The sequence below is a fragment of the Sinohyriopsis cumingii genome, chromosome 8 (assembly GCF_028554795.1).
Source record: "Sinohyriopsis cumingii isolate HCF-2022 chromosome 8, ASM2855479v2, whole genome shotgun sequence".
NCBI lineage: Eukaryota > Metazoa > Mollusca > Bivalvia > Unionida > Unionidae > Sinohyriopsis > Sinohyriopsis cumingii.
This window is the reverse complement of record NC_142968.1, coordinates 124,275,850-124,407,752: the sequence shown is the minus strand read 5'-3', so window position 1 is coordinate 124,407,752 and position 131,903 is coordinate 124,275,850. Positions and strand designations below refer to the sequence as shown.

The window sequence follows — 131,903 nt, the reverse complement described above, 5'->3', positions numbered from 1 at the left end:
TATATATATATATATATATATATATATATATATATATATATATGCAATAAACTGACTACGACCAGTGCAAAACTAGTATCTAGCTAGCCTGAGCGCTTTCGACACTTAATGAGTCTTTTTCAAAGGCAAATGCAGAACATAGACAAGACAAACCAATCCAGAAAGGGTTTGAGTGCTTATGGAAAGCTGAGTGGCTGGAACTTTGCAACCGCTATACTCTTTCAAACATTAGACCGTCGTTGTTAAAACAAGAAATTGAAATATTCTGGTCAAATATTTGGTGGAAAAAACATTTTCATTTAGCGCTGAAATAAAATCAAAAGAACTGAAATTAAAAAAGAACAGGCGGAAATATTAAAAGAAGAAAAGGAAATGAACGAAAATAGAAATTCAGAAAGAGGAAAGAGAGCGACACATTCAGAAATAAGAAAGAGAGAGACAAAATGAGAAGGAAGAAAGAGAAAGACAAATTCAGAAAATAGAAACCTAGATGCAAATTAAATTGCAAATACTAAAGAAGAAAGAGAGATGGAAATGCAATTGAAATTAAATTAACTGTGAATGGCAACAGCTACCACATCATGAAATATCAGTTTTGATGTTACCAAAATATTAGATTACTATCCACTTTTCAAGAAAAAGACGTGGATCAATATTTTGATATTTCGAGAAAAAAAACCTAGAATTAAAAATGGCCAACAAACTACTGGACTCCGTTATTACAGAGTGCATTTATTGGCAAAGCTCGTGAAGTTTATACTTCACTGTCATTGGAAGCAAGTGATGATTATGGTTTGATCAAGGAATGTATCAATATATCTCCTGAAGTGTTATGAGTTGGTACCTGAGGCATATCGACAGAGGTTTCGGAATCGCATAGTGACGTCAAGATTTACCTTCTTTAAGCCATGTAGATACTTTGGAGAACGCAGTTGGTGAGTATTCCTTAACTTTCATTTGTCCCTCTCAGCATGTTCGTCGTAAGAAACTGGTTCAGTCTCATAAGAGCGCATGCAAATTTCGATCTGGTACAACTTATAAGAATCAAACGTCTGATAAGATTGATCATAAGTCCGTACTTCTTCCTAAGTGAATCTATTGCGGCAAATTAGGACAAGATATTTCTGACTGTGTTATTGAAAATTATGAACCTTTCATGTCCAAAGGTTTTGTATCACCTCTTGCTGATTCAGCCAATCCTATCCCTATTAAAATATTAAGGGACACACGAGCTTCTCAGAGTCTTTTAATATCGGATACTTTGCCTTTTTCTGAGAAGTCTTCTTCTTCTGAAAGTGTTCTTGTTCCTGGGAAAGAGTGTGGCTTTATTCAAATACCACTCCATAATGTCAATTTGTCATTAGACTTAGTTTCAAGAGCAGTGACTAACGGATCTGTGTTTATGTAGCCCATTGATGGTGTTCATTTCTTGATCGGCAATGACTTAGCTGGAGATAAGGATGCGGATAATCCACTTGCAACTGACAAGCCTTGTTTAGATCAGAAAGTTGATTCTACTGAAAATGAAATCCCTGATTTATACCCCCTTTGTGCTGTTACTAGATCTATGGCAAAACGAGTTCTTGAGAATGAAGTTGATCAGGAAATTATCCCTTCGGCTGAGACATGTATAGGCCAAGGTTTTGTTGAGGTCACTTTTTCTCCTGGTTTTGATCAATACAAAGTTACTGATCATTGTGATCCTCTTTTGACTGCTTATTCTCTCATACCTAATCAGAGCGACAAACGAAAATCACTTGTCGTCAAAGAGACAAAAGATCCCGAGATCCTCTGTTTGTTTCAGAGGACTATTAGGTACCAACTGGCTATATTCTTTTTGAAAAGCGGGATCCTTATGAGAAAATGGAATTCCACACGAACTACTTACTGGTGCTTAGTGGTCAGTTAGTTATCATAGTGTTATTCATATGTCTTATCGACAGGAAATTCTTACTTCAGCCCATAAAACTCCCTTAGCTGGTAATTAAGGAGTCAATACAATTTACCACAATGTCTTATATCAAATTAAAAGTGATGTTACGTAACATTATAGGTCTTGTTTTATTTGTCAAAATTGCCGATTTAAGTTCTTTTAAATTAATATTTGGAAGTAATCTCCATGCATCATTGGAGTTGTTTAAAGAATAAGTTCTTTAATTAGAGGATTCAAAGGTTTATTATCTATGTTATGTGTTTGATTGTGAAGTGGCAACAGATAATATTCAGTCTACTCACCAAAACATGAAATTAAGATATGCCAAAACTACAAAGGAAAGAATTATTCAGCCATGTAATTAAGTTGTGTCTCTTTTGCTCGAAATTCAAAATCCTCTTCAAGATACATTCATGATCCTTATAAAGTTAAAACAAAGTAACTTAATTTATATCAACACGCCTGGGAGGCTAAAACAAAAATAACTCCGTCACCAGGCATGAAAATTTGTTGCAGGAGTATGTTGATCGAGATAATTCTGTAAATATTTCAATTAATTTAGTTGTACCTGTCCCACACAGTCACGATTTAAATGATGACGTACAACCCGATTGTAGTGTATTTTGTTCAAACAGTCATCGTAATTCGACAATATTAAAAAATCTGGACAAAAAACTTTCAAATCTATAGCCACACTAAAATATTGTGTTAAAGCAGATAATATGTGAATATGAGCAATCGTTCCAAGATTTGCCAACTCGAACAAACAAAATCTATCATGATGTTGAAATTGTAGATTCTAATCCAGTACAACAGCACCCTTATAGTACAAATGCTCTCACTCAGAAATATTAGATAAAGGAAATTGAATATTTATTGGAGCTTTATTGATCAAGCAAAAGTAATTGGAGTTCGCCGTGAATTATTCTGGCAAAACCAGACTATTCTTTTCGTATGTGCATCGACTACAGAAAAGTGAACAATATCATCAAAAGGGACAAATTTCCAATACCAATAATTGATGACGGTAGTGACAGAATTGGAAACGCAAACTATGTCACCAAGTTTAAACTGTTAAAATGATTCTGCAGTTTCCACTTACGGATAGTGCAAAAGAAATTTCGTCTTTCGCAACAAGAAATGGACTCTACCAATCCAAAATGACGCGATTTGGTATAAAATTTATCCCTGAATAATTCATCGCTTAACAAACAGGATATCTTGTTTAGATGGCTGTGATGCGTATATCAATGATGTCATTACATACATTGATACCTAGAAAGATCACATGAAAACTATCCGGAAACTCTACTCCGATTGAGTGAGGCACTTTTGACAATCAGTTTAAGTAACAGCAAGTTTTGGTGATATTGTGAATCATGGTCATGTTAAGCCTGTAAAGGTTAAGGTGGTGTATTTATTCAGAAATATACAAATGTCGTGGATCATCGAGTATGCTGATTGTCTAAAAAAAAATCAAATAAGTACCAGAGAAATTATTCCACTCTCAAACATAAAATGTTTGGCTTTACTTTTGGCTTTACAACACTTTGAAGCGTACATTAATTCATCTCCTGCTCCGATGACAGTATTCAGTCAACATAGCTCCCTTACTTCAAACAATAAAACAATAAAATTAAAAATAGAGATCAGGGATTATTGACGTGGAGTTGATGTTGCAAGATCACAACATCGAAATTAGGCACATGATGGGGAAAAAGAATTTAATCGCAGACTCACATTCAAGGGGAGTTCTATATTTATTGATTTTGTATACATTTGTGTATATTCATTATACATATTCTTGTGTAATTTCATTATTATTGTTATTTGCGTGTTAGATTACTATTACGAAAGAAAGCTTTATTGTATTAATCTTTCTTTTCTTTATGAGAGTATGTGTTATGTATACCAATAATTTCTATAAATTGTATTCATGACTGTAAATTGTAAACATTGTCTTAAGTTTAATTTTCCTAATTGCATTCGTTCTATTGTTAAGATTGTAAAATTACTTAGGATCTATAAATAGCTGCTTACGTACGTGATGACTGTTACTAATAATGCAATCATTAGTAAATATGTTGACAAGTTTAGCGCTGTTTCCCACTGGACAGGTCGGTCAGGTTGGTCCATAGAAGAATTAAGTTGGGCGGGATAGATCATGCGATTTGTCTTGCGATGTTGGAGATTTGCAATTAGTCATGTAGGACTAGTGGCAATATGAGCGTTTTACCCTTGACCCTTTATATAAGTGGCTCGAACTGAGTAATTTTCTCCTTCTTATTTCTTGTGAGCTTTTTGTAACATCAAATTTGCATAATTATTTTTGTACTGTATTTAGATATTACATGCGAGGACAAACGTTTAATTGATTTGTTGAGTGGAAATTAAAAAACAATGCTCATTTGAATATAATATTATTTCGGCACTATTATGAATTATTCAAAGATATTCTTGGTAACGCCATTTTAACACTTAAGGACTGTCATGACATTCATGCGTATCTTTTCTTTTCATTCTTTCTGAACTTAATAGTATTATTTTCTTTTCATTCTTTCTGAACTTAATATTATTATTTTGGATTCATTTTGTTGGGCAAATGCGCAATTTTTTATTGTTTCCTCGTGTTGGTTTGGTCTTTGTTGTTGTTGTCGGGGGAAACTGATTGGTTCTCTACTTTCGGTAATGTTTACTTGAAAACATCGCACGACTTCAATATTATCATTATATTTGTCTAAAGATACTGATTTATTACGATTTTTTCAGCACATTTTTCTTGATCTTAACATTTTCTTTACGTTCTTGATATTTCTAAAACTGACAGAATTAACAAATGAACGGTTTAGGTTTAAGAAAGTGTTATTAAACAAACAATGGATTTACATCATAATATCTGCCCGTATAATAGGAAATTTATTACTAACATAAGTGGATTTGCTTTCTTCTTATAATGAATTATTTCTCACAATCTACCGTTCTCTAGATGGTTATAAATTTGCTATTAAGTAGTCTTCTTTATAATTTTTCACTTATCTTTTTCCTGGTTTCGAATCCATGTCTCCTAATACCTTTGGTAGTTTTAATGGTCGTTAATAATAATTGGGCAACATTTGCTTAAACTTTATGTTTCCCTAATTGTTCGTCTAGCATGATGATATAATGAAAAGAGACTTATTAGTTACTGTCAGTGATGACAACTAATACAGGAGAAATTTTGAATATTCCAATGTTGCTTATGGAAAGATTACTGCACTAAAAGAAATAGGATGAAATAAAGTAAACATAAAACAACACACGATGATGATATATCCTTTGTACATTACTCAACTTCCGACTGTTCGTCAATCCAAAAATGAATAAAAACTTTGCTAGATTTGGTGAGACGGTTAGTGGTTCCACACTATTTTATATTAGTGCCATAATGAACAAATGACCACGCTATCTCACAAAACTACATAACAAACCTTGCTACCAAACGCTTTCCGAATATTATTAATACCAAATATCGCTAGCTTACTGAAACAACCTTCTTTAAAATCTATGTCGTTACAATGGGAGGGGCATTGTATTTGGCTAAGGATAAGTTAACTTCAAGCTCTATAGCTCTTTGTTACTCTAAATTAACACATACAAATACGATTATGCAATAGTTTATGTGAATCATTAACCAAAATTATAATATTACTAATATGATATCTATAAAATTAGGTAGAACACTTAGATAATGTAAAGCAGGAATAAAATACAACATATTAATACATTTTATGTAAGACAGGGATATTTAAAAAGCGAATGGCAAAATTGCGTATACAAGCAATATAAGATCAGCATACTCTAACCTGAACTTATTACTTCTGATATACTAAATTCAATATTTTATTAATGTGTCAGAAGTAAATTTTAATGTCTGTAATTATGTAGCAGAGTTGCGTGGACGGTGTTCTATGAAAAATCATTCGCAAATAATCAAAGGAATGTTGTTTATTTTTCTAGTATACAGTAAATATAAACAAACTATCATACAATGTTGGTTTTGAGCCTTTCGTAACATTGTACAACATTACGCACGGCTTGACTTTGCAGACTCATGTTACATTATAGCATAAATGTAAAGTTAATAGCAGTATCATTACTTTATTACATACTCATTTAATATGAAAATTTTCTTTACTTAGGAAAAGCTATACATTGTATGGTAGTATTGTTGCAAGCAATGGGTCTCATACATGAAGTCCATTGTTTTTCCCTATTTCCAAGTTCCTCAAGACAACGATCGCTCTTAACTGAAAGGTTCTTGAACACGCAAACACTGCACACAATTCTATATTGTCACATAATAAGTAAACAGCACAACTCTAACAATTTCATACTTGCATATATTTCTTGTTTCACAACAGCGTGATTTACCAGCAAACATTTCTGAGACGAATATTAGTACTTCACGCCATACAATACAAAATACTATTATGTTTAACATGATGTGTCAAAGTACATAAAAAACTGATACATGTTTGCTATTATTTAATGGGTTATATCAAAAAGACATACGTAACATATCAATAGACAAGTACGTGTAGATATTTATAATAAATAAATAGCAGAGCTATAGCTTTTATGGTCTATACTAAAACAGCTTTTATATACACCAGGACGATATAGAAAGGAATTCGATCAGTTATATATTCCCTCCTAATTCATAGCACATTTGTAAAGACCAACAATAGAATAGTCGTAGTCCAAGTCAATCCGGAAATAAAATATATAGACACATTTTCATGGACGTGTTAAGGTTGGTTTTCTGGTTATAGTAGGCTCTCACCATCCCGTGTTCGCATCCACTACCGACTTCAAAACAAAATGCACCTAGGTGTTTAAAAATGCACAAAACTTAATCATTTATTTCACCAAGTTATAATTTCTAACTGATTTACTAAAGGGTAGCCCAAAATACAGCCAACGTGTTTGCTGCAGTTTACTGTATTTCATAATCGCAATAATGCCGTAAATGTTGGAGTTATATCTATTTGAATATATGTATAAAATAGTTCTACATGTTAATTTTACAGTTTCTCTAAGAAATAATATTGTTATATACTCCTTTTTTCTCCGTTAGCTTTGCATTGCCAGTATCATGTATTATGTTACGATACTTAACACCTTGATATTGCACGCGCATGCATGTTGTTGTTGCTGTAGGGTTTAACGCCATTTTTCAGCACGCGATAGGCTATACATGGCGGCCAGTATTAATGGTGGAGGAAGAAACCGGGAAACCCCGGAAAGAACCACCGACCTACGAGAAGGTACTGGCAAGCTTTCTCACATACCCACATAGGCTGAATCCGAGACTTGAACCCCCGCAGACAGAGGTGAGATGGCAGTGATCCGTAACGGACAGCGCGTTAGACCACTCGGCCACTCGAGGCCCCCGCGCATTCATGATACGTGTACCTAAAATAGTATAGTGTATAAGGAACTACTTTGTAAACAAACAATATAGTCATGTAGCAGAGGCTTTAGTTTTTATTATATTAGATTTATTTGTGCATGAACAAAAGCAGTTGTTTCGTATGTATGAAAGTAGAAATGATAAAGTGAACAACGGGGGCGAATTTACTGAGTCACAAACAAAACATTCAAACAAGCAAATGAATGATATTCGCAATTTCCGCAACAAACACGCGAGACGCAGTATTGACAATATAATTCCAATCATTTAAACACCTATTTAGGATAAATATTGGTAACTGTTCGTTAAGGGAATGGTTCCGACTATGACCAGTAATCTTGGGTTGTATAAAAAAAATAGCATAGAAAAGCATACCGAGGGCAAGGGTTATCTCATATCTATCAGAGACGTACCATTTTATAGGTCAAAGTAATAAATGCGAAGGAAAAAATGAAACAAGGTTTTGGTAGAAAAGTAAGGGCCTTAGAGCAAATAATCCAAGACGTCCAAGAAATCTTATTTCCGCTGAGTAAATGGAATGTCACACGTCAGCTGCTTTGCAATTTCCGCGTTGACTTTGCTGATATAATATTTCGGATTTAGGTCAGCTATAGACGCCATACAGGTTATAACATAGCTGTGGTCTCTACAAAGAGTATGCAGTTGACAAGGCATAAAATTGTTTTCTTTAGCTGGTAGTAAGAATGGCCAAAAATGTGCTTAATTTTTAAATTTTTGAATTTCTTCAAAATGTACTTTCTTTGTTCTGCAAAACCAAATGACATGAACTAAGTCATTGGTTTCAAAGCGTCATTACACACTGCGAAATTGTACTGTAATTTCGACTAAATTTCCAATGCAATAAAATTCTCCTTATTGCACTAAAAATGAAATAAACGTGATATTCCATAGCGTCTTGTTGATAATTACAAATGAAAGAGTTCATATTTGCCCCACATTATGATACCAAACACTCATTGACAGAACAGAAGCACACATTTAGTTGAGTCAAGTCATATCCCTACTGCTCAAATCACAGACACATGTACCTTGTACTTTGTGTGGACTTGACACAGCTAATATATCCAGTCCATGATCAGTGGAAAATAGTAGAATTAACACAAAAATACATTTATTTCAGACAAACTGGAAAAGCTGTTGCAATACGCTTTCATTCGCAATATGTCCCTAAATTTCAATTTTAAGTAGACCAAAACGACAATTCTTTTTCAAACTGATGTCTAGTGCGCAAATAACTTCAAAGGCGGCTGGGTGGTGCTATGTGCGCATTAATAGTGTTATTGTGTAGTGATGAATCTACGGTTGTGTATTTATTTTAAAATACATCATAAATTCCATTACTTTGTTTTTTATTTAAAAAAAAATTTAAATGAAGCCTTAGGACGAATAAGAGAATGAGTATATAATAAAAAGGTTACAGCCTTTGTATGGGTGATATGAACTCGTTTTCTCCGATGAATACCGTAGTCCCAAAGGTTGTGCAGTATTAATCTGAAAACAATAGTTCATATTTTTCCATACAAATGCAGTAACATATGCCAATGATGTACGCCGATGACACAGGTTTTGCTGAAATGGTCTGTTCTTGAAAGCAGTAAAGGACAGTGAACTGTCTTTATGCATTTATTGAGAGCTTCGGCTTGATTCATAACGCCAGTAAATTGAAAATGTTAAAGACCCTCTGGCGACAATCAGGTTAGAACTTACAACTTAATGAGTGGAATGACTAAGTATTGTACATTTGTTTTGTATCGTTGATGTTTTTCTTTGGTTAAATCGGGTTTTAAAAAAAACCGCTATAATCTTTTTAATTGATTTATGTCATGCTTCAAAATCTAAAATAATAGCGACTAAGTGAGAATAAATAAAACTAAAATATGTTATGGCACTACTAGCGAAAACCACCCGACTCTGGAAGCCTGGAAAATATTGTTTTAAAGCAATTTATTGCTTATGCTTATATCACAGCAAACAAGTTTTCGTTTTCAAAGCATGCTTCACTTGAAACAGACCGTCCTGGTTTGCGTAACATCTTGCTTTATATCGCTACTATTTGCTGATTGGTGTAAATATGTCCGACTTATTTTGGACTTGATTAATAATAGTTTATTTCAGTTATAAAAAAAGAAACACAAACCCCAAACCAAACCAACAAACAAAACGAACGGAAGTGTAAATGCAAATAGACTTGAAAATGCACTCTCACCCCTTCCATTATTCCCCATAATCAGACGAAAATCTTATGTGAAGAAAACTAGTATATACTCTTTTTCCATGTTTCATTGTGTTTTGTGCACGACCACAATCTTTAAATAAACATTATGCGTGAGTGATTATTCACTTACGTTATAAGTAGAAAAAATATTGTCATTTTTCACCTTGTATGCTATTGGATATTAACCTTTAGTTAAAAAGCTATTGCTTTCGTCAACATCTTTATATTAGCTCTCAACAAATGTTTGACACAAATGTGTTAAGTAATCGTTTCAAGCTAAGCTAAGAAAATATTGTGTGCCGTATTTTGAACAAATATTTCACAAGTCCATCTCCATCTTCCTCCCTTTATTATTATTATTATTATCATTATTATTATTATTATTATCATTATTATCATCATTATTATTAGCAGTAGTAGTAGTAGTAGTATACTTACATATGACATCCACTGACAAACAAGCTGTATTTACTGTACCGCTGAGAACATTTTGAACTTTGCACGAATATTTCCCAGCATCACGTCTTGTAATATTTTCAATCTGCAGTGTAATATCAGTCGAGACAGTTTTAACTAGACCTGACAAGAGGTCAGTTTTTGTCCACTGCCATGTACAAATCGGATTACAGTCTGAATTGCAGGAGACATTCAAGCTGTCGTATTCCATTATCACTAGTACGTTTGGTGTAAATATTATAGCGCTCGGACCAGCTGCAAAAAGTAAATATAAGTGCATTGTTACGGTCCTTATATGGTCTGATTACCTTAGCTTTTATAAATGCCCTACCTTATCTTTTCTGCCCTGAATATGTATTTTAGAGCTTTTGATTCCATGCTAAGTAGTCCAAACTAATTTACCCTATAACTTCTATTATCTATTTTATTGGATTTTATTTCAGCTCCTTATCTTGCAAATTAGGTTTTATATAGTTTTGAGGGTTCTATACTGGTCATTTCAAATCTCTATATTTTCGGTCTGGCAACAACTATGATATGAACAATTGACAAAGAGATAATTTATAACGTATATGCTGCAAAAAAAAAAATATGACAAAATGGTGCGAAAACGCGAATTGCTCCGGACAGACGTAATATTTTCGCGCACCTCTGTTCCAGGGTTATACGTATTGTGATCTATATCTATATTTATTGCAACGTTTGGTACATGATTTTGTCTATTTTGTTTTTGTAATTTGTATCGATGACTGCAAATTGTAGTGATAATATATAGATGAATTTCTTATGTGCATATGGTCTTTTTTAAGATACTAAAAAAGTAAAATTGAATAGGAAATATAAATAGGTGCCTATGTATGTGTTGATAGACATAAATGGTAAAATTAACAGTAAATATGTTTACAAGATTCGACCTTTTTCTCTTTGGATGGATCGATCAGGTGGCATCTTAGAGGAATTGAGTTAACTCCTATTGTAAACGTTAGGTCGCTTGAATAGTTATTTTGAAATATTAGATTGATTAGTAAGATCTGTCATGTGTGGTATATTGCGACATATAGTCGTAATAGACACTTTAAATGTGTATATAGGTAGCAAACTGAACAATCAGTTTCATTCCTATTTAGGAGTCATGCTTATTTCTTGCATTCATGTTGTAACATTAAGTCTGCAGACTTGTTTTATGTTGTAGTTAGATATTAGTTGAGAAAAACTATAGAAAAAAGAAAACTATTTGTTTTGACTATTTAGCGGAAACAGAAAGTGCTCATTGAAATATAATGTTATTCTGGAACTATTGTCAATTATTCAAAGAAGTTATGGTCAAAGCCAATTTGAACAAGTATCGATTCTAAGCCAAACATACATTTCCAATTAGAAAAGTTTTACGGAATTGTCATTCTTTAGGACCTAAATATAACTTTATCAAGTAAGTTCTTCTCACATTTTCATTTATAACTTTGATAATATATTTGTTAAGTTTTATTAAACTTCTTGGTATTTTCTAGTATCTGTTACTTACTTTATAAATATTCTTCATTACCATGCTCACATTCAAAGCCTTTCCCAGATCCAAGTTTAATAAGTTTTATATCTGCTTTGGAACACGTTCACTTTTTACAATTGATGTATGTATGCGTTTAATATGATACCATATACATGACAATTTTTTACTTGATTAGCGAACTACAATAGCCAGAAACACAAATAAGTAAATACGGACTGCCCGCTCGCTAATTTAATTCCGGATAAACAAGATTCGTTATAATGCTAAACAATTAAATGAAAATAAGAAATACATTTACTTACATGGTTTTATTCTATATGGATCGCTCTCTAAATCACTCTCGTGTTCCTTGCATGTGTATTCATTGTATTGGTCGTCAGCTGTTACGTTCCCTATCGCAAGAGAATCGTTGTTATGTTGGGAGTGTCTACCAAGGTTGTCTATTAGAGTTGCATTAAGTTTCCATAGGACCCTTCCCGTAAAAAATCTTGACGAAAAGCATTGTAACACCAAACATGAATCTGAAGGGATATGCCGAACTATACGTATTCTTGGAATCATTGTTTCTTCTGCAAATATATCAAATTTTCCTTCTTAAATTGGTGAAAAATTGAGACTTTAAGAAGGATGCAAATGTAGGCTTCCACGTGGTCCCAATTTAATACCCAATTGGCCCGTCTTAGTGAATTTAATAGCAATTATGTGTCTTATCCGTTTTGCTTTTATTGTTTAACACATTCGGAACTAAATAATATTACCTGTTCAGCAAATATCTCTGCCCTTTTAAATGACGGACTGAGCTCAAATTTACATACAGGCCCAGTAGAATTCTATCGGCTCGTTTGGAATTACTGGGTTAGAAATTGTCAAAGATAAAAAGCACTATCATCAATGAACTTGCACATGTAAGAAAGAACTGACTCAACTAGACCTAATATCCAATTTAAATCTGACTTTAATTTGTCGTAGATAGACTATAATCGCACTGAAATGCCGTTTAATTTTCAAGACATTGACAAGGAAGAACACATTTCAATTCGGTCAACTTATGTTCCAATTCATCATGATGTCAAACTAAGCTAAATATACAGACCTACATATAGACTAGCCCATGTTACTAATCCCCATGTTACTAATCCCCATGGTACTAATCCCCATGTACTCATCAGCTGAGCGTGACCTTTAAACAATGATTTCTCCAAAACACATAAAATTTGTCTCCCTCACTTTATCTCTATCTCTCTCTATCTCTGTTTTTGCATATGTAAATTGAAAATGGAACATCTATTTTAGTTTGTTCTAGCCATATAATTTCTAAATTTTAAATGAAGTCCATTGTACATTTTGAATACGGTTTATTCAATTGCTGATATGCTGCACGACCTAGCTTTTATATCATCATTATATTTTCAATTAAAACCGAATTTATGCTCTAAAGGAATCATATTTAAATTTAGTTAAATATGGAAATAACACACATAAATGCTAATATGACTTGCAAACAAATGTGATTGCATTAACGCTGAATGCCAAGTCGACAGTCAAGTTTGAGGACAGAAATTAATGATCTGCTGTCGAAATGACTGACTCATATGCGACGTCACGACACAAATCGTGAACATTGTTACTCTTTTACAAAATGTCTACGCATAATTTGACATAATAGAAGAGGATTTTAAATGCTATCTGAATATAATGATAATGTTAGCTGATATTTAATATCAAAGAGGAACCTGCTAGATAGGTGATGCTGTAGATAAACTTTTGAAACATATCCTAACCACCTTTAGCAACATTGTTACTGAAAACAGATTTCTAACTGAACCTTCCACTCAGGAAATAACTTAAGAGACAGTGATTTGGCCAACTAGCCTTACTTGTGCACACTGTATAGCTCCTATATACCTTTTCATACGGAGTTAGACAATTGCATATTCTTTGTTGCACTAAGGCTGAAATACCCAACTCAGAAAGGTAAAATATTAGTATATTTCTTTACATCCGTGTAAATCAGCCATGGACGATATACTATTGTTCACAGCGTCCCAGTTCTGTTCATACTGACAGAAATGTCACAATCAATATTCCAACAAAATACAAATATATTAATATTGACGTGACTGGTAAGACATGATATGCATTACCATAAACAAAACACAAAGTAGTATATAGTAAACTAACTAATTTACAATGACGAACCTGTGGTGTTTTTCTCTTCATGGTAACAATCGTCAGAAAATTATACACATCGAGTAAATATGATTTTAAATTAATCAAATTTTAATAAAATATATCAATCATTTTAGAGACAATTCTGAAACACCAACTTTCTCAGAACTCAATGATACTTTAAAATTTGGAACCAAGTCTAATGTAAAAGTGTGTGGGTAATATGTGCTTTCTCTGTTCTCTGAAATAGTTGAATTCAAGGTGATAGAGACTTTCATCGCCCTCACAGTTTTGCACCCTACGTTTGCACAATCTATCGTAACTGTTCATACTTTCCCACCATCTATTATATTTATATAAACAATCTTTATACGTTCGAAATTTTGTTTTATTTGACATATTTAATATAAGTAGTTTTTTTTTTCTTCAAATAGAGTTATATGCATGATATGAGATAGTTTCGTTTGTTTCCCTCTTACTAATATTTATTCAACAGCAAAATATTCTTCTTTTACTTTGTAAACGTTGAGAGGTTCCACCAAGTTTACCATAAAGCATACACTTGAGCGTATATTTTAGAGAGCCTAGTTGGACCAATTCCATCATATATATTAATTCAAGCCCTGATTCCAACTGCGTATATAAAAAAATGAACTATTGCCATACCAACACGTTTAAGCTGTCAGGAGGCAAGTTAAGATTGATTGGTCGTTCCGTAAGAAGGTACTCAGCTCTCTATGTAAAACTAATTAGGTTCTTAATTCCCAATAAATGTCTACCATTCTTCGTAAGTATCAGTCCTAAATATTTATAATCTTTAACAATTTCGACTTCCGAATATCCTGATATGAAGTTCACATTTGGTATATTGTTATATTTCCCAAAGCATAACTTTGGTTTTGCTAGTATTAATGATAAGTTTATATATTTTCCAGTGATTATAGAAAACGTCAACATTAATTTGCATATTTCTTGGGTTATCTGAAACTTCGACGGTATCGTATGCATTGAACAAAGTAAATAGTTCTAAATATCTTACTATATCACCATCCAGTAAATCAGCTGTAATTACATTTTATTTCAAGCTTAAAAATGAATCTGATACCCCATTTTGATACAGGACAATTAATGCTGAGAGTTAATTTTGAATGATTTGCAAGCACGCAATGAAGCCTAAAATTAAAGTTGTTAAAAGCGACGGAGAAGGGATGAAGTAAAGTAGCAGAGATGGGTAAATGCTACTTCACGCTAATCACTTGTTAATATTTTGAGAGAAACTCGTGTATAAATGAACCAAATAAACATTACGATAATATGTGCTACATGTACATACCAACTGTTCGAATAACAACACTATCCTTGAATTCCTTAGAATTTCGTTGTCCTACAGCCGTGTATATGCCTCCATCCTCTTTCTTGATGTTTAACAACGTTATATTCAATATAACTGTCTCGCCAGCATAAACCTCTTCATAAAAGTGAACCTTGTTCCTTTTTTCAGGTACAACAAATTGTTTCTTATTGGGCCACACCCACAAGACGAGTGACATATCATGATATATGCTGACAGCATCTTTCGTCACATTAATTAACGTAAAAGAAAATGATACGTTTCTACCAATTACAGCTTGAATTGACATTTCTTGAGGCGTATTTTGTGATGTTACGCAGGAAAATACTAGAAATAAGACAAACATCATGGTTTTTTGCCTTAGAATTGTGTCTTGGTTTAATAGAAAATATTCTTCAATAGCAAGCTTTGAACTATGTTTCGTTGAATCAAAGTACATCTCATCAAATTTATAACATCACGCATGAGTCAACTTGTGACGTAAATGAGTATCGTTCAATCTTTCAAACTCATTCAGTAAATATAGGTTCTAACGATCTGACAATTTGTACAAGTGCCACAATAAATGATACTATACGAATCGCGGACGAAACTTTACTCCTTACATGTACGGCAACAATGGTCCCCGTAACATAATTATATTGTATATACAATTGAAGTTGCACATTATCTATATAAATCTAGAGAAGAAAAAAACAACACAATTATTTGTTCTTATCTGTAATGATACTATTTGTTTCTATAAGTCACTATCCCCGAAGTGATCGGAAATATATGCATCATTGTGTATTTGTGTAATGACATGTGCGGAAGGAAATGGCTGATTTTACCCATTCATTAGGATTGAAACTTAACAAATAATTTAATTCTCTAAGTTAAAAAATGATACATTAAATCCAAAATAAATCCTAAACGTTATACTACAAGTCCAAAAGAATAGAGTTTTCCGAATGAGTTTCAGTTCCTGACTGTGCTGATACACCAATAGCTTCGACTTTTCTGAAGTGACAACAGTTTTGAATGTAGAACAATCGGATTGTACATAATGTCTTGGAAGTAATTTTTAATAATCCCAAATGCTGCTTTTGATCCAGACAGGCAAATCAGCATTTTGTTTTTCCATTACATAATTTAAATAAATTATTCATTTCATATTTAAGGGCAGCATAACATTAAATACATCTGCAGACTTACATTTAAACATTATCAATGCTAGAAAATAGAAAAAGACTTGGTACGGAGTAAGTTCACGTGCAAGAAGATCAATGAATCCTTTTTATTCCTTCAGGAATGCAAATTTGAACGCTAAGCACCACCGGCGTCTTTCTCTGTAATGGATGTGTTACAAAAAATTGGTAAATCCTTGGACACCATTCTCACCTTGGTGTCCATTTCCAAGAAATCCCATGAAGCTAGTAATGGCATATAAATGTTATGGTTAATTATACGCATGAATGTATTTTCCATTTTGGAAACAGGGTCCTCGAAGCACTAGTGAGTGTTCAGCGAACAGCTCAAGTAAATACCGTTAAACTATTGGGAGGAGGAAATACGTCTTGATCTTTTCGCATTTCAGTTATACTATACACCTTCTCTTGAGATATTACTGTATGTTGCAACATGAATTCTGCTTTCTTGATTCTATGGTTCTGTCCGATTTTCGAAGGATCTTCCATTCTGTTTTCCGTTATGTAGTCTCATTCATCTTATATGTTCGCGTCGCAACGAAGTCTACATTTTAACATTACAATTCCAGTTCGTCCTTATAAACACTTTTGTCCTTATCAACACATTGGTCCGTGTAAATACTGTTTTCCCTATAACCATTTTTGTCCCGGGTGAAACCTATATAAATATTTAATGATTGCCAAGTTTCAGCCTCAGTCTCATCTATGGGATCTCTATAATGATATGTCCCTATATACCCCTTACAACTAGTCTCTGATTATTTATGAAAAGGATCCAACACAGCATCTTCATTTCAGACATTATATAATGTACTGAAACTATTCCGTATTTGTATGTAAATATTGGAAATTGCGCTTCGGACCACGCGCTAGTTTTCAATTTTGTGTCTGATAGGATTCAAATGTGTTGGTTTTCATAGCATGTTTACACGTCTACCCCTTGTTAAAGTGCAGCATTTTATCATTCTGTATATGTAAAGCTCTGACTCTGGAGAGTGATAGCATATTTAATTATATTTTATGCGTATATTTCTATTCTTTTTCTTGTCTTATACTTATCATATGTCGTACGACCAAGATGGCGCGACCGACTAATACTATATTTCCATTCACCATTCTTCTCCAGGTTGACGTATTCGTTCCCAGTATGTTACCCTATACTACTGAGGACATAACGTCTTATCGCAAATTGATCTCGCACTGTGCGAATTATTTCAATCACTGACAAATTATTACAACCTCTGGACAGTTTAACCTTACTTTAAAACTGCGATTAGGTATTATAGGAAACATCAAGGTCATTGGTCATCAATACTGCCTATTGTACTGAAGGCATTTCGTATTTGTCCAACGGTTATCTCCGTTAGCTACGTTCTGAATTTTATTTCGAATGGAAAAGTACGTGTTCTTCATGGTGGCTCTCATATCCAATACGACTCTTATGCAAACGACCCAACACCGTGTTGATCAACTTACAAGTAAAGAATAATGAATATAGTTTAGTCAATCAAGTACCTATACTTTTGTATTAAGACCAAACATTACTTTGACAAGGTCCGTTCTACAATCCTTCGTGTTGTCTGAATAAAACTTAAAATCTGCGTCGCTCGTACATCAAAAGGGAGATTATTTCTTTCATACATGCGAACAGAATAAAGTTCCACAAAGGGACTAGATATTATGGTCCTAGATGCCGAGACAGACTGATATAGCAGCTCGGTCCATTGGGACATATGACACCGAACGTTACGAATGGTCATTCACCTACTGATCCAATTAGACTTTCTAAAATATATGCACAGTCAAAAATCTCTTGAAATCCAGATGGGAAAAATATAAATCGGTTAAATGATCCGACTCAGCTAGGCGATCTTGGCATGCAGCAGAGAATATTACTCGTACATTAAAGTAATTAAATCATCAGCAACTACTACGTCTACCACAACTACAAATAATAATAATAATAATAATAATAATAATAATAATAATAATAACAATACAATTATGAATGGTACATTTTGGTAACTTTCTTTCCTTCTTATCCAGCCTCAAAGATTTGGCTCATTTTGTCAGCAAGATATTTTTCCAACAACATTCGCAGCTAGTTTTGCATACAATTACATTGTCTTATTGTCTGAAAACTTCATGTAGCAGCAGGGGGGGCGAATCCGACATTTTGTCCAATCGTTATTTTGCTTAATTATTACTTTCTGCACTCAGCGGATCCGGTGTCGTCAGCGCCTGGTAAAAAAAAAACGACGTCGTCGTCGAGGGGATCGTCCGGACGTCATTTGGTTTAATTAATACCTTCTGCGCGCCGATCCCAGCGTCGTCAGCGTCCGGTAAGCACATCGACGACCGCGTCGATGTCATCGCCCCCCCCCCCTGCTGCTAAGTGGCTATTTGCAATTTAACCGAATATTTGGTCAAGTCCGATACGATATCGTGTCCGAGGATCATGTAAATTTATCGTTACAAATCCATGTGGGGTCGACTGAGCATGACTAAAAAAGTTTCGAAAAACATTAAAGTCCATGTCACCGCCGCACCATGTCTGCCAAATATTTCGTAGCGTGTGTGTATCAACGCCGTTGAATACAGCAAGAATATTACAGTTGTCTCTGATTACTTTTGGAATCTGAGTGTATCGTTGAGTGACATATATCACGTCGGTGTTTTTATGCCTGCCTCTGGAAAATATCCTAGCTGGGTTTTTTTGATTGTCTAACATAACATCATCGTACACGACTAGATTGTTGACGTCGCCATCAATATCATCGATACCTGGTGCATCATTGATATCTGTAATAAACTCAATAACATTTTTTTTAGCGATCGCTGATGCATTCTCGTTGAAATCTTTCAACACCTCGTAGCATCGTTGATCATCTACGCTAGGGGCGATTAAATACAACTTATCCCACTTCATCCATCTCATTATTAAATTGAGTAACAATTGCGTCTTGCCGGATCCAGATGGTCCGATGATAATCATCCGGATCGAGTTTGGTAACGCTGCAACATGCTTAACTGGTTCTCTTGTTTTAGTCGCTGAAAAGTCAATTATATTCATGTCTCTATACATAAATTATGGATCTATATTGTGTAAAGTGTAGAGTGCGTACTGGCACAAATGATATGACAACCGCTACAACAAAAAATAACAGATCGGCGCTTACTGGCAAGTGTGTACAATGCGGTACAAAGAAATTTAGATTTATTTCTGCTAGACCCGGGGATGCTTTAAAAAAAAGCGAGGAGGTGATATTGCAGCCAAGTTATCAAAACTCCCCGGAACACCGTGGGCAAAGTATCCAGGAGAAAAACACCTCCCAGGATATAGCTACTGTGGCCCCGGAACACGATTAGATATCAGACTCGATGATCAAAATCAGCCGCGACCCGGTGAGTATCCAATAAACGCTATCGACGAAGCATGTCGGATACATGATACAGCTTATCGTAGCGGTGATCTGCAACAGCGTCATATCGCGGATGTAAAATTAATTCACGCGTTAAATGCTATTCCCGATAAATCCGTCAAAGAAAAATTGGCCTCATGGTTGGTAAAATCGGCTATGAAAGGTAAATTAATGATTGGAAGCGGAGCTTCTCGCGCTGGTAATTGAAAACGCTAGCGTTTATAATAACAACATGGAATCCATCTATTATTCTCCGAGAGGATACTGGAAAGGAAAGGCCGCAATTGGTAAACTCGCAAGCGCTGCAAAGGTAACAAAGGCCACTGCGGCTAATTGGTTATCCAAACAGGCTATATGGCAAATTTATCTACCACCACCTAAACAAATCAACTTCTCGCGCTTTGATGTCAGCGTACCCAATGAAGTTCATCAAGCTGACATATTATTTCTGCCGCATGACAACGGTTACAAATACGCGCTAACCGTAGTTGATGTTGCGAGTCGATACAAACAAGCGGAGCCGTTAAAAACAAAGTCAGCAACTGAAGTAGCCGCTGCGTTTGAAAGAATTTATCAAAGAGGTCCTCTGCGCTGGCCAAATCTATTACAAGTTGATCCTGGTAGTGAATTTCGCGGCGCTGTTTTATCAACGCTGAAACATCATAGCGTCGCGATACGACGAGGTCATACTGCACTACATCGTGATCAGGCAATTGTTGAACGATTCAATCGGACTCTTGCTGAACGGTTATTTGGGTATCAATACGCGAAGGAATTCATCCAAGAAAAACGATCTCGTGAATGGGTTAAAAGGTTACCAGGTGTAATTGGAGCGTTAAATAACGAGATTACCCGAGCAATCAACATGAAGCCCAGCGACGCGATTAAATACGAGTACATACCCGGAAGATCAAAAATAAATAGCGTTTCCAAGCCGATTCTCGGCGATGTCACTGTTAGATATCTATATGAAAAAGGAGAGCTTGAAGGCGGTAAAAAAAGAGCTACTGATCCTATTTGGAGTGTTACCACACATAACATATCAACGATAACACGATCAACTGGTAGACCACCGATCTATAGACTGGATTCAACTGCTCCTCAGCGCGGATTTACACGCGAGCAACTACAAGTGATACCTGACGATACTCAATTACCCCCGCGTGGTCTTAACTAGCGCCGTTGCGTCTATTGCACTCAAGACAGGTCAACCTCACATTGTTTTTGACATGACCGAGACTGTTATCGATTCTGTCCACGGTAAATTGGCGAGCGTCTTTATCCAAATAACGCCAGCGCATTACACAATTACAACTTGCGCAGTGATTATTCTGTTGTTGTCGTAACGCAATTATTAATTCGGCATCAATATCAAAACGCCGCTGTTTTTTTTTATCCTGTTGGCGGTAACCCGAGAGTTTTCTATCAATGACGCTTGCATCGATGACTCCGTCACTGGCTTTGTCACTGGCTTCGTCAATAACAATTCTTCGAAGCTGATTTATCCTTCGTACTCTGGACACTGCAAGATAGACTAGATTTGACCATTCGATGCGATTATCAACCATCCAAACAATTGTGTCCGTGATGGTTAGTCCCTGCGAGGAATGTATTGTTGTTGCGTATTCTAGCGTCCACGGGGATTTATCAGCACGTAGCGCGTCCTCGACGACGCTGATATCAACGAGCACAATATCATTCAGCACGAGAATTTGTTTTTCTGTCCGGCCCGGGATTTCAACTTCAATGTTCTGCCGCCGTGTATCCGCGGGTCTATAACATAACGGCACTGGACGCGTTGGAAACTTTTCCTTATGCAACGTAAACAACTTCCGCTGAAGTGTGTCCCTGACTATCTTTCTACTCGCTACAATCAAATCGTTTGGTCTCCATGTTTCCCAGAATTCATTTAACGGCGTTTCCGGAATCACCTCGCGGATTATTTCACACTGAATTCTATCCGGCTGTAATCTGATTAATTTTTTAACCCCGCGCAGTTGTTCATCAAGTGCCCGGTAATCAGTATCGGTTTCTTCATAATAGTCCACAAAACCCTTTAACCAATCATGTGGACCCTCGCCGACAAATGGTGGTGGTTGGCCATGGTCGCCACACATGATCACCGCTGTATTCGCGCGCAGCAACCAATCAAGAAACATTTGTAAAACATCTAACGAAACAGTACATATCTCATCCCAAATGATAACCCCAGGAATAAATTTTTCACCCATTCGATCAGGAGTCCACTCACCGCCGCTGTATCGAAAAAAGCTGTGATAAGTAACGGCGTCAACATTTCGTTGTTTTATCTCTCGCGCTAGTCTATGGGTCGGTGTAAGCACGATTATACTTGCCCGCGTTCGAAATAATTCAATTGCCCGAGTCGTCTTTCCTGACCCGCCACAGCCGCTTAAATAAACTGTTTTGTGTCTACAAATTGGATCAGAACACGGTGGTGCATTAGACCATTCTGATAATTTATCACCGCGTAAGTGATTGTTTTCAACGGTGACATCTGCTGACGGGGAATAATCGCGTCGTATTTCATTTTTAATTCTCCATGTACCCCAACTCTCGTCCGGACTAGTAAACTCGGCTACGTTTTCCTTATACGCTACGTCAACATAAAACGAATCAACGGCTACTCTAACCGCGGTGTCGGGGAATCTATTTATCATCGAGAATAAATTGATAGCGGCGTAACCCAGCATAGACGCCCTCAAATGCGGGTATGCCGGGCTGTCTCCGTCGCTGTAGGTAACAACTGTACCCAACCTTGTTCCATTGGACAAGAAAGCTGTTTCGCAGTTCACGTATCTATTTTTCGCCACTGCGTCCTTGATTACGAAATCATATTCTGCGTCATCTATAATCAGCCGTGAGCAATATCGTTTGTAGTCGTGGTTTTTTCCACCTTGTGTGAATTTACCGATTATTCTTCTACCGAGATCTTTTGCCTCGCGGTTTCGTTGGTTGAATATCCTCCTGGACCATTCGATGATATATTCCTCGTCGGCATCGATGTGTTTTTTGGACTCGTCAATTATGCTATCTAGACGCTCCGGTTCTGGTAACCAGACTTCAGTCTGCGCCCGGTATGATATAATCGCGTCACTGACAATCAACGATACAAGCATGCTACAATCAATCATGTACCGTAGCAGCGCTATTGGCAACCACTTCTTTTCAGCCATGTGTCTACCGATCCAAATATAGCAACAGCGATGAAGTCCTGCCGCGAACTCAAATGATACTATGCGAGCGAATCCGGTTAAATCAAAATCAGGCAGTGGTCCATTAATAGCAACACGAGTCATTTCATGTCTGGGGTGTCCAAATCGTTTGAAATACTCAGCTGCGGATCCATACCCGAGAAAACTCGCTGGATAACAGGCAACCATATCAACCGAGATCATAGCGTCGCGGTTGTATTCAGTGTTCCATAGTCCACCGTGATAGTATTCCAAACAACTGGATTGTACATCCGGTAGAAATTCCTTGCGTGTTGGACTCCACGCATTTTTCCTCGCTGCAACATGAGCCGCAACCGATGGAATCGTAAAACAATTTGTTAGCAGTTGTTCATCATGCTCTTCAAATTCTATGGCGGTTTTTTTCATCCTGTTGTGAAATGCTTCAGTGCGATATAATTCGCCGTTTGGTCTTACAAACTGATCAAAGGTATCAGCGCTGCGAAGTAACCACACTGATACAGGGTCGTTTTTACACAAATAAGCGATAGCATCAAATAGTTTCCTTTCCGCGAGAAACCCGTTCTCTTCCAGGAATTCCCCCGGGATATACTTTACCGTTCTATCCCGTGGAAACACTGTGATCGCGGGCGTCCACGCGTGTTCGTTATGATCAATAATTTTGATTGGGGATCCATTTGATTTGTACTTCGATTCGTATAATACTTCACCGGTTATCGTTGTAACGGTTATTGGAAATCTCAACGACGTTTCTAATCTCGCTATGTCGCTGATGGTTGCTCCACGCTCGCGCACTGTCTCCTCCCACCGGTTGATTTTGCCTCGTCGTAAATCAGTCAACTTGTTTCCTCGACACGCATTTGTAAAATGCTCTGTTACTCGTTCTGCTACACAATTTATCCCCGTTGACTGTTTCATCGGCGCTAGTTTTCCGATATCAGGTTTCTTATTTAACGGGTATATTCCATAAACAACTGCTGTTTCAGGATACGCTCGTTCATAGTATGGTCTGTCAATTCCGGTTAACAACCCCGGCTTGGAGTCGCGGCTAACAATGACTGTTTTCTTTTCGCTGAGAACTGGTTCAAATTTATCACGTATGATCCAATCACCTGATTCCACCCGGACAATGAATTTTACTCTGAAGAAATACCTTTTACCGTCAAGTTGTGATATTATCGTTGCTGCGCGGTTGTCGTTCATGGTAGCATCAGCAACGCCATCAATTCGAAATGTTGACCAACTATGAGATGCACCATCACGCTTGAATTCATCGATACAATCGCGTATTTTACTCAACAGGGTTCTATCGTTTATTAACGCTTTTGGTGTGTCCTTGAGGACTCTATCGAAATTGAACTTAATATTTTTCCGGGGCTTAATTGCTGCTAATCTCTCGAACTCATCCATATAATTAAAACAAGTATTTAAATGAAAGAATATAGTATAATGAATCACTGCAAATGGTTGATGATTGGGTCGACAACCCCGTGCAATAAATCATGTAGAGGTGAATTCTGCGGGTACCATTTACAAAGCGTTCGTAATGGTTCTCTTGGTCCCCTCCCGTGCTTGGTTTGCCACGTCGGTGTAAGAGGAAAATCGCAGTTGTGTATCAATTGTGGCGGAAAGCGATACAGGGAACTAAAACGCTATTATGACAAGCGAATTAAAAACGCCGTCATTGACCCCACCGCCGACTTCGTCATCAAAACCCCCCAAGACTACGTTGAAAGATTTATAATTAAACCAAATAATAAATTAGACAAATAGTATTATTATACAAATGGACCAAGAATTTCAGCCGCATCCTGTGCTCGTCAATTACGAGGCATCTCGCGACGGCATTGTTAGAAACCGCAAACTGAAGAAGCCGGTTGGTACCGTAAGTAATCAGGGGTATCTGGTGTTTGGTGCCGGAAAGAAGAAGTATCATGTTCATAGGGCGGTATTTGAGGTATTCAACGGATTAATCGAAAATGGACTTGTGATTGATCATATTAATAATAATAAGACTGATAATTCTCTTATAAACTTGCAAGCTGTCTCGCAGAGTCAAAATACCAAAAAAGGCCAAACCGGTAAATACCCAAAGAAAGCAAAACCCGTAAAGTCATTTGATACAACAACTCACGAGGAAAAAATATTTCAGTCGATGAATGAAGCCAGTAGATACTTTGACATTTGTATCGCCTCAATACGAAAAGTAGCAGAACGAGTATATCAAACAGCAATCTCAAAAAAGACCGGGCATAGAATTCGATTTTCATATGTAGATACGAAGTCACCGGCGCCTATGGAGCTGACGAAGTCGCCATGACAATAAATTGTCCATTCCGGAAGAAAACGAATTATTAAACACCTTCGGAATTGATACGCGGGGGTTTCATTTTTTTTTATTTAAAAACAAGATGTTTTATAGGAATAATGAATATCGAAGACATCAATAATATATTAGCCGAGATTTCAAAATTAAAAAATCAAGGAATTGAATTATCTGATGGTCTCGACAGTGAAAAAATATTATCCGATTATGAAATTATTAACGAGCAATCAAAACGGGGGCGTTTTACCCTGGCCCGCGAGTACTTTTTTGTAAAACGATTACAACATACGATTAATGAAAACTTGTACCACAATGACGCAAATGCATTCATTGGACTATTTACTGCCGTTGAAATAATACGAAAAAAACTCGGACGTGTTTATGAACGACGCCGGGAGATTTCTAGCAAGATCAAAAACATTAGAAGGATTATAGACGAAAACTCCGGCGAGAAATTAGAAATTGCTTCGCAATTGCAATAATGGTAGGCGAATCACTTACTACTCGGCTAACCAGAGAGCGGCTAGCGGCGCTTAAAAAGTTCATACCGTTACGAGACAGGGTCCGAGAGCAACTTCAAACGCGGCAGCAACTACAAACCGATTTTACTGTTGGAAGCGAACAACTCTTTGCCCCGGTAACTAAAGCGACCAAAGATGTTACGGCGGCAACTGTACCCGTCCTCGATGCGCTTGAAAAGATAGCGGCTCAGACCGAACAAACAAAAAGGTCTTTAGAAACACTAGCGGCTGCTGCAACACGGAGGCCACCACCACTCGCTATAACCGAACCACAAGAACCTTATGTTACAATGGCCGACGAGGAAGAACTAGGCGCCACCGCAAGAGAACCAGAAGAAGAAATACCGGAAGAAGAAATACCGGAAGAAGAAATACCAGAAGAAGAAAAAGAGAGGAGTATACCCCGTAATGTACTTAAGAAGAGCACAAGGGATCAAATTAGAGGCTTCAGCAAGGAGGGGGGAGAATTAATTGATTTTACTGTCTCCAATTTTGCTAAGAGCATACGAGATAAGGAGCATATCAATGGCGGTTACGAGAAAAATATAAAGTCGTTAAAGGATTGGACAAGAATGGTGCATTTAGCGAGGATACACAGGGACGAAATACCACGTGGTGGTGGTCCCGATTACGACGCATTCCACAAGAAAGTTGAAAAAAGGGTAAAACAAAAAAAAGGAAAAGGATACTCTGTTGGTAAAGAATCCTACGGCGTTACCTGTCCTAACAGTGTTCTCAGTGATATATCACGGCTAGAGGTACTAATCGGAGGAAAACGAGCCGGAAATAACTCTCCGGAAATAATCAATGAGGCCGCTGATATTTGCAAGCGGTTATTTACGGGCGGTATCATGGACGTTAGTGCGTATCGAACGCTCATAGACGAACTCGTGGATGATTAAAAAAATTATCGTTTTTGTTAATTCTGGCCGTTTTTGGTCGTTTTTTGACCGTTTTTGGTCGTTTTTTGACCGTTTTTGGTCGTTTTTTGACCGTTTTTGGTCGTTTTTTGCCATTTTTTGACCGTTTTTGGTTGGTTTTTGAGGGCAAAAACCCCAGGAAATCATTTAGAGAAAATCGATGTTTTTGCTGAAAAATCGAAAAAAAACGACTATAGGCAACAAAAAATGACCAAAAATCAAGAAAAAACCGGAAAAAAACCGGATTTTTATCGAGGGCAAAAACCCCAGGAAATTTTGATAAAATTTATTCCGGTTTTCCACACGGCGGTGGGAAGGGGGTGATCAATCACTGGTGATCACAATCACTAATTGAAAAACCGGTGTTTTTATAATAAAGATGATCATACACTACAACCACGATAAACCAGTACTCGTCTACGTGGTAAACTCGCGATCGCCTGTTTACCGCGCGTACTATGGAGATGGTCTCGGTAGCACCATTGCGGGGTTATTTACAAGAATGGCCCCAAAAGTAGCGCCGTTAGCCAAACAATTAGGAATGAAGGATATTGATGTTATTCGTGATAAGGGTATTAGTGCTATTGGAGACGTTGCCGGAAAGGCGCTTTCTGCAGCAAAGGACAAACTAATGTCGTTGGTGAGGAGAAAAAAACAGAAACCACCGGTGATGCCATCAACGACAGTGATGCCTGCGAATGTCAGTAAAGTAATAAATAACGCCGTGGAAGAAAAACTAGAGTCGTTGGCGGCTCAGTCATCCACCAACGCGCCCATGAACACAATAGCGGGAGAGTGGTCTTAAACAGAATTCAAAGAAAATCGCAATTGAAAACATCAACATGATAAATAATAAAATGTTTGCGCGAACCGCTGATCCCGCGTTTGATATGGATGCCCCAGTGCGCAGGGATGATTCTGTCCGCGATTATCAATATTATTCTTATTATGCAGCGCAACCTGACCTACGATCGCGAATTGAACTTCAAGTCCAAGATACCAGTAGATACTTTCTGCCATGTGAAGCGTTTATCGAAATTGAGGGAGAACTCGTGACAAATGCCGCCGATAATGCACCATACGCAGATGACAATCATGTTCGAGTTGGTTTCGTCAACAACGGTATCATGGCGTTATTTGAGAGCGCCAGATATCTTATTGACGGGCGAGAAATTGAATCAATAGAACGCGAGGTTGATGTTGCAACGACGATAATTGGGTTAGCGAGATACTCGGACGATTATACGAGATCGGCGGGCCCATCTATGATGTTTGCGAAGGACTCCGCCGATAACGCTGATCATTTTCAGTACGTTAACGTGCTGACGAAAAAAGATATCGCAGGTGATCAGGCTGAAGCAGCCAATCCAGACCGCAGAGCAAAACCGGACGCTGATTTCACTGTTATAAAAAGTCTTAACGATAATTACAATATGGGATTCGCAGCACGAATGTCGATGCTAAAAAGACCACGCCGGCAGTTTTCATGCGCGATTCCACTCCATCACATATTTGGATTCTGCAGAAATGTCAGGAGGGTTATCTATGGGGCCAAGCATACAATCGCGCTAACGCGAAGGGGCGATGATAACAATGCAATATGGCATGCTGCTGGCGTCGCTGCCGGTAAGGTTGTTTTAACTAAAATGGCATTGTGGATGCCGGTGCTGACTCCATCAGTTACCACGGAAGCACGATTGTTATCATTTATGGAACAGGGAGGAAAATCGTTGTTGAGTTGGCTAGCGGTAACAACTGATGCTAAAGAGGATAACGTCGCCGATACGTTTACATGGCACTTGGCATCAAAACAAGGCGTTTCAGCCCCGCGTCATATATTTATAGCACTACAGAATAGGGAACGATTGGGTAATCAAGAACGCAGCCATATGATATTTGATCAATTAGGAGTCAGGGATGTTTCGCTGAGAATAAACGGACAACAGGAACCATCCGAGGATATACAGCTTAATTACGGCGACAACCATGTCGCACGTGTGTACCATCGATTGCTGTCGTATATGGGTCGTGATCAAAACGTCGACACTGGTTTGCAAATATCACAACTTGATTTTAAAAAGCTGTATCCGATTTATTATTTTTCGCTGGAACATCTTGATTTAACGAGACAATCCGTCGTTGATATACACTTCCGAGCTCGTATAGCCCCGGCTGGTGTTAATTATAGAGCGGTTGCTGTCATTCTCAGCGATAAATCAATGCTGTTGGAAGGTGTTGGTGGACGAATGAGAATCGTTGATGCGCCAGTGGAAAACATGTAATTGAAAACATAAACGCGTTTACAATAAAATGTCGTATAGTGTCGTCAGTGTAGAGTTGACTGATGGTCAAGTCAAGAAATTACGATCAAAGTCGGCTAAACAATGCGGGACCACAATAACGCTGAAGCCGTCGCAGATGGCGGGTGGTAATCATAAGATATCGTTGACGGCGCGTCAAATAAAACATTTCAATAATGCGATGAAGAATAAAAAGGGTGTTCAAATAGATTTCTCGGCCGCAGCGATCAAAGACATGGAAAAGACCGGTGGGATATTTCCGTTGTTAGCCGCGATTCCGGCATTGATTGCCGCGGCGGCCCCAGCAGTGGCTAAGGCGGCTGCGTTAGGAGCCGTTGGTACCGCGGCGGGGATGGCATTGAAGAAGGCAACCGGGAAAGGCTATAAAAAAAACGATCCGTGGCCGGAAAGGGTCTAAGACTACCGGGAACCCCGTATTCATGGTACTCGGGAAAGGGTCTAAGACTACCGGGAACCGTTTATTGACTCAGGAGTCTATGACTCCCATGTCTAATTTTGATTTAATAGACGCCGCAGACGCGCTAGCGATAAAAAACTTCAGAGGTGTTTTTATGAGGGATCAATTACCGGCGGCACCAAGGAATATTGAAACCGGCATAATTAACCTCGATGGGTCCTCCGGAGCGGGAACTCATTGGGTTGCATACGCGATTGATCCGCGTGCGATCGTCTATTTTGATTCATACGGGTTAGCCCCGCCAAACGAGTTCATGCGGTATATCCGGGCGTGTTCAGCCCGGGTTTTTTATTCCACGCTGCCAACACAGCAGTTAAGCGACCCGCCGATATGTGGCCGTGAGGCATTGAACGTACTCGCGGCGATTTCATCATCGCGAAAACCACCTCATGTAGTTGTAAACGAATACACTAGTGGGGTCGTAGAGGCCCGGCGGGTTAATTAGAAACGCCGTTTTTTTTTACAATAACGATGATTGATATTTGGGGACGACCGGTTTCGGCGCTGAAGGAATCCACGGAAACGCTCGCCACCGATGACATAAAAAAAACTAATCGAGGATGAAATCGCCGATACGTTGAATTTAACCAGTGTTGACCCAGGTGAAATAGTCGTATTTCAAGACCGCCAGGGTAAATTGAAATCCAGTAATGTGTCGCTGGATGATGTTTTAACACGACAGCGTGATGCCGCCGAGGACACTATCGCGTTGTATACCGGCGACGGACGACTCAAACCGGGTGAACATATATCGGCGGTAACATTAGTCAAAGACGGTTTTATAAGGTTGGATAGATCGGTGACCGAACTCGACGCGCAGGTGAAAAAATCTGCCACCGAGGTGAAAAAATCTATCACCGATATACAGCTCACTACCGCTAGTTTTTTCGGGACCCCGACGGTAACCGAACCGAATATTACAACAATAAGGAATACTATTTTGGATTTTGCAACGCTGTCGGGCCAATTTTACACGTTGCGAAAAAATGTTAACAGGATCGATGACAACTTTGATAAATTCTTTGGTAAAGAAAATACCAAGCTGGATGAGATTACAACAACTATAAATGATATCACTGCGTATGGACAGGAAATAAAAACAATCAAAACTGATGTTGCAACAAACAAAAGGAGTGTAGACGCGCATGAACGGGAAATAGAAATAATCGGCGCTAATGTTGCAACGATCATAAATAATGTAGACTCGCATGGACGGAAAATAGAAACAATCAAAACTGATGTTACAATGATCATAAATAATATGAGCGCGCATACACAGGAAATAGGAACAATCAAAACCGATATTGAAGCGAACAAAAAGGGTGTAGACGCGCATACACAGGAAATAGGAACAATCAAAACTGATATTGAAGCGAACAAAAAAAATGTAGACGCGTATTGGCGGGGAATAGGATTAATTAAAACTGATGTTGCAGCGAATAAAAAAGGTATAGACGTGCATACATATGAAATAGGAACAATCAAACTTGATGTTGCAGCGAACAAAAAAAGTATGACCGAGACTACACGGGAAATAGAAACAATCAAAACTAATGTTGCAGCAAACAAGAATAATATGGACGCGAATTTGCGGAGAATAGAAATAATCAGAACTGATGTTGAAGCGATTAAAGACGGGCTACCGAGAATAACAGAGCAACTCGAAACTAATATTGAAGCGAACAAAAAAAATGTAGACGCGTATGGAGGGGAAATAAAAACAATCAAAACTGATGTTGAAGCGATTAAGGACAGACTACCTAGAATGACAGAGCAACTCGAAAAAATGAAAACACCTCATGGGATCATCGGCAGTGGCGTATACACGGTTCAATACGGATCATTCGATTGGACTCCTACGCGTAATGCAATAGATGTCACCGCAATTGTTAAGGGTATTTATCGATTGACATTGATTTCGGCGATGCAGTTCAGTATATCATCGCCGAGTTCATCCGGGTTTAACAATACAATATCAACAATCATCGACAAGGATACAATCGAACGGTTTATAATTAAAGCCGTTGATAGCAGTCTATTTAGGGCAAACATCACATGGTATGCGGAATTTGTAGTGGATCTAAGTAATTAAAAACACTAGCTCTTTTAAAATAAAAATGACCACCAAGGTAATTGAATCAGAGGTATCACCGACGTCACATCAATATCGATTCGATACCGCAAAAGAATTCTCCGCGAACTTAAAAACGCTTTCCGAACAATACCGTGCAAAAATAAAAAAATACCGTCGTAAAATAACCGCCATCGACGCGGTCGTGTACTCGGTGTCGGGTATAGTAGCTGGCACCGGTGTTATTTTATCCACGGTGACCACGATAGCCCCGATCGCTGTTCCAATCGCTGTCTCCGCGATGACAACAGTTGCTGGAGTCGCCAACGCAATCACTAGAAAGATATCATCGTGTTTTCAGAAAAAACTCAACGAGTATACAGTAAAACATCAAATAGTATCCGACGCATACTCGAAATTATCCGGGTTGATCTCGTTATCGATTGATAATTTGTTCGTATCCGATGTTGAATTCTCCACGATGGTCCAGTTGTATAGCTCCGCGATGTCAAAAATCGAGGATTTTTAACTGGAAGCCGGAACCACCTGGTTGCTGAAATTAGACACTAAAGACAACGAATAATAATAATGTCGCTGAACCCCGAAGGGTTTCAGTTGCTTCAACGGATCGCGGAGAACACCACTCCGGTACAAACAAATATGATATCGATAACGTCAACGAAACCCGAATTCAGTGTGAACTTCCCGTCGCCGGTTCCAGTGAAGGAAATAGCGCTGGCAAAATTGCGAATATATCACAGTTGGCCTAATATTCGAGCGAACGCATTTAACGGACAACAACCTAATAACTCGCTGGTTTTTGCACGGACAAATAAACCCGATGGGACCCCAAACTGGGAGGAGGTTACAATACCAACTGGGTCATACCAAATAGAGCAAATCAATAAAGAATTTCAACGCAGGATAAAATCGATCACAGGAAAAGAATCAAAAATCGCTATTACGGTTCATGAACCGACGTTATCGTCGACGATTGAAATAAGCACACCGGGGTATATGGTTGATATTTATAACAGTTCAATAAGAACCATACTAGGATGGCCTAAGAATCCACCCGCGGACGCCCCCCCATCAACTTATATCCTCAGACACGATAACGGAGATGATGGTAGGCATATTGCCCCGTACAACGTAAATATCGCATCGGTGATAGCAATCAATCTAGTATGTGATGTTATCGAAGGGAGTTACCAGGTGGATACCAAGCAATCAAATCAGGCTCAACAGGGATATATCCTTTATTCATTTTCACCAACAGCCCCTCCGGGATTTTTAATCGTTGAGAGTCCGATTAATCCGGTCTATATGCGATGCCATGATCGGTTTTTAACGAGAATTAATTTTAGAATTACCGATCAGTCAAATAACCTAATTGATCTACAAGAGGAGGAGTTAGTGATCACTCTGTTTGTAAGATCATAGCAGCAGGGGGGGCGATGACATCGACGCGGTCGTCGATGTGCTTACCTGACGCTGACGACGCTGGGATCGGCGCGCAGAAGGTATTAATTAAACCAAATGACGTCCGGACGATCCTCTCGACGACGACGTCGTTTTTTTTTTACCAGGCGCTGACGACACCGGATCCGCTGAGTGCAGAAAGTAATAATTAAGCAAAATAACGATTGGACAAAATGTCGGATTCGCCCCCCCCCCCTGCTGCTCATGTTGTTTCCGTTAGTGTAAAAAATACAAGTTGTGTGAGCGGAGTTTACAACACAAATAAGTACAGATTGAACCTTTTATGTAACGGTGAAGATGTTCTGAACAGTATGCAGAGGCATTGTTTCTCTTGCTCTGCATATGGCATTATTTGGCAAGTAATGTGCTCAGTGACAGCTTCTCGACTATATTTCAAACGGATGTGATATTCAACGTTTCCTTTGTCAGTATAAGCCACTTTTGGGAGGTAGACTCAAGAAAATCTCCATCAGCATCCCATAAAAGATTTTATTTTCTTCGGCACATATAGGTATTCTTATCCGTTTGTAAATTCGACATTTGGTACTTTATTCTTATTGATATTAGCTTTTCTTTCCACATATGCCATGTCAACTTAATGATGAAGTCGCTGAAAGGGTTATAGGCAGCATAAGGACAACCTAAACGAAACAACATATAATGACAGCAAATAGTTAGCAAATGAAATATATGAACAGCATGTTGAATGCAGCATGATTTGATGGAATGGAAATAACTCGTTGTTTTATGGTTTCCAGATGAAATACTTGGCAGAATGATACGACTCTTAACACATGGATGATCTAGACAAGCGTTTCCGTTTCCTAACTGAACGTTATATAATGATATTACTTGACAGAATTGTTTTGCATTGGAAGCACGTGGCAGCGAAATTTCCAACTTTGTGTTGATACTTCTGCCAGCCTGATCACTTACAGATACCTGATTGTGTCAAGTAAATTAAAAAAATAATGAGCTTAAATGTTTGAAAATGTTAACTATACTTAAATTCAATAAATAATGCGCTTCAGTTGCTGCTTACTTAACTCGTTTTTGTATCTGTATAAACCATAAAACGTACACAGCATATCATGTAAAATATTCAAGTTTATTGATTTTATTCAGCCGATTACAAGCATACAGCTATGCCCTATGCCTGTTTAAATTTAATATTTTTATGTTGCTTTATTATTTGCTTAAACATCTTTTATTGCCCAAAAGCTCACGAGTATGTATACAGGGCAAATGTGCTGGAAAGAATCTTTCATCTTACACGTTCCTCTTCATTGTACACATAGATAATAAAAGACCATGCGGTTATGTATGCGTGTGTTGTTAAACTAAGCTACAGAAGAAAAAATGAAAAACAAACTAGGTATGTAAACTTCAACAAATAATTTATTTCCTGAGTAACAAATTACAGTATCGTGAATGAAATCATAATAGTCCCCATATTCTATCACATATCCAAAGGTACTCCAAATTAGTTCTAGTGTTGTTTAGAAAATAATCCATTCTGAATGTACTGATGTGCCAGTATGCTCAAATGTCATAATGGGTCAACATTATTAATGCGTCACAATGATAGAATCCAAATTGTCTTTGAATAAATTAGCAGTAATTCCAAAAATAGTTGTTTAGGCCTACATAATACGAGCTCTTTGTACTTCCAATGAATAATTGAAATAAATAAATTAAATCCTTTCGACTGAGAACAATACAAATTGATTCCACCAAGACTGTTCATAGGGTATGGAATGTTTACTTCTGACTCATATACAGACTGTTACCACAACAATGGAATGTTTTAATCTTCAAAAATGCAACTCTTTGTCGAAATCGTCAATAAAAGAGATCGTGCAAAATAATCATCAATTCAATTCACCTTTTCAAAATTTGAATAAACTAGTTCAGATTCATAAATACGGAGGGAAGAAATTGTGTATGATCCAGTATGTTCGTTAGTAATAAATATTATAAACCAATACCATTTTGTATATATTTTGTTGTTTTCGGACAGAAAATCTTAAACGCTGGCGAAAACAAACTTGTTGCCTCTTTGATACAAGTCTATTTCTTTGCTTATTATATCTGATTATATGATGGTGGCTATCAGAATGTTAATGTTTTTTCTTCAGTCCGTCTCATAATCTGATTTATTGTCATAAATCTGAGTTAAACCATATTTTGTCCAAATATCTAATTGTAACTAGCTGGGAGAGTATGTAATGGTGTGAACGGATATTTATGGCATTATTTAATAATCTGCACGCTTATTCAATGTCTTTAAACGAATTAAGAGATTCATTCCATGGGCAATTGACGTATCGAATAGTTCATAATTATCTTTTCTATAATCTAGACTTTACGCTTGAACTAATACAGTTTGATTTTGGATAATCTAGTTATATGCTGACAACTATGTTCTTGTGATCCCTGACATGTATTTTTACCAGGTACTGTGCCAGACGCAACTATATAGTTGCCTGCTGATATGATAATATAATCAAGCAGGGTTACTATGGTTATTATACTCGCACTTAAACATTGTGAAGATTATTGTACATTGGTCTAAGAAAGTGATCATTTATTTTTGTCTAATTATAATGTACAAATATAAATCTCTTGCAGCATCAAAAGTGAACTAAAATGTCTCCTACAAACCACTTTTTTCATGAAGGCAAAACTGGTGTGGATCATCCAGTTTGCTGAATTTCAAAGTAGTTAAACAAGCACCAGAGAAATTATTCCATAATTGAGAAAGAATGTGTGGCTTTAACATGGCCTTGTAACCTATTGAAGTGAATATTAGTTCTCGTCCTTTTCTGATTAATGTATTCGGTGATCACAACCTCTTACTTCCATTAGTATAAAGGAAACCAAAAACCAGATATTGGTCAGGTGGAATGTGATACTGCAGGAATACAACAATGAATGTATGTACATTTAAGGAAAATTAATCTGATTGTACTCTTTCCTGTCTAGAAGTACCAACTTGCTTTTATATTTTGTGGCATTCCTAAGACATCTTCCTTTGTCACTGCAGTACTATTCTTTCTATGAACTTTTAATATTATAGTATCATTCTATTTTGACTAATATTTAAAAGAAAGCTTTGTTGTAAATATATTCATTTTTCTTTATGAGGGAACGTATTGTGTACATCGTTATTTGGTTACTTAGTTTAAGACCAAATATTTGTAACAATACATTGTAGTCCCGAGTCATTGCAACCACGGTGGATTGGATCATCTTTTAATGAATGTTATTAATACAATACATCCACAAAGGTACCTGTTTTCACCAGCCTGACGACCCATTGTACAAGTAAGGCAATGTTACCAATTGCAAATTAAATCGTGTAACATCCAGGTATATATGCATTCTCTAAGAGCACACCGTGCCTAATTGCGTCGTCCCATATCAGTTGCATTGTCGGAAACAGTAGTAGTGCAGGGACATAGTGTGGCCATAAGTACTTAGCTTAAGCAAGGGCACGTAATACTGCATCGACAGCGAGTCCATTATGCAGGACGATGACCAATACAGACGTTCATTTCGTGAAGGGTGCTTTTTAAGTATCCTGATCAAGGACCCACCACAACATCCGCGGTCAACGACGTATCAAAATGTGGGCTTTGATCAGCCTTCGCCAATTACAACAAAGTCTCATACAAGCATCGTGCAAAGCGTTCAGGAGTCAAAAGAAGCCCGAAACAACCCAGCCACGAAAACAGCGCTAGTCACAGGCTACATCGCGTTGGGCTTCTGGTTTCTGTGCTCTTAATAACGAGTGTCATTCCCTCGCTCTTTTATCGTGTTGCTTGCTGTCCGATACGACAGTCGAGAACAGCTAAAAATTCAATCGCTATGATGATAACAAACACCACCAGTTTCCAGATCAAAGATCCGAGAGAATTGTCCGCGGATCTCACAAGCACGACAGTATAGCCGCTCGACTTTCGGGCAGAACCCTACAGCTTTTTCAGTGATTGTTCTCCAGCGTTCATCCAACTGTTCCAGATTCATTTACCCATTATTTGGCGCCACAGTGACAGGTTTAGATGGGGGGGGGGTCAGAAGTTGGCGATGTGCTATCCCTTCCTTAATATGTGACAGTGTGTACAGTCGTACTTATGATGAGCACCTGCATCGTAAGAATACAGGAGATTTGCAATTCCCTATTTGATATAGAGCCTACGTAAATGTTAGACCATGGATGCATACTGATCCATCATTTTGACAGGGGTAAATTGTGGGCGACATCGTCTTGATAGTTCGTCTTCTGGTTCACGCCGGAAAGCAAGTGCGAGTTGGTTAACGTCTTGTGCATTTTCTATATGTCCTTCGTGGTCTCCCATCTTCTTAGACTTGTTATTGGCAGTCGAGACTCGGCGTGTGTTAACTGCATCGTTCAGTCCCCAGATCTCCCGCATCAGCTGGCCGTTTGGCTCATACTCAATGACCTCCTCGATTCTCAGCTGTCACTTTCGTCAGGTTATGGGTGACCTTGTAGCTTACCTTTGTTTGTTGCCTATCTATACCCAAATAGTAACGGATGCTTAAACTAACGCCAGTTAAACTTCTTATAGGTGAAAGTTAGTATTAAACTGACTTGTAATCTTATCTTATCTCACGCCCGCACACTCCAGAGCCATAGCTGTCTTTCAGTGAGTTAATATTCCATCTTGAAGAAACTACTTTACAGAAATAGATTCTTAAAATCCTGCACGATGACTCGAATTTACTTCTTGTGACTGGCTCAAGGGAATGTGTCTTTTTTAGGCTCCATTATGTGAACTGCAACGTCGGCATCAGCGTTTGGTTCCGAACGCACAATGACAAAGCCGTTATAATAGAATTAAGCGAGCAGACATAGTGAATAGCTTTTTTAATGCCATTAACGAACACTCATTTAGCGACACGCTGAGCGAAATGAATCTCAGTGAGGTCTGACATAGAGCAGAGACTAATGAGAACAACGGCAACTTTCTCCTGAGAACAGTGCCGCCTCTGTCCTATCACCTCATCTCTGGAAAGGGCTACGTGCATGTGATCATGCTCTTTATACAGCTCTGGTTGCAGCTCACAGGTCTTCCCAGAGTGATTCAAAAACATGTATTTCGCATGTGAGGCATGGTATCAACTGTATATCTAAAGCGGGGACTCGTTCTCGCGGAAAGGTGAATGAGACATATAGAACCTTATGTCTTTCTCATCACTAGCTTTTATGGGGTTTTGTCAAACACCAACATTTCTTTCTGTTACTTTTTGCCTCCAATTGGGTATGTAGATTATTGATACCCCCGCGCTTCCTCTCTGGCCCTCCGGTAAGCTGTTGCTTTAATAGCCTAACCTTAGAATACGTGTCCCGCCCGCTCCTTTTGGGGAAAATGGCGATCTTGTCGTTGGCGAATTTCAATTTCGTACCCATTCAGAAAATATTCTGCGTCAGGTATTGAGGACGTAGCCGCGAATCAGTTATTAGATCTTTAAATGGGAAACAGCGTGAAGGCGCGACTCACCTTGAGAATCTCGGGGGTGGGGTCGCTGGTGGCTTTTGTTGTTCTTAAGGAGACTCTGCGGTGACAAACACTTTGTTCGCTGAGCCTTCTGTTCAATAAAATATAATGTTATGTGTTGGAAATGTAGGCATTGATAAGTACCTTATTCATTTGTACATGATTGCAAAATTACAAGATAGGACTAGTCAAACAAAACAATTTCAATAGATAACAGGTTCTCTGGATGAGTTTGACAACGAAACTGACCTCGAGATACTCAGGGTTGGGTTGGGGGTGGCAATTGTTGTCCTTTACGTTTTCTGGATGAGCTCGTTCACTGCTTAGAGATCTTCATAAAAACATGGCATATGATATATTATTATATGCTCAATTTTTTCCCCGTTAACTTTACATTGACAGAATCGTTCAATATTCCCCGATACTGAACGCGCGCGATAATACACATATAGCATTCACGTGAATAAACGAACTACTTTATTTTGTAAATAAACAATGGACTAAGACGCCAGCACTTTTGATTTGTAAACAAATCATGTACACTCGCGTAAGAGGCTCTTTATGTTGTGGTTGTTTATTTGTTTCTGAATGAACTAAAACATGTTTCGTGGACTGCAAAAAACCCCAGATGTCTTGACATTTTGCGTTGATACAATGTTACGGATTTAGGCTAGCTACCTTGTATAAATGACGGATTTGGTCCTTACAAATAACAAGGCATATACTGTTTTCTTTAGCTGGTGATAAGAATGGCAAAATAAAATATACTTACAGTTTTACATCCTGAATTTCCTCAAACTGTTTTTTCTTAATTCTGCAAATCCGAATTACATGAGCCATGTCGTAGGTGTTCAATCTGGATTACACATTTCGAAAGTGTGCTATAATTTCGATGATAAGTGCAATTGCATCCTCCTTACTGCACTCAAAATGAAATACACATTAAATTCCATAGCGTCTTTTTGAAAACTGCAATTGAAAGACTTCATATTTTCCCCAAGTTATGTTTTCAAACATTCAATGACAGAAACAAAAACATATTTGCAGACGTAAACACGCTTCTCCCGCGCCACTTCAATCCGATGTATTTCATGTATAATTTGCACAGATGAATCCAGTCCAAAATCACAAACTTTAGTCGAATCGAAACAAAATACCAAAATATATTCACTCCAGATTAAATGGAAAAGTCGCTGCAATGTGCATTCATTCACAATATGACTGCAAATTTCAATTTTAACTAGACACGCCATTTTCTTTCGAAAGTTTTGTCGACTAAGTTCAAATTTATCTGGGCGGAGCTATGCGCGCAATAATAATGATGTCATTTTGTAATGTCAAATATGCGCTTGTGTATTTAGTTTGGAATACGGCATTCATTCATTTATATTGTTTCTTGTAGTGTATTTTGTGTATATAATTAAACCTTAGGTTGAATAAAAAAATGAGCATATAATAAAAAGGTTACTGCATTTGTATGGGAAAATAGGAACTCGTTTTGTCGGAAGGATATACTGCACTCACAAGTTCGTGCAGTATTAGTAGTAAATGGGGCCACCCTAGGGACAATGGGAATTACCATTAAAAACACCCCTGGGCCACTCTAGGGACAATGGAAATTTAACATGGAGAAAAACGCTGGGCCACTCTAGTTACAATGGGAATTTAACATAGAGTTTGGGCTTGTCTAGGGACAAGGGAAATTAACATGAGGAATAGAGTTTGGGCTTGTCTAGGGACAAGGGGAATGGAACAGGGGACTATAGTGTGGGTCTGTCTAGGGACAATGGGAATTTAACATGGGGAATAGATCGTGGGACTGTCTAGGGACAATGGGAAATTTAACATGGGGAATAGATCGTGGGACTGTCTAGGGACAATGGGAAATTTAACATTACGGAAACCCCTGGGGGATATAGCCTCAAGAGAATTTAACATATGGAAATTGAACATGGTGGATCTGTATAGCGTCAAGGGGAATTGAATATGGTGGGACTATCTAGGGACAATGATGGTAGAGGGTCAAACACAACAGAGACAGAAACATACATACACTAGTACAAGCGTGAGATTTATATATAAAGCATTACGAAGACATGAAATCTTGCTGGGGTGTTCAAAAATTTGCTTAATTGTAATGATGCTATAAATAGCTATAATCAAGGAAATGCTCAACGACAAAATGGATGTGACTAAAAGTAACGTTAAAATGACGAAATTGTCCCAGAATTTAAAGGAAAATAAACATATCCCCGAAAATTAAGTTACAATGGTTTAGACAAAAATGGATAAAATTAGTAACTACTTACAATATCAACTTCTGTGACGATCGTAGATAAATACCTATATATCTATAATCAGCTGAAATTCCTATGAAATCCCACTATCTATTTATAGCTCCAACTTGTGGGTTTTTCCTTTGGAAAATCCCACTATCTTTTTATAGCCTCAGCTTGAGTGACGTTCCTGTTTATGAATTCTAGTATATATGTATAGCTACAAAATGTGGAAATCCCCAAGTCGATATTTATAGTCTCAAAATTTCCAGCGTCAGTGACGTCACTGTACTGAACACTAGGGGATAAATGGCAACAGTGTTGCAAGTGGCTGACCTGAATACGCGCTACTGTAGGTAGGTAGGTAGAGTGTATCTGATAGGGATAAAGTGAGTTTTATAGGGACAAACAGAGACCAATACACACACACACACACACACACACACACACACACACGCGCGCGCGCGCGCGCGCGCAGACTCTCTCTCTCTCACACACACACACACACACACACAGAGGGAAGAGGAAAAAACAAACCCCAAATATACTATTCACACTCGGGAGGAAGAAAAAAAAACAACAACCAAATATACGATCTACACAACGTACGCTAACACACACACACACACACACCACACACACACACACACACCACACACACACACACACACACACACACACACACACACACACACACACACACGCACACCACAGAGGGAAGAAGAAAACCATTATACACTATCCACACGGAGTGAAGAAATAACCCTTTATATATATACTATCAACAGAGAGTGAAGAAAATAACCCATTATATTCCATCAACACAGAGTGAAGAAGAAAAAGTTTTTTGAAAGCACCTAAGCCCTCACCTGCAATGACCAACTCTGCCAAACACCTACACCCCACCCCCACCCCCACTCCCAACACTACAAAACCCATTTAACCCGTTATTTTATGGCATCAGTGTGTGCTTTAGGAAACATCAAGACACAAAATGATGGATGAATAGACTGACTATTGTTTACCGACTTGCATGCCTAAAGAGCGTGCGTGAAGGAAAACATCCTTCCATTTCAATTCTAACTAAAACATGATCCAGAGGGATAGAGAGAGGAGAAACAGCACAATTTCATAAAGTGTGAATAAAAACAAAACACGCCATCCTTATTATACAATGTCAAGACCAAGAGACACTTACGTTTTCTTTCTGGTTTATTCTCTTTTAGAAGGTAGTATGAAATTTCACATCAGGGCCAACGCATCGGCTCACATTGTCAATTTTTCCATTTCCATGTATTTACTGGCACAAGTTCTTCATCATCTTCACTTTCTTCTTCTTCTTCTTCTGAATCCCTCTTCTCTGTTTCGTCTTGTTTCTGTTTCTTCTCTTTTCTCGTAGGGCACTCTGAATTCCAGTGTCCTTTCTCCTGACAACGATATTAGGTATCTTGACTTTTGTCTCTCTTTCTTAGACGAAGCAGGTATTTTGGAGACAAATACCCATTTACCTTTGCAGATATAGCAAACTTCATTAGCACACACTTTCGTATGACTCTCATCAAATCAACGACCCAAAGAGCAAGTTTTGTTGCCACTTTCGCCTGTGAATTATGCTTTCGTATGACTTTAACCAAATATTTGACCAGCAGGTCGATGTCTGCTGACTCTTCCATCTTCTTGATCGTTTGAGAGTGGAATGAATACTCTGACGCTAAGACACTCTCCTTATATACAGGGACCTGCTGCGTATGAAACCTAGTCAAATCTAATTTTGCAATAAGATGAAACGATTTCATTGAGGAAGTAAAAGGCAATGATGTACCGTATCGCCTCACACAGAATCTGAAGTGTTAGCTCAGATCCGTGTCAGCGATTTCAAAGACGACATAACTGAGCTTTCATCAATGCTCTCCATTTATGCCACAAAACCACGAGTCCTGATTCACGCCAAAAGAAATTTCGTTCGGTCCATAAAAAAGAGTGTTACATCTGAGAAACGCAAAAACGAACTTCCAGGAAACTGAGAACGACGGCTTACACCTCCAACGTGAAATGTATGAGTTCAAGTAGTGCGTAAAACTTAGTCAAATTAAATTTTTATAGCCAAGACGAAACGATCTCTTTTCGAAGAAGAAAGCAGACACCAAGCGACAATGGCGATCCGTGTCACACAACACTTTTCAAAATGTATATGATCAGAGGTTTGTTCTAGCGATCTGCACGGTTAAATTAAATGTTGATGTATTTTGTAATAAGACGGACACAATTTCCATGGGATCGCCCATGGAACCATTGTTCGTGCATTAGTTTAATTTTTTAAAATATTTTTTTTATATAAATCGCCTATAGGATAGACCCAGTAAAGCATGGCCATTCTCGTCACTGTGTGAATGGCTACTCAAGTCAATTCGAAGTGAACGCGGTAAGAAAATAAGTATAGCCAATGAAATGGCTTACAACGGGTGATGCATTGTTTGTTCTAGGACTGTGTGGCATAATAATCCCTATGTTCTTGCGTTGTTACCATTACAGTGCAGACAGACTGAAATGTGAACTTACAAGCCCTCTTTGTGTGTGTTGTACCATTTCTTCTTACCACATCAAAATACTGAGCGTCACAGTATTGGTTCGCGTTTTCAAGCTGACCATTTTTTTTATATCTCACTTAAACATTTTAACATAAACACTCACACTCACATCGGTAAAGTCAGAACAGATGTGTTACAGTATTGAGGGGCATGTTATCTTTTTTTTTCAAACTAATAAATTTGGGGTTTGTATGAAGTAAAGAACCGAAAGTACAGTGAAACTCAAGGATGATGACCCAATCTGTCTGTCTATTGATGCGTGTATTTACTTAAGAAGAAATATGACCTCTAAAACACAAAGAGATACGGCAAGCATGATTAGATTAAACACAACGATGTTTTTTCCTTCACGCCCGTGTAATTTAGAGCTTCAATCCTCTTTGAAGACAAACTTGGTCTCCTTTTGTAGGGCTTGAAATAATAAAAAACCTGAAAAAATCTTAAGCACTTTGCTATAGATAATTTCATCAACAGACTAAACAACATAAATACCGTTACAACACTAGAAAGCCTTAAATCTTCTATCAAAAAGAAATGCATAAAAAAATTAAAGATTAACGATAACTAACCAATGAAACCGAATTTAACAAAGGCAGTGACATGTGAAGAAATGGCTCTCACTTTGGAAAGGTAGGCGAACGTACTCTGAAATGCACCATCAACTTGAAAAAAAATTATAAACAGAGAGAAACCTGAATTCAAAATTCAGTTGGTGTTTTTCTTCAAAATTGTTTCGTTTCTTTTTTCTTTTTTTTTTGGAACAAATCTAAGCACTAATATAGAGTGGAAAAGGGAAAATGCACATACAAGCTTTGATATTTCTGAAAAAAATGAGGGGATATTCCTAACGTTCATAACCACCTATATATGCTTGGACTTGTCTGTGACTAATCCACAAAACAAGATGTACATATTTCTGGTCAAGCTGCAAGTGTGTGCGTGTTTTTGAAAATGGTAAAAATTGGATATACAGTTTTCTCGTGACACTTATAAAGTGAAGAGTCTGTGCAAGTGTCAAAAGCCAAAGTCATATAAGTTTTGTATTTTGTACGGCTTGTAAAGATTTCCACTTTGGAAAATGTGAAGTATCACAAGTTATTATCACAAACAGAAGTGGAACATAGGGGCTTGCAAGAAAGAAAATAACCCAGACAGTTGGTGTCATCAAGAGTGGTAGAGACGGTACCCGAACTTGCTTGCTTGCTTACTTGAATTAAAGTGATTTTCGCTCTAATGGAGCATGTATCACTGGTTTAATAACGCACCGCGTGATTTTTAATTACTCCTGGGGAAGGAAAGAGAGCCTCATCCCCAGGCTTTTATGTACTCACAGACTACTTTTAAATTTAGCCACTCAGGTGTAGGACTAACTAGTCCTTAACAACCTGACTGAAAGGCTTTAAACATGAGTGGGAATAGTCTCACCACACACTCATTTTTCTGTCCGAGCGTGGTAAAGGAGGAAAAAAGGTGCTCAAAATGACAGCCATGGGTGTTAAGTATTCAACAAAACGCTAGCCCGTACTTATTTCAAATCAAGTCGTGTCACCAAAAAAGACGACGTGTACGACATCAAAGTCATTGTCAAACGCAGAAACCGTAAAGTGGGCAAACGACGTGTCAAAGAAGTCAAAGTACGTTGGAAAGGATATCCACCCAGTTTTGATTCTTGCATCGACGCTTCGCACTATAAATAGAAGTGACCATCATGCCCTTTCACACAGATTCAGCTACTGCGATCACTCCTTCACCCAATTCTTCTCTGCAAGATTTACAAACACAACCCTTGTGGGTATGGTATGGAAAACGTGTGCCTAAAACGCAAATCGTCTTTTTCTGCCAAACCTTCGTGGTGTATTGTGTCATCGGTGCATCCATTGCCAATTTGGGTTTGCAACAAGGAGACAAACACTTGTGGACCATTGTATTGAGCAGTTACATCGGTTACCTGCTTCCTAATCCCTCCCTGAAATTCTCCTCGAACGGGAACCACGGGAACCTAGTGTCCAGTGCCAGTGCCAGTCACCAGTCGAACAACAACAAGCACAACAACAACAACAACAACAACCCCATTTTGAGCGGAGACACTCCTCTAACTTCCAGTATCGCCTCGGAGAGCCACAAAACTCTGGAATTATGAGCAATAACAACCAATTTTACTTAACCTTACCCAGTGACAGTTCCATGGAGGTGTTTCCCAAGAATACGTTGTGCTGTTACACGGTCAAATTACCTCAGACCATCCAGTTAGATCACGAAGCCCATTGGGAAGTGGCTTTAGTGGAAATCATTCACCCAACACAAACCAAAAACATCACCGAAAAGCAAAACACTTTCGAGGTGGAAATCCTGAATGCCCAATTGGAGGAAGAAATCAACAAAATCGGGTTTTTAGGGGACACAAGACCAGCCAGCAATCCAGCCTTCATTATCTACACCTTGAAAATTCCTTCAGGTTATTATTTTAGTGGTGAACATTTGGTGGACACTATTGCGGACAGGTTCAACTTAGCCTTTGGCAAAGCACTGAACAGAGCCAAAAAAAGTGTGAAGATTGAGTACCATAAAGTGGCTCATCGTCTCGTGATCAAATTTCAAGATACGGACACATTGTCCCTCAGGTTCAATTGTAATTTGTTTGAACTTTTGGGTGCACATGCAGAAATGGTCGCAAACAATATGAGCCCCAAGATCAAAAGTAATATGGATTTTTACAGAGCTTTTGGAAACCCGGTAGAACTGAACCAAGGACTTAATTTGATCTTTGTGTATTCCGATGTGGTGGAGTACAACGTGGTGGGACACACCTCTGTTCCGTTACTGCGTGTCATTCCTTTCAAAGTGGATAGTACCACAAACAATGACCAGGAAGGTGCAAACACCTATCACGTACACCGTGAATTTGTACATCCTCACTATTTGCCCGTCAGTAAGTCGTATTTAGACACTGTCAACATTGCTATAAAAGGAGATCTGGGACAAAATATTCCATTCTCCAAAGGGAAAGTTACAGTGAAACTCCATTTTCGAAAACGGTTCTCTAACGAATTGTAAGTCAAGACAGCGAGGAGGGACATTTTCACCCTATAAAATCCGGCCAGATGCGTGTGGAATTTCAGTTTGCAGAAAATCTACGCGCAGATAATACGGTGAACGTCATCCTGTATGCTGAATTGGACAATACGATATAAACCAACAGTTTGAGAGAAGTCATTCTAGACTATTAGAAGTCATGGAAGACTTTTATCAATGTTTGTATAGTAGGAATTCTTTGGACATGGAATGTGAAGATCCTGAGGAAGGAGAACCCCAAGACAAAGACGAAGAAGTCATCATGATGAAGTCTAGATGGCCAGAACAAGAATCACATTTAGTTTCCTGTTATGCTATAGTCTTGACATAAAAAAATTAAGGAATTGATCAAGAAAGATTGCTATGGATGTCATAACGATCATCCCAGTGAAATTCAACACGATAAATGCCTGATGTTGAGTCAAGAAGAAAAATTGGACGAATATCTGGACGAAGCTTGGAGTCTCATCTCAGAAGAAGACGTGTTACAATAGTGGTATAAAGGCTTGCGTGAACATTATTGTCCTCCATTAACAACTCAAGAGATCCATCGCATCGAAGCTCTGTTGGATCAGAGTTGGGAGACAAGGCGAAGAAACGGTTACTTGTCAGACATTTTCAAGCAAAAAGTCAGGATCGAATTGATCACTTATCATTACCTGTGAAGAAGAAAGAAAAAAAAAATAGATACCCGGGAACTTTATTACCTTTTGAACCACAGTTCGTATACGGCTTCTTGGAATCCTGTCGTCTGTGCTAAAGATGAACTGCCTCATCGCAAACCTCAAGACCATCAAGCTTATGTCATCAACACGGACGACAGTCATCTCCCAGGAACCCACTGGGTAGCCGTCTACTTTCCTCAAGAAGGATGTGTGGAATATTTCGATTCCTATGGACTGCCCCCTTTGGAAGACGATATCATTGACTTTATGAGAAGAAATGCTCAGACCACACGATTCAATAATGTGAAATAACAAGGCACATATTCCTTGGTGTGTGGACAGTACTGTGTGTATTTTCTGCATCATTGCAGCCTGGGCTATTCTTTAGAACATTTAGTGACTCATTTTGATCCTCGTCATTCTTCTAGAAACCATGTGAAGGTACATCGATGGTTTTGTGACCAGTATGCTTATCTTTTGTCTGTAACTAGGAAACGTAGTGTCCATCAATGGTCTAATGACTTCCAACAGTGGAAATCACAATTTCATTCACAACGTTGTCAGCCCTGTTTAAAGTAGACTGTAAATTGAAAAAAAATGTTTGGTATTTGAAAAAAATGTTGGATGTTATAGTATTGGATTATTGTTAAAAAAATGTTAGAGTTGTTTGTTAGTATGAATAAAAAAATGTTGTGTTTTGAAGAAAAAAATGCCTTTGTGGTTTGTTTGGCTATAAGAATGTTGATTCATGCTCTTTGACTTCTTTCTATCCCTCCCATAACACTATTTGAACGTTCCGGCTAGAAAACCGTGTAGTAATGTTTTCCTTCACGTCCGCGCTATGACTTTAAGAACCGGGGAAGTTTCCAGTCTGCTCATCCATTGTTAACTCATCCTCCTACGAAGATGTGCTCCAAAGTAGCTAAGCTAAACGAAGCCTACGTGAATTTGCATAGGGTCAGACACAGTCTGATACCGAAGCCAGAAGAGATAGAAAATGTGAGAATGCTAAAAGTCACTGAAGACCTGAAGGAAGAGCTCTTCAAGGAGGACTTCAAGAAGGAGAAAGAAGAATGGATGGAGAAGTACAGACTTCATAAACAGCAGACAGAGCAGCAACAGCAGCAGAATGAACCTGACAGAGGTTTTGTCAACAGTTGTATCGACACCAAAGAGTTCTTCTTCTCTTTTCCGAAGAAGCAGACCTTATCCTGTGAGAAAGCTTGTCGTCAGAGGAGGTCGCCATCTTATAACCTAAGCGACCGCCATAGCTTTAAGTTCAAAAAAAAATTCAGGGCTACCCCATGCTCTCGAAAAGAAATAACATTCCATTGCCTATGATATGTTAGTCAGTTAGAAGAAAAAATACAGAAGTGAGTCTATCAGCACATGATTTCTTTATCTTGGTTAGAAAGTGCGACTCTAAGTCCTTCGTTTCCGTCGCTTATCAAAATTTTAAAAAATAGTAATGTTCTGTAAAAAAGTGAGTGAGTGTTTCTTTTAGGTTTGTGCGTTTTTTTTTTTGTTGGTGATAATATGGATAATGTAAGTTCGGGTACAACGAAATTAAAAGAATTAGGCCCAGAACTCGGTGTGGAGGGAAGATACGCAACAGTAGCTGGAGCAAGAAATGCAGACCTAGCCAGTTAGCACTCCACCCACCTCGAGAACACAAATAACATCTAGTCAACATCCGACTATACCTAACAAACAACCTGCCCCGGAAAGAGTGGTGGCAAAACAAAGGGCCAATTATGTTAGACAAACGGTATGGCAAACTCAGATGTAATTATCGGAGGCACTACGTTCTTTTCTGGGGCCCCGAGTGGCCGAGTGGTCTAAAGCGCTCTCCGTTTTGGATCACTGTCATCTCACCTTTGTCTGCGTGGGTTCGAGTCTCGGATTCGGCTAATGTGGGTATGTGAGAAAGCTTGCCAGTAGCTTCTCGTGGGTCGGTGGTTCTTTCCGGGCTTTTCCTGGGTTCTTCCTCCACCATTAATACTGGCCGCCATGTATAGCCTATCGCGTGCTGAAAAATGGCGTTAAACACTACAACAACAACAACGTTCTTTTCTCACTCCGATACTGCAGGCAATCTCAGCTGAAAGAACAACCACAACAACAATAACAGCGACAGACACCATAGCAGCGGACTTGAAACTATCTACCTCAACTAAAGAATTAGTATCAGAACCAGAAGAGGAAATTGAGGCGGTTGAGGAGGAGGAGGGGGACGCTGACACTCGTTGAGAAGTACACCGAAATGGGACTAGATCAAGCATTGTATGACGTCAACAAAGCAGGGTAGTTTATTAGAGTCATACAATACGTTGCCTACAAATCTCTAGACACCTTTAAACCAAGACCTTCTCAATGGGGATTAGGGTCAGAGTTCTTCCCCAATTCTACAAACAAACCTACGCTGGATACCCCCTCAGTCAACTGGTAGAAGCCGCTGCTGACATTGCCGCCCATCATGGCTACGCATTTCCTGATATCAAGAATCATGAGACAGGGAGTGCGAGAAAGAACGTGAAAGCAAAAGAGAGACGTGTTACCTTCTAACAGAAAAAAACAGCCAATTTTAGGGCTCCAAAAGATTGCTTTTTATTAACTAGGGAACCATATTTGGCTTGGTATCCCTCCTTGACTAAACTATTCTCGAAACAAACTTGACCCATTGGAACACCGCAACAAACTTAACTTTTTAAACCTAAGAGTGACCAAACTGGTATATGTCTCTTAGACATAATAATTTAAATAAGATCAGTATGGCTATTTTTATGCACACTACACTAAGTACTAATATTAGATAGATATGATAGGAAGTAGGAAATTTAACAGACTCGTTAGATTTGAACTAATTGCACAAGTGGTTAACACATTATTGGTACGTTTTACTGTCTATTAGCAAAAACGGGACTTGATTTGAAATAAGTACGGGCTAGCGTTCTGTTGAGTACTTAACACCCATGGCTGTCTTTTTGAGCACCTTTTTGAGCACCTTTTTTCCTCCTTTACCACGCTCGGACAGAAAAATGAGTGTGTGATGAGACTATTCCCACTCATGTTTAAAGCCTTTCAGTCAGGTTGTTAAGGACTAGTTAGTCCTACACCTGAGTGGCTAAATTTAAAAGTAGTCTGTGAGTACATAAAAGCCTGGGGATGAGGCTCTCTTTCCTTCCCCAGGAGTAATTAAAAATCACGCGGTGCGTTATTAAACCAGTGATACATGCTCCATTAGAGCGAAAATCACTTTAATTCAAGTAAGCAAGCAAGCAAGTTCGGGTACCGTCTCTACCACTCTTGATGACACCAACTGTCTGGGTTATTTTCTTTCTTGCAAGCCCCTATGTTCCACTTCTGTTTGTGATAATAACTTGTGATACTTCACATTTTCCAAAGTGGAAATCTTTACAAGCCGTACAAAATACAAAACTTATATGACTTTGGCTTTTGACACTTGCACAGACTCTTCACTTTATAAGTGTCACGAGAAAACTGTATATCCAATTTTTACCATTTTCAAAAACACGCACACACTTGCAGCTTGACCAGAAATATGTACATCTTGTTTTGTGGATAAGTCACAGACAAGTCCAAGCATATATAGGTGGTTATGAACGTTAGGAATATCCCCTCATTTTTTTCAGAAATATCAAAGCTTGTATGTGCATTTTCCCTTTTCCACTCTATATTAGTGCTTAGATTTGTTCCAAAAAAAAGAAAAAAGAAACGAAACAATTTTGAAGAAAAACACCAACTGAATTTTGAATTCAGGTTTCTCTCTGTTTATAATTTTTTTTCAAGTTGATGGTGCATTTCAGAGTACGTTCGCCTACCTTTCCAAAGTGAGAGCCATTTCTTCACATGTCACTGCCTTTGTTAAATTCGGTTTCATTGGTTAGTTATCGTTAATCTTTAATTTTTTTATGCATTTCTTTTTGATAGAAGATTTAAGGCTTTCTAGTGTTGTAACGGTATTTATGTTGTTTAGTCTGTTGATGAAATTATCTATAGCAAAGTGCTTAAGATTTTTTCAGGTCTTTTATTATTTCAAGCCCTACAAAAGGAGACCAAGTTTGTCTTCAAAGAGGATTGAAGATCTAAATTACACGGGCGTGAAGGAAAAAACATCGTTGTGTTTAATCTAATCATGCTTGCCGTATCTCTTTGTGTTTTAGAGGTCATGTTTCTTCTTAAGTAAATACACACATCAATAGACAGACAGATTGGGTCATCATCCTTGAGTTTCACTGTACTTTCGGTTCTTTACTTCATACAAACCCCAAATTTATTAGTTTGAAAAAAAAAAGATAACATGCCCCTCAATACTGTAACACATCTGTTCTGACTTTACCGATGTGAGTGTGAGTGTTTATGTTAAAATGTTTAAGTGAGATATAAAAAAAATGGTCAGCTTGAAAACGCGAACCAATACTGTGACGCTCAGTATTTTGATGTGGTAAGAAGAAATGGTACAACACACACAAAGAGGGCTTGTAAGTTCACATTTCAGTCTGTCTGCACTGTAATGGTAACAACGCAAGAACATAGGGATTATTATGCCACATAGTCCTAGAACAAACAATGCATCACCCGTTGTAAGCCATTTCATTGGCTATACTTATTTTCTTACCGCGTTCACTTCGAATTGACTTGAGTAGCTATTCACACAGTGACGAGAATGGCCATGCTTTACTGGGTCTATCCTATAGGCGATTTATATAAAAAAAATATTTTAAAAAATTAAACTAATGCACGAACAATGGTTCCATGGGCGATCCCATGGAAATTGTGTCCGTCTTATTACAAAATACATCAACATTTAATTTAACCGTGCAGATCGCTAGAACAAACCTCTGATCATATACATTTTGAAAAGTGTTGTGTGACACGGATCGCCATTGTCGCTTGGTGTCTGCTTTCTTCTTCGAAAAGAGATCGTTTCGTCTAGACTATAAAAATTTAATTTGACTAAGTTTTACGCACTACTTGAACTCATACATTTCACGTTGGAGGTGTAAGCCGTCGTTCTCAGTTTCCTGGAAGTTCGTTTTTGCGTTTCTCAGATGTAACACTCTTTTTTATGGACCGAACGAAATTTCTTTTGGCGTGAATCAGGACTCGTGGTTTTGTGGCATAAATGGAGAGCATTGATGAAAGCTCAGTTATGTCGTCTTTGAAATCGCTGACACGGATCTGAGCTAACACTTCAGGTTCTGTGTGAGGCGATACGGTACATCATTGCCTTTTACTTCCTCAATGAAATCGTTTCATCTTATTGCAAAATTAGATTTGACTAGGTTTCATACGCAGCAGGTCCCTGTATATAAGGAGAGTGTCTTAGCGTCAGAGTATTCATTCCACTCTCAAACGATCAAGAAGATGGAAGAGTCAGCAGACATCGACCTGCTGGTCAAATATTTGGTAAAAGTCATACGAAAGCATAATTCACAGGCGAAAGTGGCAACAAAACTTACTCTTTGGGTCGTTGATTTGATGAGAGTCATACGAAAGTGTGTGCTAATGAAGTTTGCTATATCTGCAAAGGTAAATGGGTATTGTCTCCAAAATACCTGCTTCGTCTAAGAAAGAGAGACAAAAGTCAAGATACCTAATATCGTTGTCAGGAGAAAGGACACTGGAATTCAGAGTGCCCTACGAGAAAAGAGAAGAAACAGAAACAAGACGAAACAGAGAAGAGGGATTCAGAAGAAGAAGAAGAAGAAATTGAAGATGATGAAGAACTTGTGCCAGTAAAGACATGGAAATGGAAAAATTGACAATGTGAGCCGATGCGTTGGCCCTGATGTGAAATTTCATACTACCTTCTAAAAGAGAATAGACCAGAAAGAAAACGTAAGTGTCTCTTGGTCTTGACATTGTATAATAAGGATGGCGTGTTTTGTTTTTACTCACACTTTATGAAATTGTGCTCTTTCACCTCTCTCTATCCCTCTGGATCATGTTTTAGTTAGAATTGAAATGGAAGGATGTTTTCCTTCACGCACGCTCTTTAGGCATGCAAGTCGGTAAACAATAGTCAGTCTATTCATCCATCATTTTGTGTCTTGATGTTTCCTAAAGCACACACTGATGCCATAAAATAACGGGTTAAATGGGTTTTGTAGTGTTGGGAGTGGGGGTGGGGGTGGGGTGTAGGTGTTTGGCAGAGTTGGTCATTGCAGGTGAGGGCTTAGGTGCTTTCAAAAAACTTTTTCTTCTTCACTCTGTGTTGATGGAATATAATGGGTTATTTTCTTCACTCTCTGTTGATAGTATATATATAAAGGGTTATTTCTTCACTCCGTGTGGATAGTGTATAATGGTTTTCTTCTTCCCTCTGTGGTGTGCGTGTGTGTGTGTGTGTGTGTGTGTGTGTGTGTTAGCGTACGTTGTGTAGATCGTATATTTGGTTGTTTTTTTTTTTTCTTCCTCCCGAGTGTGGATAGTATATTTGGGGTTTGCTTTTTCCTCTTCCCCCTGTGTGTGTGTGTGTGTGTGTGTGAGAGAGAGTCTGCGCGCGTATGTTGTGTGTGTGTGTGTGTGTGTGTGTGTGTATTGGTCTCTGTTTGTCCCTATAAAACTCACTTTATCCCTATCAGATACACTCTACCTACCTACCTACAGTAGCGCGTATTCAGGTCAGCCACTTGCAACACTGTTGCCATTTATCCCCTAGTGTTCAGTACAGTGACGTCACTGACGCTGGAAATTTTGAGACTATAAATATCGACTTGGGGATTTCCACATTTTGTAGCTTTACATATATACTAGAATTCATAAACAGGAACGTCACTCAAGCTGAGGCTATAAAAAGATAGTGGGATTTTCCAAGGGAAAAACCCACAAGTTGGAGCTATAAATAGATAGTGGGATTTCATAGGAATTTCAGCTGATTATAGATACATAGGTATTTATCCACGATCGTCACAGAAGTTGATATTGTAAGTAGTTACTAATTTTATCCATTTTTGTCTAAACCATTGTAACTTAATTTTCGGGGATATGTTTATTTTCCTTTAAATTCTGGGACAATTTCGTCATTTTAACGTTACTTTTAGTCACATCCATTTTGTCGTTGAGCATTTCCTTGATTATAGCTATTTATAGCATCATTACAATTATGCAAATTTTTGAACACCCCAGCAAGATTTCAGGTCTTCGTAATGCTTTATATATAAATCCCACGCTTGTACTAGTGTATGTATGTTTCTGTCTCTGTTGTGTTTGACCCTCTACCATCATTGTCCCTAGATAGTCCCACCATATTCAATTCCCCTTGATGCTATACAGATCCACCATGTTCAATTTCCATATGTTAAATTCCCTTGAGGCTATATCCCCCAGGGGTTTCCGTAATGTTAAATTTCCCATTGTCCCTAGACAGTCCCACGATCTATTCCCCATGTTAAATTTCCCATTGTCCCTAGACAGTCCCACGATCTATTCCCCATGTTAAATTCCCATTGTCCCTAGACAGACCCACACTATAGTCCCCTGTTCCATTCCCCTTGTCCCTAGACAAGCCCAAACTCTATTCCTCATGTTAATTTCCCTTGTCCCTAGACAAGCCCAAACTCTATGTTAAATTCCCATTGTAACTAGAGTGGCCCAGCGTTTTTCTCCATGTTAAATTTCCATTGTCCCTAGAGTGGCCCAGGGGTGTTTTTAATGGTAATTCCCATTGTCCCTAGGGTGGCCCCATTTACTACTAGTATTCATTCCGAAAAACTCGTTCCTATTTTCCCATACAAATGCAGTAACCTATAAATACTCTATATAGAACTCCCATAAATAGGTTTTTGCACGTAGAAAGTATCTTTACTTTTAAAGTCTAGATACAAAGAAAAAGAGAAAATTTTTACAAAACTATTATAAAACAACAAAAACTTTGAAGTCAACTATTACCTACTGCAGAAATATAGAAATTCCTTGACGCAATAAGTATCATAAGAATGAGAATTATATTAAAGACGATGCAGGAGGCTTCAACAATGGCCTTGAGACCAGAAGCAAAGATAACTGACGATATGTAAAGATAAGCTGATTCGAATGAAAGCACATAAATGAAAATGGTTGGGAAAGCTCACTTCTGAAACATATTTATCAAATGAAGCTGATATGGAAGAAAACTAAGTTAATATCACGAAACCAGAACGAAACCAGAATGCTTACAATAAGTTAAAGCAAGGATATACACTTTATGTCCATCAGCACCGTAATACCAATCATTACTATTGCTCCTTGTCTCAAATAAGCGACTTAAACTTCCTTCCGTGTCGTTTTTGGATTCTAAAATCAAGTCGAATAAGATTTATACACTGCAATGTAACAGTAACAGCAGAGAAAGACAAGCTAAAATGTTATCAAATTTACATTAGATACAGGCAGTTTTTCCTAGATTACTCTGTCACACGAGTCTAAAACTGATTTAAATTTCGATTTAGATGGAAAATGGTAATAAATTAATTTGCATTTCAGTATTTCACGTCGTTGTAAAGTAAATTAAAATAAAATGGAGATTCACAAATCGACTGTCCGGAGATAAAAACTGTAAAACAGAATAGTTACTTAGTTATGGCGATTGATTCATTGGTGTTGGTTGTTTTGTTTTCGCGTTGTTGACGTTATAGTTTTTGTGGAGAAATTATTTATCTCACCAAAACGTGGGAAAATGTTAGCACAAAATGACTCAGATCTTATTCATCCTTCCAGCCAGTCATCCGTCCATATATCTAATCTCTGTCTCTCGTCTGTTTGTTTTTCTGTCTGTCTTTGTCTCTCTGGCTCTGACTGTCTCTGTCTGTCTGTCTGTCTGTCTGTCTCTTACTCTCTCTCTCTCTCTCTCTTTACATATATTTATATATGCATATATAGTCTCTGTGCGTGTATATATATATATATATATATATATATATATATATATATATGCATATGTAGTCTCTCTCTCTCTCTCTCTCTCTCTCTCTATATATATATATATATATATATATATATATATATATATATATATATATATATATATATATATATATAATTGTGTTTCCTCAATTTGACTCTTCTTATCCATCTGCCTAAAAGGTTGAAACCGTGTTGAATTTAGATACATTTTCGTTTCCTATCCTGAACATCCGTACATAAATACACAATAAGACATATTTCCGATCGATACTGGATAAATGAACGACATTAAACTATAATTTATTACAGACACAAAACAAACAATTGGTATTCCCATCCGCCATAGACCAAGTGCAGATACTTTCGATAACAATCCATTATAATTATTAAACGATACTCGTATGCATAATTTTATAAATTCGTCTCTGAAACAAATGCCTTACAACATGTATTGGGCATATTTAACAGTAAACAAAACACCATAAACGTATTACTAATGAGCTTTGGTTCTCAGGGAGACACACTTTCTACAGCATTTTACTAGGATGATTGCCTTTCAGCTTGTGGCTTTCTACTTTGCTATATATGATGTATCAGAAGGAAGGACAGTTCAAGCCATAATTGGAAGAAATGTATCTTTCTCATTTATATTCACTAATATAACTATTGATTCTATTCTTATTTTTCATGACTCTTCACTGTTCTTGTCGGTGTGGCCAGCAAAACGATTTTTTGTTGCGCACGAACAGCCAGAAAGAGTGCATGTTTCTGTAGATCTTTCTGCAAGAGAGCTAATAGCAGTGACTATAAACTTGTCTAACATCACCACAAATGATGGTGGAATATACTCGGTGGAAAATCAGCGGAATTTTGGAGCCTTCAACGAGAGTATTCATCTACAAACAATTGGTACGTAGCTCTCGACAACGTGGAATGAGCATGTTTATATATGTATTCGTTTCTGTATTTATTTATATATTTATTCACATCTGTTAAAGTAGTATATATATATATATATATATATATATATATATATATATACATACACATACATAAGTATATATATATATGTATGTATATAATAACAGCAAGACTTATGTTGTAAAGTAACAAATAGTCGACGCTCTTGCTTAGTGTTTAATACAGTTATCCATTAAAAGTTGAAGAAAAATTGCAGCAGCCTTTGCAGCATCTCTAGAGAGTAAATTAAGCGACAATCCCGACTGTGTATATGGAGGAGGCGAGAAGACCAACGAACGTTATTTATTTTTATGTCGCAGGTACGTCAATCAAACAACCATTGTCTTAATTGAACTAAATCATTTGAATTTAAATTTAAAGTTTGAATTTATTATTAAGAGGAACAATCAAACTAACCAAAGGGCAAAATTATATCATAGGCGTAGCAGAAGAAAATATATTGAACCTATGACACGGTTCGATCCCAACAATGCTTGACTGATTTCTTTACCTATACCATAAGCAAGGGGTCTCAAACCCGCAGCACGCGGGACGCATGCGACCCGCCAAGCCGTATCCGGTGGCTCGCTAAACGATTGCGTCTCAGGGCGTCATGAGAGACATCAAACGTTTCATGGACCTTGGGCCATCGAAAATGCCCTCATGAAACCCCTGCCATAGGTTCTAGATATTTGTCACATGCATCTTCATTTCGTTCTTTCTTTATCGCTTTCTTCTGTTCAACACAGCCATGATACATTAACGACATGCAGCATAAAATTGAATTTCTCTTGGTATTTTTTTTTTTTGCAAGTAATAGCATACATTGCGCATCAGCTAAATGAAGTAGTTTGCCTTAATTAATGCAATGTCTTCTTTTCTGCTCTTTCCAGACAAAACACTAATTCCGAGGATAACCATCGTTCGATATAACGTTTCGGACTCGTCGCTACAGTTACAGTGTCTTTCAACCACTTCGTATGCGGCAAACATTTTCTGGAAGATTAATGGATCTCCGATAAAAGACCGCGATATATATTCTCAGGACAATGAGTATCTTTTAATCAGAAATTTGACAGCTGACGACCGAAACAATTCATACACATGTAAGGACCACGAAAATGGATTGGAGAGTGATCCGTATATATTAAACACTTGTGAGTACACTTCACTTGTTATTTTCATGTCATTTTAGCAATATCGGGTATGAATTTTTTTTATCCACTATTGAACAGGCAAATGGCATATACATATAAACAGTTTTATGTATAATACACATTATTTATAGGTATAGAAAATAAATACATAGAAAATATAATCTTTACAAGTGTTAAAGAGGTTATCAGAACTCAATTTATATAATAAAAAATATGGTGTGCATAACGCTTACTATCAAGTATTTTATAAATAATTAATCATATTATATGAAAATAACCTACAATCACTTTTACTTTTAAAGAATTAGTAAGCTTATTTTTATGTTATTAGATTATACTTTTACCAATTAAGATTTTCTGCAAAGTAAAATAATATGAAATATTCGAATCTAATTGTAAACAGGGGACATAATTCAGAAAAAAATAAGAAATTTTTTTTAAAAATTTAGTAATAATACGAAAGAAATTTTTAATATGCGTTGTGATATTAATTGTGCAACATCAAATGTTATTTATTTGATAAAATGCAAAAAATGTGGCATCCAATATGTTGGACAAACCAGTCAACAAATATCTAAACGTATGAACCAACATAGATCAGATATAAAAAATGATATCGATCAATCATTTTCATCTCATGTTGTCGCACATTTTAACAAAAATTCCCATACATTGCAAGATTTCTCCTTCCAACCTATTGTTAAAGCTGATTCTGAAATGGAACGTCTACTAAAGGAAACCTATTGGATTCACCGTCTTAATACGGTATATCCAAAAGGTCTAAATTCACAAACACTATATGACATTTAGTAATTTTTTTTTTTATTTTTTTTTTTTTCTTATTTTTTCTGAATTATGTTCCCTGTTTACAATTAAATACGAATGTTTCATATTATTTTACTTTGCAGAAAATCTTAATTGGTAAAAGTATAATCTAATAACATAAAAATAAGTTTACTAATTCTTTAAAAGTGAAAGTGAATTTGTAAATTAATTTTCGATATAACATGATTAATTTTTTATAAAATACTTGATAGTAAGCGTTATGCACACCATATTTTTTATTATATAAATTGAGTTCTGATAACGTCTTTAACACTTGTAAAAATTATATTAGTATATATATTTTAAATATATATCTTTATAATTTTTTTTAATTTATATTATGTATTTTATTAATATTTTTTTTGGTTCTCTTTTCTGTGTATTTATTTTCTATACTTCTAAATAGTATGTATTATACATAAAACAAATATTACTAAAACTGTTTATATCTATTTATTAATAAGCTTTATATATAGTTATCAGTAGAGATATATGTATCTTTAAGATCCAGTTTTATATAATTTTATGTATTAAGATATCATTAACCTTTGCTGTATATGCACATCTCCATGTAAATTATTCGTTAAAGTATAACATAATTACGTTAAAAATGTAAGCTATGACATCATCTTGTTTATGTCATATTGTTTATTTCATTGATTATATATATCAACGTTGCACTAGCAATTGATATCTTGATATGGCATTTGCTTTTGTTGTTGTTATTGTGGGCTTTAACGCCAGTTTTCAGCACACGATAGGCTATGCACTGCGGCCAGTATTAAAGGTGGAGGAAGAACCCGGGAAGAACCACCGACCCACGAGAAGCTACTGGCAAGCTTTTTCACACACCCACATTGGCCGAATCCTAGACTCGAACCCACGCAGACAGAGGTGAGATGGCAGTGATCCGTAACTGAGAGGGCTTTAGACCACTCGGCCACTCGGGGCCCCGATACGGCATTTGCAAGGAAACAAATCTAGTTAAATAATCTTTGTGGAAATTTCGACATAAGTGAGATGCATATAATGTTAGGTCTCTATGGTCATAAACTAAGCAACAAGATTTGTAAAGCATAAAAAAAATTAATTATCAAAGTTATAAAATTAAACTTTAAGTAGAACTTATAGTATTATGTAGTGAATCCAAAATATTACTAAAAAGTGATATTCAAGTCCAAAATAATTGAATGTTTCGAAAAGATTTCAGATCTTCAAATGCACATATCAAAATGGTATTGTCCACAATTCCTTTGAAAAATTCATAATAGTCCCAGATTAATGTTATAGTCCAATAAACAACATATTGAATGGAAATCCGTAATAGGAATGACTCCAAAATAGGAATGAACCTGATTGCTGATTTCTCTCCTTATATACACCTTCAAGAGTCTATTACGATTATATGGCGCGATATAACCCATGTGATAGATACTTACTACTCAATGTAATAGTTCAAAATATCGATTCATGTGACCAAGCCCATCCAGTGGAAATTAACTTAATTTTTCTGAGAACCCATCTGACCCTACTACCCAATGAGAAATTACCCCAAAGTTGTCAGCCGGTTTTAAAATTATAAACATGAAAAAAATATATTTATAGATCCTATGAAATCCACTTTCGTATATCTTAAAAAGAATTTTATAACCGAGTTTAAAATATTGGCTATCTAATAGCTTGTCTACAGATACTCATTGCAATTTATATCTTGAATAAAAACTATACATAATATTGATACTGTCATTAACCAAGAGTTACAAAAATATAAATATACATAACACCATAACAATATACACTGGGGTGGACGATTGGGTCATTTAGTTCGAGGAAGCAAGTAAATTAAAACGAAAACGGAAAACAAAGGATGATTAACATTGCATCACACACTTTTAAAATTAACGTAAATTCACTTTTTTTCTACGGTGCAAAATTCTCTGATTAGGAGGTACCGAAAAGCCACAAATTAAATTAGCATTGAAAATGGATTGCGTGAGAAAGATATGATATCTTCAAGGCTACATAAACTCAAGATTTAATGAAACTATCATTTTTTGAAAATCCGCCAAACTCGATACCGGCCCAAATGATTAATTCCAAACTTTGTATCATACGTCATTAATTCCTTTCGTAGAATACTAAATCATTTAGGAATTAAATATAATAAATCACATGATTACAATCATAAAACTTGCATCTGGTTAAGACATAAGTACATAAATAGGCAAACACAAATAATCACTAATATATATGTTACTGGATAAAGTCAATACAAAGTCAGTGGTAGCAACAACAATTTTTTCATGCTTACTAAATGCAAATATAATTGTGGTACGAATTACACAATACAGCTCATCTATGCTATACATTGGAACTTGAGACTAAAAATGCTTTCATAATATATAAATCATACAATTTTGCATAATCTGAGGACGTCACAAGTTACCGACAACCTTATTTGCATAACATAGCGGCATAAATTAATGCTGCTTATCGGACAAATAACTTTGTTTTTGTGAATTACACCTATTGATAACCATTTATCCAGAGCATATTTTAGTTGCAACTCATGATCGGCGTTAAGTAAATTAACAGGTAGGTTAAGCTGAACGTTATCAACCAGTACATCTCATAGCAAACATTAAAAGGACATGCAACACAAACACGACATATCAAGTCTCCATAAGCATTCGCCCCATCCAATACACATACTGAACTGTGCTTGAGGAGCAGCACATAGTCTAGGTATATGGCTAAAAACCTTACTGTCCTATCTTATTTTTGTCGTTTACAATGCTTAGGCAGTTCGCACGGACGCATGCATTGAATATATTAGGTGAAGATTACATGCAAGCATGTGGATTACTGATTGTCCGCTTTCAATGTATGCGGTACCTTGTAATCGGAACGTTAACGAGGGTATTGTAAATTATAGGTCTCATTTAGGAAAAGAAACGTTGCAAGAAAATCAAGAGGTCTGGTTAAATGTTCAACTGAATATAAACTAAAGTTATTTTAATATATTGAACACGGGACGATTGCGTCCAAAAATAGGGTTACTTTGCAAGAAAATAAAAAACCATTACGACGGGCTGTTTAAAATGCAAAGTTAACAGAAAAATACCTATGTGTATAATCCACCTGTATTCAACGTTTGCAGCTGGTCCTAGTGTCATCACTTTTGGACCAAATAAAACGCTGGTAATGGAGCGAGACAGCTTGAATATTTCCTGCGTTTCGGACTGTGATCAAATTTGTACATACAGATGGATGAAACTGGAAACTTTGCCGGGTTTGGAAAAAGATATATCTGCAGAAAAGACATTGCAAATGAACAATATTACAAGACATGACGCCGGGATATACGGGTGCAAGGTTCAGAATGTCATCCGGGGTACAACATATGCAAAGTTTTTATCACTGGATGTAGTGTGTAAGTATAATAATAATAGGAAGAAGAATGTTGTGCAAAATATTGTGGTCACGTGTAAATGACGAAAGAAGCAAATTATCATCTTACATATTGTTACATGATGTTTAAGTTAATGATGTTTGTTATAGTTTGTGTATTCGTATTTGAGATGCTCATCGTGAACTACACAAAACATAATAAATCTGAGAAAAAGATTTTTCATAAAATGCAATTTCTTTTGCATTTATGTTCATAAAACTAACTGAAGATACGGAAGTTTTCACTTTCATATTTGTCATTTCCTCTGTACATTTTGCTTTGATCCTTTCAACGAATTGTTAGAATTATAGCAGCTATCATAATGGCTGCAGTTATCATAGGCTGCAGTTATCATAATGGCCCTTCCGGAAAAAATGTAGAGTAAAACACTGCCTCAGAGGTTAATGCGCTCGACTCGTGTCTTATTCCCCAAATCACATAAAACCGGATCATGTAAGGTTTTGTTTATTTCGACAATACTTTTTACTTTATTTGCTTCTGCATCATATAAACCTAACACGTTTATGTGCCGTAAACCCACAAACTGCAAGTCAATCATTCGGTGTGTGGCATGTTGTTAATGTTGAGTTGTATGACATGATATACATGTAAGTTAATCTCTTTCTTGTTTCAAGATGGTCCTGATGAACTCTTGTTGAATGCATCAAACCATACAATTGAACTGGATGAATTTGATTCTACAGCTATATCTTGCTCTGCGGACTGCTATCCACCTTGTCATATTCATTGGAGTGAATTAAACAACCAGCTACCCGGTGGTGCAGAATTGAAACTCAGTAATGTACAAAAAGATGGTAATTTTACCTGTCACGCCCGGAACCCGAGAAACGGCAACAATTCGATTTCAATTACCATCAGAATGGTCCTGAAATCAGGTAGTAATATCGTTGGATACTAATACATTTGTTCAATGTAATGGATGAATGAGGTTTTCGTAGAAGACTTTTGAGCATGCAGAAATGTCTTTAAACCATATAGACCTTGAAACGAAAACATTTTTTTTTTTTACAGAGCCGTATAATTACACTTTATGATGAACTATTTCTTTTGAGATCGCTAGATATTAAAGATATATGATATTTTATTTCTTCTCCTTTTCGATGTGAGATATAATATTCTACTTACAAAAACAAAATATTGTGAAACATTTCCGTAACATATATATATATATATATATATATATATATATATATATATATAAAGAGAGAGAGAGAGAGAGCATAATATTTGCTCCAAGATGATAGTTAATAACTGCATGAAACCAAACTAAACCTAACAAACATTTAGCTTTTTTTATTAAAGTGTTGGCTACATAACACGAGCGTTATTAATATAGACACTGCATAATTAGTTTTGTGTATCCAGCTAAACGAAATGTCATATTATTATTATTATTATTACAAATACGAAACAACAAAATCAATATAATTTCTAATCTCAGAACTCACTTTGTGAGTTGCATGGATCTTGTGAGAGCATCTGATTCTAATACAGTCCAGGTTTCTCTCAACCAAGTCTCTCTTTAATACGTATGTCTGATCTGGATTTTTAACATATCGCTACGATGTCTGCAGTGGGACAGTTTATAATGATGTCTACCACTGGGGAATCATGCCGCAGACATGTAGCATGATGTTCCACCCAGTCACATTATCCTGAAACCAGGCCGACCAGTCCTGACATTAACCTCTTAATGCTGAACGCCAAGCGAGGTAGCTGATAGTACCATTTTTGTAAGTCTTTGGTATGACTCGGCCGGGGATCGAACCCACGACCTATCGCATCCAAGGTGGACGCTCTAACCACTAGGCCACCGGCGCGGTCGACTTTAATATGTGATATAAACCGCGGTACTAATATAACCTAAATCAAAATCTTTCACTACAACATATTTTTGTTTGTTGCATTTTCAGCTGATAGACCTTATTCAACCACAGTTTATAACCGGACAGAGTATACAGAAGCCACTGGTATATTGTCTTGCAAAATCACTCATTTAATATATGAAGATGACATTATCATCGCAAATATGTCGCAAAAATATATGTATGTTAATTTCATATAATCAGCTTGTTAATTGTATGATTTACATCTGACTATAACTATGAGGGCAAATGATAAATGTTGGTACGTAGAACAAGTATGCAAAACCACCTCAACAGAAATTAAGCTATGAAAAGTAACAATCAATACAGTTGGGAAAAATACAAAAAAAGACGGGAGAAAAAAGCTAAGAATCAAGGAAAAGTTGTCAAAGAAAACGTAATGCAAACAATGAAGAAAATTGAAAATTTTGGAACAAATTTATAAGAAAATTGCATATATTTTAAGTACAAAATCATATCAGACATTTGGATTACGGTAAAGGTAATGCATATATATATATATATATATATATATATATATATATATATATATATATATATATACTAGTGTCAACCACGTTAAGTATTGAATAGTTTGGTCATTATACAGTGTTAAATGGCGTAAATACCTAAATATTCGCAGACAGGTTGAACTACAAAAAATTCATCTTTTTTCAGTACTTCAGATCAACCGTGTTCTGATGTACCTTGTAATAGGAATGAGTGTCTTGATAGTTGCTGGTTTCTGCATCTGTCTTTTAAAGAAGTTCCGGAAATGGTAACTATAATGCAACGTTCCAAAGTACCAAGGAATATCACGTAAAATGAAGGCAGAATGTATTATAGAACTGAATGTATTGTGGAAAAACATGCTGATCTTTGATTTTTACTATGAATTATATACTGTGAGACTTCATAACAGACGACTTTCCTTCTTGTTCCAACACCCCAACACCATAAAGTATATATTGTTGATAACATTGCTTATATATATATATATATATATATATATATATATATATATATATATATATATATATATATATTGTAATAACCTGCATTTAAGGAGTGAGGTATGCATGCGTGTATACGTTAAACACAAGCCGCCCTATTCGGTCTCGATTTTTTTTAAATCAGTGCACTACCAATGACTTGCTCAAATGAACTGACTTTAATGGTTTCTAGGATCCTCGTCGATTAATTGTTCGTTGGTATAATCTACATGGTTTGAGGCAACGAAAATAAGGAGCATCATGGCGGCGGCTGGCATCCTTGATAATTTGATTAATGACTATTTCTAGTTAACCGTTTAAGACTGTACGATACATAATCAATGTGTTTATAGCCCCTGATGTTTAATTTGTATACATTATCGCATTTAAATTTGGTTTTTCTCCTCTTTATTTCTTCGGTACATACTCATGTTGACTGCGCTGTCATGCGGCCTACCTCGGCAATATTGTATGAGTGCATAATACAGTTTCCGAACCATTGCTATGAGCGACAGCATAACACGGTATATGCCGCGGAATACAAAACTGATTTTTTTTCCTTTTCTTGGGGCAATACAATGGCAGTGTAGCAAAATGTAAAATATCGACCTGGTAATTTCTATAAATAATCTTTGTGAAACGTGACTAAATGCTTATTTGAATTATCCAACAAAAATTGTGGGTTCTGTTGTTGTGGGTTATGTGGGTTTTGTTAGAATTGTGCGTATTGTGGGCTCTGTTGGTTGTGGGTTTTGTGGGTGTTTTAGAACTGTTGGTTTTGTGGGCGCTGTGGGTTTTGTTGGATTTGTGGGTTTTGTGGGCTCTGTTGGTTGTGGTTTAGTCAGGAGTATATAAGGCTTTGTGGGATGCTTGTGGGGGTTCAATCAACTAGCAGCAATCAAACTAGGTACATCACAGTTATTGTGAGTTTTTTATATTTTTTTTTTATTTTGTTTAGTTTATTATAGCGTTATGTAAATTTAGGCAATATTTTGGATGGTAAATATTGTTAAAGTTTATTTAAGTACAAATCAGTATTTATTTAAGGAAATAATGTTTTATTTTTAATTCATTTCTCTCTTCTAAATAATATGCATTCTAGTTATTTCTAATTATTTATACAACCGAACTATATATTGTTATATCATTTGTTATATTGTCAGGTTAGTGTTGTCCTCACAGATCAATACTTGTATTTATTTATTTATTTATTTATTTATTTATTTATTTATTTAGTTTTATGAAGCTAAAGACATATAGATAACTTTCTCCACATTACAAATATATAATTCCTTTTCTTAAATTATAAGTGTAACAAAGTTCTTAGGGAAATAGAATGTCTAAGTCATTGTGAGTGTTTTCCTCACCAACTTGACATTTTAAATTCAATTCAACAATACTTTATTAATCTAGCTATCTTTAAAAACATAATTTATTTATGTTTCTATTTTATACATTGCTAGTTAATTAAGTCATTGTGAATGTTTTCCTCACCGACTTGACAGCCAATTTACTTCCATCTATATCAATTCACTTCAAATTAGTATCATGCTATAGTTAAAGTGTAAAGTGAAGCAAGTGTTTTCTATGCAGATTTTACATTTCACAATTAAAAACAAGTCATCTTCTGTAGTAAACTGTATTGCAACTAAATCCAAAAATGGTAAATCTTATTACTTTTCAATCATCAAAAGAAGTAATAATATAATGAACTAATAGTATAGTGCTAATGTGTACCCTAACCTTGTGTGAAATTATCATATACCATAATGTACCTCAAGATGATGATAGTATTTTGGCTTAGTACACAAACAACAAGACTGTCATGGCAATGAACTGACAGTATTCAATGTTTCTTAATAAATGAATCATCTTGTGTTATGGTTGAAAAGAAATAAAGAATTCGAGCTTACTCCATTCTCCCCCTCCTTAGTCAGCTGATAAGATGCAGACTCATCCCTGGTGCGGTACTCCAATGTAGTATTATCAGGACCTAGCTCGGTCGTTACACTACATGCAGCTAAATATAATTACTAATTGCAAGCATTATTGTAAATGTGTATACTTAAAAGAAAATTGGAACTTATACTGTTGTATACAGCTATACTATATTTGCCTTCTTTCACAGGCAGCATTCAGACAGATCCCCCAATAAAGTTCAATTTCAAGATGGCGGAGAAGAAACCCATTTGCAGGCAAACTCGTCCGAAGGTTACTGGACAATTGTGAGCAACGCAGAAGGACACCTGAGCACAGCAATGGAAACTAATAGCAATCAACTTAATGAACCAAGCCCTATTGCCTACATACCCGATAGTGTAGAGAATAAACAGGAAGGATCTGCACAGTTCCAGTTGATGGAAGTCGGTATAGAACTCGAAGGATACATTCATGCTATTCCTTCCGATCATGTAATTACATACGTTGAGTCAAAAAGTGAAACGACATAGGCTTGATATAAAGCTCAGCTTTTATTGAATATGAATGGTCAAATGGTCACTGGAAGGAAAAGTGCAACTTGGAGAGAAAATGGATTTTCTGATTTCTTAAAAATGCGATTTCGTCATAATACCAGGGTAAATGGCATTAAGAACTGCAAAGTAAAAATGCGTTATTCTCAACACTTGTAACATTGCAAAGTATGTCCACAAACTTTGCAAGTGTTAATCACCTTGTAGGGCACACAATGGTGTAATCTGCTTTTCTAAACGTTTCTTTTTTGAAACATTCCACTGACAAAACCTGAACTGTATGACGGATGATTTAGGTCTTCAACGCCAGTCATTTGGAAGGTCTGCATTAGACACTTATATGTGTGTGCGGGTTCGTTATTCTACGCAAAATTCAAGCCATTCATCCATGGGCCTGGTCACATTTTGCAAATAGCCTCATTCAAAATTATATACGATTAATATAGCAAAGTATTATCTATTTACTGCGTTGTTTTTTTTTTATACGATTTGGCTTCAGTGTTTTCCATGTAAGTTGAAATTCGTACTATAATATAGATGACCATTTGAGACGATTTTCAAAGATTTTATTGGCAATGGCAAACTTCTGAGCATTGTGAGATCTCTTACTCTTGGTTTCAAATTAGTGTATCCAAGGTTCATTGCACGTAATAATGTTAGTAATATATATTTACAACAATATTGCATGTTTTAAAGAGAGAGTTTTAGTTCCCCATTGTACAATCCTACAAATGAATATATACATACAAATATTGGAATGACAAGTGTTAGAGTGATCCGAAGGCCTCTATTTTTTAGATAATCACAAAATGTAAATAATGTACATACAATGGAAAATGTTCTTGAATCTGTATTTTCCTAATGCATGCAAAAATCCTTTGCCGGATCAGATTATGCAATGTGTGTGTATGCGTAAGATGGGGGGTTGTCGTCAAAAAAATCAAAAGGGCCCTGCCTTTCCTCGAAAGGGCACCAACATAAAAGTCTATAAGTCTATTTACTCAAAAGTGTGCATAATACCCAATAAACATGCGCAATAATAAAACTGCCCCCTCCCCCTCCATCCAGCCTTGTAAACCTACGCTACATGTTGACAAGTACTGTCCTAATTTTCAATATCACATTGATTAGTTGGAAATATTGAACTGGAACAGGTACGACTCCAGCAGCAAAAATATGCTCAAATTAACTATCCCATACGAAACAAATGTCAGTTTCTCTGAAGGATTGGCACAGACTTGTGATTTCTGCGTTGACTTCTTGATTTGTCATCCTCGGTAAATATCATATCTTGATAAAAACAATAGACCGACTTTATACCCCACCCTCACCCCTTCTCAACGGCATGTATATTACTCAAAAAAATTATTTGAAATGTGCCCGCAAATTACAATAATAAAATCCCCAACTATGACATGCTTACGCAAACCAGAGAGTGAGGACGTTTAACGTCTGTCACTCCTTGTAGTCTGAAATCATCTGCCGTAGAATTAGGTCTTCCACATGCTGTGTGGGCGTGTGTGTGTGTGTGTGTGTGTGTGTGTGTGTGTGTGTGTTGTAGCTTATCTAGTTGTATATACTGACCGTCCTTTTTAGTGATCACTGTTATATTATATTCCCGATGACAAAATAACCAAAATATCCACAGAGAGAGAGAGAGAGAGAGAGAGAGAGAGAGAGAATCTGAATCTTCAAGAGGAACAGATGCGATTATGTTTCATATTTAATTTGTTTTGCAACATTTTTGTGCAGACTGCATAAAACATTTTCTTGTGGCAATGATTATAATTTTAGGCTTTATTCAGAAATTTACAGGCAGTAATAATAATAATAATAATAGAAGTGTTCCTGAAGTTTTGGCTTTAAAAAAATACTTGTGATACAGGCCTTTTGCCTGTAATACATGACCATACATCATGCGATACAAAAAGATGTTTTAGTATGTAATAAACGAATATCGTGTCTATTGGACGTGTTATAAATGAAAGCAATCATTGCTGCATTTTTCAACATTGGGTTAGATTCAAGTATATAATACACAGAAATCACAAAACCTTATTTAAAGAGAACTCTAAAACCGGCATAAGGATTTTTAAAAAAAATATTTACCTAGACTATTATGTAGCAGGAATCATTGATAAAACGGTTTCTCTAATCTTTATGGATTTTATTGCAAACAATGCTAATTTAGTCATCAGAATTTCACTAGTATCATTTTGTATTAAAGTACTTAATATTTCTAAAGTTGGATATTTTTTAATACAAACGTGGTTAAATATTTTCTTTGTAATTCTCCAAATAGAGGAAAAACAATAATAAAATGGAATTCATTTTCGATATTAACGTTACAGATTTGACACAATCTTTCTTCATAACAAATACGTTGATATCTTCCCGCGTTATAAACTCTGACTGGCAAGTTCCCAGCCCTAAGCAAGGTGATTTCATAACAAAAATCTCCTAACAATTCTAATTGTTTGAGAAATGCATTATATTCCCAATTACCTATAGAACCACAGTCTTTCCCTTGACTTATTCTCATCCTGCAGCTTTTGGCTAAAAAAATAAAATAAAAAAATTCTTATATCTGGCTGGAAAATCTAAGAAATGCATTTGCATATTTTACATGAAAAACTGCCAAATCCAAACGTTAATATAAGTTTTTTAACATAGTTAGCCCAGCAATCACAATTTTCCTCCATCTTAACTTTAAATTTTAACATTGTTTAGGATACCTGTCTTCTGGCATGTATAATATTCTTAGCCAATATTTCAAAATAGGTTTATTTATTATACTCTGCATACTAATTATTCCTAATTCGTTATATACGAATGCATTTGGAGTAGACATAGATGTACCAATAATATATTTACAAAATGACAAATGAACTTTTTCAATATGAATGGCATAGTATGACTCCTAAACCTCACCCTCATAGTTAAGGATGGAAACTATCTTCGAGTTAAACAGACGAAGCAATCCAGTTACGGATAATTTGCCAAACTGTGAAAGACTTTGCTTCAATTTTTTGCATAGCCACAGCGCCTTCGAGGACATAGTTCTTTGGCAGATATACCAAGAGTATTTTTGAAGAAAATATGCATAATAAATATGTATTATGTTATGTGTATTTGATTTAATTATATCTGATTTAGTATACATTTATTTCAATTTATTTGTTTGTTTGTCAGTTTTAATTTTCTTTTTAGTTTTCATAAATGCTATTGTAATGCAAATTTATTCACTGGAGATGTTATTTTTTCCAGAAAATATTTTGACCTTGACTGTTCGTTTTAGTAAACAGCCACGTCAGCAAGTTCTGTTTTATTTATTTTTAGTGTGGGTCTTATAAGAATGATATCGAGGCTGTATTGAATACCTGATCCTAGACTAGTAAATAGTTTTTAGTGAAGTAAACAACTTTTATTCTCGGAGTAAAATGATTGGGTCTTATCAAGAACATACACGGGCTACGTAATTTTTTAAAAATGTAAACGTGACCACGTGATCCTTATCCAGTGCGTAAAAGTCAAGTTTTAAACCATCGTATTAGAGAAGTAAAATGAGTCGGGCATTTTTTTCTTTACACTGGAAGGTGTTACGTCGTTTGGAGTTATTTCAAATTACTTGTATTCAAAATGATTAATTCTTTTTACCTGGAAAATACTTGTGCTCATATGAGATTCTTGAACAAAGACAGCTCTTATAAAAATTTATTCAGATTTCCAAAAACCGGAGTAATATTTTTTGTTTCTACAATGAACTGTAAACTTCAACGCTACAGGATACAGCATACGACATTGTCTTCCATCTTGGATTATTCTTCGGGACTAGCACGTAAAATCGTTAGAACATTTTATTATTAGGACTACTAAAATTTTATTTGTGGATTATTCTTGGATTATTTGGGGATTTGATTCTTAACACCGTAAATTCATACTTTTTCATTTTTACAGAATTGTTCCAGGGAAATAAATTATAATATTTTTCAAAGCTTCTTGTTTTCACTCTTTCTTGTGTTACTGTTTATTCCAGCCTAAACACGTGACATAAGAATTACATGACTCTATCTTTACTTCTGTACGGCCATATTACCATTTTTCGTAATTCCTGAAATAGCTACCTCTGCGAAATACACCACTGTTGTTTCATCTATATAGACTTGTAATTTCCATTTAGGCAATACGTATGCAGCCTGTTCAGCCTATTTTACAACTGGTGAGCAATGTCAGCAAAGACAGTTAAAACATCTTCATACAACAGCAAAAACAGTTCTAAGGTTTCTACCGACATTCCCCTGTTTCCCAATTATTATTATTATTATTATTATTATTATTATTATTACTAGAAGTAGTAGCAGTAGTATTGTTATTTGTTCATTTTACCATGATGGTGAAAGTGATTGTAACATGGAGTGGATGGTTTTCTGAACGTCAGGCATGGACACGATTTTTAACAGGGTGAGGGGCGGGTTCCTGAGAGAGAGAGAGAGAGAGAGAGAGAGAGAGGGAGAGAGAGGGAGAGAGAGAGAGAAGGGTATTTTCAGTGCTACGTTATTGCTCAAGGCGAAAGGTAGGCTTCAAGCCATCAAATAGTTGGTAACCATATCAATAGCGCCGAAAAACAAACGCTTGCCCATTCAGAGGACTGTGTTTTAATAGCTGATTGACTATAAACCCTTTCCCGAATAAGTTAGCAACTATCACTGTCCGATTTCCGCAAGTTATCCATTGATGATAAAAACATACAAACTTCTGTTTCAAAATTTAAAGCAATTTTTGTTTTAAGAATAGAACCGTAAAATGACAAATTGTTTAAAGAATAGAACCGTTAAAATGACAATTTTAGCTGCTACGTGTAAATTATTGTGTTCATAAACAATCAGTTTGGAGCCGTTAAGTGAACTTATCATGGGGAAATAATGGCGGACATCGCTTTGTCTGGAAGTATCACTTTATTAGATTGTCTTTTTTTTTCGTAAACCATTGGGCGAATATATTCAGGAAAATACACAATTCATAGAAAAGTCGAAATATTGCTGTTTTGGAGATTTAGCTTTAAAATGCAATTATAATGGTCAGAAACATATGGGACAATGCTGTGTTGTGGAATTCGAGAGATGCTGTACGGAGTGTACGGTCTAAGATGTATTCTAAATTCACTCAATGTTATGAAAATACGAAGAAAAAACAGCGAGGCAACTACTATTTAATCAATGCCTAACATTACTAAAAGTTCGTAGACAAATATATATTTGCAATCTTGGAACGAAGCTGTAAAGTGAGTGGTTATATTAGAAAACCATATATCTAAACTTAGATGCACTTTAATGTTAGCTCTGTCGATTCGGTGAAAAGGGTTTAGTTCATTCATGTATTGACTTTAATTCTTCCGTGTGTTATATGTGTACAGTTACGGTAAAGTTTTATCAGCATTAAAGAAAATAGGACGAACAGTATGATCTGAAAGATGTGTGCATTTGCTCTCAGGTACATGGTACAGGAGTTGTGTCGAACGCGTTTAGAAATCGTTTCAAATACCATTTTATAGTGAACTTTCATAAAGTAAAGAGAAAAAATCCTTATTAAGGGTATTAGATGAAGCATTTGTACTAACTTGTGATTACAACACTGTAATCTAGTTACTCACTTAAAATTCATTACAATGTATAGCTTCTGTTGATCTCTTTGTAAGTCATATTGCCAATATACACTGTATATGAACATGATTTTGTATGAATTTTTAAACATGTACCAAATGTGTTTATAATATTGAAACAACTCAGAAAGGTTTTGACTTAGAAATAAAGTATTGCTTAAAGCCATTGTTAAATGCAAATATACATACCGGGAAATAGAGGGCATCATTCAAAAAAGGAGAATGATAACAACACACACATGCTGCCAATTCTCCTTGTCCAGCTCTCACTTTCTCCGTTCTGTCCAAAAGAACAAATCACTTCTTCCTAAAATTAAAGTCTAGCTTGAGCCCTGATATATATATATATATATATATATATATATATATATATATATATATATATATATATATATTGTATGCTAATGAAAGTTTGTATGATACATTAAGGAAGGAAATGGGTCTCAAGTTTCTTAAAACTTGCTTTGACCTATCAGCATTAGGGAGTCAGATAACACCTTTCTGAGTTGATGATAACTCACCATTATTAAATGCAAAAATTACAAAATACTCACCAGAAGACTATAAAGAATTTGGCTGTAAATCCATTTGATCCTGGACGTTTATTGTTAGGCATGTTTTTAAGGTCTTTGTGATAACAATTTAGTTTTTAATAAAATTTCTATCTCATTGATTGAAAATGATCTATCCTGTTTAGCTAAATTTGGCATTATCTTACTTGTATAGTTTTATTTTCCAAATTACAGAAATATTTTGAAATCCCTTCCCCATCTTCAATCCGTTTTGACCTAGATCGTAATCTAACCCTTTCCAGTGTTTCGGGCAATAATTTCCACTAACTGTCTCTTTTTCCTTTCTAATTCATATAGATCATTGATATTATTTTACTCTTCTAAAATAGTAGTCTCATTTGTAATTTGATCTTCATGTTGAGCTTTGTTGTCTTTTCGCATACGAACCATGATAATGTTAGCTTTTCCTCTTATTACTAACAAAAGCATTAAAAAAATAATTGATCATTAATGGAAAACCTGATCGCAGAAACTGTAGCTATTTCCAAGTTATAATTTGCTGTAAAAGACATATTTTTGTTCTAGCACTCTTGTACGGCGTCCTAAACAAGTGTTATGTATTCTAAATTTTTCATAACAGAATTATTACATTTCCAATTTGTTCTGTGTTTTTTTGTTTCTAAAAAAAAATACAGTTTCTACTCCCCTTGAACTGGATGTCACAAAATGGAAGGTATATTCATAAGCCCAAGACGATTTAATATAAGTCTCCAGTTATTTTATCAAATGTGTATCTTACAATAGATATATTGTGTGTTCATTCTTTATTAGGTAATTCAAAACACCCATCCTTTTGACTGGGCCCCCCTGCTACTGGCATTTCATAGCGACAATTCTCAACGAGGCTTCCATTGTCACTGTTGATATTTAATTTTATGTGTACATTTATTCTAGAATCTGTGGAGACATTTTCATTCAAAACTGCAATAGAACGTTTGAATTGTTAGTACATGGTTACCTATAAAAGGAAAGTTCTTTCTTATTGTCAATAAGAGAGAAAGAAAAGAGAAAATATAAAGAAATAAACTTAGCGATAGGTGATGTCTCATACTAAATATAACACATTATCATTATAGGTCAATGCATTTGCATAGGAAAATTTGAAATATTTTTTTTTCTGAGTAATACTGCACGACCTTGGGAGTGAAGTATTATTCCGAAAAAAGGAGTTCCTATTTACCTACACAAATGCAGTAACCTTTTAATATATACACAAACTACCTAAGGCTTTTTATTAAAGGAATATATTACAAGAAATAAAGTAATTGAATTTATGGTGTATTTGAAAATAAGTATAAAACTATAGAATCATAAATACACAGTAGCAATATTGCTGCGCACATATTACCACTCAGCGACCATTGAACTTCATCAAGCGTTCGACATTATGTTTGAAAAAAGACTACTTGTGATCTAATTAAAAATAAATTTTGAGTCATATTTTGAGTGAATGGACAAAGAAACATCTTTTACAGTTGGTCTGAAATGGATAGAGTTTTTTTTCTGTAGATCCACTGGATTGTTTGGGTTAAATCAGTGCATTAATGAGAATGTTATTTCAGTTGGATTTGTAGTCGAAAGTACTATACCATTTTGCTGTGTATTAGGTTTTCCATGGCATGGATCTTGGAATTATAGAACTAACTAAATAGGTACATTTTTAGGAAATTCAAGATACAAAAATGCAAATATATTTATTATTCAATCTTATTACCAGCTAAAGAAGACATATCTTTATTCCTTGTGACTTTCATGCTCTCTGTTCGAGGGTACCCCGCTATGACCTGTATCATACAGTGTATGTCTGCTATCGCTAGCCTAACACTTTATCAAGATAGCAAAACGTGGAAAATCGCAAAATTGTGTTACAGTCCATTTAGGAGCAGAAATAATACTTTTTCATCATCTTGGCTTATTAGCCCTGAGGCTCATAGTTTCTTAGCGAAACCATCAGCTGTATTGTTTATTAAATATATTGTTTTGATTGACTATTGAAATGGTACGACTCTGATACATATGCGAAAGCACTTGTAATAGTCTGGACCATTCTGTTTGCGAAAAGTTACAATTAGTTTTCCTAAATAACTGTTTAAATGATCATACTTGTATTTAGAATCACTGTTGTTGAAATTGCGAATATCACGTTCATTCCTTTGCTTGTTCGAAAGTTTATGTGACTCATTGAACTCATCTCCATCGTTAACTTTATTATCTCTACTTTCAAATGGACAAAACACTTATTTCGTTTATTCACAAGCAAATGCATTAAATCAAAATGTGCAGTGTCTGCTACATGAACATAGATATTTTATTTACAATCAAAGTAGTTCCTAAAACGCCGTACTATTTTTAGACACACGTCTCGTGCAATATGAAGCGGTGCAATATGGAAAATACTACACGAGTCTGACAATGCAAAGTTAACGGAGAAAAAATTGAGAATATAATAAACAGTCATTCATTACTGTTGAGAGAACTAGCTAAATGATGCAAAAATAATCTAAAAAAAGTATAGCCGATCTCCAGTAATTAAACAGGAGTATTATTTTGATTGTCATTTCGCTGCGAAAATAGGTAACATACCTCTTTTAGTCTTAAAAACTTTGTTCTATAGACTTTCTTTTCATTTAAATATCAGATACAGTCGAAATGATGTAACCTGTGTAGTATACTTCATTGTTGTTCATTTGATATTTGTGAACATGATGTCGTTTGAGGCTTACCGACGACTACTCCTACCCAACCCCGTTTAATGATTTACGACCAGTTTTCGTTTTACACGATCCACATCATAGAAGTGGATTTCCTGTGCTCTCCGACCCAGCGGTAAGCCTTTAAATGATCTGGGATTTTATCAATCTAGCTGGTTTTCTAACTCTTTTTTTAAATACTCAAGCTAGAACTCAATATATACCTGATGATGATTGCTAAAAGAAAAGTTCATTTGGAGAAATCCTATCGTTTTTGCACAGTTATGTATAGTTATCTTCCTTGTCAGGATAGAACGAATGATTAATAGTAAAAGATTTGCTTTTATAGACATTGCAACGAAGTTAAATATCGAATAAAATACAAGCCATGGCATAAAGGAACACTTCCGTATAAGGAAAGGTTTACAAAATTACATGATAATTTTAAGAGCTTTTGCTTACATACATGCAAAACTATACTTGATCACAGTGCAATTGATACCAGCGATTACTTTTGTCACATGCTATAAATACAAATATCAGCAAATGAATATGTGAATACAATCATCAGCAAAGTCACGATCGAATCAAAGTGTTCAAATTCACTCTTTCAGCAGTATATCCTAACTGATATTAACCATGGAACACATTTGACAACTTTCAGATTAAAAGTAATATTTGAATTTAGCATCATTTCTCAAGACTATATAGTGTGATAAGAAAAACCCATGAACAGTAATTTTCGTTTCATATAAACTAATTTTCCTTAAGCTAAAGTTTATATTTAATCATAAATGTTGGCGAGCTTTGTAGTACCGTCTAGCGTCTTAGGTTTTCGGTCACATGATTCCGCCTGGGTATATGTACGTGCCAACTGTGATTGCAGTGGTGGTGTGTTAGGAAGCGGTATTGTGTGAAGACGCCCCCCTTGCAAGTGAAGCAGTATAACCACTCACCAGAGCAAGTACATTTGGTCGTAGTTAGCCAGAATGGAATTGGTCAGGTCAGGGAATTTCAAAATGTAGGCATGAGGTCTTTCGTCGCCAAGGATACAGGCGATACAGAGTTCCTCCAAGAAACGAGGAAATCTTGTGACAATACACATTTTAGTTGTAGATATCTATTCTCTCATCATTTCGCACTGTTCTTCTCTCTCTCTCTCTCTCTCTCTCTCTCTCTCTCTCTCTCTCTCTCGCTCGCTCATGATAGAGTAACAACGCGCGAACACGACCTTGTCGCCGTCGTATCAAATAGGTTAATAGTTTATAATTGTTGATATTTACGGAATATCTCGTGCTAGTGGCAGGATAAAGAAACCCAGCGACATTGATTTGTCAGTGAATGCAACTGAGGATGACCTCGCTCATCTTATGAAACTCGCTGGGATAAACAAGGATGAAGTTGTTGTTTTTCAGGATCACAATGGACGGTTAAAACAAGCAATACTAGGTGGGATGATATTGTGCGACGAGTTCTCGGTGCGGTCACCGATAACATCCGAGTATTTGGCGGAAGAATCAGAGACTCACGGGTATCAATCGAGAAGATTAGAAACGAGATCCACAATGAGGTCAGTAAACGCGAAGCTGTAACCGGTGATACAATGACACGTGAACTTATTATGAATAACAATAAAATAGTTCTCTATAGAGAACTAGCGTCTGACAATGATGCTGAAACGAAGAAATCCGTGGACGACAGCGACACCACCGACAGTGATAAATTAGCCACATTGCGAACTGAGTATGACTTTCATGTAAATATGTTTACAAATCTTCGCAAAAGGTTTCAGAACCTCGAAAAAGTCACCGGTGATTTCTTTAAAAGTCCAACAGTCGTCAGTTTAAGGCGAGTCGAAATTAAAACTCGGATCACCCAGTTCGCCGATACCAACAAAGCGCTCGCAGATATAACCAGTGGAACCCCTGACGTTGCTGATGGTGTCAGAAGGATTGAGGCGGGTGTAATTCATACGACCCCGACAATATCATACATACCGCTGAGGTCACCAGTGTGTACTGGCTCTCCGTGTTTAGCGCTGAGCATTTTGGGATATTTACTACATATTCATGGCGTCAATCCGCTGATCGATTTTGTAGAACCGTGTATATCGTGTGAAATTAAAATAACGAAATAAATTAAGGAAGAAGACATTATTTAGTCTTTAAGTCTGCTTTTAGTCGAAGTATTGAGTTTTAAGAACACTCTTGAATGAGAACCAGTGTTCTTGTGTCTGAGATCAGTGGGCAATTCAGCGAGCGTGGCTTCAGTTTTATCATCGTTTATCTGCAACATTTTACATGTTATGCACGATTTCAAGTATGCAGTGTACCTCTCTACACAATGGGTGGTAGCCCCAGCTTTAGTTGGGAAGCTAGATCTGTATATTTGAGTGTCGCAAGCGTACGCTTGGTGAGACATTGAATGTATAGAAAGAACTGGTCCGAGAACAGAGTCTTATGGAGCACCGAAACAGAGATCAAATGGGCGGGAAGGTTTTCCATTTACGGACACAATGTGTATCCCGTTGACTAAGTAGGACTTGAACTATAGGAAGACTATATCGTGAATATCATATACACACCGGAAACGGTGAAATAATTATACCAAGGTAAATTGTGTCAAATGCCGCAGACAAATCAAAAAGGGTGAGAATTGCAATCATTCCACCCTGTACAAAGCAGAGGGAAGATCATTAACAAAACTGTCGAAGGATTGTATCAGTACTATAGTGAGGATGATATGCAGCCTTTACATTGCTAACAAAGTATATTTCAATTCATATGATATACAAGTTGGTACGAAACAACTGTTTTTTTTTAAGATTTGTTTACATGAATAGGAAGTTAGGAACTGGAAGGTAGGTCGTTGACTACTTTTTTGTCAGGCTTCGGTTTCTCCAACAGAGGCTTTAAAATAACAGTTTTGAAAAAATGACGGAGCATCCCCGTATGAAAGAGAAGTATTGTTAACATCGGTTACTGAAGGTAATATTGAATCTAAGCACTGAATTAGCAGTGTTGTTGGAAGAGGATCAAGTTCATGTGACTTTGGTTCGCTCTTCAAGGTTATTGTATGTACGAAATCCATAGAGATAGGTTCAAATGCTGTTAAAGGATGACGTTGATATTCTGTACCACAATGTTATCGTGACGAGGAGTTAACCAAGTCCACTGACGAGTATATTGTCGTTACGTCAAGCTCTAAACAACAGATAATTGTAGTAGTGGGGCACAAAGTCTGAAAAAAATCTAACAGTTTTCTTTTCTAACAAAAGTAAATGGATGAACACTTTCGAACAGAACAGACAATGCATGATGGTATCACCAATGTTGACGAATACTGGCAACAAACACACATTTCATTAAAAACGGCACAAACATCCTCAGTAGCTTCTTCAAGTATGCTAACCAATTCCGGTCGTTTTTGATGAAGTCTTTCTTTATTCATGCATGTGATACTTGCCAACGGGTTTGTCCAACATTTTGTATGCCAGGGGTTTAACAGTGTTTCTGATAAATAGCAATAGATGCTGCTCAGTTAGTATCATATTGCATAGCTCTGCTGTCGTAACAGGACATGTCTTGTATTTACCTCCAATACCTTTGGTTACATATGCATTTATTTTCATCTTTGTTACCTTGCTGTCTGTCTCATCTAGAATTCAGTAACTTCTGTCTATTAATTACGTCCTTCAACCCAATGTATGACATGTTAGCGTTGTTCTAGAAATATGATCGTATATTTGTATATATTTATGCAATTACATTTCGTCTAATTGCAGGAATATGTATTACTTGTCGTTGCTGGTAATATTGTTTTCTATGCCGATTTTATTGAATTTACCCTATGTTGATAAGTTTTGGGTCAACAATGAACTAATGCAAATATTGTTTTATGAAGTTTCTTTGCAAGAATTCATAAATTAATATTTCCTTATACCTTTACTTCATGTATGTGCTCTGAAATGTTTCTTCAGGGGCATTTGCATTCATGTGTTTTCTATACTTTTTATCGGTTTTCTATCCAATTGCTTCCTCTCCTATTATTATTTCCGCTAGAAATTTGATTTTATATCTATTTATTCACTTTCTTTTTTCCAAATATGAGCCTCTATTTCATCACTCTCACAGTCTTGTCTCCAAATTTCCATCATAAACTTGTCTCGACGTTTTACGTTAACAAATAGCAAATACACTCCCTAACTGGGGTAAGTAGATTTGTTTGAGAAAGTATACAAAATGTTTCTCTTATTGTACATAACGATGTAACATGACAGTTAATCAAAACTAATATAATTTAATTTGATTTGATTTGAAAAACAATAAGACGAATAATTGCTTCCAGTGTTATTCATTTCTCCCCACATGTTCAACATTCCAGAAGCGTTACTGATTATCGCGTGTCAGCCATACACGATGTGGCTGGAGATAACTTCACATAGTTTGGCGAAAACGGTTGAATCGCTCAGTATCAGTTTTGTATGTTTGTAATTTCAAAGTGGAATTTATGCCGAAAGAGTTGGCTCACGTCGGCCGGACTTAGACGAGCTTGCTCTCTGTTCCTATATGAAAGACAAATCATTTTAAACGAGGCCGGGTGAATCCAGGAATAAAATGAATATTTTCATATTGGAATGTACAGGTGAGAACAAGGACTCGTTTTTCTACATCACTGTTACCATTATGTATTAGTTCCTCTTATCTATCTTTCACTTTCCAGTGACGCAAATTGTTAAATTGCTGACAGTGCAGTGATTGAGAAAGACTTTGCTTGTTCATGGCACGTTCGGGAACATTCTGCTTCTATATTAATCTGGGAGGCAGTCGAACTTGGTTAGTTGGATATTTGAACTGAAAGTCAACATTGACGAATGTATCGATTAGTCATAATAACGCTAGACACAGTATATTTTCTTGGGAAGTAATGAATTAACATCAGTATATGTCGGTTGAACATACAACAATATATGTAACACCTTAATATGGCATTTTTGTACGTGCAATCTCAAGGTATATCATTAATGTATCATCTGAGCATTATTATCTCCTTTTGTAAAGTCGTTAAAAAAAAAACATCATATAAACATTAACCTTTAGAGAATGGACTTGTCACTCGATGATAGATCATAAATCCATGAAAGGTACTACATTCTTCACCATAATCTACCCGCGGGTTACACAGCAAAAGGTTTGATAAGATACAACAGTTAATAAAAAAAACAGCGGTTCTTACACACTCATCGTCAACATAAACTTTTCATAGAAATCGAATCATCTATGTCTGAGAACAACATAGTCCTAGGCGAATTAGTTACAATTGATTGTATTTTGAAGAAATTCGAGTTGAAGTTGACTGTATATCTCTGTATGATTGTCTGGCGTTTGTCGATTGCCGTTCACAGTATGGCATATGCTTCGTTGATTTTACTACGTCGATATTAATGAGGGTCCATCGATCACGCGATTATCTATAAAAGTTAAAAACAGTAAACATAGTCTGCTTAAGAAGAAATTAGTAATCCATGATTAATTTAAAAACTGTATTTAACCAAACTCCTTTCCCGCTATAACCATATTCAGAGGGGTTTTCCAGTTTTAGTTACCCTCAGCTGTTACTCGACATTGGAATATACAGTCGGGGTGGGGGTGGGGGGAAGGGATGTTGGGCACTAACGATGAATTTTGTCGTTGCAACGGCGGATTCAGATGCAATGGCGGCGACGTCTTTCCCAGCGGTTAGCAGCATTGGTATTGCTGAGAGAAGTGGAAAAATCCTCCAGCATTTGCATTCCACGATATCCTTTGCCTGCTTCAATGAAGTGAATCGTTTATCATTAGTTTATTTGGTAAGCGGTGTTATTGATGCTACGATGAATGGCAAGCGAACAGCAACGATTATTAATTATCTCGACGTTGCACGAAAATATATTTTTAGAATAAAATTTATTGCGGAAGTAGAAGACGTGTTATCCGTGACAAACGTGATCCTGTTCGATTACACCACACTGGAAATATTGTCACCTTGCATAAAAATTCCAAACTAGGTATATTGACTTGAATTGATATATCTTATTTTGAACGAGCATATCCTGTGACGGCAGTTGTTTTTGCGATATATCGGCTGAATGATAAATCTTACGTCTATGACCTTCTGCCGATGAAAAGTTCTCGTGGTGACTTTCGTCACTTAAATTGTGTTGCTGATCGAGTTACAGAACACTTTACACATGCAATGCGTGGAAACGGTTTAACGGATCTAAGACGTAAAAAATAAATGAGTGGGCAAAAACAGTTAAAGATACCAGAGCGTCTATCAAAGATGTTTCTGAACTGGCACAAAAAAGATTTCCAATAAAGGGTGAAGACACTAACCGGAGAGATTTTGTACTAATCGAAATATAAAAAAACGGAGCTTCGATAGAGATTACTGATCATAACGCACATGCGTTGACATCGGACATAACAAATAATTCCACGAAATCGAACAACTAAATTCTATAACGGTTGAATGTTCGATTTTATCAGAAATAGGAGTAAGAGTGACTCTGTATCCGTGTAGTTGTTTCAAAGTTCAGAATATGTGAACTATGATCAGTTTGTATGGCCTAATGGAGATATTTATCATACAGAATCTCTCCAGGATGAAATGAAAAATCTTGCGTTGAAATACACGAACAACGATGATATAGTCATTGTCAATGATGTTATCGAACGATTACTCAGTAATTGCTTCACCGTTCCGTCAGTCGGTGCCCCCGCTGCTCAGAAGAATAATTCATGGTCGCCGACACGGTAGGAATTTCTTGCAGATGTCCCACGCAGTTGTATCGAATACGGACATGGCGGATTATGGAATACTAAATGCAATTATAAAGATGTTATATCGGTTGATATCTTTGCATGTTATCCTGGAAATTTTCTTGGAGCGAATGTTTGCTATTAGTGTTTTGAGCGATTTGGATATCTAATACATGAGATAACCAGAGTTGCGATAAATGGACCTGTGCCAGATTTTGACCTAACTGGATTCGCATGCATTACGTCATTCGGGTTTGCATGTAATCTTAATCCTATTGTTTATGTTCGGTTTCGAAGAAATTTTTCAGACAAATGTTGGTCTCCAACAGTGTTAGCACGATATATGCTTGATGTAAAAATTTTGATATCGTTGATGCAACTGAATTGACTGTACACGAATGTAAGGACGAGGTCGGTATGGAATCCTCTGATGATGAGGATGACGAAGATGACAGTAGTAATGATAATTATTACCGTCTTTAATGATCTTTTTCATGGCATTCATTTACCACCTTGTGAATATATCGTGCATTCATGAATACTATTTTTACTGGCAAATATATTCCTGATTTGAACATTGAATAGTCCTCACAGATTATAATCCTTTCTTGTTCGTGAATCTTTTTCAACGTGGATTATCAAAGCCTAGAATGTGTAGTTCTTTGATTAGTCTAAAACACTATGGTAACTGATTTTTTGTCGCTAGAACGTAATGTCATTATCTATAACTATAGTAGTGTTTATGTATAAAAATGTTTAATAGGTTCAATTTTAAAACAGAGATGTCTAATAACGTTATGAACCCCGTTATCAATATCGACTCTGTATTGTGTCCATAAATTGTAATGAATTGTAATCGGATGCTCTTTCTGAACTAAATTATATAATTCAAGAAGACAAAAGAAATGAGCTTTTAATCTATTTACAAGACAAAATAAATACAATAATATGTAATATAGAAAAGAGGAGGAATTTGTGCAGTGGTGTGTCTGGGTGTTATAAGCAGAAAATTAGCCGTCCCTTTATTGTCTGTGTGCGGGTATTCTTAGTTATTGCGATGATATAAATAATTATCTTGCAAATTATATGGGCAAATTATATAGAAGAGTATGTATGCATGTATGTATGTATGTATGTATGTATGTCTGTCTGTCTCTATGTATGTATGTATGTATGTATGTATGTATGTATGTATGTATGTATGTATGTATGTATAGATTTAAGAACACATCATCGAAATTCATGTAATATAATGCCGAGCGGAAGCTAACTAAAAACCTTAATAAATACACGATCCTTGACAAATGAAATCGAAAGTAAATAACCACCATGATATACAAGATGAAAGGAAAATATATATCAAAATACTATTCCAAAGACATGCAAAACAAAAGCGACAGACAGAAAACTACTTAAATAAAGTCAATGTCATTCTATATAAATGATACAATTTCAAAACGTACAAGACCTTTCTAGGTAAAATTTCACCCCAGGATGCATCGCACGACAGCTTGCCTTTCTTAGTCACTGAGGTGAAAAATGCAGGTCAAAGCGGGGCCTCAGAGTTCTGGGTGACTGGATTAAGAGACCAATGGAACTATCTTTATGCTCGATCAGAAGAGATATAAACTAATAGGTCTACATAGAGGTATCAAAATTATGAAAAGCAAAGGCCTGAATATTATGATACAGAAGGGATATTTATCCTTCCCTATCCACAAATAACGTCTTTGCGACATTTTACCGACATGTTCTTGGTAAATTGTACATTCTCTTTCAGGGGTCAATAAGTGTTAGCCTTTCAGAAACCGATAAGGAACTAGTCAGATCTAAAACATGCAACATGTCCTCTTCGCATAAACTGTACAACCAGGTCTCTGATATTGTTATTATTCCTTCGATCTACGTTGGGTAGGCGTATTAAGTCATGATCATGCTGAGACGAAGTCTTGGAAACTACTTCTACTCCGTTATGAAATTCTTGAAAACAACTCATCATTACGAATATAAGGATATTTGTAATTACATAAACTCTGTTCCATTCCATTTTCTGTTCGAATGTTTATGCTTACTTTTGTATTTGTAGTCTCGTTGAAACTTTACCAGATAAAACATTATTTCAAAACGATTACCGAAATCGTCTCTAGACGTAAACATCTCGAATAGCCTTAGACTATTTAACTGATCAGCTGAAAATAATTTGAGATTCGTGAGAAAATAAAGCAAAATCCATATAACCTACTAAAAGCAATGTCATTTGGAATAAGCATCAAACATAGTTTATTTAACTTTATTATTTGTGGAAGTGCACTTGATGCAGTTATCATAATAATGAAAGCACAACAGAGGCCTTTCCCGTTTGAATACCACACGCTGTTTAGCATTCCTTGATTATTAACAGCAGACAGAACTCCATCAGAGAAATAATGCTGTATTCAAGAACAATAACAAAGTACAAACTACTCTGCAAGTGAATTAAATCTACTGGCGGATTAAAATTACTTTATCTGCTAAAAACGAAGCCCAGTGGAAAGGTACAAGGTTATTTGATAGTCTCAGTTGACGAATATTTACCAATATCGTAATGTCATGCAGGCTGTTTTGAAGGCGAAAAAGGTTGAATTTGTAATAAGTTAGTGAAACGGGCTTTTTATACGGACTAATGTAAACATGTGCCACATTGTTATATTATAAGCGACGCATTGTGAGGTTTCTCATATGATGGAAACTTTAAGAAAGTTATGCTGTATTATACGTTTATAAATTTTGTTACTGGCAAACAGATTACAGATACAACTGCTATAAGTGAAAAACCTGCATAAAACGAATTTGGAAAGAGATTACATGTCCAATTTCTTCTAACCTAATGTGAACTACAGAACGTTTATATTTCCTTTGAAGTGGCTATGTTTATCTTGCACCATTTGCACCATGGCTAATTTGTGTATAAGATTTCCCCGGCCAAGGAAGGATATTGTCAATCCTTAAGTTTACCGGGTCAATAACACTTTCATTGATGCAATAAATCAATGTAGTAACAAAGGTATTTCTCCTGCATTATAACATTTAAGTACCTACTGAGAAACGATACAAACCGCTAAAGGATCCACTATCATGCTCTGATCCAAATACAGTTATTGTGCCTGTGTCCGGAGTATCTACCTTTCCTTCAAATATACCATCTCTTGTTTTCTTTAAATTATTTTCCAAGATTCTTATCCTCTGCAGTAACTTAGACTCAAGCCGAAATGTGACGGAAGATTTGGCAGGAAGGGAGCCTTTTAGAGGCTCTAGCAGTCGGCATTGATATTTTGTGATGGCCCCGAAGTAACAAAAAGGAAATGGGTTGAACGGAGACATGGGCTTTCGGCAATCAATCAGGTATGAAATTGATGACCAGTACCTATCACCGCCTTCCCATGGTCGTTTAGCCATAATATCCAGCGCGTAGAAACCTTCGGTTGGCAATCTAGACTTGACAACTAGTTTTTCAGCAAACGATTCGATCAGAGTGCAGTTTTCCAGACTGACATCTTTACTTTCTGCGTGCTGAAGTTTGGCCATAGCGTCAACTTGTCTGGTAGTTGGTATGTCTATAATAAGATTACCATTTCTTGCTATGAAAATTGGAATTTTCATCGATTTCTCTGCAAATCCGTATCGTTTGTATTCTGGACAAAACGCCCAAGGTGTTTCTCTTGAAGGGTACGGTTTCGCAGGTTTTCTAGGATCACTGCATTTGATTATATACTCAAGGATTGAATTGTGTTTATCTGTTTGCTTTCCTTTGCACTTTGCGAAAATTTTCAAAACATATTTTGCAGCCGTTGGTGGTCGAACCGTAATGTTCAAAGTAGTAGTGTTTTTCATGTAGGACATAGCATACTTACTCATATCTGTACCATCGCTGAGAGTAAAAGTCATTATCCAGCTTTCTATATTCCCCTGTCCATCTTTAATAGCAATGGTATCATCTGATTGGACTTCTATCACTCCAGACGTATGGGATATAGGGATTACTCCAAGCTCTAAGGCAGTGCTATCTAACTTTACTCGTGTGCTAAATTCTTTCAATGAAACAGGTTTGTCCAACAATTGCCATTTTGAATCATGTGCCTCGTTTTTGCTCATACAGGGATAATGTTTATTGATAAAATCTTTCGGATCTGTAAGGAAGTAAAATTCTGTGAACTGCTTTTGAAACTGTTGTCCATTCAACTGCCCAGCACCCCACGTACACTCCACAAACCGCCAATCACCATTAATAAGGACCACGTTCCATGCATGATTAGTTGTCGTGGTTGGGTTTATAACCATTTCGGCGCTGTAGCCGAAGCTCTTTGCATGTCCACTGATTGTCTTAGCGGGAATATTCACTTCTCTGCAAGTTTAAATGAAATAAAGCTTGTGAATATGCTGACTTAAAATGTTTCACTCTCTTCTTCGCATGCAAATAGGGCGTTTGGTCGAGCCTATCTGCATAAAATATGTTCATATATATATATATATATATATATATATATATATATATATATATATATATATATATATATATATCAGGGTGAGAACTCGACAAACAAGTAAAACATCTGCGTTAGACTGAAAATGCATTGAACGTTCCAGGCATGAATTAATGATCTGTCTTACAAAAAAAAGATATTGCACCAATTTAAAATCTAGTTCAACAAGAACAAATGAGTTTGCATACCTTGTAAATATACCGCCTTACCTGCAGAAGGCCGAAAAGAGATCCGCGTATCCTTGACACACAGATTTTCCTGTCTTTAAAACGTAACTTGGGTCGCAGGAACTTATTTTGCCATTAACGAGGCCTTCTGTGTCATATCTGAAATCATTGTCGTACATGTACATGTTCATAAAGCAATCAAGTTTTATACGAGATCCTCCCATCCTTCCTTGTGGTTTCTGACTTACATTCGACAGTTCCAATTTCGCTCATGCTTAAATACGACGTATATAGACATATCTGAGATCTGCTTACTCATGCTGTTGTTAATGCTATAACATCCTGATTATCACACCCTTGATATATCGCAGTCCTGTTTGATATCACAATATTGATCTGCAAAGCAGATTGTTGAGAAAAAATTGAATACAAATTATATAAAATTACTATCTGAATTATTGTTCTCTTACCGTCATTATCCCTCCACAAATCACGGAGAACATTCTCTCAATAATAATCTTCTACACATAGGTATATCATGTCCCAAACTGTGTTAATCGGAACATAATGGAAATAAAAAGGGTCAAACATTTTTTTTTTTTTTTGTTTAATTAGTCCACTATGTCATAAAATAAATGTATTTTCATGATTGTAAGGACTGATTATGACCACGGCGATGAAGACGATGATAACCGTGATAGATTGCTTAATTATTGCATTCTATAAAATTTGTATCTTATCTATCGGCGTGGATCTATCTGAGTCTCTGTCAGTAATTATTGCATTCCTAAAAAATGATATAATTTTCCATCTCTTTCGTTCGGACCGCTCCGATGGCTTTGTGGTTAAAGCGTCCGCCTCGGGTGCGGAAAGTCGCTGGTTCGAACCCGGGACGAGTCGTACCAAAGACTTTAAAAAATGGAACTAACAGCTGCCTCGTTCGGCGCTCAGCATTAAGAGGTTACTGTTAGGACTGGTCGGCCTGATGTTAGGATAATGTGACTGGGTGGGACATGATTCTACATGTCTGAGACGTGATGCCCAAATGCTAGACATCATTATAAACTGCCACACGGCAGACCTAGTAGCGATATGACTGAACAAATGTTAAAGCTACGATAAAAATCTAAATCATGACAAATATGCACACACAAACACACACACAGTCTCTTTCGTCTAAGACCATGTGGTAAGATTATGATTTTTTATGATACACTACCAGAACCGTATCGACTGTAACAGGCAGAGAAAAAAAGAATCCTAATTCAAACTTCATAATGGTATAGATGTGAGGACAGGATTTAGTGAAGGTCGAGAGCGATCCCATCGGATGGTAAAGATACAACATAACTTAGTCACGATCGAGAACGATCCCATCGGATAATACAGATACATCAGAAGATGACAAAGACATTCTCATACAAATTTTACCTCGGTCTAAAGGTAAAGAAAAATTGACAATGAACTGAAGATAAAGGACGGAAATTGATCTTAAAAATTGAGAAACAAATATTGCATTGCAAAACGATTCATTTTACAGTTAAAAATATTTACAGGTGATATATTATGAGATTGACTACGGACATTAATTGGTTCCTACTTAACAACCTAAATGTGGGAAATGTGAGCTATATATATATATATATATATATATATATATATATATATATATATATATATATATATGAGATTTGTATTTGTGATGTATTGTCTTATACATGTTGACATATCTACTTCACTTAAAGATAATAATGTGAAAGCTATTTGTATCAATGGCTGACAGCATACGGTTCGTCAATCAAGCAGGACCGACGTTCGTTAATATCCATATAAACTGTGTATAGGGACAAACGTTAGTGTGTGACATACCTGATATTGTCTGTAATCCAGCGATAGAACGCGCGGACCCTTTCCAGATTTGTTTTGGCCGGTTTTACGAGGTAATTTGCTAGCTCGCTTACTGATCTTCTAAGAGAAGCTGGTGCCTGTAAGTCAGTGGAAAAGTAAAATGTTAGAAGATACATTAGTTCTAACTGCATTGGTGATATTTCACTGCTGAGACAAACTTCACTTTCAAATTAGCTACAACGTACGACAGCATAATTGAGAAAAAAAAAGAGCACGGCGACCACCTTATACTTAATTTGCCTGGCTCATATTTATACACTAGTTTCTTTAGATTTTTTATGTTTTGTGACATTATGCCCTAATATCAATAATGGGGGGGGGAGCTTTGACTACATAACTTTCTATCGAGTTTAACAAGCTATCTTCTTTCAAAGCTTAACTAGACTTGCCCCATGTAAGCAGAAGCTTACACAGCAGTAAACGTAGCATATATTGCCATGCAGTGCACAATATTAATTCATAAAAATACAACGTACGCAATGTTCCTTAATCGTATTTTATTTGCTAAATTAAATTATTCCTACAACATTGCAGAACGATCAATAAGATAATGTTCATGAAAGAGGCTATTGCCTGTGTATCACAACATATTGAAATATGAGATTAAAAAGGCGAATTTTGTCGAAGAACTATGCAGCCAACTAGATGCAATCAAATAAACTGAGAAATTTGAGGAAACCTTGAGCAGCCTTCACATAGTCTGTTTACTTAACATGATCTAAACCCCTCTGCCCCACCGCAAGTAGACATCAAGATTAGCTCTGAAACAACACACTGGCTACATACAGACTGTTTTTAAAGACAACACTTCATCCTGCAAGGCAGCCTTTGACAGCATCAAGAGAACTGTTCAATGAAAACTCAGACAGTTGAAGACTCGTGGCTAAAAGATAGGGCACATCGAACTCCGTTCTAAGCGGACAGCATTGATATGAAAAGCTGATATGATGATGTGAAGATCATGTACGGGGCATAATCCTCAGGAACTTCTCCAATGCTGGGTGTTGACTGCACCATACTGCTCAGTGACAAAGAAAATTTATTTCAAAGGTGGGCATAACAATTCAACAACATCCTTTATCAGCAATGGTCATTCATGGTGGAGGCGATTGACAAACTACCCTACGTTGAGTCAAAAATAGTACATGCTGATCCTCCAACTCGGACTGAAACTGATAAATCATTGTACCTGCTCTCATATGGCAAATCATCTGGATCTGATGCTATACTTGCTCAAGTCTACAAAGCCGGATGTTCACTGATGGCATAGAAACTGGCTGTCTTCTTCCAATTAAAATGGACTCGAGGGACTATACCCATGATTACAACGATGCTTTCATCGTCCATTATGGCGAGCGGAAATGATAAAAGACAATCCTGCAACAACGATCTGGTCATCTCTGTGTTGAAGGTTGTTGAAACAATCCACGAGATAGTCATGCTAAATCACATTGTGCATCATATCTATCACATGATCCTGCCTGAGAGTCCATGTGACTTCAGAAAAGAACAAGCGTCCACAGATATGGTATTTGCAGCCCGTCAACTCACGCGAAATGACAGAATCATACCAACTGCCTGAACCTGTCATTCATCGACCTGACAAAAAACTTAGATACAACCACCCATTGCAAACGGCGTTTCACAACTAGTGTCAATAAGACAGAGGTGATGCAACATCCTGCACTAAGAGGCTTTGCGTACAGCCTACCCTCACAAAAAAGATGGAGAAATTATTAATGCAGTGTACTAGTTCAACTATCTCGACAGTACAATGTCGCGTGCAGAGTCCAAAATTGATGATGTAATCAACGCCAGAATTTTCAAATTAGGTGTGATATTTAGTAGACTACGTACAAATATGACAGAGCACAGAAGATCAATAACGTCATTGTGTTGCCCAACGTACTTTCTGCATGCCAAAACCTGAACGGTGCACTGACGCCAGGACAAGAATCAGTATCATTTTGACACCGGCTGACTGATGAAACTGACGAGAATAATATGACATGACAGGGTCCTAGACAATTATGCTCTCGCAGGAACAGGCTTCTCCGTTTATACACACATACACACACACACACACACACATACATATGACATAAGCAGGCCACATAACCAAGATGTCAGAAGAGAGACTCACAAACAAGATCTTCTACCGAGATTTGGGTGAGGGACATCGATATCATGATTGTCAGAATAAACGCTTCAAAGATTCATGCAAATTCTCCTTGAAGCACTTCAACACTGACCCTGAGTCACAAGAAGATCTTGAACATGATCGTTCCACAGGGAGAAGTGTCGTCAATACTGAAGAGAATTGCAGGAACAACAAAGAAGCCTGAGCAGCGTAAATCTCAGAACTGCAAGCCAACCCAAGTGATATTTCCTGCAAAAGTTGTCATAGGCAGTTAAGGGCACAAATTGGCCTAATCAGCTACTCGCATACCCACGAAACCCAAATCATGGACAACGAATCTTCTTTATTGTTGACTTTAATTGATTGTTGTTACCATTAGTACAATTATAACGGCCCTTACAATTTTGTGTTCTAGTGACAAGTTTGCAAAGACTATCACGTGTAATGTCAAATTGCTTTCTTTCACATCAACATAAATAGGCTAATCAATGGTTAATTGATCCAGATACATTTTAATGCAACGAATCTGAACGCTGTCTTGCGCATTCGTTTTTCCACATGAAACATAGCAATCAAGATGGACTGTCGTTGTCTTCTCACATCATAAGGCATTGTATGGCTGATGATATTACCTAATTTATGTGATCAAAATAAATGTGATAAAGTATGATGAGGGCTTCAAAAATATTTTACCGGTATGTAAAATATATTGTATGGGTCATTACAGCAAATTATGCGGTGTTTTTCGCGGGGGGGGGGGGTCTGGGAATAGCACGCAATATAAGCGCCCCGTTTACACATATGTTCTTTTATCACTATCAAAGATTATTACTGCGCGTAAGGTTATATGCGCTATAGAGTGGCAAACAGTATCGAGTATTTCAAATGGTCTATTTATTTTCCATGTGTGTTTAGTTTTTTTTTTTTTGGAATTTTTTATATTGATAGCGAGAATGGAATTAATTCAGTTAGAGACAATAATTACTAGGTCTCGCTCCACTCTTCGGGATTTTTCCAATTTTTCGGATCGTATACATGCACTTATAAATCGTGGAGGGACATTTAAGAAAGGTGTCCTACAAATATTATGAACGTCTGAGTAAGTGACAGGTGTAAGGTGAAGTTGTTTGCATTTGCAAAATTCACATTAGAAAGATTATTGACATAACCCTGTGCTGCTTTCATGCACTGTGCCTGAAATCGTTTCTGATATTGTGCTTATGGAAATCGTATATGTTCTAAGTACACTGTCACCCAAAATGATTGTCCAAATGTGCTCGAAAGATCAACCTGAATTAGCCTAAATTACACTAATTTAAGCTGTTATGAAAGCAGGAAAAACTGCATTTGCCTGAGTAGACAGTACGCGATTCTGAACGTGCAATGAATGAATAACAAAATACATAAATTGTAACAAATCTTATTGACTCTTTGCTCTGCTACTTACCTCTGCATTCCAGGGTTAAAAAATGACGAAGAGAGTTTTGGCAGGTGAACATATAAAGTAAGGCCAACTTTGATACATTATAACCCGACTTACATCCATTAATCATACATCAAAATAAAGGGAAGTAAACTTTCTTTAATAATATCTAAGACATATCAGGTCTTTTGGGAGATTCTTTTTCTTTAGAAATACACGGTATGCAAAGACTGGATAGCGCCATCGAAGTGACGAAAATGTATGATGCTATATAACTCATGATCTACCCAAATCTATAGCCTGCAGATATTTCAAAAATCAACATGTATGTTTCCATGTTATCTTACATGATTTTTTTAAGGCTCTAAATATTCTTTTTTTCATCTCTGCAGAGTTGCAGAAAGACATATAATATCTGAACCACTCACTGCATCTCTGCGTGAAAACGACTGACAACATATCGGTTTAATGAGGCCGGCACGAGATTCGCGGGGGGGGGGGGGGAAGGGAAGGTGCAGCTACACCACCCCTGTTTTAGTTCGAAACAATTGAAAACTTCCCCAGCAGGCAAGTTTGTTACAGTTAGATGTGTACAATACATAAGCTTCCGTGAGCTTCGTCCCATGGGCCCTCTGTCAGGGATTCTACCCCACAGACCAGTTGCCTACTTGTTTACTCCATCTCCAGCCATACCTGGCCAAAAAGAAAACTAAACCACCGGATCCACTTCTAGTGTCTCCATTTGAAAGTAGAAAGGAACATTTAATGACAAATCTTTGCAGAAGGCTGATTTACCTTTAGATTTAAACCTCCGTCTGTGAGAGCCTGTAGTCGTTGTTGTGGTGGTTATCGTTCTGTGTGTGGCGACATTTTATATTTTGAGGCTTATCGAAATAAAGTTTGCTAAGCAGGACGGGGAATAAATAATGCCGAATCTAGACTTGACCACGTTATTTTCTAATTTTGCACCTGCCGGTTTGACTGAAGGCACTGTCCACACCTTGTACACGTTATTCTTGTGATACTATTATGGTAACGCATACCTTGAGAGCATGTTCATCGATATGCTTGAAGATGGTTGGGTCCGGTACGATATCCCGTTTCTTGGTCTTCGGAGGATGTGGTGGAACTTCATCACCACCCACAGAGTCTCTCTATAAAATATACATGATGTGGTTCTACCATCCTTGCAGAATGTGGAAAAGGTCAGTTAAAACAAGGTTCGATAAAGATATTTTCTACAATATGCATTGTAAAATATTCAGCAATTGTAATCATTGTACATCTATATTTGATGAGAGTGAAAAGGAAACGTGCTGCACTTTCAAATTCTTTTCTTGTTTCTGTATTTCACAAAGTTTTGGAAGTTGAACCCAATTTCCGTAACGACAAGAAAGATTTAATATTTTGTATAGGCATCTACATTATTCATGCAATCGGTTATTGAATAATTTTCCGTTTCCAATCGAATTTATGCCAAAGGAATATACTAGGTTTTATATACCACATAATGTGAACCATCAAATGACATTGTACACGACCAAACCAAGTCAAAAATTCACATTGGAGACATTTTAAATAAATATGCCGGTTCTTAAACACACTGGCGTGAACATATCTATATATATATATATATATATATATATATATATATATATATATATATATATATATATATATATATATTTATTTGCATACTTACACACGCACACACATACATACATACACACACACAAATACATACATACATACATACATACACCTACATACATACAGACCTACATACATTCATACCTACCTACCTACCTACCTACCTACCTACCTACATACATACATACATACATACATACATACATACATACATTTGTTGTTTTTGTTGTTGTTGTTGTTGTTGTAGGGTTTAACGCCATTTTTCAGCACACGATAGGCTATACATGGCGGCCAGTATTATTGGTGGAGGAAGAACATACATACATACATACATACATACATACATACATACATACATACATGCATACATACATACATACATGCATACATACATAAGCACACACACACATATTTATATATATATGAATATACACACACACACACACACATATATATATATATATATATATATATATATATATATATATATATATATATATATATATATATATATATATATATCATATATACATTTATTTACCTAATGGATATATAAAATGCATAATGCATATATATATTGTTACTACTTAACTTTAAATACGATAATTACGACAATAGAGTTTTTAACAGCCTACATAAGTAAAACCATTTATCAATCTAAATAAAAATATTATAAGTTACTCATTGAATTATCGACGTTTCTACGAGAAATGTTTGTTATCATGACTATTTGCTGTGTGACTCGATACTGTTGGTAGCTACCATTATAATTAGTGTTCTGATGCATCTTGATTATTGTAAAGTTACCGTGATTGTTATTATCTATCTATCTATCTATTTATCTATCTATATATATATATATATATATATATATATATATATATATATATATATATATATATATATATATATATATATATATATATATATTCATTTGTAACAGCAACATTTATCTTATGTTACGTGCTTAGGCTCGAATAAACAGTAACACAAGAAAGAGTGAAACCAACAAGCTTTGATAAAAATATATAATAATTTATTTTCCTGCAAAATTTCTGTAAAAATGAAAAACCATATGAATTTACGGTTTTAATAAACAAATAAAAAATAATCCAAGCATATTCCACGAATACAATTTTTGAAGTCCTAAAAATAAAATGTTCTAACGATTTCAAGTTCGAGTCCCGACGAAGAATCCAACAAGGAAGACGATGACGTATGCTGTAATCTGTAGCGTTGAAGTATACAGTTCCTTGTAGAAACAAGAATTATCACTCCGGTTTTGGAAGATTGAATAACTTTTTCTAAAATCTGTACTTGCTAAACAATTTCACATGAGCACACATATTTTCCAGGAAAAAATAATTAATCCTTTTGAATCCAAGTAATTTGAAATAACTCCAATCCAAGTAATTTGAAATAACTCCAAACAGCACAAGATACAACTTCTAGCGTAAGAAAAATTCCATTGATTGTAATAACCACGTTATCATTACTGTTTCTTACATGTCGTGATGATTGTAATAACCACGTTATCATTACTGTTTCTTACATGTCGTGATGATTGTAATAACCACGTTATCATTACTGTTTCTTACATGTCGTGATGATTGTAATAACCACGTTATCATTACTGTTTCTTACATGTCGTGATGATTGTAATAGCCACGTTATCATTACTGTTTCTTACATGTCGTGATGATTGTAATAGCCACGTTATCATTACTGTTTCTTACATGTCGTGATGATTGTAATAGCCACGTTATCATTACTGTTTCTTACATGTCGTGATGATTGTAATAGCCACATTATCATTACTACTCTCGATAACCTACCTGGATATTCTTAAGGTCGACATCCTTTGCACGTGTATCTTTATTTTCCTGGTAACAGGTGTCATCAACAAGCAAAAAGTAAAATAAAAAAAGATATTGATTTTAGACTAGCTTATATAATTATGACAATATTCGGAATTGTTAAGAGCTTATATAATGTCAATGTACTTAGCTGTGTAACATAAGAATAAAGTACATGAAAGGCTTACATAATTATTCGAAGACATTTTAAACAGAGTCACATCAGCAGGTAAGAAAACATAATAAATAACTGGATTGGTAAATAATGAACACACACCCCACCCCACCCCCCAGCTTGTCAATCGTATAGCTCATCACCTAATCAACTTTTACGTCGTAGTTTACTTGACATTATTAGAATTTCCTTTTCTTTCATCGATCAGCTACATTTTGAAATATGGAAGATGTTTTCAAGATTGATTCCAATAAAATATGAAAGGAGAGTTCTTGTTGAATTTCACTCCCCTTTCCCTGTTCTCCACATAAGGGCTATAGCATATAAAATATGAAAGGAGAGTACGTGTTGAATTTCTCTCCCCTTTCTGTGTTATCTACATAAGGGCTAGAGCGTATAAAACATGAAAGGAGAGTACGTGTTGAATTTCTCACCCCTTTCCATGTTATCTACAAAAAGACTATAGCGTATAAAATATGAAAGGAGACTACTTGTTGAATTTCTCTCCCCTTTCTATGTTATCTACATAAGGGTTATAGCGTATGAAATATGAAAGGAGAGTACCTGTTGAATTTCTCTCCCCTTTCCATGTTATCTACAAAAGGACTATAGCGTATAAAATATGAAAGGACACTACTTGTTGAATTTCTCTCCCCTTTCTATGTTATCTACATAAGAGCTATAGCGTATAAAATATGAGAGGAGAGTACGTGTTGAATTTCTCTCCCCTTTCCATGTTATCTACATAAGGGCTATAGCGCATACAATATGAAAGGAGAGTACTTGTTGAATTTTTCTCCCCTTCCCATGTTATGTACAAAACGACTATAGCGTATAAAATATGAAAGGAGAGTACTTGTTGAATTTCTCTCCTTAGCCCATGTTATCTACATAAGGGCTATAGCATATAAAATATGACAGAAGAGTACGTGTTGAATTTATCTCCCCTTTCCATGTTATATTCATAAGGGCTATAGCGCATAAAATATGCAAGGAGAATGCTTGTTTAATTTCTCTCCTCTTTCCATGTTATCTACATAAGTGGTATAGCGCATATAATATTAATTTATAACATTTGTTAACATGTCTTTGGTTTAAATAAGATTCCCTGTCAGCTTAAGTATCTGTGGCACTTTGACCGGTTTAAATATGCTTTGAAGTAAAATTAAAAATTATTCGTGGTAATTTGATCGGTTTAAATATGCATTCGAGTAAAATTAAGAATTATTTGTTGTACTTTGATCTGTTTAAATGTGTTTTGAAGTAAAATAAGACGAATGGTACTAGCATATATCTTAGTAATATATCTTAGTCAGGTTCAGTTCTAAGTCGATTCATCAATAATGTATGTGCCATTCCTACTTAAGAGATTTTTCACACAAAAAACAAATGTCCCTTTTAGTATTTTTATTGTTATTTTAACTTCAAATGACCATTCTATCAATAAACTTCTACAATAATGGATGATTGGATTTCTCTAGAATGATGGAAACAAAATGCCAAGAGTGAAGAGCAAGGGAGCTAATGCAGTCTGTACTTTCAGGAATCGGAACACCACTTGGCCATTCCGTCAAGCCATGCAATAACCTTGGAATTAGTTGCATGAATCCGCATCAATTTAATGTGTATGGTGATTTGCCTCTCGCGGGGTATAACACATATTACGACAGCCAAGACTAAGGAATGTTATGATTCATACTTTGTTTCCTTCCAGCAACATTTGTTCTATGTGAAAAAGTAGTTCAGAATATAATTCTCAAAGGCGATTAAATGCATCCGAGATTTCTTTCTCGACTTGACGGAAAAAGCCGAAGACATTAAGATTGTACTTTTAGCTTGCTCCTCCAGTCCGACTTCGATCTTCACCATTATGCTACGAAAAGCAAAACTGGGCTCAAGGAAAAAGACGAAGTGAAATGAAAAAGACTAAGTGAAATGAAAACTAAGCGACTCAAACTGCAACAGTTGACAAAAAACTAACAAAAATAATGAAAGCAAAGTAGGACAGACTACACTTTTAAGGTAACACAGTACAATTTATATCACACACACAATATGTTACAAAAGAACTTAGAAAAATAGAGGTATAACGTCTTTTTTAAAGTCATGGACTTTATCACGTTATAATATCAATGATGTCAGCACTCCGTCATATGTTGAGATCAAAACATGTTCGTTTGATGTGAGCAAATCCTCAAAGAGGACGTGTTTTGCTGCAGTTAGGCCTCGGTTAGCTTATTTTAACCTAGGTTAGCTAATTATAACCTCCGATACACAACCAGACAGCGTCGTCTTTTAATGCATATTGTTTGTTGTTGTTGGGTTCAACGCCATTTTTCAGCACACAAAAGGCTGTGCATGGCGGCCAGTATTAATGGTGGAGGAAGAACCCGGGAAAACCCAGGGAAGAACCACCGACCCACGAGATTGCTAGGCGGTAAAACATAGAAAAGTGGAACTAAATCTAGGTGATAATGCCCCGTTTTAGGAAGCAAAAATATGTAAAAGCAGATCAAATGAAACTTTTAAAGTTTAGCGTATCCATTTCTTTAAAAAAAATTCGTTTGGGAAAGACACCAACTGCATCAATTTATGATTGTAGTTGTATAGAACTTGGGTTGTGAGATCACTGTCACGAAGATGTTGAGAATTGCGACTGCTTTAAACTCACGCTTACCACTAACAAGATGGCTTTATAAGAGTGTAGAACAAGTCTCAATGAAGACACCACCAGCTGCGCTCATTGTGAATTTTAATTTGGACAATATAAGATGAAACACAGGGCTATAACTGACACCGTCCACCGCGAAGATGGAATCTCCAAAGAGACGACATTTATGCGGATCGTAAATAGAACACTTGCTGTTTAATTGTAAGACACAGTGGACCGAAAGCACCAACAACTTTCCAGCGGACCAGTCCATATGAGCCAAATATTTAATAGTCTTTAACAAACATATTTCTAATCCAGATAAAATACTCAAGAAGCGACATAACCCATGCGATTACAAGTCACTAATCTTGATGTTATAAAAATAGGTGAATCGGAAAAGAATATGAACTTGTAAGTCTAATCTTTACTATTTAGCATTCCAAGTGAAACGTTAAATCCACCAATGCTCAATATAACAAGTGGAATTTTGTTGTATCAATCCATGACGATAAGTTTCTATTATTTACATACAAATATTTCATTTGCGGTATTAGACCTCCCTGCATAGAATCAAAGGCTACTAACATGTTGACGTCCTATTCAAATGTATTGTTCACTCTACTAGCAGACGATTCAAGTTTATTATCGTCTAAAACATTAATTTATCAATCCGATTTTAATGAATACTTAAGCCTAAGAACATGCGAATATATATATATATATATATATATATATATATATATATATATATATATATATATATATATATATATATATATTGGTGGGTGGTGTGGGTGGGTGGATGTTTACATATGTAAATTGATAAGTTGATGGATATATTATCATTCTAGTTGTTTTGCATATCAAAGTCACTTCACCTCAACATCGCGAACGATATCTGTCTGTTGCTCCACTAATTGTCACGTGAGCATCTCGAGGTGTAGATAGAATTACCTAACTTTGTGTCAAGATACGGAAGAAATTTACTTGGTTGATAGATGTTAAAGAATGGTATCTTTACATGTATACAGCTATGTCGACCTTTGAAAATTCTGTAAGAGTCGATGTAGGTATGATACAGAGCCGGAGGCCTTTGGGTGCCAAAACTAAATAAACATCGTCTACATCATCTAGCTCTATGACACTATTTTCAAATTCTACTGGTCTGGTTATTTGATTGGCTAATTAGGACATTACTTTGTTCACCTATGGCACACAACGGATCTGATAACTGCTTAACCCTGTTTCAAGAATGGACTCTTCTTGTACTCCAGGACCAAACTAAGAAGATTACATGCATACATAACACTGTTTGGTTCAATCTATGGATATCTCACTTTGGTACTATGTGTAACCTGTGTAGTGTTGTCCTGTACAAATGGTCTATAATTTATGCTACAACGTAACGGACTGTGAATTACTTGCGTATTGCAATAATTGTATTCTACACTTTCATTTGGACATAAGTTGTTGTTCATGCCAAGAATAATTTCTATAGCACGAAAATGAAGGGATGATTATTGGAAAATAACATCTGAATTCCTCCTGTCAGTATTGACTCATAATAATTGTTCATTCCTTGAATGATAACTAGGTATTTCCATTATCATTATTTTAAGACAATATGTTTTAAACAATTGTAGATACAATATATTTTTATTTTCTAAATCCAAGAAGCATTCGTGATGATGAATCTATATCATAGCCAAATACAAACCAAGGTACATCATATATGACCAAAATAAATTTCTTATAAGACTGTGAATACAGGATCACTGAAATTTAAATAAATGCTAGAAAATATACGATAATATGTAAAAAAGACTAATCAACAATATTTCTAAGAAACAAGGTTTAGTTTCTCGTGATAGTCGGGTCATATCATTTACCGAAAGAGATAAACGTTTCAGCGAGAGAATATAGTACTGGGAAATCCAACTACTGGTGATTTTACAAAATTGTATCCATTACTGAATGATAGCGTATGTGATCTTACCTTCCCTTGTCTTGTTTCGTACTTTGCTGACACGTTATCTGACTTGGAGATAGCACAACCCATGATTTTTTTGACGCTTCGTCCTCTGTCTATCAGGATTTGACCGTGATTTTGAATTGCCCTAAATCCTTTACATGTCCTATGGCAGCGACCTAAATTGTCACGTCAATAGAGTAGAGCTGTATCTAGTGAACTTTGGGTTTCCCAATTACTTAGTCTGTGACGTCATTTGAAATCTAATCATGCCGTTCACGACTATTTTGGAAATGACCTCCGACTTCTATTGAGTAGATGATTCCGCGGCACCGAAACGGTAAAAAAGATGTAAAACGTGAGACATTTATTTCTGACTTTGTCTCGATGTCGGTTGATACACATCTGTGGTCTACACGGAGCTACAAATAAGACGCGTTTGTGAACGAATCCTACGGGTACATTACGAGTCAAACTTGTACATGTTGTTCGTTTATAAATACCTCCATAAACAAGGAAGTAGATAATCTAACCACGTAAGGTAAATGGCATGGGCTATATGTGTTTAATTAGTAGGCGCAGATACAATCGCTTGCACCATAGCGAAATTTACTGTATATATATTAGTGCGTGTGCTTCAGGGCTTCGTATATCCATCCAACTGAAATATTCTGGGATTTTTGTTAAACAGGTGACTAAGTGGATTTTCTCCTTAGAATATCCGCTAAGTTTTAGTTGGGTTTTAGATTACAAATTGTTATGAGCAATCTTCCAGAGAAATGTTTTTCTGTATACATACTGACCCGTCATAATTAAGATCAGAAATGGAAAAAACATATAATAAAACTTAACCTCATCGAAGGTATGTGCCTTAGCAATATCAATGCATATTTTTTATTATAATATCTGACAGTAGTTGATTCCTATCAGGATTGAAGTAGTGAACATATACAGAGTAAATGATTATAGTGAATTAAAATTCAACTGCGCATGCGGGTAAACTCAAACATATGCATCGCGAAATCCATCCCAGAGTTTATATGTATTTACGCATGGCATACACACTATTCTAAAGGGTGCTTGACCAGAAAGGTAAGGGCACTTAACGAAGATCTCTCGTCTTGATTGGAACATAATAAAGAACCAAAATCGTCTACTAGTATCGTATTAGGCGGATTTGTTTACATGGTTGCAATATACGCCGCGTGGACAAGACGTATCGATCTAGATTTACTTATATGAATACCAGCAGTTCGGTACGGTACATAGCAAAGGCAAGATTTTATATAAGAAACACAGCAAATAAAACAAAAACAAACAAGAAAACAAACCTAAAGATAATGGAATTGGGCTGCTTGGCTTGATTAAGGGCCATTATGACATCAGATCGGTAATGCAGAGTAATATCATTACGGCGATATGGATTTCAGCTTCAAAAGCCTTATATAACCATTGAATTTATCTTGTAATCACAGGCACGTATATACGTTATGCAAGTGCTTAAAAAAAACATGATTCGCTTCTCCCACGTTGGGAAATTGCAAGTTACTATATAAGGCCAAAACAATTGCAAACACGTTGACAGACAAACTAGTAAATAGTTACATGCTTTTCTTTGTTTGCTAATCTATCACCTCTTTTGTGTTGCTAAAGTCTTGGTTCCGTATCTGCGTAATAACTGGTCAGTGGTTTGTCAGTTCCAACAAACACTTTCTTGAATTCCACCATGATAATCGTTTTATCCTCAATAACTATCGAACTTAGTTTACTAATAATGTTAAGACTGCTGTGCCTCTGCAAGAAGATCTGGATAAACACGTATTGGTGTATGCAACCGTAATGAAATTATTGTATCAACATCGTGGTGGATTTGTCGATTTTCTCCACGTCCATTTTATAGAAACAATCGCGGAGTATTTACATGCTTGACTTTTGGTCAATGTCCGAATGTTTAAAGGTGTTGATGATAAAATGCCAAACTGTCCTTGAGTTCAAGGTGGTTCCAACGGTTTGTTTCTACATTGTCCTTCTTTTTATTGTTTGAGGGTATATAAGGTATATATTTGTTCTCAGTAGCGGAATAGCGCAAAAAAAATAACTTTGAAATGGCTTAGAACAATTCTGTGTAATTACTTTCTTTGACGCGTATTCCGTTGCCAAGAGTGTTTTTTTATATTATATTCTAATGTTGAACGAGAAACATATGAATCATCGTTGTAGGTCGCTCGCAGCGAGATGCCCATATATCTCGTTGTACATGGGTACTTTACCCTTGGTTTTTAGTATTCATGTTATCAAATACAGGCACAGTGATCCCCTAGATGGTGTTAGATAGAGGACACTTTCCATAGGGGTAAGTAGTATATTCCATAAGTCAAATTTGTAATTGTTGTTGTTGTTATTGTTGTTGTAGGGTTTAACGCCATTTTGAGCACAAGATATGCTATACATGGCGGTCAGTATTAATGGCGGAGGAAGAACCCCGGAAAGAACCACCGACCCACGAGAAGCTACTGGCAAGCTTTCTCACATAACAACATAGGCCGTACCCGCGACTCGAACCCACGCAGACAGAAGTGAGATGCCAGTGATTCGTAACGGTGAGCGCTTTAGACCACTCGGCCACTCGCGGCCCCGATTTGTAATTGAATCTGTATTCTAAATGACACATATCGATACACTATTTGTACCTTGCATGCTTGGGATTCAAACTTCTGGAAATTTATACGGTGTTTGGGTACAGAAAATTATCGGTTTGATAGTATTCACCATTGAGGGCATTTTACTGACGTAGAGATAGGATGATAACATGCATTTTATGCATTTGTTGTTTTTTGCCGTGTTTAGTGTATTTCTATATGTTTGTTATGATTTAGAAGATGTGTAGATTGTATTATTAATAACGTTTATTCAACATAATACGATGGCAATATCTTGTCTATTTGTAGCTGGAAGGGCTGGTAACATATATTTGATAGAGCGGACATCAAAAAGCCGAAATAGGGCTGGCAAGGTGGCAGCACCAGGCTGATAGTTGTGTAGTGTGGCAACCTATAGATTTTAATGTGGTAGCTTGATCTGCAGTGTGGCAGCGTAGCTGTTAGATTTAGCAGCATAATGGACCTTGTGGCAAATTAGTTGGTAGTGAGGCAGAGTAACTTTTTAACAGTAGTAAAAAATATTGAAGAATATGGATTCCGGACTGAGCAAAAGGAAGTGAACAGTGATTTATAATTATATTGATATCTTGTCCTAATAATAACGCCCATTTCTTTAAATCATGCGGTTGTATGAACCATGCTCATTTCTTTAGAGCATAGAGCATACGGTTGTATGAACCAAGCTCATTGCTTTAGGGCATATGGTTGTATGAACCGAATTCATTGCTTTATCAAACGGCTGTGTGAACTATGTTCATTTCCTTAAAGAATATGGTTGCAAGAATCGTATTCAATCTTTTACAGTGTGTGGTTGTAAGAATCGCGTTCTTATGCTGCGTGTTTAGGCTCGAAAAAACATTAACACATCAGGTAGTGAAAACAACAAGCTTTGAAAAATATAATAATGTATTTCCCTGGAAAATTCTGTACAAATGAAAAAATATGAACTTGCGGTTTTAAGAATCAAATCCAAAAATAATCCGAGAATAAGTCACGAATAAAATTTTAGAAGTCCTAATAATAAAATGTTCTAATGATTTCAAGTTCGAGTCCCGACGAAGAATCCAAGATGGAAGACGACGACGTATGTTGTAACCCGTAGTGTACTGAAGTCTGCAGTTCCTTGACGAAACAAGAAATATCACTCCGGTTTCGGAAATCCGAAATCCATTTTTAAAAGATCTGTCTTTGTTCACGATTTCCTTATGAGCACATGTATATATCCAGGAAAAAAATAATTAATCCTTTTGAATCAAAATAATTTGAAATAACTCCAAACGAGACAACAAACACTTTGCAGCGTACGGTAAAAATCTCAACTAACTGAGAATATTTCTCTAAAACACAGGTTATATCGTATTCTAAAACTCAGGTTCGAAAATCCCCAAGTTGCGAAGCCGATAAAGGGATCACGTGATCACGTTTATATCACGTACGCCTAACATGACCCTGACGAAAACCAATCATTTTACTCTAAGAAAATATTTTTTATTTACTTCTAAATCATGTAGTCCCATCTTGAACTTGAAAACAACCAATACTTTTAAAATAAAAAAGAACTTATTTATGTGGCTGCTACTAATTTTGAATCAAGGTCAGGATCTAGGTAAACACATGGTGTTTACTAAAACGAACAGTCAAGGTCAAACTATTTTCTAAAAAATAATATAGGTTCCTATGAAACATTATTTTGACATATAATGATATTCAAATAAATATTTTAAAACTTACAAACAGTTAAATCAGATATAATTATACAAAATATACATAACATCATTGTTTATCATACAGTTACATGAGCCATATTTATCGTTTTATATCGTGCATGAATCATGTTGATATATTTTGATCTCGTATTCAGTGTGGTAAATTTCATACCATTTGATGAGTGATTGTGTTTTACCCACATGTTTATGAATATGTGTCTATTGAATTGTCGATGTGTGAGGTAAATCCTTAATTACGGTTTACGTGTTTGTTGTCCTATATTATTTTAGTTTCATAAACTTTTTCATTCGCATACATCGCTTTCTGTGTTTTCATCGATACCAGGTCCATTTTGTTTCAACCTTGTTATGCTGGCGATTGGAACAAACTCGCCATAGATGTTAAAGTCACTGGTCAGCTGATCAGAACTAAATTGGAAAATTCCTCAGCCTCATTACCGCAATCAGAATCTGTTATTTATATGCAATTTTAAACACAAATGTCAAAGACGTATGCGCATCCATTTGAGGTTGCATGCATTCGAACTGAATTCAGCTTTGTTATCTAATAGTTAAATTGTACAAGTGAAAATTTGATGATAAAGCAAAACTCAGCCGATCATTTACTAATATTGTTTTTGTTCCCGACTCGCAAACAACTTTAACTTATCTCAGTGACTCGCACAATATAGTCTGTCGGATAGATCATTATCTTTCTTCACAATTTGCTCATTTCGCTGAAAGTGTTACGAGATTGTGAGGGAGCGATAACACTTTTTTCTGGTGGAAGGTGTGTCTGATATGTGATCCGCCACATCTATGGTGCTTTGGTTATCGTTATGTAGGAGATGATCGACCAAGGTGCCGTTGCGCGCATCCAGCAAACAAAAATGTTGTGTAAATATATATTTTTGTAACTCCTAGTACATTTTATCTAATTTTTGTAATTCGTATTCATGGCTGTAAATTGTAATTTCCCATTATCTTCAGTTGGATTTTGACTACGTAACTCTTCGAACGTATCTTATGTTGTACGTAATATTATTCGAGTTGTGGAGCTTTCGTTGGGACCGTTCATGGGAAATAAAAGGTTCCTATTTCTGGACTATCATCTGGAACAACTGTGAATTATTTAACGATGTTCTGGATGACGCAATTCTGACGTCACTAAATTTGGTGGACCAGTATTTCGGGTCTTGAAATTCATTCGGAACTTTCAATTATTTTGGGCTTTCATTGAATTTTATTAGGTTTACTTTGGATTCACTTCATAATATTGAACGTTCCTCGCATTTTTATTGATAAATTATTTGCTACGTTTTAAAAATCGTGTTGGTTTTTCTTCTTGTTATTTTTTTACCATTGGGTCGTAACAACAAAGTAAAATATGAAATTAATTGAGTAATGTATCTGAGCAAAGATAAAGAATAGTACACGATCCCTCGTATGTACAATACAGCTATTTAATTAAATACATAAAGTGAAATTGAACATGACACATTGAATGATATCCTTTGTCTTAGAGACATAATTACAAAATTGATGCTAAATGTAATTAGTCGTTATCTTATTGCAATAAAGCACGTCATCATATAAGTGACCGACACAACAAATTTCATCATATAATCGTCATTTACATTGGATATAGACGTAGTAAAGTATAAAAAGAATAGATTTTTGTTTGTGTCAAATATTCTTCAAAAGATTCAATTTCACGTTTTTGATAAAACAGTACACTTTTACTTTTACTCCAAAGATTTTAATAGAAAAAGCTATTTGAAAATTGTTGCAAAATTGCTCTGTGTATGGGAGCGTTTTAGATGGTATTTGAAATTAATCTATGGTCAATATAGGTAAAGGTTCGACACTAATACTAAACAGTACCACATTAACCCATTTAGCAAGTTTTCTTTCGTTAAAATTGTTAATCTATGTTGAAAATGACGGACCTGATTTTAAAGTCAGAATATATTAAATGCAATTTAATAGCCTTGTGGGGTAATCATACCAGAGATCTCTGAATAGTGGATATATTCTTGTTAGCTATATCTGTTCACCCAGTGTAAGTCATACTGAGTTGGTAACTGGAATATATGATGTATTATCACTTTATTCACTCTTTATTGTATTCTATTTACCGAATCCAAATCTGAAACAAAATTATGTTTTTCCTCGTACACCATTTTGATGTCTGCGTAGCAAATTATACTACATTTAAAGTGTATAAATCCCTACGAATAATGAGGTATTAAAGTTGATAACTATGATCACAACCACACGCTTAATTTTGTTATGTATTCTTAAATTATATAGTTTGATTAACTTTGGTCCATGATTATACGTTGTAAATAGAATATTTATATAGCTAACCTGTGTCCATGATTAAAAGTTACAGTTCAGAAAATGTTTTCTTTTATATATTCTTGACTCCTGAAATATTTTGCCAACATCCATTCAGAAGGAGTTAAATGATAACAATATTTCAGCCCCAGATATCCATATATCCCACACCCATTGGAACTAGAAAGAAAAGATTCAATTCTGCATAAAAGGTATTTGCAAGTGGATGTATTGACCTAGTAATGATCATATTATAATACACTTTTAATTTCCTTATTTGTTTATATTACAATAGTGGCCTTTGAAACAAGATTTGCCATAATGTTGATCTGATAGATTGTGGAAGTGAAATTTGTGTGGCCATACTGATGATTTGAGAGTCACAGTTCTAAGTAAGCATTATGACGAGAAATGTGTTGTTTGGTTTAAAATTAAGATATATTGTTTCATCAATGAATATGTCATCACCATATTATTATTTGTAAGTTATATGTATTGATTCAAATAACAAATCCTGATGCAGTTTCATAATACAAGCTAATACCATTGTAATGTATATTTAATTTAATTGTTTGTTTGTTATTTATATGTTTTGTGTTGTTGTGGGGCTTAACGCCATTTTTCAGCAAACGATTGTTATACATGGCGGCCAGAATTAATGGTGGAGGAAGAACCCGGGAAAACCCAGGAAAGAACCACCGACCCACGAGAAGCTACTGGCAAGCTTTCTCACATATCCACATTGGCTGAATCCGAGACTCGAACCGCCGCAGAGGTGAGATGGCAGTGATCCGTAATGGAGAGTACTTTAGACCACTCGACCACTCGGGGACCCATATGTTTTGTGTATTACTTGCTATTGTAATGTAACACTGAATGTTGGACATGACCTTGTCCAAAATGGAGTTCATTTCTGCTTGACCCAAGCTGATTTTTTTACTTTATTCATTGTAAAAACTCACACATAGCTACATTATTCACTCTGTCCACGGGCTTATTATCAGGATCATTATTATTAGTAAAGGTAAATATATTTACTTGGGTCAACATTTTGGAATTTCCCAAGTGAATTATACATCGTCCAGGTTGTTATTGTGTAAACTTCAGGATCATTCTAGAAGGTTATTTTTCATTAGGTAAGGATTTTACTTTTTATAAAATGCTAATTGTGACCTGAGGTCAAGTAGAAAACTATCTAATTTATGATTGTGAGGACTTGGTCATTCGTGTTTATACATCAAGCACTTTCAAGTTGTATATTATATGTTGCGACCATTAGTTTTGGGCTGGAATCTTTTTTTGCCTCAATTATTGAATTAAAGTGATTATTTTCTTTGGAAATACAGGACTTTATTTTACTAGGACTTGGGTCCGTAATTCGTGGATTGGTTTTGGATTTAATTCGCGATATCGTAAGTTTTTTTGTCATTTTCACTCTGTATTCTAAGAAAATAAATTATTTGTTAAATTTTATAAAGCTTTTTTCTTTCACCCTTTTCTGTTACCTGATTTAAGAGCGTAGCCTCGTAAGAGCATTACGTCATGCTAATGATGCTCAGTTAAATGTCACCCTTCTTAGTTACATACTAAATTCTGTGTGTGTGTGTGTGTGTGTGTGTGTGTCGAGGAAGGATGAATTTACGTGTTAAAAACATTGCCCATGAAAGCCAATTGTTGACGTTAAGCACACGAGTGTGCCGCCTTTATTTTTTAGTGGCATGTCCCGATTGCTGCGTAGTAATGAGACAACGCAAAAATTACTACATGAAACCAGACTGTTAAAGACAATTATGGAAAAGGAAGCAGTGATTGGCAGAAGAGCACGAATTATTATTATTATTATTATTATTATTATTATTCTGAGATGTTTATGACATATCTTAATACCACTGAGATATTCATATTCATGCCAATTCCCTTATTAATATTGTTTGGTGGCATATGTGTGTGTATGTGCTTTGGATTTTTAACGTAGCTTTAAAATAGTTTCACTCATATCGCTACTATGTCTGCAGTGTGGCAGTTTATAGTGATGTCTAGGGCTGGGGAATCATCCCGCAGACACGTGACATCATGCCCCACCTAGTCACATTATCCTGACACCAGGCCGACCAGTCATAACACTAACTTATTAATGCTGAGCGCCTAGCGAGACAGCTGTTTGTACCATTTGAACAAGTTATTGGTATGACTCGGCCAGGGTTCGAACCCGCGACCTTCCACATCAAAGGCGAACGCTATAACCACTAGGCCACCGGAGCGGTGTTTGGTAGCATATAAGAGCTAAATCCAATCAGCACAGTAAAACAGATTAAAATTTCTGGTGCCGTGTATCATATTCATGAATTCGCCTGAGCACAAGAATTTACCACAAGCCACGCCAAAAAAAAATGTTCTTCGCTTTCATAGTTCAAAACCGAGATTGGAAGCGCGAATATTTCAAGAACGAGTCAATGTATCTGCTCCTAATACATGTTAAATTTCAATTAAAATTAGAGACCCTAGACGGTATCTTTTCATTTCGAGCTTTGTTTCAAAGTTCTAAATTTATTTGTTGTTTTTTTGTTGCTTCTTTTCTTTTTTTTTTTTTTCTTTTTTTTTTTTTCTCTTTAAATATGACTAAATTATCGTTTCAAGGTTCAATGCGAAAGCTTCAGGTCCCTAACGAATATTTATATATATTTAGGGAAAGGGTAATCACTCTTGCCAAATGACTGATACGATGCAAACAGTGCCGTTTATCGTCTCACAAGCGTAGAAATGACTAAAGGGGTTTAGCTTAAAGGAGCATGAACATATGCAGAATAACTCCAACTTGGAAATGCGTTTAATCAGAGAAGCTGTCATTCCATTCATTCCTAATTAATACGTTAGCCAAGATGACATATCCTTCCAGATAAAGCGAGTATATATTTTCAGTATTACTAACTTTCTTTATGTCGTCTCTCGAGAACTTTTGTCATTCGACAATGCATGTAAAATATATTTTGTTGTAACACATATCGAATTTGTTAGAAAATAACCTAGCGGTATAATGCTTTTCCTTAGTTATCGGTGTACTTGCGAAGTTTAGACTAGCAGGGAGGCGGCGATAACGATACTGTTCAGATCCTAGAAGGGATTGGGTATTCAACGAAGATTCCATTTAGGTATCGCTTAATAATTTAAATATATTTGTATTACGCTACAATTTTCATTGGCTCAAATTCTCATTAAGGTCACTCAACCCTTTATTTACAAGAAAACAGCACAACAGCATCGGCATGAGAATAAAAAGAGACACGCAATGCCATTATATTTTTAACACTTTAAATAATTGATTGTCAGCAAGATTTATATCAATAAGAACATGAAATATATGAAAACATTCACCATTTCTAACGACATGCATAATACGACAATTGTTGATCAGAAACATATTTACTTTTTACTCTAGAATCTACATCCTTATGCACTAACATATCAGTTTGACGTTGTGGAGTTAATTGTCTGGTTTTTATTTTTTGGGTACAATTACATGTTTTAGCAATGTTATGCACATGATAGGATGGCTATACATGACGGCCAGTATATATATATATATGAGTTAATCTGCTTAATATTCACCTCATTAAAAGGCATGAAAGGAAAATATATGAAATCTCTCTTCCTCCTCCTCCCCTTCATCACATTTAGGTTCATTTTGAAACGCATATACTATATCACTAGCTATATTTCATCCATGAAAATACATGTAGCGTATGGATAAAAATTGTATTTATGCAACCGATAAATTCGCAATCAATTAATTTCAAATAAACAATCGAAGACATTATAGCTCGCATGGACCAAAGAGTTGGTTAATTATAACCGTGTAAGAATGCTCCATTTTGAAATTTTTTATGTTCTTATGGGTTTAACGCGATATCTCAACACATATTTGGCTGAAAGTACAACTGCTGGGGAAGTACCCTGGAAAACCTCGGTACAAACGACAGACACACGTAAAGCTGCTAGCATGTTTTATGATGTTCCAACATTGGCCGAGCCCGAGACTCGAACCCACAAGGCAGAGGTAGGATTGCAAACATCGGTAACGTGAACACTTTACACCAGTCCGGCCACCCGGGGTCCACTAATTTCAGATAAATAAATAATACAGTACTTGACATTAATGATGACTAGACCTGACCTAATGGGAATGGAAAGTACGTGGAAAGACGAACACAGCGACATTTTAACTATAAAAGTGACGTAGCGCAAATCCATGTATGCTATAAATGCTTGCGTGAGAAATCAATTGGTATAGTTTATTTTTGTTTAACCAATCTTAGCATGATAACTGATAATGCATATGTAATCGTCTTCTCTATTTTAGTATCACTCGTATATTGATTAAAATGAAATTGTAATAAACGAGGGGCAAGGTGAAAGAACAGCCGAGATCTGCAACAAAGTAGGATGTCACAAGCTACATCATCTTATTTGACCCTTCACAATAGTGTCCGCATTCCCTTAGTGTTGAATATATAACCCTTCAACCAATGCTGCATGTACACCAAACCCAAACTCTGGTATGAATCGGAAAGATAATTCGAAATCTCTATGGATATAATGGACTATATTAATATTCTTTCCTTTACTTACACGAAGTTACATTGACAACTTATTCAGGCTAAATATTTTTTGGATCTTTGAAACTATCGTCAGCAAAATTATCATGATTGTTTACAGAAAGTGTTGTTTTTGGACCAGGAATACTATTATATTCAAAACTAATTAACACTACGTAATAGTTCAAATAGCAGCAGAGTGGAAGCAGAACCAAAAGACAAAGACGAAAAAGGGATGTTAAGATGGCCAGAACAATAACAACATTTAGTCTCCTGTTTTGCCACAAACCTGGCGAAAAACATTGCAGGGTTGACCAGGAAAGATTGCTATGGATATCAAAATGATCGCCCAAGTCAAATTCAACACAATACATGTATGATGATAAGTCAAACAGAAAAAAAAATGAAAGAGTATCCATAGGACGGTTGGGGTCTCATCTCGGAAGAATCAGGTTTGCATCAGTGGTATAAAGACTTGCGTGATCGTTTTTTTCCCTCCATTGACTCCTTTAGAGTTCCATCGCATATTATCTCTCTTGGCCCAGATTCAGAACTGAACTGATGACTTAACACTACCGGTGGAATCAGAAACAGAATAAAAGAAAATGTATGCCTGGGAACTTTATTACCATTTGAAAAGCAGTTCGTGTACTGCTTCTTGGAATCCTGTCGTATGCGCTAATGATGAACTTCCTCATCGTAAACCTAAGGACCATCAAGCTTATGTCATCAACACGGACGACAGTCATCTTCGAGGAACCCCACTGGGTAGCTGTCTAATTCCTTAAAGATGGTTGTGTGGAGTATTTTGATTCGTATGGATTACCACCTTTGGAAGATGACATCATCGACATTATGAGAAGAAATGCCAAGACGTCTCGCTTCAATAATGTGAAATTACAAGGCACCAATTCCATAGTGTGTGCACAATATTGTGCGTATTTTCTTCACCAACGCAGTCTTGGATATTCCTTAGAACATTTAGTGAGTTTTTGTGATCGTGACTCTTCTGTAAATGATAAAAACGTAGATCGATTGTTTTGTGACCATTATTGATATCTCTTGTCTTTAGCTAGGAAGCGTAGAGTATAGAAGTGGTCCAAAGACCTACATCCGTGGAAGTGTAACATGACTTCACAACGTTGTCAACCTGTTATCTTTTGAAAAAAGTCTTGGGGGTTTGTTTTGAAAATGAACACTGAGTTTATGCTCTTTGGCTTCTCTCTACCCCTCACCATGATATAAGCTATAGCGTTCCGACTCAAAAAAACCTTAGGGATGTTTTCTATCGCGTCCGCTCTTGAGCCCTATAAAGCGCGACAATCTCCAGTCCGACAAGCCATTGTTATTGCGTCCACTTATGATGTTGACTTCAATGCTAGCAAAGCTGAAAGGGGCCCACGTAAATTTGCATCGTATCAGGCAAAACCTGATACCCAAGCCAGATGAGATAGAGAATTTCAGGATGCTAAATGTAGCCCAAGACCTGATATAAGAGGTGTTTAATAACGAAATAAAGAATGAACAAGAAGAATTGACCGAGAAGTATCGACTTCAGAAGAAGAGACAGCAACAGCAGCAACAACAGCAGGGGCACGACAGAGGCGTTGTGGACTGTCGAGTGGATGCGAAAACGTTCTCCTTCTCCATCCGCAAAAGCAGACCCTATCCTGTCGGAAAGCCTAAAGCAAAACGGGGACGCAATTTTAGACGATAAGAAAATTCCGTAACTGGCCAACAAAGCAGCACTTTCTAGGGCTACCCCCACATTCTAAACAAGAGATACTAGTCAAATTGCCAAAATCTTTATGTCTTTGTGTTTGTCTGTACGTTAAAAAATAGAAATGTGTCTATAAGCACTTCATTTTTCTGGCCTGTAAGATAGTGTGTTTGTGTGTGTATGTGCGTGTTTTTGTATGCACGCGTTCGTTTGTGTGTGTGTGTCTATGTGTGCATGTGTGATTACTTACGTTTGTATGTGTTTGTGTTTTGTTTCTTTCCCTTAACAAAAAGCTTATCCCTTAACAATAAAGTGTGTGTGTGTGTGTGTGTGTGAATGCATGTGTTATTTTACACGCGTTCGTTTGTAAGTGTGTGTATTTTGCTTGTGCGTATATTTCGTTTGTGTTTGTGTGATTCTTTCTTCACCTTAGCAAAACACCTTGTTCCTGCTCAATGTGTTTGCTTCTTCTCTTAAGAAAAATCTTATCTTTTAGCAAACAAGTGTGTTTATGTCTGTGTGTATGTATGTGCTTTTGCATGCACGCTTTCGTTTGTGTGTGTATTTTGTTTGTGTGTGTTTTGTTTGTATGTTTTTGTGAGTTCGCTTATGTTTGTGTGTGCGTGAGTACCTTTATGCGTAAGTGTGTCTGTGTCTTTCTTTTTGCGTTGATGTGAGCGCGTACGTTTGTGTGTGTATATGTGTGTATGTGTGTTTGTATTTTACCTTATCAAAAAATAACCTTGTCCTCAAACACAAAATGTTTGGTATTAGTGTCTTGTTTTGTAGAAAAAATATGTTAGGTTACCACTATCATCACTATGAACGATTTGGTATGTGATAGAGGTAGTTGGTAAGTGGGGGTGTTTCCTTCACGTTCGTGCATGAGACATATAAAGCGCAGCGTTCGTCATTCCCGCCATTCAACATTGAATAAAAAATGGCCAGCTACCGTTTGGAAAATGGGATACAATTGCAAGAGGTAATGGTACGTTTAGGCATGATGGAGGAAATATTGGTGAGGATGCAATATGGGGTATATAGCTCGCACAGACTAATCATGGAGATCGATAATTTGACGACAGGAATAAATATTAAACGAATTAATTAAAGAAGAAAAAGAGGATGAAGAGTAAAAAAGAGACATAAGAAGATGGAAAGGAAAATGGAGAAAGTAAGAAGAGAATAAGAGGAGAAAGAAACAGGAGATGGAGGAGAAGGAGGAAGGGGAGGAGTAGGACGAAAAGAATAGGAAACAAAAGAAAAATATGATGGAGAAAGTAAGGTGCTGGCGGAGAAAAAGAAGGGAGGAGGGAAAATAGAAGAAAGCTAAACGGACCTTTTCAGAGCCACTCCATTGCCTCGAAACCATTTACTCTCTTACTGTATTAGTATATTTGTTTGTGTGTTTGTCTATGTCTATAAAGGTATATATCCCGCCCCGCCAGGCGTTATATAAAGCTGCATGTCCCGCCTGGCGATGTTTTTGTTTGCACGGTACGGATTCCCTCTCCGCCAAGTAATGTTTGTGTTTGTTGGTCAGTACCGTGCGGAGGTTCGTTCCCTCCCCGCCAAGCGTTATAGCTTTTTTCCCGTTGTCACTGATGGGCCCGATTGAGCTCTTCCACTTGCAACATTGTTGGCAATGTCCATACAATGAAAATAAAGGATGATCACAATAATTCGGAAATTATACATATACACATTAGAAGTAGCATTGTACAAATGATTCATGCAATTTCATTTTTATAACCTTGATGTAGAAAATTATTACATGTATGATTATAAATTATTTCATTTAGCAGGAATGATGAAATCATGGCAATTTTTTTGTACATATATTTAACAGTAGTTCCAAGCCAACATTTTTAACAAAGAATTGGCACCAGTGGGCGATCTTTGTAGATTCTAAAAACTGTACGAGTAGTATTGTACTATACTCTCTTACTTTAAGCAACATTTCTAATGAGGCATACACAAAATCATGATTCCTTTATATTGGACCAGTTATATATTTCAAGCTCTAAGTAAACAGAAGGAATGAGTTATTTCAGATGATACATATATATTTTAAATTATTTCTTAGCTGTTTGTAAAGTTAATAGTACGAGCTACATATATACATTCGTGTTTCATAACGGTTAAACGTTACTGGTGGCTTTTTCATGTCTGTCTGCAACATAAAATGATATTATCATGTATGTCTAGTTGCCTGCCCGCGATTACGTAAGTCAAGAACACAGAAATTCGTTAGAAGCCATGTATATATGTTATACCCCGCGCCTATAGTGGTCATGTTCGTAATTGTTACAACAGCCCAGCTCTTTTGGGTGTCAGAAATCACATGTGGACGTTGAAAGCTTTGTTCAAGAACAAAGGACCCTTATTGGCGTCGTAAATCTCACCACGTTGACAGACGGCCGGAACTTTGTCTGCTAAGTTGAATAAAACATGCAAGAATCGATATCCCATCGGAATTGAGAGAGTGTGATGTCACTATTTCAACCCGAATTTAACTGAGTACTTTAGACTAGAAACCCAGTCATTGTGAAACATGGTGCTGAGAAGTTGTAGCAATAACTCGGGGAAACCAGTCTTGAACTGGCGGGAAAACTTAGGGAATTCTAAGGAAAGACAAAGCTTCGTAAAGGTTATTGAGTTATTTGCTCGATTATTGCAGAATATTACGGCATTGTAATTGTAATTATGTACAGTATGTATACTTCATTACTAGAATCGTTAGTACGTAGAATTACCTTTGTATTATTTAATTTACAGGCGTATTGGAGTAATGAGCTATGATTATGTACATAAGTATGTAGTTTGCTAGCTCGTTGTTAGAATTAATATTGTAATTCACTATTTGGTTAATTCGTAGTAAACTGGTGCATTTATTCAAGTGAAATTCTATATTTTACAGCTGATGAATTGAATAGTAACTTTGGAAAATGGTTGCAGTGTGTAAAATTAGTTAATATGGATATTTGAATATTTGTATACAACTGTGGGAGGGTAATGTACAGAGATGCGTCTGATTGCTGTGCTACTGTTCAGTATAATGAGATTAAGAATATATATATAAGAATGTGACGCAGTTTATTGATGTCTGTATGATAAGTAGTTGATACCGTGCTTTTATTACGACGTTGTTTACCATACAAGAGCGTATGGGTATTTCGATGTGCACGAATGCGTGACCAAAAATGTAATAGCCTTTATCTGATGATTGATTGATGGTTTAGTGTGAGACGAGATGGCTAAGGAAATATGATAACGTCCTTGTGTTTTCACAGGAAGCTTCTAGGGGACAGACTTCCTGTGTGGTTTAGTCCCGAGTCTCTAGGAGTGAGACGGAATAGAGGCTAGTGGAGAAGTCGACTGTGAATCGAATGCTAGTCGGAGAGTCATGGAGGAGGAGGAAAAGGAGTGGAGGAGGAGAAATTGGAGGAGGAGCAGTCAAGGAGAAGGAGTTAGGAGGGAAGTCGGAAGAAGAGAAGGAATTTGCGGGATAGGATAAATACAGATGAGTAGAAAACAAGGACAGGTGGAAAAGCGATCTCACTATAAATCACAGGATGCAATAGGCTATCACTTGGTCGAGAGGAAGAAGAGTGACTTGGAAATTATTATCCTTTGAATATTGAATTGTATTAAATTGGTATTTCTTTGAATTTCACCTTTGTGTTCTCAATAATTTAACTGTCGGCATTGCTGACTGGGGGCTCAGAGCTTTACCTCTCTCTATAACTAATTTCATTTCCTACAAAATCGATCCTGGGTGGGACTTCATTAGTAATTGAAATAATATATTGGGAGCACCCCACCACAACCCTACCAAACGCCATAATGTAAGACACTTCATACAACTGTTAATATAGCTTTATATCGGTTAATATCTATCTTGAGGTCAAATTATCATCAATGCTTGACTAAATTGAAATGGAAAAAAAAAGTTTCATGATCAGCTATGTTAAAATATTAAAGCTCTTATATCACTTGAAATCATCAGTGTTTACATGGGACCATGCATTATAACACTTGAAATCATCAGTGTTTACATGGCACCATGCATTATAACACCTGAAATCATCAGTGTTTACATGGGACCATGCATTATAACACTCGAAATCATCAGTGTTTACATGGCACCATGCATTATAACACTTGAAATCATCAGTGTTTACATGGCACCATGCATTATAACACCTGAAATCATCAGTGTTTACATGGCACCATGTATTATAACACTCGAAATCATCAGTGTTTACATGGCACCATGCATTATAACACTTGAAATCGTCAGTGTTTACAAGGCACCATGCATTATAACACTTGAAATCATCAGTGTTTAGATGGCACCATGCATTATAACACTTGAAATCATCAGTGCTTACATGGCACCATGCATTATAACACTTGAAATCATCAGTGTTTACATGGCACCATGCATTATAACACTTGAAATCATCAGTGTTTACATGGCACCGTGCATTATAACACTTGAAATCATCAGTGTTTACATGGCACCATGCATTATAACACTCGAAATCATCAGTGTTTACAAGGCACCATGCGAACAAAGCATCTACATTTTCGTCATTTCACCATTGCACAGTTCATGACTACATAAATCTAATAAATTCTGTATCAAAACGAATCGGTGATGTAAGATGTAGATATATTATTAGAACATGTATTTCATACAATATTAATCCTAATACCCGACAGATCTAAATTTCCAGTATTTGCTATAGCGTCGTAACTAACCGAAATATAACCTATAAAAACATGATAGAAATGGCAAAATTTAAAGGTACAAAAATGATATTGTTTAAATAGGTGTATAGTATATAACCAACATGATAATATCTATTCCGAAATTCATTAGCTGTACTCATTCATAAATTTTAATGTATAAGTATTCTATATGACAGATAAGCCGGTGTATGCCAAACTGATGAAACTTAATGTAAAAATAAGGGTAAAACATATTGGTTAAAACGTTCATTTAAATAAAGCATCTCTCTCTCTCTCTCTCTCTCTCTCTCTCTCTCTCTCTCTCTTACACACACACACACACACACACACACACATGCACCCGCGCGCACTAATCATACATAATGGCTGAAACGGTGTTACATAGCGACACTGTGTGCAAGCACTCACTATTTCTTTGACTGATATAGATGTGACTAATACAACGAAGAAGCTTGTTGACACATTCAAATAGCTGTTTTACAGCAATTTCGTTATTTCCAAAGCATTTCTGTATTACGTACCCCATCTTTAATGAATCACATGTATCGGCCATTGATTACTGCGTGTCTGACCTCGTGTGTCGAGGATAATGGGTGATCATGATACCAGCCTAAACAAGCAGCTGCAGTTCCTTCGTGCTCTTGTCACGACCTTGGAGCTGAAGGGAAGCAACTCTTGCAGCCTCAAATTAATATTTGCGAAGTGGGCTAAGACTACTGATCTGTCGTATATCCACTTGCTTTACTGGGGTAACCAATACGGGAATATGATCTGTCGTATATCCACTTGCTTTACTGGGGTGACCAATACGGGAATATGATCTGTCGTATATCTGCTTGCTTTACTGGGGTGAACAATATGGGAATATGATCTGTCGTACATCCACTTGCTTTACTGGGGTGACCAATACGGGAATATTATCTGTCGTATATCCACTTGCTTTACTGGGGTGACCAATACGGGAATATGATCTGTCGTATATCTGCTTGCTTTACTGGGGTGGACAATATGGGAATATGATCTGTCGTATATCCACTTGCTTTACTGGGGTGACCAATACGGGAATATGATCTGTCGTATATCTGCTTGCTTTACTGGGGTAACCAATAGGGGAATACAAAAAGCACGTTACCAAACTTCAACGAAATATAGGAATAACATCTTTTTAATTCGATTGTCTTACTTACCATCGCTGAGTTTATACACTCAAAGAGTTAACACTGAACAAAGTTGGATATGTTTCGCAGTTTGACATTTTTGTTGCGGATACCTAATTTCTACGAGATCAGTGGTCATGATGTCTTATATGATACCAATAGAAGACAAGTGTCTTCGATTCTTTCTTTTTCTTTGTGGTCTGAATTTATGAATATACTGTTTTTAAGGCAAAGTATGATTGACATTTCATTGATAAGTATTTCCTGTGTGACTTGTTTCTTGTAAATGCCTGATACATTTAGTAAGTTAATAACGAAGTAGAACATAGTTCCTTAGGTAATGAAACGTTTCCGGAATAAGCTTTGCAACGCATATTAGCCAGTATACTTATTTTTGCTTGTTTGTTTTCTGTCTTTCACATATTGAATTTCTGCATAATGTTGTACGATGTTTCAGAAGAAAGGTCATTCCAAGCCATAATTGGAAGAAATTCTTCTTTCTCCTTCATATTCACTATCATAGCGACTAATGAAATAATTATACTTCATGACACAAACATGTTTATATTTCACACGAACAACCGGAGAAAGTATGTGTTACTATAGATATGACAGCCTTGGACATAATCATTGTGACTATAAAAATGGTACTAACAGCTGCCTCGCTTGGCGCACAACATTAACAGTTTAGTGTTAGGACTGATCGGCCTGGTGTCAGAATAATGTTTCTGGGTGGGACATCATGCTACATGTCTGCGGCATGATGTCCCAGTGCTAGACATCACTATAAACTGCCACAATGCGGACTGGATAACATATTTTCATTTATTATTTTATTTGGTTAATGATTTATGTAAGTATTTGTGTCATGACATAGATTAATGTGATGTTAAGCAGCATATAGACAACTGTATTTTTGAGATATTAACTCCATTCTTTCCATCGTGTGTTAGAAACGCCCTTACACTAAGTCTGCCACACATGCCTGAAATCCATTCCAAATGAGTTCCAGCTCCATCGGAAGAATGGTTGGAGGGGTTACTCTCTAATGTATTAGTACGCACTCATCGGCAAAGTCATTTTCTTCTTATTATTTTAAGGTGTAAAGGTCTCGTAGACTACCTTAGGCTGGGGTGGGGTGCTCCTAGTATTATCTTTAGCTATTACAGAAGACCCACCCTGGCTCGTTTTTGTTAGAAATTGAAGTAGTGATAGAGATGCAAAGCTCCGAGCCCCCAGTCAGCGATGCCGACATTTAAATTACTGAATACACAAAAGGTAAAATGCAAATAAACAAAAATTTAATGCCATTCAATAACAGATAGTCTTTCCTTAAATGAAATTCAATATTCAAAACCCCATCACTCGTCTTTCACTCGACCAAGTGACGGCCTATTTCATCGTCTGACTTAGTGTAATAGATTTTCCTCCCGTCCTGTGTTTCTACTCGTGTAGTATTTCTTAACTGGTACCCAGTACCCCTTCAGTCAAACAACCTCGTCCTTCACCCTTCCACTTCCTTCACTTCCGTTCTCTCCTTTTCTTGTCTCCCAGAGACTCGGGACCAACTGTACCAGGGTATTTCTCTTCTCTGTCTCCTACAGCTCCTCCTGTCCCTAAAAGCTTCCTGTCCGAAGCTCCTTTGTAATTCCCAGAATAACAATGTTTCCCGCCAATTTCAAATGATGTCGGAGTAGCTTATAACTTCATTATATAATTCCCGCAAGATGGTTTAACGGCTACTGAGGTTAGTTTCCAGACACTAGATTTAAACTTGCGATTCCAATGGTGGCCACGCCTTGCTCAATTCCGAGTGGATGTCGATTCACCCATGGTCTACATAATTAGCAGACATTACCCCCTCCCCGGCAGTCTGTCAAGGGTGGATTTACGACACCCACTTTATGTTCCTTTGAGCCCAACACCGGCAATTTATGTCACTTACCTGTGAATCGCACGCAGCCAAATAAGGCGCCTGTAACAAGTTCCTATGTCCATGTTATATACAACTGGCTTCCCACCCGGCCTTTCGATGTCGGCTTACACTATCGTAACATAAGCCGGCCGGCCAGTTGTGTACACATCGCTTTGACACTCATTGTTCGCAAGGCTGACACTCGCAACATTTATGAAGCAAATAATTAGCCTCAGGGTCTAGCATATAAATGTTGCAATCTGGCTATTGTTCCTTACTTCTAACGTGACATAAGGAATGAAAGGTATAACTTGAAATCTTTCTTAGAATACCATTGATCATAAATTTTTAAAAAGAAAATTCTCGTCTCGACGTCCACATTCTTTTGCCTAGTTGGCTTGAGGATATAGGTAAAAGCATCTTTAGTATCATATCTCTAACGTTTTATTTTTCTTCTCTTCTCTTTGATCTATGTGAAAATATGCGACTAGCAAATACTACGCGCATTAGCCAGCCACGTGTCTGATAATGGTGAGCACCAATGGGAAGTTTCCCTCTATTTCGTAAAAGTTTTGAAAGGTATTGTAATAGAGAAATTATACAATTCAATTTTCATACACATGAAGAAGGGTTAAAAATCTTGGCATCCGTCCGTCTACGAGAGACGATGGCATAGCTCCAAAGTACGCTTTTGCTTATCTTTCGTTTTAGCTCTCTTTTCAGCTTGCTTTATTCTTCTCTTTTCCTCTGCGTTTTGAACTCCCTGCCTGACAGCTAGACGCCAGCTGGAACGGTTGTTTGCACAGCTCTCCCAGTCGTTGACATTGATGTTTGCTGTCTTCATATCCTTCTTGCAAACATCTTTGTAGCGCAGATGTGGTCGTCCAGTTGGTCGTGCACCTTCTGCTAACTCCCCATATAACAGGTCCTTGGGAATGCGACCTGGGTCCATTCTCTTGACATGGCCGAGCCAGCGAAGGCGCCCCTCGCTGAGTATGGAGAATATGCTGTTCATGTTGGCGCGTTCTAGAACCTCTGTGTTGGGTACTTTGTCCTGCCACTGGATGTGCAGAATGCGCCGCAGACATCTCAGGTGGAAGCTGTTGAGTTTCCTCTCGTGTCTTGCATAGGTGGTCCATGTTTCGCTGTTGTAGAGAAGTGAGCTGAGCACGCACGCTTGCTAGACACGCAGTTTGGTCTTCTCTGTGAGGTTGGGGTTGTTCCAGACCCTCTGGTTAAGTCTGGCCATCACTGCTGATGCCTTGGCAATCCTGCCGCCCACCTCAGAATCAATGGAGAGTGAGCTGGAGATGTTAGACCCAAGGTATGTGAAGTTCTCGACAACTTCCAAATTGTACCCATCGATGGAGACAGAGGGAGGGGAGTCTGTGTCCTGTGCCATGACATTTGTTTTCTTCAAACTGATGGTCAGTCCAAATTCCTTACATGCATGGGAGAGGCAGCATACCAGCTGCTGAAGTCCATCTTCCGTGTGTGATGTCAAGGCTGCATCGTCGGCAAAGAGCAATTCACGGATGAGTACCTCTGTGACTTTAGTCTTAGCACGGAGACGGGCGATGTTGAACAGCTTGCCGTCAGCCCTGGTATGGATGTACACTCCCTCGCTGCAGTCCTTGAATGCGTACTGGAGAAGCATGGAGAAGAAGATGGCAAAGAGCGTCGGTGCAAGGACACAGCCTTGTTTGACTCCGCTAACGACTGGGAATGCTTCAGATGTTGCGCCATTGAAGCACACTGTGCTGTGCATGTTCTCGTGGAACGACATAATGACAGCAAGCAGACGTGGGGGGCAGCCGATCTTCTGCAGGAGTCTGAAAAGTCCACTCCGACTAACCATGTCAAACGCCTTCGTCAGGTCTATGAAGGCAATGTAGAGGGGCATCCGCTGCTCGCGACACTTCTCCTGCAGCTGACGTAGTGAGAAGATCATGTCTACAGTTGACCTGCCGGCTCGAAATCCACACTGGGATTCTGGGTAGACGCGGAAGGCTAGGATCTGCAAGCGTGCCAAGGCAACACGGGCGAAGGCCTTTCCGACGATGCTGAGGAGGGAGATGCCCCGATAGTTGTTGCAGTCGCTACGGTCTCCTTTGTTTTTGTACAAAGTGACGATGTTGGCATCACGCATGTCCTGTGGGATGTATCCCTGTTCCCAGCAAAGGCAGAGGAGTGTGTGTAGGGGCTGGAGCAGTGCTGGTTTTCCGCTCTTGAGGACTTCAGGCGGAATGTCGTCGCTTCCAGGAGCCTTCCCACAGGCAAGGCAATCGATGGCTTTTCCGAGCTCTTCCAGGGTGGACTGTGTGTCTAGCTCCTCCATGACAGGCAGGTCTGGAATGGCGTCCAGGGCACTTCCAGTGACATTGTTTTGGGTTGCATATAGCTCAAGATAGTGCTCAACCCATCGCTGCAGTTGTTTCCCCTGGTCTGTGATGACTTCGCCCGTCTTGGACTTGAGAGGGGGCGGTCTTGTAGCTGGGGGGGGGGGCTGTCGCTTTTTTGATACCCTCATACATTCCTCTTGTATCCCCGGTGTCAGCAGCTGTCTGTATACTGTTGCAAAGGTTCAGCCAGTAGGTGTTGGCACAGCGGCGGGCGGTCTTCTGGACGTTATTCCTTGCAATCCTGAGGGCTTGTAGTGTTCTGGGGCTAGGTGCAGCCTTGTATGCCAGAAGGGCTTTCCTCTTTGCCTCAGTCACGGGCTCCATCTCCTCCCAGTTTGCCTCATACCAGTCGACATTCTTTCGCTCCCTCTTCCCGTAAGCTGTGATGGCTGATTTGTACACAGAGTCACGGATATGGGACCACTTGGAATCAATGGTGTCATCAGGTGTCACTTTGGTGAGGGCTTCCTTCAGTTTGCTGATGAACTGCTGTGTTTTCTCTGGGTTGCTTGCACAGTAGGTGTTGATACGTGGGTGACCCTTCTACTTGGCGTGGTGCAGCTTCTTGGGTAATATTCGCACCTTGCTGGCCACGAGGGAATGGTCCGTGTCACAATCGGCACTGTGGTAGCTGCGGGTAAGGAGGACACTGGCCAGTTCTGCACGCCTGGTGATGACGAGGTCTAGCTGGTGCCAGTGGCGTGAACGTGGGTGTCTCCACGACACCTGGTGGATCTCCTTGCATTCGAAGAAAGTGTTTGTCACACATAGGCTGTGGGAGCAGCACATCTCCAGCAGTCGCTGACCATTCTCGTTGATCTTGCCCCTTCCGTAAAAGCCGAGACAGGTGGACCAGGCCTCATGGTCAGCTCCCACTCTAGCATTGAAGTCTCCTAGTAAGTAAAGGCTTTCATTGTTGGGGATACTGGATATTGCCTGATCCAGAGCCTCATAAAACTTGTCTTTCTCCTCGTAGGTGGAGTAGAGGGTTGGGGCGTACACACTGAAGATGCTGACCGGGCCTAAGGATGTTGACAGCCGAAGGGCAAAGATTCTCTCAGTACCTGATGATGGAGGTTCAATGAAGGCGATTAGCGTGTTCTTGACGGCAAAGCCTACACCATGCTGCCTAGGTTCATCCAAGGGCTTCCCCTGCCAAAAGAATGTGTAATTGGCTTCCCTGATGGTGCCGCTGTCAGCCAGTCGGGTCTCCTGGAGGCAGGCAATGTCGATGTTCAGTCGGGAGAGTTCTCTGTCAATGACGGCAGTCTTCCGTGCATCGTCGATCTGCTGTAGGTCAGTTGTCAATCCAGGACACATGGTCCTGATGTTCCAGGTTGCAAAACGAAGAGTTGGAGTCTTTTTATTTCTTCTTTTAGTCTTTCCTGGTGCAGAGTTTTGTGGCCCACTTGTCGAGATGGTTCTCTAAGCTCCACGCACCCAGTGAAGCAGGCAGGCCATGGCGGGCAGCACCTTACTGACTGGGGGCTGCCCAGCTTGAGGCGGGCGGTAGCTGTCCAGTGAGACCTGATGATCTCTCCCACCGTCAGAAGTAACCCCTGGCGCCAAGCTCTACGCCAATCGAGCTTTGACTTAGAACCGGTAAACTGCTACTTCTCGTGTTGTGCCGACGCCGTACGACGACGCTGGAGTGTCCTCTCCAGTGGAGCTATGAAGCCTGGGCAGGGTGGTATGGAGAATCAGCTGTTGCCCATGCAGCAGATCCCCCCTCTCCACGCAGCTGGTGTGCCCAAGGGAACGACGAATGCCGATACAGCTTGGCACCAACGGCGTCGCAGGAGTTGCCGGAATGACGTTGAAGTCAATGTCATACCGCTTTAGGGACTCCATCTCCGGATTTTCTGTCGGGGTTTACTCCCTTAGCCTTTCCCATGAGTGGGTATAGCCACAAGGCAGCAGAGGTTTGGAATCGGAGTTTTCCTTCTCCTAGATGAGCTACCATCCAAGGTTTACGAGTCCCATCTACCCGAAGCAACTGGTTTTAAGGCGCCAGTGGGCCGCCTTCACCCCTTCTCCTGTTAGTAGAAAACATGGTCTGCCGGGCTTCAAATCTAAGCCACTCGCGAAGGCCAGGAGCTGGATTTTAGTTGACAGAGGCAGTAAGAGACGCAGGCCATATGGGGCATTTTGGAGGATTGGGGCGCTTGTCTCCCACTCCCACCCCGGGCAATGTCAACCTTAGACCAAGGGTTAAAAATACAAATTGACAATGCTATGATCTAAGAGTTCATTGTAAATTTATTAGTGATACCGAACCAGTAAAAAAAAAATTGCAGTACTAAATCTGGGAAAAATACTTGTACTGGTGTTCATATAAAATAAAACCATCTCCATCATGTCATATTTATAAATTTATGCATACATGTTACAAAACAGTGCACCATTATTTCATCTCTTAATAAATTCGTATTTCAATAAATCAGAAAGCACCTCCATCTAAGAATCAGTAGCACATCACATTTGTTCGTATGAGTTGTAATTCCTACGTTTAGCCAGAGACTGAGCCAGCTAAAGTTAGATTAAATAACACCTCTGTTAATGCCAGAAGTTGCAATGGTATAGCCAAAGCCGATTCGGTCTAAATATGAGAAACCAATGTTGAGACGGCACGGCTACGAAAACGGCTTGCAATCAACTCAGCATTTTCTAAAACATCATTATACTGATATGTGCATATAGCACAGGAAGCCGATACATCCTTCTAGATTTCAAAATGTTTAAATGCCCTAAACCTTTTGAAAGGAAATTAAACAATAGATGCAGGAATCCCATCCAAATTTTCGAATTCATTGCATTTCCCCAGTAAAATAATATGTGTATTCGCTACTATGACGAAACACATGTATAACATGGAGAAAAACGTATATGTTGCTAGCAACTAACACTCAAGCAAATTGATCGAAAATGTAAGACTCAAGTTTAATGACTTGGGCTGAATCAACTCATTACGGAATGTGTTACTGATACGACCAGGGGCGCAAGCCTGTTACGAATAAAATGGCTTGCAACGAATCTGATGTTAGGTCCTAACAAATTATATATAAACATTGTACCTATCTTACCTTTATTTTGTTACTTTGGAGGATAGTTAATCATATTACGCTATTTTTTCATCTGTAACATTTACGTGACATTATGACTTATGGCGTGAAGCTGTTAAAATGTAATGTTCATTGACCTGGAATAAGTTACATTAAGTTAACAGGAAAGTTTTTTCTGTGTCCATGTATGAACCAGTGCACCTTTGTCCCTAAAGTATTTCTCACTTAGGAGAAAAATATGTTTTTGATTGAGAAACATATTCCCCGATACAATTTATATCTGCAACTATATTCGACAATGTATAGTCTATTTCATAAATCATAATGCATTTCGGGATACATGAGCATCAAAAGACACACATGTACGGATGCTGAAAAAACAGTGAACAAAAATATTGGAAAACGTAATAAGATATACACGACATGTAACTATACATGAGTTTGTCTGTGTATTAGTTTTGCATGTAATAGAAACATATATTAATCATCACTAAAAGGAATTATGTTTGCCTTAATTAAATAAATGTACGCTTTACTGCTCTTTCCAAATGCCACCATGATTCCGAAGATAGATATAGTTGGATATAACGTTTCGGAAAATTCCCTGTGTTGCAGCGTTTTTCATCAACTTCAAATGAGGGCAACGTCTTCTGGAAGCGTAATGCTTCTTTCACAGAAAACTACGATATATATATATATATATATATATATATATATATATATATATATATATATATATATATATATATATATATATATATATATATATATATATATATATACTTTGTAGTATATAAATTGTAGTGTAATGAATGGATATATTACACACACACACACACACACACACACACACACACACACCACTTGATAAGTTGCCAAAGGTAAATGTCCCCTTCTTGTAACTGCAACGGATGTCCAATGCCCAATCTGTCATCGATTACGAAATGCATGGCTGGGAGTACAGAGCTATCGTTGTGCCCAGGGACGTCATTTCAACCTTTTTCAAGGGGGTGGGCAAAACTTTATGGGGGGGGGGAGGAACATGACAGGCTTGTTAATGTTTGTATATAAGCTACAGCAATTTTACAGCACATGTAAATTGGGGGGGGGGGGGCGGGTGGCAAATGCCCCCGCCTCCCCATGACGTTCTTGGTTGTGTCCATAAACGAGTGTACAGAACCTTCTATGGATTCGTAGGACTATCCTTATTATTATGCATGACTGTTTTTCTCGTCAGTTTTCATTAAAGACTCGTGCATCTTTTGGATCCCGTTAAACATATGAGGTTGTTATAACTGTTCATATAATTTATGACGTTATGTAAGCGATGTTGTACCTGAAGAATCATACAACAAATGCAAAACAAGACACAGAGACGTATATATACATGTGTGTGTGTGTGTGTGTGTGTGTGTGTGCACTAATATACATATATGTATACATACACGGCCCGATGCTGCTCGGTAATGAAATCAAAATAACACGTGAAATCTACTCACAAGTGTTTAATCTATACGGATCACTCTCCACTCTCCTTAACAATTACCTGCATCTGTCCATGGATAATATTGATTGACATCGAGGACGAATCAGGTAAAGCGTGATTATTTGTAATGAAATACTAGAGGATAATTGAGGATCTATGCTACTGTTATATTAAAGAGCTCATTATTCATTCTCTTATAAATGTGTTGAAGTGTTGGTCCAACATATATTCTTTTCCTTTTTATACAGGTAATCTAATAAATTACATCAGTTGATGTGCATCTGATATGATGTCAGTATTATATCGTAGGGAAAACAATTATTTTGTATTGGAGATACTAAAATAGGTACGGTCTCTAATATTTGTTCATTAAGAAAACCGACCTCTCTTACATTTATGTGATTTAAAACATCTATATTTCTTGACTGTTTCGTTCTAATATTTTTTCCCTCCAAATGCCAGTTCTCCAACAAGGTTGCTTTTATATAATGTTTTAGGCTGTTTCTATTTAATAGGTGGGATACTCCGAGAGTTACTTCACTGAGTGCGTGGCAAATATTAAATTATGAAGGTATTATTATTGTATGATGAAAGGACTTATAATACGAATACTGGCTTTATGTAAATCATAATCAATTACATCCATACAATATTTCCTACTTTGGAAACATGTTTTAGTTATTTCACAGAATTTTCTAATTGACAATCTGTTCAAATGATACATCGACACATGTTCACTTAGCTATAAAGTACAGCGTTGTTACATTAGCTGGTATGATAAGACGAATATATCGCATACTGGTGGATATCAGTTTTGTTTTACCTGAAAAGTTGTAGAAATAATAATAACAAACATTTGCATCACATTTACATCTAAAAGTGATCCATGAATAGTGGATAGAGTATAAGTAAATTTACTTGGATTATGAAAATTAACACATATGTTAAGGTCTTCTGATATATATTCCAAATCATAAAGATGTGAGCATAAACTCTTAATCAATACACACGAATGTAAATGTTATCGTCAATGCATTCTCTCTCTCTCTCTCTCTCTCGTCACATAAACTTGCAGAAATGAATTTTTTTTATTGAAATCTGCTAAAACCTCAGAACACCGAAAACTTCCGTAAACCCCTCAAAATTGTGGGTCCCAAACGTTTTCGATTTTTAGGGGTTTCATTGTATATGGAGTAATGCTAATCTGTTGAATCCGAAGAGAACCGACCCTTTGCAGTTAGCTGTGAATACGGAGCCTTGCATAGTCGATGACATATGAGACATTGGAAACCCGTATTAGTTACAGGTACGGACGCTGACCTGTGGCGACGCTCCAGTGCACCCCCTCTCATTATGAATGGCTTCAATTATCAAAGGCCGATTTGCGGTTGAGGGCACGCGTGTTGGGTTTCATTGTAACACGAGCGTTTTCTACAGTATACCATAGCAAACACGCCAACAATCCTAATGAAAATCAATTTAAGTAATTTTAATGGGACTTGACAATACTGAAATGCAGAAAAAACACAGGGGCAGATTATAAGCTCTTTTGGGTTCGAGGCAGCCTGTATATCGAAACGTAAGAGTAAAAGAAAGGACGATTAACATTTCATTCGACGTTTTAAAATAAATCTGAATTCATTTCTTCTTTTACATGCATAATTTACAAATGTGTTACGATCGAATTGTTATTAACTTTTTCAGCTGGTCCTACTGTCATCAGTGTTGCACCAAATGGGACGGTGATTTTGGAGCGAGAGAGGCTGCATATATCCTGCCTTTCAGACTGTATTCTCATTTGTTCATACCGATGGACAAAGCTGGACACTTTGTCGGCTTTAGAAAAATTTGTATCTGCAGAAAATGCATTACAAATTAACAATATTACCAGACATGACGCTGGAAAATACAGGTGAGAAGTTCATAATGATACCAGTGCTGCAGCTTATCAAAAGGATTTAACATCGTGTTTAGTATGTAAGTATAATAATAATAATAATAATAATAATATGAATATGAATATGAATACTTATTTTGTGCACAATTCAGTGGTCTTATAGTGTCACGTTTGCTATGTCCCAGATATAGAGTCATGTGTTAGCTATAATCTACTTGTCTTGGGACTATT

The 131,903-nt window shown here is 36.9% G+C and overlaps 3 protein-coding genes across 4 annotated transcripts; 2 read left to right on the top strand and 1 right to left on the bottom strand.

Annotated features, from left to right (window-relative positions):
* The first annotated feature begins 57,194 nt into the window (after positions 1-57,194).
* LOC149794570 (cell adhesion molecule CEACAM5-like) lies at positions 57,195-63,432 on the top strand. The gene is made up of 3 exons (XM_089966597.1): positions 57,195-58,170; positions 62,156-62,428; positions 63,082-63,432. Exons 1-3 carry the CDS (start codon positions 57,882-57,884, stop codon positions 63,363-63,365), a joined length of 846 nt encoding a protein of 281 aa, XP_089822723.1. The 5' UTR covers positions 57,195-57,881; the 3' UTR covers positions 63,366-63,432.
* A 950-nt stretch (positions 63,433-64,382) lies between these two features.
* On the top strand, positions 64,383-71,964 carry LOC149794569 (uncharacterized). The gene is made up of 3 exons (XM_089966595.1): positions 64,383-64,437; positions 65,011-65,110; positions 67,453-71,964. The coding sequence occupies exons 2-3, from the start codon at positions 65,034-65,036 to the stop codon at positions 67,772-67,774; spliced, it is 399 nt and encodes a 132-aa protein (XP_089822721.1). The 5' UTR covers positions 64,383-64,437; positions 65,011-65,033; the 3' UTR covers positions 67,775-71,964.
* Positions 71,965-84,415: 12,451 nt separating this feature from the next.
* On the bottom strand, positions 84,416-102,471 carry LOC149794568 (kyphoscoliosis peptidase-like). Of its 2 annotated transcripts, XM_089968842.1 has the most exons (6): positions 102,005-102,469; positions 97,160-97,207; positions 94,718-94,828; positions 90,073-90,188; positions 88,246-88,362; positions 84,416-87,897 (listed from the first exon to the last, which is right to left on the bottom strand). In XM_089968842.1, the coding sequence occupies exons 1-6, from the start codon at positions 102,065-102,067 to the stop codon at positions 86,583-86,585; spliced, it is 1,770 nt and encodes a 589-aa protein (XP_089824968.1). In that variant the 5' UTR covers positions 102,068-102,469; the 3' UTR covers positions 84,416-86,582. The 2 variants fall into 2 exon arrangements, with proteins under 2 accessions (XP_089824968.1, XP_089824970.1); XM_089968844.1 differs by lacking the exon at positions 88,246-88,362 and having other exon boundaries at positions 102,005-102,471.
* Positions 102,472-131,903: the final 29,432 nt, after the last annotated feature.

Coding starts and splice junctions, on each gene's coding strand:
- LOC149794569 (XM_089966595.1), top strand. CDS start 65,034: ATGTACCTTGTAATAGGAATGAGTGTCTTGATAGTTGCTGGTTTCTGC. Junction 65,111..67,452: donor TTAAAGAAGTTCCGGAAATG/GTAACTATAATG, acceptor CTTCTTTCACAG/GCAGCATTCAGACAGATCCC.
- LOC149794568 (XM_089968842.1), bottom strand. CDS start 102,067: ATGGGTTGTGCTATCTCCAAGTCAGATAACGTGTCAGCAAAGTACGAA. Junction 97,208..102,004: donor ACGAAACAAGACAAGGGAAG/GTAAGATCACAT, acceptor ACCTGTTACCAG/GAAAATAAAGATACACGTGC. Junction 87,898..88,245: donor CTCTTTTCGGCCTTCTGCAG/GTAAGGCGGTAT, acceptor TTAAACTTGCAG/AGAAGTGAATATTCCCGCTA.
- LOC149794570 (XM_089966597.1), top strand. CDS start 57,882: ATGTCTTCTTTTCTGCTCTTTCCAGACAAAACACTAATTCCGAGGATA. Junction 58,171..62,155: donor TCCGTATATATTAAACACTT/GTGAGTACACTT, acceptor CAACGTTTGCAG/CTGGTCCTAGTGTCATCACT. Junction 62,429..63,081: donor TTTATCACTGGATGTAGTGT/GTAAGTATAATA, acceptor TCTTGTTTCAAG/ATGGTCCTGATGAACTCTTG.